This window comes from Mesocricetus auratus, unplaced genomic scaffold (assembly GCF_017639785.1).
Source record: "Mesocricetus auratus isolate SY011 unplaced genomic scaffold, BCM_Maur_2.0 Super-Scaffold_100010, whole genome shotgun sequence".
Taxonomy (NCBI): domain Eukaryota; kingdom Metazoa; phylum Chordata; class Mammalia; order Rodentia; family Cricetidae; genus Mesocricetus; species Mesocricetus auratus.
Window position 1 is genome coordinate 27231994 of NW_024429194.1, and position 144179 is coordinate 27376172.

The window sequence follows — 144179 nt, forward strand, 5'->3', positions numbered from 1 at the left end:
ATGTAGGCAGCAAGGGCAGGCTGGGCAGGAACTTGGGCAGGGGGAAACCAAGAGTAATGAATAGAAATTTAATGATGAGTAACATTTTTCACGTTATTGAAATTGTCAGTTTGAGGTACTTAAAAGATGGTCAGGGCTTAAGGACATTTGTATTGAAATTGTGAGCACAAGAATTCAGGTCTCAGCACCTATGTAACAAGCTAGTGTCCCTACAAAATATTGTAACTCCAGCTCTAAGGCATGCATTGCTGAGGCTTGCTGGCTTCCAGCCTAGCTGAGATCACCAGAACCCCTGGATCATAGAGAGTTCCTGCCTCAAAGGAAAGGTGAAGAATGAAAGACAACCATATACTCACATGGTCATGAGCACACAAAACTACATAAAATAAATCTTTATAATTTACCAGTTTTGATCACTTTGACCTTTAGTTCTCATGTTATTTCATATTTGAATCCTCTAGTATGTTACTTCATAGCTTTTCAGATAAAACAAAAATAAAAGGAACACACCCAAATTTTGGGGGCTGAATAGATGGCTCAGTGGGTAAAGGCACTTGCTGTGTGAACATAAATATCTAGGTTTGAATCTCCAACACTCATGTAAACACCAGGTGTGGTTGTGTGGCCTGTATACCCAGAACCCAAGGAAATACGGTGACAGGAGGATGACTGGGACTTGCTGGTAGCCAGCATAGGTGAAAACATGGAGAATTCCAGATTCAGTGGTGAAACTCTGTCTCAAAGATTAAGATGGAGAGTGACAGACACCCTTTGAATGTTCTCTTATTACCTTCATATGCATACATAAACACATACACACACACACACACAGAGAGAGAGAGAGAGAGAGTCTCCCAAATAAAAAAAAATGTCAGAGATTAAAAACAAATTTGATTTTGAAGGCCATATCCCCAGCACTCGTTTTTTTTCTCAATATATGTTTTTATTTAAATTAGAAACATGAATGCTTCACATGTCAGTCCCAGCTGCCTCTCCCACTCCTCCTCCCCTGTCCCTCCACCAGCCCTTCAGCCCCCCACCCAATTCCCACATCATTCCCCAGGGAGGGGGATCTCTAAAGTCTGTCATTTCATCCAGGACAGGACCTAGGCCCTTCCCCATGTGTCCAGGCTGAGAGAGCATCCCTCTATTGGGAATGGGCTCCCAAAGCTCATTCATAAACTATGGTGAACACTGATCTACTACCCAAGGCCCCAGTGATTTCTGCCCAGCACTTTTTATTTAAACAAGGAACGGGCCTCTGAGTTCCACAGATCACAACATGAACTTGATTCCAGGAAACTCCCTGGTCCTGTCATTTTCGGAGAAATTCTAACAAACAGAAGCTTTGCTGTGGAGTTTCATAAATATTTATCAGCCCCGACTTTTACCCCCAGGAGGTTAAAGATCGCTAAGTCATGGATGAGAATGCCTAATAGTCTGATTTGACCTGAATTAGCAAGCAAAAGGAATCTTCCAATTTGCCACTACTCAGTATAACCAAACAATTTCTTTATTTTTCGTACAACATTACAAGATAATGAGTTGTTCTGGTCATTTACAAAACACTCAGGGTGAATACCAGAAGGAGTCTAATTACTGTAGTCCTATTTTTTAAAAAATCATATTTTGTTTTTCAATTGCTTTGTCTGGGGATAAAATCAAGTGAGATCCATTCTCAAAATACATGAGATATTAGCTAGGTCAGTTTTAGCATCAGAACTGTTTTTTTACTTTTTCATTGTTGTTTTTCACTTTTTACCTTTATTTTTACTTGTTCCTTGTTCAAACCGTACTCTATACCATTTTGTTCCGAGTGTTGTGATTATTGAAATAGATTGGTTTTTATTGTGTAAGGCTAAAAGAATTCATCTTCCAAAATAGCTGACTTCTGGATGATTTTATTGTAGAAGTAGATCATTTTAATAATCTAAAAATGAACAGTGCATTCAATAGAAAGAAACATGGTAAAAGGGAACACAATTACCACTGCTAGTCTTTTAGAACTTTATATTGATTTGTGACACATATGCTTTTTTACATGGTGTTTCAGGGCACGTAAGAGAATGCTATTGTTGACTAAATATGATTTTTCTCTTGATAATTTTCTGCAGTCTACGATGAGCAGAAATATTTTAGGGTATGGTGAAATGTAGAGTCATTTGACATTGGGGGTTCCTTCCTGTGTGTCAACAATGGACTTAACCTTGGGAGGTGTGCAGGTAGTTACTGGTGCCACTACTATTGAGTAGGTTCACAGGAGAGAAGGGAAGTTTTCCAGCACCTGTCAATCACTCAGAAACTGATTAGCTATTTTATAGAAGCTGTGTAATCACAAAGAACCCTGATAGTTTATCAAGGGCTACACAAGAGTTTCACTGAACCGTGGGAAAGGAGCATGGATTTTCTCCATGGGAAATGGTATCACAACATTGTGTTCTCCAATGCATGGCCAAGCTTAGAAACATGAGCCAAGTGCTTTGCTAAGATCTCAAGGGTATTTATTTCAGGTTTGTGAGTTTTTACTTCCTATTCTTTATTTGCTTGTTGCAGTACTTCGTTTTCTAATTTTTTAAAAAAAGAGACTCCACAAATCTTGGTGTTCCTTGGAGCACACTTTGTAGTTTTCATTGGAAAAGGTGTTCCCAGATCCTTTAAAAATTTCAATTTCTATGTTTCCTAGAGAATCCTAACTTATTCCAACTAAAGAGTCAAAGTACTCTCCTTGCAGGTGTATTTTTATTAGCATAGAATTTCTCGATGTTAGCATCTTGCTTAATGAACAACTTCCTCTGCACTAAATATTTTCTATCTCCCCCAAATTAATAGTTCTTATCTCACAAAAGGACAAAATATCAAGAAGCACACTTAGGGGACAATTGTGAAAGATGCCCAGATCACAATGCATACAGTTTGGAGGAAAGGTCTAAACAGCAGCAGCAAGTATATCAGTAGATGTTTATATCTTTTAATTATATTTATTTATTTTGCTTGTGTGTGTAGTGTGTGCCTGTGCATGCATGTGGAAGTCAGAGGACAACACTTGGGAGTTGGTTCTTTCTTTCAAAGTTTTGGGTCCTGGGAACCAAACTCAGGTTGTCAGGCACCTTAACCCACTGAGCCATCTCATTGGTCCTTAGTAGAGGGTGTTTTTTTTCTCACCTTGTAATGTTCACTTTACAACTAAGAGCATTGAAATCATTTAGTTCATACAAAATTCTCAATGTAGAAATATTATAGATACTTCTTATTGAAGGAGAATTGACTCATGATGTCATTTTATTTCAAATAGCCTTATTACCCTTTTATTTTCAAGTACTATACATAGTTTGTACTTGTATTCAGCAAGGATGCAAAAACAGTTACTGTTACATTTGTTTCTTAAATCCAACATATGGAGAATTGACCATATGTACTTACATATGTCTTGTCAGTAACTGCCCAGGAACTCACTGCAGAGCAAAATTATGACTTCCTTGCCCTATTTTTCTGTCACAGATGCCTCAGTGTTCTTGAGCCCAGCTTATGACAGTGAGTGAATAAATGATATTCAAAGTCTATGAAGACTTAAGGCCAACTCTCATTTTCTGGGTATATAACTTCCTTTAAAAACAAAATAAGTAGAAGTCATAGAATGCATTGGCAAAGTCATGTAATGCATTGGTGATGGGAATAGAAAAGACATGTTCTAGAAAACGAATGCTTTATCTTAGCAGCTTCTGGTGACCTAAGAGTGTTGACCTTAGCTTGGATTTTAAAAGGCTAAGATCGCAGGTGACTGTGTGACTCTAGAGCCATCGCCATCTCTTGCACTGCCATTTCCAACCACCTGTCTACAGGCATGTGATTATGGTCACAAAGCTGAAGACAAGGACAGCATTTTACAAGAAGGTGAACAAATATGTCCTGTGAGTGACAGACTTGACCAATTTTTCCATACCTATGTAGGCTTGGAAAATAGGGAGCTGATAGTATCATCTCTGTAAATGAAGGACAGTTTGTTATTGCAGACACCAATTAACAGGGTGAAGAAGGATTGTCAGTTTGGGAAACACGTCATTTTGAAAAAGTTTGGTAAATGGGACATGGGAAATGTTGTCCTAGAATACTGTGCCCACACTGTGCCTTCACATGTTGGGAAATATTTCTGTTTTGGAGTAACTATCAGTGATGCTACTTGTATCTGTGTATTCTGCATGACAGCTGGCTAGAAGCTGAAAGTCTCTGTGTAGTGAATCAAAAAATCCCACACATTCAAGCCACTTGACACATATTTACTTTAGGTTATATTTTATCCTATGCAGCGATGAGGCATTCCAACCAGGCACTGTGTATCTTTTTCCCAGAGTTGTGATGCTCTTTAATCTTAACACAGCAACAGATCACAGGATTTATTTCCCCCAGTAGAGTCTCCTACAAGTTATAACCATCTTGTTTCCCTGCATCCTACTTAGAGAAGCACTTTGTCTTAGAAAGTGGACCTAGCATTGAGCATGTTTTAGGGGGGAAAAAAGGTGTCTTGATGAACTATAGTGCTTGGCAGAAAGTGGCTTTTGCTCAGGGTGGACACCAATCATAAGGGTAAGTATGATCCTTCATACCTAATTGATAAAAGATTTCTCGGTATACCCTATGAATTATGGACCCCCAGAAATAAATGCTCTTGGCATTACAAGGCAATAAAATCTGGGATGAAGTACAATGATTCTATGGCAGGTTTGTTCATAGGTAAGGAGAACACACATACAATTTAAGGACAAAACCAGTGTGTGACAGTCTTGTTTGCTTTTGTAAAATGTTACCTACCCTACATAGTTTCTTACACACTGTTGATAATCCCTCAGTTTATAGGTGGGTTTGGGGTGTGTTTAGAGACAGGTAAATTCAGCAGACTATAGCCAACAAGGTCTCACAGAGCTCAAATCTTGATTTAAACTCTCCAAGGTAATGTTTTATTCATGTCAAATTAGATATCATTTTCAAACTCTGCATTTTGATGAGATTTCTAAATTTAAAACCCATAACTGAAATTTTAAAAGAGTATTTAAGGTCTCCATATTTTGCCTTATTCTTTAAGCAGATTATGGCAAAATGAATATCTTGTCTACCCTGTCTTCATCTGTTTTTTGGTGCCTGGGTCATGTACAGTGGAAGTGTGTTCATTCAGCTCCGTTCTATGGGGTTGCAAGTGCAGTAGTAGGCAGCAGTTGTGCTGGGGAGGTCTATTTGACTTCGTGTCATGAAGGAAAAGTAGAAAAACAAGAGAGTGTGCCAAAACAATAGGTACAGGGGTGGAATGCTCCCACCTTCACAGTACATGTTTTAGTCCTGAGAGAGCTAGACAGACATTTACCTCTCTCATGTATCCCTGCACATCTCAATACTGGGGACCAAATATGAGGACTAAATTTCAGTGTGACTCTTAAAAGAGACAAATTGGATTGAAATTGCCCAAATTGCACTTCTTTCACAAACCTGAGGATCTGAGTTCAAGTCCCCAGAACCCATGTAAAATCTGGCTGCATAATGCAAGGGCCTAGGGTGTCAACATTCCTATGAGGAAATGTAGGTGGAGGTAGGTGATTCCTTGGAAGATGATAACCAGCTGCACACATGTAAACTCTCCCTCACCAGAGTTCAGTGGTTGAATGAGGACATAAAGACAGCAGATAAATCCAAAGGTATGTGACTACAATGAAATACCTGATTAAGTATTGCTACAAATAGGAAAAGTTCATTCAGCTCAATGTTTTAGAGGTTCAAAGCCCAGACTGTGCAGTTAAGATTGGTTTGTTGAGCTTTGTTCCTTGAATGCATCACCCCATGACACAGATGGTAATGGCACATGTGTATTCGAGAGCAAAATGCTCCTGTCTCTAATTGAACATAGGGAGAAGGAGGACAAATAGAAGCACATAGTCCTTTTTGAAGGCATGGTTCTAATGACCTGAGGTTTTCCCACAAGTTCCTGATCCTGCACATCACAAAACATCCCCTGAAGGCCACAATTTTCTGTATGAATGTGTGAGGGTATTCATCTAGACCATAGCATGTAGGGTAGACCTGAGATCCATTGAGGCTGGAGTAGTTTCATTTTTGGAGTAGTAATTTCTGATTAGGTCCTATAAGGCCTGTCTTCAAACACTTGAGATTACAACACAATTTTGAACCCCAAGGAGGCTTGTTCTGTCTCTTCCTCTCTTTAAAGTTCAAGGTGCTGACTAGCTGATCTGATGAGTGGCTCTCTTGGCTGTGTATTTTACAGAGACTCTTCCAAGATTCAGTGGCTTCTGTATTTGGGTTTTATCTTATTTTCAGAGGCAACCATGGTGCTGAGTGAGGCTAGGGGCCTGAGTGTCTAGGTGCTGGGTCATTGTCCATGGTTATCGATTCATGTTTCATCCCTGCAGCATCTTGAGCAAAGTGGGTATAAGATACTTCTTAAATAATCAGTAAGACAGGTATCAGATAGTGTTTGCAAAGTTCCATCTAGATACCAAAAAGAAGTTTTCAGGGACAGGATATTCAGACCAAAGGGAATCCCTTCTGCCTTACACATAGGTCAGAGTCTGCCTTTGAGCATTCAAAACTCTGTTAAACATATAGACCCCAAGGAGTGGTTCTGCAAAGTGGTTAAATGCTCTTTTCTTTGTTTCTGTAATTGCCAGTCTCTAATTTACTTCCTTTGAGAAAGGGCTTATCTCACCATCAACTCATTACTGGCTTAATACACAGGTTAAGCTGATTATAAGCAAACTGAACTGGGATATTCTCACTGCAGAGCAATCAAGCTAATAATACCTTTGGAGACTATTTCTCTTGGCTCTATGATTTTTAGTAGATCCCGTTGGATTTGATAGCTACAGGTAGAGTGCTTTCTCTTATTCTGCTTCTGGGATGCTATAATCACCCTGGACTTTATAGGAAACAAAGTAACAGAGAGAAGAGAGAGAGAGAGAGCCAGAGAGAGAGAGAGAGAGAGAGAGAGAGAGAGAGAGAGAGAGAGAGAGAGAGAGAGAGAGAGCCAGAGATAAAAGATAGAGAGAGCCAGATATATATATATATCTAGAGAGAGAGAGAGAGAGAGAGAGAGAGAGAGAGAGAGAGAGAGAGAGAGAGAGAGAGAGAGAGAGAGAGAGAGAGAGAGAGATGAAGACACATGTTCAAGGATACAGGAATAAGTGTTTCTACCTTCTCTTTGGTTTTCAACTTCTTTCTTGATTGAAACATCGTAAGGTTCAGCTTGAAAGAAAATGTGAGGAATGGTTACTGAAGGGTGCAGAGATTAGCTGGGTTAGGAAAACTAAATCAAATATCTGACAGATTCACAATGACTACCCAGGGAGGAACGAAGGAATTTGAAACCCATCCCAATCCCTTCCTTTTAGTCTGTCTCCAAGAGGCTAAAACATCTGGTGAGGCATGTCAAAGACCCCATCAATCACTCTAGTGTTTGGTCTCTAGGATGCCAGACATCTGGAATGACTGTGTTTCTCTTTTCTGTAATTAAATCAACTGAATATTTCGGTTTTCTGCAAATTCAGCTTCTGTCTCTATCATACATATCAGGGTTCTTTTGCAACCTTGTAATTTTGTTTAGACATATTTTTATTTAGGTTGACATGTACCTTTATATAACCCCAGATTGAAAATGGTTTGAATATTGCATAATGATTAATATGGAAGTATTAACAAATAAATCAAAGAAACAAATTTGACTTCCACTTGTCCCGCCCAGGCACACTGAATGCACCTCTTGGGGGTTGGAATTGGAGAGGGTTATAGAACAATGTTAAATAATGACAGAGCTAGCTCAGCAGAGATGAAAACATACTCTTTGATCTAAAGACAGCTGGCACCAACAATAATTTTAACTGTGTGTAACAGGAACACACAATTTATATAATTTATGCATTCCTAGGTTTTTTAGTCCATAGGAATTTGGTCTGGTTTTAGGCTATTTTCAAATATCCTTTGCATTCCTATCTGGAATGGCTGCTGGGCAACTTAATGACTGAAGGGAGTTAAAAGGAGATGAAGTGAAGCCATGAACACACACTGGTTTAATGGAATATCACATTTGCTAGGAGAGAAATCTAACCTCAAAATAGACAAAACAATGGTTATCACTCTAAATATATGACAGAGAACAACTGAGGAATGTTGGGCTGACATCTCAAGCCTCATGCCTTCCTCTTTAATGATGCCCACATGGGACTTTCTTGGCAGACAAGAATTGCTTTTTTTAGGAAGATTCTATTTTCTTTGGTTTTAAGGAAATGAAAGAAGAAAGTACTGTCTTTTTGCAGCTGGGGGTTATTTGGTAAGACCGATGAATTATGATGCCAGGATCCTTATTATAACCACTTGAGGCAAATTAGCTAAATATTTTATACTCATACTGTGAAACCTTGGCGACGCACGTCCAAACATGATAGCTAAACATGATTTTACCAAAGGGAGCTTCCATTCCTGCAAAAAACCTATGTATACTTAGTCAGTCCAGTGACTGAAATAAACATTAAGTTCCACTCTGATAGTGTTTTAGATGCATATACTTCATTGCTGCCCTGTTGGTTGACTTCAGAGTGTTTTCTGCTTCATGGAGCTTTGTTCCGTTGGTAGATGGAAAGTGATCATGCACTCTTGGACACATTTTTTACATTTATTGTCTCCACAAGCTTGTGAGGTAGGGCACTGTATTACCTTTATTAAGCAGAGACAGGAGCAGAGACTTTGGGAAAAGAAGCACCTTTATGAAGGTTAGATAAATTATTTTTGGGATTGAGTATTTCTTTCAAAAACGTGTATTTATATACTTTTGTCTACATGAAGGGGATATTTTAAACAAAGAATGTTACTCTAAATATTATGATAATGACTTAAATTTTCACAACATGGAGCAAGATATGCATAAGTATAGTATACATGCATATCCATATCCATATCCATACATACATACACACACACACACACACACACACACACACACACACAATCACATTTTAAACCACAGGCCAATGCACAACACTTTATTTTGTAACTTTAAATAATCTCTTTACAAGCTTAATTGACGACATCTCAAATGTCAAGATGAAGCCTATTTGAGTCGTCAGCCAAGTTTTTCTGTAAAGGATTAGTTGATAGAAGTTTATGATTTGTGGACTATATGACTGTCAAAATTATGGAACACTGAGAAATCACAAACAAGAGTGTGTGTGTGTGTGTGTGTGTGTGTTAACACCACATGTTTTAGCGCATTCATTCATCAGTGAAACACTTAGGCTACTGTGAACAGTGTGGTCAGCATCTCTTTCATTTTTCTTTTGCCTGTGTACTGAGTGGTGGGAATCCTGTGTGTTACAGCAGCTCTGCATTTAACTTTTTGAGGAACTTCTCTAATGCTTCTCATAATGGCTGTACCAATTTATAGACTAATCTTGACACCAGTGTGAAATGGTGTTGATATAGAGTTGATTAAAGCTAATTAAGTGTTACCTTAAGTCTGACCACATGCCATATAGCAGTGGTTCTCCACCTTCGTAATGCTGTGACCCTTTAATACAGTTCCTCATGTTGTGCTGATCCTCAACAACATAAAATTATGTTGTTCCTACTTCATAACTGCAATTTTGTTATTGTTATGAATTGTAGTGTAAATATCTGATATACAGGATATCTGCTATGGGACACCAGAGGGCTTGTGATCTGCAGGTTGAGAATTGGTGGCTACATAGACTCTTTAGGCACAGTGAACACAGACAGGGAAATTGCTACTTTCTTTTAACCATCTTTCTCAGCCAGGACCTTGAACTGCAGAGAAAGATACGTTTCCAATGAACTTCAGAAGATTTGTGCACGGCTTCCCTCTTTTACTTAGTGTTGCTTGTGGGACCCTAACACAAGCTCCATGACCCCAATTCTCACCTCTGTTTAAACTATGTTAGTAGGGGATGGAGGATCTGTGTTAGGGTCAACACTAGGAATTTCTGAAAGCATGAATGAAGGTGTAAATCCTTGGAAACCAATCTTTATGAATTGAGGAAAATACTTGGCGATTTTATGAGAAACTCAATATTTTAGAAGGAAAGTAAATGCCTTGCCCCTGCAATACTGTTTTAGCAAAGTTTACTGGAGCAAGACGTTGGTGTGAACAGCATTCTTGTGTCTTGATGTCAAACTATGAACAGTGGTAGAAAAAATAAAGTTAATCATACTTATGTAAGTGTTGTGTGTGTGTGTGTGTGTGTGTAGGTGTGTATTATGTGTATATGTGTGTATTTGTGTGTGTGTGTGATAGATTTCCCTACCAGCAATATTGCCATATTGGTGGTGGACACAAAGGAGATAAGCAAAAATTTCACTGTTTACAAATGTGACATGGTCTTCGCAGTAAGTCAAAGGGCAGTGGACTGGCAGACATGGCATGGTCAAGAGGTAAAGGAAGGAAAATCTGCCAGAGTGGGTATGAAGGGACTGCTGCAGTGGGAGAGAGGAGGTCTATGCCCTCCTTCCTTAGGCTACAGCCAAAGGCAGCAGGGAGATGCTCAGGGATATGGCTAAAGATGAGGCAGCAGCTTATTGTAGTGTTGTCTGGATCAGCGGCCACTGCAAATTCCTAAAGAATACTGAGGCATGTGGGGTTGAGGATTCTTCTTTTTGTTGTTAGGTACTGTTGAAATTGCTCCTATTTCATGAAGCCAGGTGTGATTTTAGGGAAGAGCCAGAGCAACAAGGATTTATTTGTGAATTAAAAAGTGTTCAGTTTCAAAGCCTATATAGGTAAATGCTCTAAACCAACTTCATTGATTGGATTATGATGCAGTTACCCCTACACACTCATGGATCAGATAGACCATTATGCATGATCAAATGGCAAATCAGACTATATTTCTCAATTACAGAGAAATTGTCCCCTCCCACATTTGCGTATAGTGTAAGTAAGCTGATTCTGAACACAGAGCTCTTATGCAAAGTGGGTTCATGTGCAATACATTGCTGAGTAGATGATTCGTGTCCTTGCCTGTTGACCTCCAGACTTTCACACAACCTTCTACACATTCATCTTTTACTTCCAAATGTTTTTCGGAAGCTTAGGACTTATTGGGCTAATCCAGAATAAGCAAGGAAACATTCCACTAGCTGCCCTCTCTCCCCAAAATCATCATTTTGCTTTGAATTAGAAAGTCTGGCTTTAATAAGGCCATGGTGAGAGCACTGTTTCAGCCTCATGGTATCCAAGTGTCTGTGCACTCAGACTTTGTGCTGTGGCCAGACCTGGTGTCTTCCTGTTACTATTGCCTTAAATCATTTCTTCTTTCCTTCCGTTAGCATGTATTGCCTGGGAGAGAACTCAGGCTCACTTTCCCCTCATGGAGCTTGCACTCCTAGTAGCAAGAACAGAGTGATGTGGGTGGAGGAGAACAGTCAGCTAAGCCAGAGTTTTTCCACCCTGGGTCTGTTTTGGAAGTTAAATGCGGGGCTAAGTGCTGGGCAAATATGAAATGATATAGTTGGGCTGAGCCTTATTGCATTTCTGGGAGACAGGAACCTTTCTAAGTAGCTCAAGGGATGGAGAAAGAACACTTAAAAAGAACTCATTCGACTTTCTCTACACTTGACTTCATGCCAAACATTCTTACACAGAGATTTGCTTCTTATAAAAACAGTGAGCCCAGAAGAAGGGGCTTGAATTTGGAAAAGAGAGGACAGTTCCCCCTCCCATTGTTAGTTTGTGTTGTCTTCTTTGAATATGGTGGGAAAATGTGTTTATGCTCATCAGGGAGATGAAGTCCAAGTATATTGAGTATCCAGGAAATGAGTGCAACATGTGGGACCCAAGCTTGCCTTTGTCTTTCTTCCCAGCCCTGTCTGTTTTACCACAGCTGGCCACCCAAGCTCATCAATTTTGGAGGCCCACCCAGGGGCTATTGGTGTCACCAGGGAAAGATACAATTGCAGTTAGGTGCAAACATGAGAATTTGTGTTTAAAGTGCTAAGTAGCAGCAAACTGTGCCTCAAACATTTGTCTGTAAAATGCAACGGAATTTGTAACAATGTCCTTGCATTTTTCTGTTACTGGAAGCACCACATTTTCTATTTACAAATAAAAAATTTAAATACTATTTATATTTAACTGATGTTGCATGATGCCATGGAGGAAATAGATTACAAATAATAGCATTTAATTTCTGGGAGGTTCAAGATCAAAATTCTTGGAGTTAGGTTATTTCTGTAGAACCTGCCTCTCAGTTCATAGATCACTGGTTTTGTTGTTGTTGCTGTTTTTGTTTGTTTGTTTGTTTGTTCTTTTTTTGGTGTGTCTTCTCATGAAAGATAGGATGAAGGAGCTTCCTGGAGTCCTTTTATAGGGGCACTAATTCCATTCATCAGGACCCTGCTGTCACAATCTAATCACCTCCCAAGGGCTCTACCTACATAAGCTATTTTACTGGGGATTAAGTTTTAGCATATGAATTCAGGGAGCTACTCAAGGAAGACATATAAGTTAAGTTGTCTAGTATGAGGTAGGTGTTGAGCTCTTTAACCCTAATATACAGAGCTGGGAAAGCTCTGGTATGGATATAGACCCTCCAACCTTCCAAAGACTATGGGAGATGGCAGGTTGAGCCTGCTCTCTCCACTGGGTCATTGTTCTTGAGTGCCAGTGAAATTGCACATTTTTCCTAGAGATGAGTGTTACTGACATACAGATGATTTAGATAAATCATTTGACTCCAGCGAATGTCCCTCACTTTCATAATCTTTAAAAACATTACCTGGTAATGGATTTTCTAAGGATAAGGGTACCACAGGTGTCTTTATTTATGCATTGCTTATTTGAGCATAGTTTTCAGCTTGCCTGTGAAATTTCTAGTATATGTCATCCAATATGCTTATTGTTAGTAGTGACTTCTTTGACTCTCAGTAGTGTCTTGTTTGGGATGATAAGTCATATAGTTAATTTGATTTAATACAGTTAATTCAATACATAGTGATATATTTTGCTTGTTAAACATTTGTGTTGTTTTGTTTAAACCTAAGAAATAAGCAAGGCAATCCACATGACCCCGATGCTTGTCTATAACAGAATAGCTTTTATCAGACTCCCCTTCACACCGAGGTGTAGGGGGCTACAATCTCAGAAGAGGAGCATATCTTGGGAAGATGGGCATTCTCTGATGTTTTCCTCTTAGAGTATCTGTCAGTTATGGGTTAGTTGAGAAACAGGGACTGAGACAGGATTTTGGTTCAGAGCTTTAGCAAACACATTACGTGTAGGAACACTCAAAGATCATGCATAGAGCTTGCGACATCTTCCCAGGGGCACATTATACAATCCCACCAGGTTACAGAAGAGGAGCTCCAGCATCCTATGAGGTATCAAAGTACCCTCCTCAGTCATTCTCCACTATAATGGTGACTACTCTTATGTGTTAGTTCTACCATATGATATACTTTATAGAAATCAAGTCATGAGAGGTATACTGTTTCTGAATTTTTAAGGTTAATATGTGAGTGCATTTCCAAGAGTGCACATGTACATTGGTATGTAATGATACATGATGGTCATGGAAAGGAACTAGTATCTTAAGGGGTCAGTTTCCCAGCTACATCAAGATGAGACAGAGTAGTCGCAAAGTCAAAGAGCTTGATTGTGTCACATCACTGATTTCTTTTCAGTTGTTCCTGAAGTATAGTTCATTCTTTAAGGGCAATTCTCAGGGTCTCAAATGTCAACTGCCTGTTTTCTGCTCAGTGGGTACCTCATATTTCAACCTAGGAAGCAAAGAAATGAGTGATAGATGGAGTCTCTATTCATTCAGTATGCCATGGGTTTAAGCCTTGCTATATATTTCTCAATCTAGAGCCAACCCCATATAACTAACACAAGTTTTAGGTTCACTATCAATCACAGCTATTTTGTGCATTCTCTACATATCTTGTTTTTGCAGACTGTTCCTGTTTTTAATGAGAACTTGTGAGGAGGTTATGCTGGGAATAACCAACCATATATCATCTTTGAACTTGTCTGATGTATGTTTACTCCTACAGATACCTGTTTATATTTAACTCACATTGGTTGAATTTCATAGGGTAAGTTTGGTCAAAACATGTTGGTTGGGTTTCAAAATCTTGTACTCTGATCTCTTTGAAAAGTTTGCAAAGTCATGCTGAATCATTTGTTAGCAATACTTTAGAGTTTGCTCATTACTAGTAGTTTACACAATCTCTTGCATTACTAAGTACTGGACAATAATGGTTATACAATACATATATTTCAAAGAGAATTCTAGCTATTAAGCTATATTCTTCTACCTTTAAAAACTAGCTACAGTCATGATTAATGATTGTATAATTGATTGCTTGATTTCTAACTATCTCTTTCAGTGTAGATTTATTGAGGGTAATCTCTCAGTCTGTTCATCTGTCTGTTTGTCTGTCTGTCTCTTCCCCCTTTCTGTTTCTTGCATGCTCTAGTTATTACACAAAGCAAACATTAAAAACATATAATGGAACAAATGACCATGTGATGCTCACCGCTCTCCCAATCCTTCCGTTTTAGAAAAAGTTCTAGCGCCTGTAGAAACTGCTTTTTTTTTGAAAGACCATAGTAAGGAGTTATGATTGACACTATATACCGAACAAAGATGCTTTTACAAATCTGTTTACAGTTCTGGATGAGAAATGCTAAGAAGAGATGACGTAGGATAAGGATTACAGTTTATTTTAAATAATTTCACATGAAAATATTTGGGAACACTAAAAGAGTAATAAAGGTTGATGTTGACCTCAAAAAGTTTGTACAGTTATACATAAAAAATAAAATGTAACTTAAAACAGCCACTTGCATGTGTTTGCACAATCTTTCGGATATACAGATCGTTGTACAGGGATGGTGACTCATATGCAGCCATTGCTTGCTTTTTCCAAACATTCTTAAATTATAGTCTAGTGTCTTAAATCATACGAAGTACCTCTAGTCACTAATGCTGGCCTCGCCATTTGGCTTGATGTATGTTTAGTCTATTTCTTCTTGGCAAAAATATTTTAGCGCAAGTGTCCGAGCATAAGGCTGACAAAATGTTCTTTTTCCTACTCATTTGTGTGGTCTTGTTTAGCAAAAATTATATACATAAAAAAGCTGAGTAAAATTTGTTCAAGAAAAACATACATATCTCTCTGGCAGTGGGCTGAGCATCGAGAATAATCCATGAGAGACCAGTGAGTTCTAAGGGAGAGAAAGAGAATGTTTCTTTCCTGTCATTTGCTGCACTGGCTATTTAATTACAACTTGGCCTCATTTCATTTAAAAAAGTAAAATATATACAATTACAGGGAAATAGTTTTCAGCTAGTGGGGGCACTTTTCTTCCAAATATTTAGCATTTTTCTTCCCACCACTTAAAATTACAAAGTGTGGTTTAATTTTTCCTTTTTACCTTTGTTGTTTTGAACTTTGGGCAGGACATTCTGCATTCCTACCAGATTATTCTTGTAACACTAACACACAGGTACATGAGATGAAAATGAATCTTAATTTGGAAAGTCTGCAGTGACTTGTTCTAATGCCCAGGCTGTGTTGCTCAAGTGCTCTGAGGACATCACAACATGCATGCCAAGACAAGATACCTTCATGGGGAATAATTCTCCCCACAGAGCAGTTCTGTTGGACTGTTGGGGTTGGTAGAAATGGAGAGAAGGGGAATCTCCCAAAAGGCTAGAAGATATCAACTGAGTTTCTGCTTTAAACCTGCTATGGATTCAGAGAAAGAAAGCTCCAAATAAAATTAATAGGAGAGGTTATTTCTTCTTAGTATGAATGTGGATTTTGAATTGACAGGGCATATGGTGGAAAGTTAAAGTCTAAGCTGTGGTGAGGCTGGTCATGGGAGGTAGACCAATCTTACAACAGTCGTGAGGGATAGTCTAGAGCATTTGGATTCTAATTCAGTCTATGATGAGTTTATTTAAGGAGAGTGAAATGTTTGGAGTGTGTTCAAACTTGGAAATAGTATTTAGAATAAACAGAAGTCAAAAGTAACCACAGTGTTGTACTGTAAGTGATGATACCAGGATTAGGTTGCAGAAGTGGACTGAAGGGCCATTCTCATTTTTTTCTCTTCATGTCCTGTGTTCCTCAGGCCTTTTACCAACAAAATGGTAGAGGACTCGAGCCTGACAATGAAAATTTTAAGGTATGAAATCTGCCCACTCACTGTGAACCAAGACATACCCTTTTGAGGTTCCTGACCCTTCATCCATGTACCAGGAATCCTGGCTTTTCTTCATGCACAGGCTCTGCTTCTGATGGCCCAAGATAATCTAGATCCCAATGACTTCCAAAGATGTTATAAAGAAGCTTACACCAACCAGGGGTTAACCCTTTTGCTGTACCCAGCTCCTTCCTCTGCAGTAGGAGTGAATGACTTAATGTGTGATTTTAGAATAATAAATGAGACTCTCCCTCCTCTAAAAGAAACGGCAGCTCCAAAGAAAGTGAGAAATAAGCCTTGTTTTATGTGGATGATGAATTTGTTTGGGGTCTTGTGATGTGGTGATGAGGTTTGGCATCCCATCATATAGAATTGTCCCTCGTCACAGGAGGTGCCTTCTGCTAAAACTGCCCAAGAAGACATAATGGAGCCATGCTAAAAAAAAAAGGACTGTAGTGATGAAATTCTAATACCTGAAGTGGAAGACCAAAGGCATATTTGAAGAACTGTCTCAGTTAGTGTGTGGAGATAAGGAAAACATGTAGACATGAGTAGAAGAGAGTAAAAAGAGAAGAACACTGTCCATCAGGTACAGTGTCAGTCAGTTACTGGTGTTGAGCGCCCAGGGGACTGCCCCAACAAACATCAAGGTCTGTTTTGAGAGCTGTGAAAACATCTTGAATTTTCCCTGATGAATTATTCAGTCTCTGTTAGGAGGTTGTACATTTGAGTGTGAAAGTGTGAGCAGAAGAAAGATTGAGGAGGGTAAGGGGTAAGCTGGGGTTGCCGAAATGAGTCCATGGCCTATTGTTACTTTAAGGAGGGAGGCGTGGCTGTAATGAAGAACAACAGAAAGTCAGGTAAAACTACTCTCATAATGGTAAACATGAAACACTGGGAAGGTGGAGATTAAATCAGAGGGAGGGAGTGTGGGAGGATGCGGAGTACGGTGGAGTGAGTCTGAGCCATGCAGCCAACAATCAGAAAGGTTTGGGGAAGCCTTCTTCTCTAAGAGAGGGATGGAATTGGCTTCTTGGAATTTGGGAATTGAGCTTAATGGAAAGTAAGTGAAGGAACTGATGCTTCATTGATTCTCCTCCTTGTCCTCTTCTTCCTCCTCCTTGCCCTCCTCCTCCTCCTCCTCCTCGTCCTTCTCCTCCTCCTCCTCCTCGTCCTCCTCCTCCTTCTTCTTCTTCTTCTTCTTCTTCTTCTTCTTCTTCTTCTTCTTCTTCTTCTTCTTCTTCTTCTTCTTCCTCTTCTTCTTTCACTAGCACAGGTCAAGAAATTGCTGGAAACAAAGAATACATTTATAAGAGATGCAGAAATATTTGTATAGTTGAATATCATTAATTATGTATTTAATTTGTATAAATAATTACAAGCTATACTTTAGAGAAAAAGACAAAGTAACAACTACCGTCAGTGTTACATAAATTATAGACTTTACTTTATATAAAAAGAATAACTTATTTTAAGGTAGTTTTTGGTCACAAAATCTAAACTTCAAGTTCATCTCGTTTGTTGGATGCTGTGATATATTTCCATGTCCCTTGTTTGGACAGGACATGTATTCCTAGCTGGGAATGCAGCCAGGAGGTATTCTCTGCCTGTCAATTCACTCTGGAGATTGTCTGAGCTGAAGAAATCTCTCCTCTCCCCAAGGTCATAGCTTGTTCCTGATGTCTCATATCCAGCGACTGCTTGACACCGGGTGTCAAGAGCTGAGTGTCAGAGAAGAAATCAGAGTGTCCACAGGGTTTAAAGGCTTCTGCTTTGATAATTTCTCCCTTCAACAGGTGGTGAAGGATGTTTCTCAAACAGCTTTCATTGCTAATCTTTGTTTCCATGTCTGTTTCTCAGGGAAACAAACTTGCAAGTATTGAAAAATAGTCTCCCAGGGGCTAACAGTCATCAAATACCAGCTTCCTTAAGCTTTTGTCTTAACTGAAAAAAAATCCTAGGTATAGTTATTTCTCCATCCAGGGACAGTCCACATACCAGGGCTGAGGAGTATCTATCATCCTCACTCCAGCTTGGAACAACTCCCATGGGCCAACCTTATGGAAAGCTCACCACAGGATGTGACCAATGTGTTAGAACTGTGTTTGTCACCCAACCCTTTTGTACTTCACATTCCTTGCCTCTCTTCATAGGTGTGATTCCAAGTTCACTCTTTAATCCATCTCCCGTGCCCATGAGTCTGCTTTTGTGACTCTTACCTGACATCTCACTAACCCAAATTTTGCTTTCTGATTAAAATTTTTTATCTTAACAAAGTGCTCAATAAAAGATCCATCTCTCAGTAAGGTACCAGATCCTTTTGCTTTTCATGGGGACATTTTACTCCAGTGGTTAGGATCTCAGATTTCTGCAGTTCTGTTATTAGTGTCCCCTTAGTTTAGAGTATCTGTAATGTTTGCTTCATTGATTTCAATTATTGAACATTCTCAATTTAAACTTCATTTGAACTTCTATATAGGAAATTTAGTTTCTCATGTCCTGGTATTTATACAGAATATTAGTAGCTACAGGTGTCTATTTAGACACACTATCTAACAGACAACTTACTTTTCCCCTTGAGCACTAAGAATGCAGTATTGTTGCTATGATAACTTTGAGCAAAGATTGCTAGTTCAGTATCTATTTCTCCTTCACTATGTAGTTACAGATTCTTGGAAGGACAACATGATGTTACATTGTTAAATATGCATTTTTGTCCTCTTTTTCAGCTAGTTGTAGACAAGTGCCTGAATTGTGGGTATTTGAGAATGTCAAATATAACTTGTTGGGAAGGATAGCTATCCACTGGTGGGTGTGGTCACAACAGTGGGAACTATAAGAGTGACCTTGGAATAAGGAGGATGGCAGAATATGACAGATGGGGTCTGGCTTCCAACAAAAGCTGTCACATCAGCCAAGACTCTTATATGAGAAATAAGGAGCAACCATCTAGTACAAGCTACTATTACTTTGGATCTCTATTTTAGCAGCCAAATCAATTCCCTAATTAATCCTCAAGGGATATGCATATCTGAAAGCAGATTCCTAATGTTATATTCATGTAATCAGTTAGTAGTTGCTTGTCAATAAATTGGGGGAATATTTGAAGTCTTTGAAAACTCTGTTTATTAATTTGAGTCATTTGGGCTCCCATAAAAATTTAGGGTGTACCTGGCAATTGAGAAGTCAATCAAACCAAGATGGCATATCTCCTACATTTTCCTTACCCAAGTTTAAAAGCAAAATCTTGAAAAAGTTTCCCTAAACAAAATAAATTAAATCACTTATATATATATTATATGTGTGTTAAAACATAATAAACCATAAGCACAATATTTTCGGATAAACACAAGTACTGCAAAACATTTAATGCATATGACATTCTTCTTCTGCTTGGTCATCCAGCCAAGCAGAGGGCTCTTGTCTCTGGTCCCTTTGGTTTTATGGTTCTTCTGTAAAAGGCCTGTCCATATGGCAGCCATTCTGTCTCAAAGTCAGTCACTCTCAGGCTGATTCAGCATGATCTGTTCCTTTTTATACATCAACTTTCCATTTCATACCACTAGGGTTTTGATACCATTCATTATCCAAAAGCACTGATATTTTTTGGAAATATTGAATTTTAGTAATTTTGGAGCCAGCTTTCCTGTCTTTTTCTTGAAGTTATTCATTGAATTTTTCAGATGGCCTTATTAGCATTTTCATCAGGGGTGTTTTTATTCCAGCTCAGTAGTTCTACATGGCTGAGTCTGGCTTAGACCAGGGAGGCCAATTTATTATTGTTGGCTGTCCTTCTCCAACTCTGTTATTTAAGCCATTGGGTGGCTGCTTGCTAGTGTTTGGGTGTCTGATATCATTTGAGGGTTTCAGCACATGAACCACGGTGGAAGAATGGTACTTGGGTTCTAGTCAGTGACATGAATTCTTGCATAAAATTCAAAACTAAAGTTACAATTTTTCCTAGGTTGGAATTAGCCCCATTTTAACCTTTAATACATGTAATCTAAGAGGAAAAGAAAAGAAAAGGCGGAGTGGATGATTAATGGTGTTTACTATAGTTGTGAGCAGGGCCATCTGGGAGTGCAAATCAGAACTACCTGTGATACTGTGGAGTAGCTGCCATTCATGAGAGCTGCCTTTATTCTGTGTCTTTAGGGATGGGTCTATTTAGGGAAGGGTGGCAGAGATAATTGATAAATGCTTTAGTTCTATACTAAATGTGAACAACAATTTGGGTTCCATTTCCTTAGACTTATGTGTCTAAAATTGAAATACTGGGACATGAGAGGCATCATTTTTTTCTTTTTGTATTTCTGATTTATGAACAACCTCAGAATGTGAACTGACTAGCAATTTGACCAAACCAACACACATTTCATAGAAAAGAGAGCAACTCAAAGATGGGATTCTGGATGCATGAGACATGTTTGCTGGCCAATCTTGTTACTGGGCAAGGTCAACTATAGCTGAAGAGCCTCAACTTGTAGCAGTGCAAACAGGACACTAACATGACCTGTCTGCATTTTCATAGCTCACAGGCAAAAGCTGCTCCTCAGAAGAAAGGCAGGATGGAAAAACAGTGGTTTTTCAAGACAACAGAAAAGTATGAACAAGTGCCTGGTCTGCTCTAGACTTTTAAAAACTTAATATGTATCATATACTTAGAGACATTCATACATCACAAGTAGGTGGCTCAATGAATTTTCGAAGGGTGCTCATACAGTTCATTATTCCCATGATAAAGAAACAGGACACCAGGAGCAAGAGAGATGTTTCAGTGGTGATGAACAGAGCAACTCTTCAAGAAGACAAAGGCTGGATTCCTAGCACTAACATGGCATGTCACAGCATCCTTAAACTACACTTCCAGGATTTTTGATGCCCTCGTCTTCAGGTACTGTATGTATGTGGCACAATACAAACACACTGGTAAAAAGACATGAAATTCAACGAGATAAATCTTTGAAAAGAGTGAAATAAGTAGGATATACCTGATAGATTAAAGGTATCCTTAGGGTTCTATGCTCACTGAGTCATCTTTCCTAAGGTGACAAATACTAGAATTTCAGTACAATACATTATTCTTGTTCATTTCTGAACTTGATTGAAATGGAATTATCAATGCATACTGTGGTTTCTTTTGCTCAACCATAATTCTATTGTGTTCATCCATGCTGATGTGAGTAGCAGTAGTTTGATCACACTGTGTAGCATTTTACTGCATGGTTATATTAATATTTTTCATTTCTGATCTTGGTGGACATTGGTGATGTTTGCTATTTGGGCCATTATGAATGGAGATGCTATGACCATCTTTGTATGTGTTTTAAAGCACTCTTGCAAGTATTGTTTGTTTACAGTGCATGGTTAGAATAGGTGAGTTTTAGGGTTTGTATAGCTTCCTGTCTGGTAGATAGTATAGTTTTATTTCTTTCTCTTATTCCCTACCTCATAATCAACTAGTTCAATTTATGTTTCATACATTAACATTTAAGTGTTCTAGTTGCCACACATTCTGACATCCTTAGCATGGTGATGATTTTTAATCTTATCCTTCCTCATAGGTGTGTAATGATTTTATTGTGATCCATTGTGGTCCATTCCCAGTATGACTAATAGTCTTCAGTATCTTTTCTGTGTTTATTGATTTTTTAAAATAGACTTCTATTGTATGAAATCCTTGTTATTTCTTTTGCTCATTTTTCTGTCTAGGTGTGGGACTTTCCTATTAATTTTTTAAGTTTAAAAATATTTTGTACACAAGTAATTCCTTATGTGGCTTTAAGATTTTTATATCTAGCCGGGCGGTGGTGGCACACGCCTTTAATCCCAGCACTCAGGAGGAAGAGGCAGGCGGATCTCTGTGAGTTCGAGGCCGGGCTGGACCGATAGCTTCCAAAACAATACAGAGAAACCCTGTCTCGTAAAAAAAAAGATTTTTATATCTATGTATATGTTTGTGTGTGCACATGTATACATGTGAATACACACACACACACACACGCACACACACACACACACACACACACACACGTGTATACCGTACCTGAAGAGGTCAGAAGAAAGGTGATGAATCCCTGGAGTTGGAGTTATCGGTGGTTTTGAACCACCCTATGTGGATGCTGGGAACATAACTTGGGTATTCTGCAAGAGCAGCAAATAGTCCTAACTATCTCTTCAACCCCCATTTTTATTTTTTAGTGCAAAAATCTTTTTGTTTTTCATGATACAAAGTACAGAGCTATTGTGATATTTTCAATGAGAAACATTCACCAGAGTCTCAAGCATTTAAACATTTGATCTCCAACAGAAAAGTGACCAATCCAGCCACATTCCAAGATTTTGTTATAACAAAGAACCATGCTATTCTAAATAGGCACACTGAAATTTTATCATCATGTGTGGTATTTTGTTATTGTATCATAGTTTGTTTTATGATATTTTCTTTGTATGTATCTTTGTGCATGGAAAAATTTGAACAATATTCATAAGAATATAAATAAATGTTTATTTTCTAACAAAGTAACAATGACCATATTAATCACCTTTGTTAACTTTTACCGAATTGCTTCTAAGTATCTTATGTACATTATGTTCTGTCCAAAGATATTTACATTTCATTGTTATTAATTTTACTGGAGGGTTTTCTCCTCAGGAGGTGGTGACTACTTTCCTCTTCCCTTTCTTGCCACTGTCTGTGTCTTCAGTTGTGGGCAGCTGACTCTGTCTCCCAAATACTCAATCACCAGAACTACAACAAATTCTACACTGGCACATGGTTCTCCCTTCAAATTCCAGTGGTTTCTTCTTGCTACATAATGTTGGAATCAATGTTTTCCATAATAAAGGAATTTATGAAGTGTTTTCTTCAGCCAGAAGCTCATGGGCACTGGTTCTACCATACCATTGAACTGGGGCTCTTATGTCCCTCTGTGAGAATGCATTGCCTTTTAACAACCATTGATAGTATTTACACCATTTAGCATTTCCCTTTCAACCCTGAGTCTCACTCACTGTCATCTCTGGCATAGTCGGTGGGCTGAGAGGATGTAGTAAGTTTAGATTCTGTCCATAGTGGCTACATTAGCGGGACTGTCTTGCATGAATGGCTATCTTTCAGTTACACACTGACATTTCCTTTATATAGGAAGCCCATTTACCTGACCAGACCTTGTCTTCAGCGAATACAATACATTTTCTTATTGCCTCTAGTTCTTTCTGCAAAAAATTCTTGTCCTGAGCACTCTCCACCATCTTTGCTTTCATCCTAATTTATCACTTAGTCTCTGAGTCAGCAGCTCTCAGTCTTCCTTAGAGAAATGTAGCCCTGAACTAGAATCTACACCCAGAGTCAAGACCTCTAAAGTTTTTCCCAAGAGCCTCAAGGTCCAAAACTAGCGGAGAGCTACCTTGTTCCAAATGTGTAATTAGAAATTATTGTATAATTGAAAATAGACCCTGTTGAAGGTAAATGCAGACATAGTTCTGCATACTCTGCAGTGAGTGGGGTGAGACATGTCCACTTAGCTGCTCCCACCTGTGTCTTTTGCAGTGAATACTTAGATAATGAGAAGCCTGTAAACATCCCTCTTTTCTGCCTAGTTTATGGTTTTAAGTTCTTCCTTTCTCCCTCTCCCCCCTTTCTTTCCCTTTCTTCCTTCCTTCCCCCCTCCCTCCCTCCCTCCCTCCCCCCCCTCTCTCTGTCAATAACTGTTTATCACTTCCTCAGCTTTGGCATATTCTACTACAGGGGTTTTCAATCTTCCTAATGCTATGACCCACGTGATGATGAACTCCAGCCATAAAATTACTTCATTGCTACTTCATAACTAATTTTGATACTGTTATGAATCACACATCATTCAGGATATCTGATCTGTGACCCCTGTGAAAGGCTCATTTGACTCCCAAAAGGCTTATGATCCACAGGTTGAGAACCACTTACTGCTCTACTACTATCTTGACCATAATGATAAATTTAAGAATAATCATAGAGCTGCTGAAATGGTCACTGAGTCATGATAGGAGTTTCCAACACAATTCCCAGAACCATGGATAGAAAACTGTATTTCTAAGGGGAGAGTTGTTTAATTACACAGATATACTGGCATATTTGGGTTCATTTGACATTTATTCTTTTAGTGTTTGCTTATTCTTTGGTGATTTATGAAAAATATAAGGGAGGTATTCATTTTTCATCCTAACATTATGTATTCAGAATCTTGGTCCTAAAATCACATGACATTTGGTTTAGTAAAAATGTATTGTACATTTGAAATAAATTTACCACTTCTCAAGAAAGTGTGTTTTAATATAAGAAGATGGGCCCACATTAAAACCCTTAGAATGATAAGAAAATTGGGTGCCAATAGCTGGTTCTGAAACTCATTAAAAACAAATGAAAGACTTGGAATGTTTTCTTAGTTTTTTTGGCAAAATTATATATCCACATTGCAAGTTTAATGATCCTATGCTTGTGATTAAAACTTGAGTAATGTGTTTTTTCTCTTTGAAGAACATAATAATGCACGTGGTACCCATTATATCAAGCACTTCTTAGTCACATTTGTAGAATTTCTCTGTGCTTTAAAACATTAATTCATTTCCATAATATAGCTGAAGAATAATTTCCATCACATAGTTTTCATTTTATCGATGAGAAAATGAAAATCAGAGGGTTTGGGCACATGATAGGATCCCAACAAAAAGTCAGTCACATGGGTAATTCAGTCCCAGAGTTAGGTCCCTTTCTGGGGAGTTAAGAATGTGTCATATGGGTTGTAGAAGTCAGAATCAAACATGGCACGTCACCACCATCCCTTCTTCCTACTTATTATACAGGCCTTTCATACATGCTATTCATGTATAGGAAGCCTCATCTGTTTTCATTTACATTTAATTTATATAGAATTAACAGCAAAAATCTGTTCTCAACAGGTGTTGTAGAACACACTGTCACTAAATGATTTAATCTGTTTCCTGTTTCTCTAAATTTACCAATTCATTAACTCATCAGTTCCTGGTGCACTCAAAAATTCCCTACTCCCAAACAAAAAAGCAAGTCCAAATAAACAAGAAAACAGATACAAGGTTTTTCAGTCATGCAGAGGCCAAGTCAAACAGGAAACTCTTAGTGATTCTGACCACTTGTTCCATCAGACCTTTCTGGCAGGGGATGTAAGATGGTGGCAAGTTGTAGGACAGGAGGTCTCTGGGTAGCTGGACTTTCATAGATCACTCTGGTCATGTATCATCTGAACAACTTACAGTGTTTACTCTTGATTTTGCTCAGCCAATCAGGCCTCTAGTTTAAATAGCTTAAAAAAATCCTTGACCTCTGAAGTCCTGCAGAATATTGGAAACCTGTTAATGCATAAACATATGTCATGCAAAGAAAGGGACAGTCAAAGAAATCAGGATGGCAAAGTCAAAGATGCAAATTAAAACCCAGGAAGAATCAATTAAATCGGCACCAAAGGTCTGTTTAAATGATTAAATGAGACAGAAGTGCATCTTGAGATGAATAAATTACATGAAAGTGTGAGGAAAGAAGCGAAGCCCTGGGAGGCATGTGAGGGGGAGGAGAAGTGCGTGAATTTGTGAGGAGAGATTCAACATAGGTGATGTGCACTTGGTCTCAGATTTTGGCTATTAGAGTGATTAAATATGCAAAAATGTCACCATAGCCCCTGGGTATCACACCAAACAGGAATACAAATGGGAAATCCTAGAGTTAGAATAACAAGAGGAAAACCTTCACGTTTCTCATGGGGTTTTTGGGCACAAGCCTCAGGGGCATATACTACTAGCAGTTTGAGGGTTCCTGCAGTCAGCTGTGGCATGCTGATTTCAGTGTCCCACCATCCTTCTGCCTGACTGCTCTATAATCAAAAGTTTCTTTGTGTTTTCCAAAATGTCTAAATGTGTATCATATAATCCTTAAAAAAATGTGGGAATGACAAGCCCTATCATGAGTTCAGCTTTCCAAAGAAAGGCAGCAGAGGTGAGGGACATAGATCTCCAAGTTCACCCAAAGCCATGAGCTGTCTGCCTTGGATTGCCATGGACATCTGGGCCTGCTGAGCCTGCTGGCTAAATAGACAAATGAGAACAGATATGTTGACCGGGTTCACTTGACGGAAGTTTGGCATGTGGGCCGGTGTGCCTGTAGGCAGTGGTGCCATTTCTGTATTTCCAGGTGGCCTTCGAAGTTTTCCTCAATTTCTGTGTTCTGTTCTAAGGTACGTCCTCCCTGTTTTCTCTGTCTAGATCCCAGACTTCTCTCCATCTCAACTGGAGGTGGCATGATGTTGAATAAACTTCACAGCATTTTTCTGACATGTTAATTCTTCCGATGGTTTGGCAAGCATTCTAAGAACTTCTGACAAATTGCTGGGAAAAATCTTTATGCTGCAAATAACAAAAGAAACAAACAAACAGAAAAACAGAAGTAGGGAGAGAAGATCTCAGGTCACACTGTTAGGAACAGCCAAGTTGGGATTGAAATCCAGAAGTCAAAGCTTGGCTCTGGCTGTCTACAATGCTAAATTGACTTCTGGTCAACCTTCCCTCCGTAGGTGCAGTGACAGTAACTCGCAAGTACCTGCAACACCTTTGACCTTGTCCACACATCTATTCATTGACTAGTCAGACACAGGCCAGTTATAATTTGTTTCTTCCATGCTGAATGTCACCTACTGAGAAAAAGCCAATAAGACCAAAACACTTGTTCTGGTTTCAACTTCTTCCTTTTCCTTTTTTTTCCTTGGTTTCTTTCCTTGCCTTCTTCTTTTTTGCTCCCCAGCATCACTGAGTATTTGAAAAGGGTATCCTTATGTATCCCAGATTGTACTTGTACCTACAATGTAACCCAGTTTGTCTCTGAAATCACACTGATCCTCCTTACTCAGCCTTGTCAGTTTCCGTTGCTGAACTTGTGAACGAAGGATCAGTGACTTCACCCTCCCATCCTTACTGGAGACCATGTGGGTCAGTGGAGCTCATCTCCATATTGCCTACACCAGAGTCTGAATCAATTCCAAGCAGTTCCCAATGGTCAGGAGTGCAGCTTAAGCCTATTTGTGGATATGAGGAGGAAGTCACTGAGATACAACATGAACATATGATTCTGAACTTCTGAAAGTCACTTGTCCAGTTTTTTGGTTGTAGAGGGGAGGTTTTCTGAAGTAGATTGGCAGGACACAAGAAGAGAGGGCCTGCCTCCAAGCATGAGCCCAATTCTGCGAGAGATCCTCCAGCAACTCATGGGCTCACTTCATGGACTGCTCTTGCTTCCAGCAGAGAGACTGACACACCTTCTGTTGCCTTTCTCAATTTCCATTTAAAGTCTTTCCTTTAAATGGCCTTTCGTGAGTCTTGACAACATGCAGGACTTGTTACTGCTCGTGAGACCTCTGAGGTAGGATGTGGTGAGGAGGGAGACTTCCTCCTGAGGGAAAGCAGGCAGTGGGAGAGTCAGTGCCCCAGCCAGGGGTTTGCATAGTTGTGGCACAATTCCACTGAGATGGGGTTGTCTTGGGTAACCTTTGGTAGATTCCCTGCCCTCCACACTTCTTGGAATACTGCATGCATTTCCGCTTGCCTAGAACTATGACACTAAGAAAAACTTTGAGAGCATAACGCAGTTTATAGCACTGTAGTCCCTTGCACCTGTTCTTTGTGACAGAGACCCTTGTTTTGTAGGTGTAGTTATAAAGCATGGTGTTCACAAGGCTAAGGGAAAAGATGCATGCTCTGTGTCCTGGAAATGTACTGATGATTTTGCAAGATTAGTCTCAGAAATGGAGAAGGGAAATCTCTACTTATTCTGAGCTATTTACATAGAAGCATGTTACTGCATTGGATGAAAATCAGAAATAGTGTTCTGAAACTCAGGATATTGAAACAGCAACTTTTAAGGCTTTGGAAATGACCCTGAGAAAACACTGGCTGCCAGTTCATACCCATTAAAGATGTTATCCATGAAAACTAGGAGAATCCCCAAGTCTCAGTGACTCCCACATAAAGATTACTAATGTCTCAAGAATAATAGGATGGTTGGCTGATTTTGTGTCTACAGTTACAGACTCAATGTACACACACACACACACACACTGAGAGAGAATGAGAGAGAGAGAGAGAGAGAGAGAGAGAGAGAGAGAGAGAGAGAGAGAGAGAGAGAAGGGGTGGAACATGGCTAAAAAACCTTGAGATGACTCCACCTCTCATATTATTAGCTAGTGGCCAGAGAGATTTTTACCTGGTTTAATTATTTTGTTAATAAATGTTGCCTGATGAGGAACATAAAGTGTACCATTGAGTAAATGATAACCAGAGATTCAAAAGGTTGGCTCATAATACTTCATAGGCAAATTCTTTCCACAAATATAATCTTGCTGCTGCTAAGAAGGGGTTATGTCTTTATGGCTATGAAGTATTAAGAAGGACATTGCTTTTACATCAATACAAATCAGTACAGAGTGTGAATTCTACATTTTGTAGGAAAGTCTGTACAAGAGGAAATGAGAGGAGAATGAAGGAGTGGCTTGGAGGTAAGAACTGGGGCTGTGAAAGGTTGCATTGTTAGAGACCCTGATCTTATATTCTCCAGGATGGCAAATGATGTTGACTTGGAACATAGGAACAACCCTGTAAATTGGATAATGTCCCCTTTTACATAAATGTTAAGAGAAGCAGGAAAAGGAAAATAGCACAAAGGAGGGTTCCAGGAATACACAAGGCAAACAGTTTTTACTTTAAAGTTCCAAATTGGTATTCTGCCCTTTTCTTACTTTTCTTTTTCTTGCAAAAGAAATATTTTGAAAACCAAATCCTGTGCTGGGATCTGGTGACTGGTCATAAGTCTTTTTAGCCTTGGAAACTTGGTAAGGATCCAATGTGAATAGATTAGCTAAGTGCTGCTACAGCTATCATCCAGCCAGACTTCCATTTTTGGAATTAGGAAGTTTATGTAATCAATTCAGATAATAACTTCAGCTAAGAGAAGTCCCCCTTCCTCAGTTTTCTTTTACACTTACAGCCTTTTGTAAATCTTAACAACAGTGCATGACGTGGCTCTTCTCTTGAAATCCATGAGAGTAGATTCTGTGTAGACTATCACCAGCTAATAAGTGACAGTTCTCTCATAACTTAATGTACAGCACTAAATTGAAGAAATGGCTGTGTCTTGCTTCGGGCCCTGATATGCGCAGGGTAACTGGTTCTCCTGATTTGTGAAGAACAGCTTTGTTTATGGTTGCCATGGATATTTGAGTCTTGGTTCTTCTCCATAAGGACTTCTGTACATTTTAATGAAAATCTGACATTCTGCTCCAGTGTAGCAACCTATGCCTCATTCTGCATTGCTGTGTTTATTAATGGACCTGCTGCTTTTTCTGATAATAAGCTACAGTTCACATATAAGATCAATTATTTCTAAAGAGAGCTAAGAGTAGCACAGACTAAGATGTTGTTTCTCCAGTGCCCCTCCCCCCAAAAACTTTTCTTCTAAAAGCATAATGGTAATTATCTGAAAAGATAGTGGATAGGATCAATTACATGTGTGTTTGGGGTGTTTGAGTGTTTAATAGTTATGATTGTAGAACATAAGTTGAGGTTCACTAATAACTTGGCTAAAAACATGATAGGCTCTGATATAACTTTGTTAGGAAATATGTAGTCTTTCCTCCTTCTCTATACCTTGTTATCAAATAGTACTTGCAGAGCTATTGAAGGCTTTGACCAGCCTTCATTGCCAACTTGCCTTGCTTTAGAATCACCATGAAAACATACTCTTTGAGGTGTCGATACTGATGTTTCCACAAGTTTTTAATCAAAGACAAAGGAAACACCCTGAATATGGGTAACATGACTTATAGATTGAGGTACAGAACTGAATAGAAAATTAAATATACTGAGCACAAGTATTCCTTTTTCTGTATCTCTGGAGACAATGTGCTCAACAGCCTCATGTTCCTGTCACCATGACACCCCAATCCTGATGGACTGTTTCTCTTGAACTGTGAGCCTATAAAAACCCTTTCTCTTTTAAGTTGCTTCTTGTCTGGTCTTTGCTCATAAATACAACACAAGCAATTGATTCAATCATCATATGTTTTCTGCATGGGGCAGGAAGGGGAGGGAGGTCAGCAGTGTCTACCTTGAGAACATGTCTCTAGAGCAGAGCTGGACTGGGAGATAATCATGCTGTGTGAAGTCCGCTTATTTTCTGCTCTTGCATATGGTTCTCCTGATGAATGTGGGTGCCATCAAGATATTTCTCTCTGATTTTTACCATGTGTTTAATGGAGGAATGGAAGGCACTTTAGCCTAGAAGCCTAGGAGGAGGAACTTCAGAGTCCACATCAGAGAAGAGCAAAATTTTAAAGTTATCAGATTCCGGGACCAGTCAGGGACGATTTTAAAGGAGAATTGAAGTCTCTTTGAGTCAGTAACTTTACCAGTCTTCATGGTTATCTGGTTGCTGTTCCCACACTCATCACAGACTCTGCTTCCTGATGGTTGGACTCTAACAATTAGGCTCCAGACTGTCCTCAGGAAAGTGAAATTCACTGTGATAGATGCATGGTTGACAGTCTCAGCATCAGGCATTCTTTCTTCTCCACGAGGGATTATCTCCTACTCTTGGCCTGTGTGACTCAGGTACACTCTCTCTCCTGGTGTTAGACTCCATGTGACCTGGACATGACCATCTAGTACATCAAAGGCTTCAACCATAGACTTTGTTTGTAAGGTAGAGAATAGCACCTAGAATCCTAATAAAGAACATCTTTTCTCCTTGGTTATTTGTGACAAGGTTGTCAGGAATCATCACCATATAAGAACTTCACTATTGGGGACAGAGGCAAGAGACAGGTACTTTTTTTCCATGTCTTTATTTCATCTCTCAGTCAACTTAGACCTGGTGGCTAGGGTTCTTTCCATGAGCTGTGAGCCTTGCTAATGCCAAATTTTTACCCCACTTCTGGATGAAGGCTCTGAGTAAGTGAATTAGTTTCTTAAATTTCTTAACCCAGTGGAAGTTGAAATCTTCAGACAGATACAGTGGTGAATATCACCTTTTCAAAGATTTATTAGTGGGATGGGTTTGATTCTTTCCTTCTCTTTTTCTTTCTTTTCTAATTTTTCTGTAAAAAATAAAATTTCCTGGGCTGAGAAGATGGCCCAGTCAGTAAAGTGCTTGCCACACAAGCACAAGAACCTGAATTTGATCCTCAGTGCCCATATGAAAAGTCTGGGTCCAGTGTCACCTGCCTGTTATCCCAGCACAGTGCAATTGGATGGGAAGGTTCTGGGCTTGCTGGGAAGCTAGTCTATATCAATTGGTGAGCTATAGGCTCATTGAGAGATCCTGTTTCAGGAAAGAGGATGGGCAACAGTTGAGGGAGACACCTAATATTGATTTTTGTTCTCCACATTTGTGTGTACACATACAAGAATGCGTACATGCAAAAAGCAAATGTAGAAAAATTATCATCTAATGATTATTAATTCTCATCTTATGCAAGGGAAAGCCATATCCCTGAATTATTTTTGTGATCTTCTGTAGTTATCTTCTTAAGTCTTGGTGTTAGATAAAGCAACTGAATGGAAAACAATGATTTAGTTTACACACACACACACACACACACACACACACACACACACACACGAGTTAGCAATATCTAAAAGTTGATCATACATTAATGGAAAACCCACAGTCAGTCTCCAGAAAGGTTGAAAAGAGACGAGTCTCTACCTCCTACTCTAGATGGAAAGCATCTTAATTTACATTCATAAAGCTGAGACTCAATATTCATTGAAATAAAGGTTACTCATAAGAATGAATGACTTCTCCTTTTCTTTAAAAAATAAAGCCATGCTATTCTAATTAACCCACAAAGAGAAACACCACACAGTTAGTTTCTTGCTCAGTCCCAGACTCTATCCACCTCAGTGAACCTCTTACAGATAAAAGTGCCTTTCTTAAGACATGGGGCTGCATTTAGGGTTTTACGGCCCCCTTTTTATTTTCATGACCTATTTGAAATACTTCCTACTATTTTTGTCTACTGATCTCCACTTTTGGCTACCAACTTGGAGGCTAAGTGTAGAGTCAGCTCCCCCCCACCCATGTCTCTGACATGCATGAAAATTGGAACGAAGGAATTTAATTAAGAGTAATGTGGATCTTGTGTCTTTCTAGAACATTCTAATATTAAAATGTTTCACTCCTTCCCCCTTTTCCCTTGTTGCACAGTACAATTGAACATGGGTTTGTATATTGCATTTACATTTTATTTCAGGTTTCAGGTAATCTATGAAGGTATCAGTGACCATGTCTTTGATGGTGGGTCCTTCAGATGTATTACTGAGGAGGTGGCAACGAATCTGCTTGGGAGGTGTTCATGCTTTGCCACAGGGCTGGCTTCCCTCACAGGGATTCTGGCTTTGCCTTTGTGAAAGGAGTAACCAGACTGTGAAACAGTTTGCTTGTTTTGGCCTCTTCCAGTTTTGGATCCTTCCATAGCCCAATCAATTATGTAGTAATTGGCCTTAAACTCACCCAACTGCAGTCAGCTGAATACAGATTTCACACTTAGGCACTGCCATACCCTTTCCCTGCTGTGCTTGGCCTGGGTATCTTGTAGATGAACCCAAACTCTCAGTAGGGCTTAATTACTATCTTGGAGTAGGGGTTTCAGGGTTCAAAGTCAATGCATACATAACACCTCTGTACCTCAACTTGTTCACCTGCTAAGATCATATAGGTTTTACCTCAGAGAGTTGGGAAGACTGAGTGAGATAATCTAAGGAATAAGCCCAACTTCCCGTCTGCCATATAGTAAGTCACTAGTCATTGCTTATTCCTGTTACAGTCGTCACCACCTGCACTGCCACCATCACCATCACCATCACTCTGTCTCATCTCCATCAGCACCTGCATCAGCATCACCACTATCTTTTGAAAGACAACTGCTCTGGTACTGAGCCAGAGGAGGGAGTTATGAGGTTTAAGAGAGGGATGTGAAGAGATTTCAAGTCAGAGTAGATGAACTGGAGTCCACATGAAAATGATATTAACATCAGGGGTTTAACTTCTGTGAGTGTATGAATTTTTCTCCCACAATTAGCTATCTTGGCCTATTTTTAGGGCTAAAGCCAAGAGTTGGATCATGGATTGATCATGGGGAATCCATAATAGTCATTAGATTACTTATTTTGTGTAAGGGTTTGATTCTAAATTACAAATATTAGGTTTATATGAGAAGATTAAACACACAAAACAAGCACTCATCTTTTAAAAAGCGAAAGAAAATGAATTACATATATATTATGCATGTATGGATATCATTGTTCTAGTTGTATATATTCACAGAAATCTTTATCATCTGTCTCTCTGCCTGCCTCTGTCTAGGTTTCTCTCTTTGTCTCTGACTCAGTCTCCGTCTGTCTGTCTGCCCCTTCCTTCCTTCCTTCCTTCCTTCCTTCCTTCCTTCCTTCCTTCCTTCCTTCCTTCTCTTCCCCCCCTCTTTCTTACACACGCATACAGACTCAAACAACACTCACTCAGCTTCTATGTCTGGTTTCTCTTTTCTAATAGGAATTTAGGCAATACCTGTTATGTCTTTTTATGCAATGCCCTTGCAATCTATGAAGTGCAGTAGCCTGCCTGCAGGAAGAAATGCATTCCGAGATGAACTCTGCAGGATTGTTTAGTATGGGATGGAAGAGCTAGGAGACCCCTTCAGAAGGTAGGGCTTGAAAAACATGAAAATGTGTTTGCTTCTCCTCTCCCTAAGCCTGAAACACATGGAAGGAACACATTGGAACAGGCTCTGAGTCTTTGCCCATCATGTGCCCTTGCTACTCTCTTGTTTCTGTCTTTGACCTCAAACTTGTCCCCAAGCAGGAATGATAAGTTCCAATAACTAGGAGGACATTGGCTCCGTTTGTCTCCTATGCAAGCTTTCCCTTCTCCAAACAACAGCCTAATGCTGCTCGCCTGCTTGGAATTCCTAGCAGCCTTCTTTCACATTCCTCCTTCCAGAAAGGACGATAGTCTTGTATTGAAGGCTCACTTTCCATTCACCTCTCTCCAGAAGGAGGCAGATAAGATGAAATGGAAGGAGAAAATGTAAGCTATGATGACAAAAACACAGAAAGAGCCAAGATACCACATAGAGAGAAGCTAACCCAGTATTTCCACCAGAGTCCAAAAGAAAAGATCATTTCAGAAATTCACTCATGAGGGGCAATTTTACTGTATGGGTTTATCTGTCTGCACACTATTTTCTTTTGCCACATTTTCCCCTCTGCTCAACGTATTTCATTTTCTCTAGGGCTGTTTTTCTGCTCGAGATTGTCCCCTCTAACATTTCTTCCCTTTAGAGGCATTGAGTCTCTCCTCTGCTTTTGCAGCTTCATATTTGTGGGGGTGAGAGGGCTAGTTTGAACAAGCATACAAGGAAGATGTTTGGAAAAAGTGTGCTTTTTGAGGCACATTCTTCTCACCATGTGTTTTGAGAGGCATGTCCTCATTCCTGTGGTATATCGGAAGCCCAAAGTTAGTGCAAACAGTGGAAAAAATGTCTCCTCCTGTCCTTGTATAGGCTCTGTGAACTGAGACCACAGACGCTGGAACAGAACTGTGTCTCTTTTGCTTTCCAGTAAGAAGCTGTGTTCTAGAAGTAATGGTGCTACTGGAAATAAGGGGTATCCCCATTGCGGTCACCATATGATACTGAGGAAATCTGTGTCCACTCTCAGGGTTCTTAGTCTCATTAATAACAGAATTTAAGGACAGACTCAAATCGAAGCTCAAAGACTTTTTTCTATATAAGAGCTCAAATGAAACAAGCAAACAAAAGCCCCCTGTAGGGGTGATCAGAAGGGGAACTGTAGGGGCGAGAGCCCCCAAAACCCCAGATAACACAGGGTATGCAAGCTTGTGTCTTCTCAGCTGCCAAAGATGGAGAATAGAAGAGATCAAACAAAGCCATGCCCTTTTAGTTAAGCTAGCATGGAGGTCAGCCGCATGGTAACAGGCAACCACAAGGGGAAGGAGCTTTAGAAAAAAGAAACAAAAAAAAATCCCAGAAAAAACATACTTAAGCTCTGGACAGCACCCAAAAGAAAAAGACAGAAAAGAAGGAAAATGAAAAACCATGACTCCTGTGTCAGGGCGACTCAGAAAGGTGGACATACTGAGGAGAACTTCATGGTGGCTTACAGGGACTGTGGGAAGGAAAAAGTACATTATCTTATTAAGGGCTAATTATTCCTCCCACCTGTTTAACATATCTTAAAGTGAACTGACCTTCCTAGAGGTAGTCTTTTAGCCTGGTCATTTTCCTGCCCTATTGGAATGTTAGGTCTCCACCCACATCAGAAATTTCACCCTCTGGATCAGAAGGAAATAGTTAGCCTTAATGAGCATTTACGGCTGCTGTGGCATTGTGTAGTGTTACATCTGTTCTTGTAGTCTGAACTGAACTACTTTGCCTATATTGCACAATGAAAGAATGTTGTTTGTCCATGATCTGATGAGTGGAGGTGCCTATTAGGTGTACCTTGTTAAACCAGGGCCTGATTTAATCATAAGGATTGTCTTCTGTGGTACAAATTAAATTACAGAGCTTCTGTTATGTAAACAGGTAGACAACTGAAGTCCTGCTGAAAAGTACCCTGTGCTCCAGGAAATATTTGCTCTTTCCAAGTTAGAGAAGAATTTGAAAAAAAAATCTAACATTACATGTTGCATTTGGGCTCCCGGGAGAAGCTGTGGCTTAATCACCTCAAGGTCAATGCATTTCTAGTCTGAGGCTCTTTTTTGCAGGATAAAAAGCAAACCCAAACATGAGCCCACTTCTAGTCACTTTGCCACTCTGGAACCCCCCTACCCGAAAACTACCTTAAAGTTTTGATTCCTTGGAGTCAATTTGACTTTTAAGTTTTCTGTAAGAAGGACACATAATCGCCATGCTTTTTTCTTTCATGACCTTAAATTTTTGATAGGTACCTGGACTGAGGGTTTAACATTTGTTATAAAATTGTGTTGGGGTTAAGGCTTGGGAACATTATTATTCACTTTCTCTTTTCAAATCAAAGTCATTATTCTGAAAAGTAACAACAATTGTTTTAGGTGGAGTAAGATGACATCCCAGGGCAAGGGTAAAATCTTTACTCTGGGAATTCTCCAGGGGTTTGCAAAATACAAAATACATAGGTTTTCATTCTTTGAGATTATTTAAAAAGTAATTAAAAGATTAGTTTTACCTACTGTAGTAGTTTAATGATGGGAGGTAACCTTGGTGAATTGGAAGCAAGGGACATCCCAAAGTCACTCCATGCAATAGAGTTCACATGGAAGGCTTAGTGTGTGGGGGGAACAGATGAGCAGAAGAAGCCTCTGAGTGAATGCAGAAGGAAGGCCTGGGGGTGAGAAGGGCTTGCTTTTTTTATAAGGGAATATAGCTCATGCACAGAGGGATAGTGCTGTACACAATGGCTTTAGTCCTCACAGCATCACGACTTTGCTGCTGCTAATGACATGTTCTGTTGGGTTCCCGAGGGTGAGCCAGTGTAAATGCCTGAATGCTGCCACCTACATCCTGCACTTAGAGGGACGATTGAGATCACTATCCTCATATGTAACAATTGATTAATAACCTGTGTTTTAAGAGTTACTCTTATAAACACATCAAATTTTGTGAGTTGCTCTTGCTGTGTCACTTGGTATCCGGTAGTCCATCAGTCTAAAAGCATTTCTGTTCTTGGCTACGGGAGATAGAAGGGGAATGATTTGAATGCCAGATACCATTCGAACTTAAATGGGAATCATTCTAAGCAAAAATTAATGAGGAGTTTTATTCTGGAGCAGTGATTTCAACTCTATAATTTCATGCGTGTAAAGCACACCCAGGCTGCCTAAATTGGTTCCCAGAGTCCTTTGTGATTATTCATGGCATATATGCCTCTTACACTGTGCTTCAACTTCTAACCCCCTCCCTCCAATTAAAGTAAATGTTATAAGTGTGAAATTAAGTTAGATGATGTCTGCCCTCTAAAAGCTGTAAGTATGCAAACGCATGACCCAGTTTCTTGATTTGCTTACAATGCACTATTTTATTTTCTAATATTTGCTTTGATCAAATCACAAAAAGGGAGTTCTCTGAACAAGACTTCCTCAGCCCTGTTGTAATATACATAAATTTGTTTTCTTCTTCAGATGCTATAACTCTGATTCACTTGAGATGAGGTCTTCATCTAAAACACATTGTCCTCTAAAAAAAATCTATAAATCAAAAACCGAGGTATGAACAAATTAGAAGAAACAAAAATAATCTATCTTAATATTTATCACTATCCTAGATTTGGAGCCTGAATTCCTGGACCAATATGTGGGAAGAGGTGAGAATCTCACCCCACATGATAGGCATGGTGCACACTGTATTTGATCCTTTACAGGAGATAAAGGATTATCTTTGGAATAGCCCTGCCACTCTGCCATACACTCCATTGCTTTCTCTTCCAGGGTGACATGATGGAATGATTCTTTTTCTGAGGCTTCTTTGTCAACACTGTCTGCCTTGTGGACACATAAACAGACATTTTGCTGGGGTGTTACTAATGTATCTTCATATAGCTGTTGTAGTTTTTATTACACGATAATTATTTGGGTGTCTGGCCTGTCAGGCTTATTGAGGAAGTAACCAGGTACTCAGCTGTGTCCTTAGAACTGAATCTAATATAAGGCATGGAGCAGGTGCTTGGTAATTGTTTGTCACATGGAACAATCCATTGAGCAGGAAGTTCCAAACCCTGCTGTGAGGTGATCAGTGTCTCTATAGTGCCTATCCAGTCACCCTCGGGTAAAACTATTCAACATGACTCAGAGCACACTTACACAACCCGTTAGAATACAGTCTTCCTTCTCTGTATGTGAGGGACACTGATCCATGCTATTCTTTTCTTAAGCCTCTTAAATTTTGGTTCTGACCCACCAAATTGATTTCATAAGGCACTCAGCTGTGACATATAGCTCAGTAAGCACTATTTCATCTAGTGACATTGGGAACATATCTTTCTTTCTTTGTGGCCTCAAAACAACCCGCTCTGTTTTTAAGTAATCAGAGAGTCTTGTTGTTATAGCCATTTTATAAACACATGCTGCATTAGAAATAATCAATGTGTAAATCAAATGTTATTTTAATGGCCCCTGTGGTTAAATTTCTTCCAACCTTTCTCTTGTATATTTTGAGAGAAATTAACCAGTAAGTTGGCTCTTGTTTCACTTGGTCCAACACAATCCTTTATAAGTGGTTATATGGAGGAAAGTGCCTAAAACATCATGTGTCTGAATAGTTGAACAATAGCCATGACATATAATGTTTCTGGACTCATGTAACATGCCATCAGTTTTCCAAGAATTATAAAGGGTGCTTTTGAAATAGCTACTTGTAGAACTCAAAGTTAGTCTTATGAACTTAGCACTTTACTCCAAACCCACAGAATAAAGAACTACTGAATAAAGTCATTTGTAGGATCTGGAACATGGCCACAAATCCAATTCTGAGAACACAGCAGCACAACATGGCCATCTGATCATGCTTCTGTGAGAAAGGGACAAAGGGGTTATGTCTCAGTCAGAAAGTTTCAGTTGGAGTACAGCCTTCTGTCTGCGTAGTCAAGGTCAGCCTCTACCTGCTACTTGAGTAGACCTGGCAATGAGATGATCTTTTGGAGAATTCGAAGGCACCCTGTGTGTGTGTGTGTGTGTGTGTGTGCTTGTGTGTGTATGTGTAGGCCAGAGGTCAACCTCTGGTCTTGTTACATGAGTGTTATCTACTGTGTTTTGAACCAGGCTTTATCCTTGTGACCTGGGACTCATTGACTTGGCTCAGTTTGCTGGTCAGCAAGGTCTAGGACTGTCTCTTCTGCCCCAGGACTGAGATTATAAGCATATGAAACAGCACTCTACTTTTTAAATGTGGATTCTCCAGACCAAAGTCAGGTAATTGTGCTTGTATACCAAGCATTTTATCAGCCCCAAAGGGATCTCTTTTGGAGGGAAAGACATTCTTGAAGCTTTGTCATTCTTGGGCTAAACCCTGTTGCCTCATCTTACAATATGTTTGCATGGAGCTTTGGCTGGATAAGCAGATGCCATTTTTGAAATTCCAGCAAGGCTGTAGACATCTGATGAGCAGTAGAAAAATATTGTTAATTTGTTATAGGTACATTGAATCTTTTGACATCGTGAATTTTTATTCCTCAGAGCTGTAGTGTGTTAGTTAAGACTCATTCAAACTGACAAAAAAATTGGTTCTTGAGTCACACTGATTACATGTTCAGTGCTCAAGACCATTATGGCAGAAGGCCCTGTTGGACTTCTCTGTAGCCATTAAACTTTATTAGCATCTAAATTCTTTGCTCATCAACTATTTGGATTTTGATTTATCTAGATGGGGTTTTACATATTCTAGGATGTCCTTGAACTCTCTCTGTGGTCAAGAATGGCCTTGAACTTCTGATCTTCCTGCTTTTACTTAACCATCACTGGGATTACAGGAGTGTGACACCACTCCTAGTTTATGTGTTGCTTGCAATTGGGGTTGAACCCAAGGTTTTATGTGTGTTTGATGAACGTTCTACAAACTGAGCAACTGCTTATTACAAATGCCAAGGAAGGGGGAGCTTGAGATGCAGCAATAGAGTTTGTACACATTGGGGAAGCATCCGTTTCAGCCGCCCTAGAGTCTCTGAGCTCAGTATTTTATTCCAAAGGTAGTTAGCTGAGCCAGTGATGCATTTTTCCCAGCAGTAACTTCATCTTTTCTACTCCGACTTTCTCACTGCTTTAACAGATTTTCCTACTCTCAGAGCAGTGAATGTGCTTTTATGTTTCTTGTGAAAGTTTCAACCTCCCTATTAAATACAGAACAACTTCTACTTTTCTTGACTTTCATTTGATGTATGCTACAATGGCTTCCAGCTGTTCTTAGGTGTTTGTAAGCATTCTGCACAGAGAACACACTTACACACTCCAGTCTTCACCATCCCTTGAGCTTGCTACTTAGAACATCCTGGCAGCACATGAAATGCATCTCTGTGAATTTGTACTGACCCACCCCAAACTCACCAGTACCTTAACTGTTCATTTAATTTCACCTGTACCTCCACTACCACACCTTTTTCAAAAATTAAATTTTAGCAAGAATTTGACTTGAATAATATTGGGTTATATGCTGTTTGGTCAAAGACCCGCGTCCCTGTAGCCTCTGTCATTCTCTACACACAGCTACCAAACAAGAAATAGAGAAGAAACAACATGTTGAATTTGAAGCAAGAATAGAAATGATGGATAGGTGAATTTATCAGGAAGGGTTTGCTCACAGAATTATTGCTGGAGGTTGGAAATGATTGTAAAGAATGCAAACTGGAAGGAGGGCAGAGGTGAAGATGAGCTATCCATCCCAGCATGCTGACAGCCAGAACACAGTGGTGAGCCAACCCCACAGACAGCCAGTGTTTCCCATGTCATGGAACACCATGAGGTGTTCTTCCTAATGGAGTTAACCTCCAACAGCATGGACCACTCTTCCACTATGTTCACAAGATATTTCAATTACAGTTCTGTAGGATTCTGGGTTATTAGGCTGGGCACTGCTTGGGGGTCACTACAGCACTTTTTACTCTATACACGTTGCTTAATATAGGGAATGATCTGGGACCCAATTCATTGCACCTGGTAAAGACTATCTCAGTAAAGTCTGTCAACATACATTTGAGTGTATGCTGAGGAATGAATGACAGGCAGTCACAGGTAGAGAGTAAAGTATGGCCCCATATAAACAGTAACATAGACCACACTGTCAGAATAATTGTATTTATTTTTGAACATCTCAGCGGCTTTTGAGTCATCTCCATGTTTAACCTGCTGCTATCTTGGCATGCCTGGAATTCTGTTTGATCAGCCATCGCCTCTTCACTGAGAGGGTCTGTTTTCCCTAGAGATAAATCCTCTCATCTTCAAAAGGACAGAGGCTCAAGACATTAAGGAAAAATACCCCTCTTGGCTTTTTGCCCTCTACTTCCCAGGGATATGTGAAGTGAAGGAGAATTTGGGGAATGAAGAATTTGGGTGAGCAACCCAAGGCTGCTTTCTACTGGTATATGTGAGAGGTTTCTGAATGCAAACATTTAGTCAAAAGGGGGAAAAAACTTAAAAATTGAAGCAATTTTGAAAGGACAAAAAGAAGTTCAATAGGTCTTCAATAAGCTGCTGCTTGTGTGTGTTTTTTTAAGAAATCAGTTGATTTACCAAAATTAAGAAAAAAAGATTCAAATTAGAAAAGAAAGGAAGAAAGGTTGCCAACAGAGGAAAAGGCACAGAACTCTTCCAAAAGGATCCTTTGAATAAAAGTAACATGGAAATTCCAAGGAAAGTTAGCAAGAAGGAACAGTTTATTCTCATCACATCTATGCACCCCTCATGCCTTTTATTTATTCATGTTAACCCGTTAGAGATGTCTACATGTTAGTGAAAGCACAAAGTACATTTCTGACCACAAAGTCGCCTTTGGGACTTGGAGTGGAGTCTCCAACCACCCCTTTAAGCCCTCGGTACTCTGAAATCTGAAGTCCACATAGACAAACAACAGGGCTGTTGCAGGACGGCAGGAGCCCAAGTAGTTAGCATGTGGGCCTCCGCCCAAGAAAATCACCAGGGTGTCCCCACATGAGCTGGTTTGCCATCAATCCATACGATGGAGACATGGGGTCCAGCTTCAGACTGTGAGTCTTCTGTTTATGTGAAACTGCAACACATACTCATTGTAAGCGACTGCTATGCAGGGTTCAGTCTGTTTGTGAAGCCATTTTGTGGCTATTTATTAAAAATAAAATTTATGTGTGCTTATTGAAGCTATATTTTGGCAGGCAAAGGTGCTTGGCAGCCCCATTTAGGTCAACAGTAAGCCCTTGCCACCTCTCTATGTCGTCACATAAAAACTTGTCAAATAATATTTAGTTTTTAATCTTCAGTCACAAACACAAGATTAGTCATGAAAATATTCTGAGTAAGACTCCTTGGAACAAGAAGCTGGGTGTTTGGACTTAAGTAAAGGTAATAATTAAGTTTCTGGTTTGTTTTGGGCCTGGCAATCTGTTGCCTTCTCTCATCTACTTCTATTACCTGTTTGTTTGTCGTTGTTTTCTTGCCCAAGTTACTTGCATCCTTAAGAGTTGGCCTAAAATTATTTTTTTTAAAAAGTCTGATCTACCTGGTTACCCATTACTATTAAAGTTCAAAGACAAACTCATTCCTTGTATTTAAATAGAAACTTTAAATGTTCATATGGCCAGAGTAGTTTTCTGAGTGCCTAGAGATCCATGGTACTTTCTGATAGTTTTGGTCACTTCAGTTGGTTTTAGACTTATTTTTCTAAGTGTTAAAGGAGAAGTTTCTTTTCAGAGAGGCCAGAGATTTAGCTTCAGGAATTATAGTTTGTCTAAATTATATGTAAGTTGGACTTATTAAAGTTGGTTGTTGGAATTTCTGAATGGAGGGAACCATGGCATTGTAAACAGGGATTGAAGAGGTCATTCTACCATAAGGTAGCAAAAGCCTCAGTCCCTTGGATTTGTTGATGCCAAGTTCAATAGAAAAAAGAATGGATTCTATGAAATTATTAAAGGAGAAAACTTTCATTGAAGGAGTCACTGAGATGTGATATGCAGGCACAGAAAGAGGACATCTCAGCATGTGCCTCTCCCTAATTCCACAAATGGCTTAGCTGTGAGTGACTGCAGAGGTTGGGTCTTTGTCTCAAAAGGATTTCTGATCTCTATTTAAATGACAGTTATGCTTTACACATCTGATATTCCATCTCCTCTCTCCTGTAGCTTGACTTTTGCCATTGAAGAAGAGCTGTTTTGAGAATGGCCTTGTTGGTAGTGACTTGTTCCTGCTCTAGAGTATTCATTGGGTGTTCTTTAGAGAAGGCCTTCAGAAGTACTGACAGCTTGCTAAGACAGAACCATCCCAGTAAACAGCTTACCAAGTACCGGGATGTGTTACCTGCAAGTGATCTGTGCTCCACAGTTCACAAGAATATGGATAAAACTTCATCGGAGTGAAACTTTACTTGGCACCCACAAAGACAACAAATACTGCAATCTGTAGGAATTGGGTGCATTTGAAAAGAGACACGGAGTTCACTAGAACAGGCGTGATGATGTGGGTCAGTGAGACCCAAGTCACATCATTGCAGGCTTTCAAACAGGAAAGCAAGACTGTTGGAAATGACATCCTGGTGGATACACTCAGAGAAGGAGATGGATGGAAGATGTTTATCATGTAGGTAGTGCTCTTGTGTTAACACCCATGGGAGGAAAAGAAAGAAAATGGCTGGGAAGAAAGAGATTATCTGAGGTACAGGTCTAATGGCAACTTTTACTTACCTCACAGGGGAAGTGACAGCCTCATGGTTCTCCATAGATATTTGCTACTGTGCTGAGGTCATTGGGCAGTTGTTAACTTTGGGCCTCCCCTAGGGCAAGAAGGCTCTATGCAGCCAAGACAAGACTATCTTCTATCTTCTCAGTGTGTATTCTCAGAGGCAAAACCTGAGTGGTACATCTTGGGGTGTGCTATGGTATCCTTATCTCCAGTAAAATAAATGAATGAATGAATGAATAATAAAATCATACTTAGTCCTTTCCTAGCATGGAGGAGAGGGGTAGAAGTCCTATATTTTTAAAATGTAGCTTTTTCTTTTTGTCATTTATTCAATATGATTTGTAGAGATATTTTGGTATTTGGCAGCTATAACTTCACGGAGTCAATGAACTGATCACTTCATTTATGGAAATTTGTCTTACTTTTTTGCATATTTGATGCTTCTGAAAGATTTTTACCCTAAGATCATAAAAATATTTTCATACATATTCTCATGGGATCAGAATTTGATTTCTTGATTTTACTTAGCATTTATTTTGCTTTCAGGAAATCAAAATAGAGGTGACTCAGTTTTCCTTGATTGTCCAGATTGTTGGTCAGTGGTTCCAAATGTTCACAAATCCACCTTGCCTGCATTAGTTTGACTCAGTTGTCACACCCTACCTGTGGGAACTCTTTCCTTGCATCTGTGACACACCACTGTGGACACTATCTCCTTGATCTGAGCGCCCAAGACTGGAGCAACATGAGGCTCAGTCTCCCTGGGACTGAGCACACAGAGAAGTTCCTGTTTCTTCCTGTCTCTCTAGCAGCTCCTCAGCCTTCTCCTTCTCTTTGGGCACAATCAGACCCCAGTTTCAGGTTTACCCTGCTAACCCTCAGGTAGAAGTCTATTTGTTTTAGGAACCAAACTGTCAAAGAAATCCAGATTCTTGGGCCAAGTAGGTAATTTGGAACCATGCTTTGCTTGCATGCATGTCCAAACTGGTATACTCTCTGGTCATCTGAAGGCAATACATAATTTTTGGCAGGCCTACTGTGCTCAGGGTATGTTAAAGTCTTATGATACCTGGAAAGAAGTGCAGTTATTATAACCTTAGTAATAAATTGATATATGAAATTGAATTTTCAGTAAACATATATTTTGTGTATATGTATATGTGTGTCTGTTTCACATTGCATTTGCTGTTTTTTTACACTCTTTGGTAGTGAATCTTGCCTGTACTGCTTTTCCAATTCTGTTTACTGTCACAGGTTATCTTTACCCATTTTACCAACTTGACGTGTATTTGCAGGTATGGACACCCAGAAGCTAGAAGAAGATGATAATGTTTTACTCTATTGTTTTCTGCTTTATTACCAAAGACAGGGGCCTCTCATGAAACCTAAAACTTACAATTTCAGCAAGGTTAGTAGTGTTCTGTGAACTATTGGGAGGATCTGCCTGTCTCCATCCTCCAATGCTACAGTTATAGGTATGCATTCCAAACCTGGCTTTTTACATGAGTGCCAGGGATTTGAACTCAGGTCCTGAGGCTTGTGCAGCAAACACTCTTACCTACTGAGCCATCTCCTTAGCTCCGCGGGTAAGATTCTTAAATTTCCTCTACATTAGTGAATGGAAGATTGTCAGTTGCAAGCAAATGTTGTATGAGTATCTTTAACCTTGTGGAAATTCAGAGCAGTTAGAACTTCATTAAGAGAGAAAGATGTATGGATAATTATGCTGTGAAGTTAAGAGGAAAAGAGGCCATCCCTCGAGGCCTGAGCTACACTGTCAGACTGTGATCCAGTAGCCTTGTGCAAATGTCAGCATCTCTGAAGGCATGATTCTTTGAAGCCAATCATTTGTGTAAGACAATTGATAAAAATCTACATGACAGAAGTCATATGAGTACAAGACAGTGCTATAGGGTAAGCTGCAATAGTGTTGAAGAGTGTCAAGTGTCTAGCCTTCCCTTGGCTTGGAAGGGTTCATGGTAATTGTAGACAAGCAAACAACATGGTTCATTAAGATGCCAAAAATTTGCAGACACATCATTATTTTATTTTACACTTGGAAAGAAAGCTTTTGAGATGAAGGAGTTCATCATCAAGTATAAAATATAACCTGATTTCTGAGTTGTCAAAAATCTGAATATATCTGTAGCTACAGATTTGATACATTAAGTAAAGAAAATGTCAAAGACAGAATGATTGGGAAGAAAACAAATCTGGATTATTGAAAATTTATATATTTAAATACTTTTTAAGAGGGTTGTGGTTTATAAATTTTGAATTGCAAAATTGAAATTGATTTATGGGCCACTCGAGCAACGACTTTAATGAATAGATAATTGGTTTATAATTGGCACATTTTGCTAGAGTCAGAATTCGTAATTGTTTGGGTCAATTATAAACCTGAGCCACCTGGCTCCAGATCGCCCCTGAGCTGTCCTTTGATTCCATTCTTTGGGGGCCTTGTTGGCTCTTCCATTGCAGATGCTTCAAGCATCTTCCATACTCTTCAGACTCCTGCCCTGTGCCTACTGGCTAAGGAATGACTTCTCTTGAACTTGAGTGGGAAACACTGCTATTTCCTTGCTTTAAATACCTTCAAGTCCTCCCTTCTATTTTAACTAAAAATATTCCCTTTATGAGATAAAAACTATACCTACATCCCTTCCAAATCTTCGTTTCTTTCTTTTTCCCAGCCCCTACCCCCTAGATATTGCTTTAGCTGTTTTCTCCTTTTAAATTTTCCCACTGTGATCTCTGTTTTACTTCTAACAAGCTAACATTTTTCTAATTAAAAAGACTACTAATTGATTATTGTTGAAAAGGAGCACAGAGAAGTTGATATAAATATGAACTGCAGAGGAATTTCCTAATAGTTCAAGTCCCGGCTATTGTCTCTTAGGTTGGAATATTGCCTGTTCCTTAGTTTTTGTTTCTGTTTTTGTTTTTGTTTTTGGTTCTTTTGTTTGGCTGGTTGGTTTTTGTTAAGGTAGCAGGATTGATCATTGTCTTTTAACTGCAAGGTCTTGATTATAGTCAAAGAAAATTATAGAAAGGCACAATCTCAATCATCTGAAGAGAGAATCTTAGTAAGGGATTGTCTCCATTGGACTGATCTGGGGGCATGTTTGTGGGGGATTGTCTTAGTCAAGGTAATTGACATGGGACGACCCCATCCACTGTGGGTAGTACAGCTCCCTAGGAAGAAGGACTGGAACTATGAGAGTGAAGAAATGGAGCTGAGAACTACAAGCAAGCAAGCAACAAGTATGTATTTATGTTCTCTGTGCTCTTGACTGTGGGTGTGATATAAGTAACCAATCCAAGTTCCTGCCTCCTTGATTTCCTCATGATAATGGGCTATAACCTGCAATTGTGAGCTAAAAATAATCCTTTATCCAATATGTTGGTTTTCATCGGGTATTGATTATGGCAACAGAAATGAAACTAGAATAGTACATCTGTATACATTTGGATATTTGGATATCTGTACTCACATTTTATTTTTAGGTACAGATTAACAGAATACTTAGCAATTTCCCATTTGTTAATCCTCAGTGTTTTGTGTTATTCAGTGTTCTCTACAGGAACAGAACCTATAGAATGAATCTCTTTCTCTCTGTATATAGAAAGGGGACTTATTAGAATGGCTTACTGGCTATGGCTGAGGTAATTCAGCAATGGCTGCCTATGAACGAAAGGTCTAGTAGTTATTAAATCCACAAGGTTAGATGTCTCAGCTGGTCTTCAGTAGATGCGGGAATCCCAAAGAAATAGGCTCCAGTACCAGTGAAGAGATGAACTAGTAGTGAGGTGATAGCAAGAAAGCAAAGAGCAAAGGTCTGTATTTCATTTCCATGTCATTTATATAGGCTTCCAGAAGTAGGCATGGCTCAGATTAGAGATACATCTCCCTGTCTCAAAAGATATGGATTAAAGGTGTGTCTTTACACTTGAAGAACTAAATTAGAGATGGATATTTCCATTTTAAATTAAGAAAATAATATCCCTCACAGTTGTCTTCCTTCATTTGGATTTTAGTTAATTCCAGATGCAGCCAAGTTGACAATCAAGACCAGCCATTGAAGTTCTTCAGTATTTTCCTTGGGAAAACAAGTAAAATGATTTAGGTACAACCTAGAATTTACAGATTCTGAAGTAGTATCCTTATATCTGCCAACACGTCTCTAAATGACAAATGGATAGGTGGCTTTGTATATTCAAGGATGAGCGACAACCTTTTAAACAGTCATTGTCTGGATGGGTAACACATGGAGCAGGAGCTGAACTAACTAGCCTCATTTGGTAGATCTGGTCCATTACTTTTTTTTGCAAAGTTTTATTCTAATATAGCCATACATGCTTCCTTACAGAATCTATGGTCCTGTTGGTTGTTTTTGTGTGATTCTGAGTGGTAATGCCAGAGACCACAATACTGAGGTGTTAACTATCTAATCCTTTGCAGATAAAGTTTTGAAAGACCTAAACGAGTCCCTGAGAAATCCTGCTCTTTGTTATTATTTGCTTAAAATTTCTCAGAAGAGGAAATGAGTTTTGATTAGTGCCAGCATGAACTTTTGTGGCCTATTCTGATCTGGAGCAAGCATCTTGTCTGTTTAGTCAACCTTAAAGACTTACCTCTTTCTTTCATCTAGAGGTACTTACTGAATGACCACTTTGTTCTGGCATGGTAGTCTATGTAATTGGGATCAAGATGAAACAAAGCAGACCATTCTACCTTTAGGGAGCTCTTGATCTTTAAATTGCATAGAATTTTAGAAGAAGATAGACATGGAGTAAGTAAGACACAAAAGGGAGGTAAGTGTATGAAAAGGGGATGGCAAGGAAAGTCTCAGAGAGAAGATTGTATGCGGGAGGGGCTTGAAGAGATCAAGAAGTGAGCCAAACCTTCCAATAAATGCAAAGGCTTTGTGGTCTAAAAATGCCTGGTGTTCCGGGAAACTTGACCATAGAAGATCATGGGTAATGGTGTAATGTTGAGCAAGTTGCATCATGGAGCACTTGGTAGGTCAGTGGGAAGAAGGACTTGGATTTCTGGCTGCATGAGAAGGATGATGCTATGGAGTTCTTATCAGAGACATGTATCTGTTTCTAAAGGATCTCTGTTTGTGTGAGCCTGAAAGAGGCAGTGATGTTCGACAGCTCCTCCAGTGTTCAGGAAAGAGATGGTATGCTTTAGGCTTTGCAGTATTTACAAAACCTGACCTGATCTGAGGTGCATTTTGTGGAGGGAGAAATGACAGTGAACACTCCAGTCTGGCTGTTCTGTTACCCTTTCTCAGTACAGGAAACAAAAGAAGGGAGAGGAAAGACTGGACAAGATATATGGAGTTTAGGAGGAGCTATCAATAAGAATGAAGGGTTAGTTAAGAGGAGACGCAAAGCTGTCTGACAGTGGGAAGGCACCTGGGGTCTTAGGCTTAAGATACTCTTAACTTTTCTTTGATCCAATTCAGACCCTTGGATATAGGCCAACGGTGAACTGACATTTAGTCTTAACTGGGGTTGAGGCTGCCAAGTAATTAAAACAAAAGTTTTACTGATTGTGAGCTCTCTGAAAGAGAGAGTAGGATGAAAATATATTAAAAACAGAGAAGTCCTGGTGGAGCCTAAGAGTTTCAGAGCCAGGAAATTATAGTTAAATTGATGTCACAGCATGTAATTCTTGGCACTAAAGCTTCCAAGGTGCCTTTTATTGAATCATGTATGTATGTATGTATGTATGTATGTATGTATGTATGTATGTATCCATCCATCCATCCATCTATCTGTCTATCTATTATAATAAGGCTGCTGAGCACAATATCATGGGAGGATAACTAAATAGAAAACACCTAGGCTCCACTCCAAATTTTCTGACTCAACACATCTGCAGTGTGGTTTGGGAATCCGCATTTCTAGCAGGTTCTGCAGCTCCAGTGATAGTGACAGTCCTACTTTGAGGAGAAGATGTTTTGTAAGTGTCATGGAGGAAGTAAACTTGACTCCTTCAATTCAAAACTAGCTATGTGGTCTATTTATGTACTCTGATTATTTTGTCCTTGAAAGAGAAATATTTTGTACTGCTTAAATTTGTGAGGCTTTTACTTCCTGTTGGGGGAGTAGAACCAATACAGGAACAAGACAAATCACACACACACACACACACACACACACACACACACACACAATGGGGATTAGTTCTGGCTTTTAACATCATTAAATCAGGGTTCTCAAAGTTTGAAGAAAATCACAAAAGTCTCAATGAAGAATAAAAGCAGGGGTGGAATGTTCTGCTCTTTTAATCTCAGAAGTTCAAAGCCTGTTTCTCATCTTTGAAGGGCAGATGCCTTAACCTGAGGCCTCCTGTTCACTTATTTTCCTTTCTCTATTTCCCCTCATCCCAAGTCTTTTGGCAAAACTCCACATTCATTTGAATCAGTGGCTATCTGTGCCTGACCTTCACCCCCCTCTGTTGGCTCTCACAGTAAGGAAAGTAGGTTAGGGAGGGCTCCTGGCGCTCCTGGCTCTTCCTCAGCGAGTTTTGTATCCCATGGGGCCCTGGCAGCAGGAAGAGAAGCCTCTCCTATATGGTCGTTTGGGACTCCCTGCTGGCTGGCACAGCTCTCTGAGGAGTGGTAGCTGTGTTGACTGACAGCCCAAAATCGGTAGGGGAAATAGAATTTTAATTTTTACAATTGAAAAAAATCCTGCTTTGACCTTCACTTTCATTTTATAGTAAAAGTAACAAACAGAACTCACTTAGCAAGGTGACATATCTGCTTTGTCAGCCTGGGGCATGACTAGCTCCCTCAAAACACCCGCTCAAAGCAGTTATTTACTCTCAAATGTTGCAAATAATAGCTAATGTGTGATATCTGGAGAACTGAAATTAAAAAATACAAAAACAACAATATTTTGAGCATGAAGGAAACATTGAGCTTCAACAGGCCCTGTGAAAACCACTTTGTTTATTTCCTCTACCTGGTGTTTCATTTGCAATGTTCTTGGTTATTTGCTTTTTCAAATCCAGTCTTCATATTTTCCTTGAGACTTTCTGAGATGTCTAAATGATGTTTGGAGGTTGTTCACATGGACAGGATAATATGCTGTATCTATACTAACAATCATTAGCAACATGTTATAGAATCCTGAGAATAATTCATTTCTTCATGACCTACCTAAAACATTGAGGCATAGTTTGCATGTAATAGACTATCCGGTGTGAGTTTGAGACATTTTGAAATGTGTATTCTTGGGAATAAGTGCCACAGAAGATATTTTAATCTCCCTCAAAGGACAATAATGTTCTTTTCTTTTCTGTTTCCTTCCTGTTCAAATCACATCTCCTCACTAAATTCTTCTGTGTGGCAATTTTGTTGCTTTGGGGATTCGTGGAAAGGGTATCTGAGTTATGCATTGTGTGTGTGTGTTTGTGTGTGTGTGTGTGTTTGTGTGTGTGTGTGTTATCAATATTCACGTAGACATCTTTACATGAACTGAGGACCTTGTTTTTCTTAGGTAACTATTGGAATTCAAATGGCTAAATCCTGCTGAACAGTTTTTCAAAGTAAATACCTAATTTTATTTCCCTACCAGAAGTACATAAGAGATCTAGTCATTTTGTGATTGTCAACACTTGTACACTCAGTCTTAAATTTTAGCCACTGGATACATCTAATAAGATAAGTGATGGTGGCTCTCTGTGGTTTTCACTTTGAATAAAAGAATAATCAAGTTAACTATCTTTTCACATGCATATCTGTGGACTTTGTTCAAATTTTTTACTAAAGTTGAGAACAGTCACAATTGTATTTCCTATATAATACTGATCACTTTCTGACATTGAGATCTTGAGTGAGCCCAGGATACTCTGATGTGACAATGATTTAACTTGATTTGGATATTAGGGTCTGTTGATCTCTCTCTGAACAAAAACAAACCTTTTCTATGAGGCTGCTTTTTCAAATGATGAATTGAGTAATCGTAAGAACAAAGGTCACATAGTTACCAACATAGAATTCCCTTTTTGTTTGTATTTCAGGCTAAGGTTTTATTTGAAGCTACTTAAACTTAGTTAATTAATATACATGATTTTGCAAAAACCACAGCCAGATATACTTGGTGTTATTTTGTTAATGGGTTAGTTTTGAAAAAGCCAAGTTTTCAATGCTTTACACATCTATGTACACTGTGTCTAAAGCAAGTTCCCTTTTTGCCTTTGTTGCACACAAACATTCAGAGTGAAATATCTGTTGCACATTTCTAAAAATGAAGGTGGGGCATATTTTTAGTAAGCCATGGAATTATTCTCCTAGTCCTTGTGCTGAACCCCCATTTTACAATATAATTAAAGTGTATTAGGAATTCTATTACTGGGGGTAATAAAGTTTGCTCTAAAATCCACAGCAAGCCTTTGTGCTTTCTATAGGCTGCAGAAGTAAAGTGGTAAGATCTGGAAGTAGGTGATATTGTGAATAATTTCCCTAAAAGCTGCTACAAATAAGTATAACACATTCCCTCCTTTATGACAATCGCTTAGCACAAAGACAATGAAGACAGACAGAGCTGAGTCACTTAAATTGCTTGTCCCATATGTAAATGTAAAGTCTGCTTTGTGATTGTTCACAGGTATTTCTTTCTCTCTTTGCGGGAGGCCTGTGTATTCCTATCTAGTGTTTGTATTCAGACACTGGCATAAAACCTTTCTATGGCAGGCTTGTTCTTCCCCACCCTGTTGAGTCAGGCTTTGTCACCCATGTGCTTAAGATAACCACATGTGAGAAGAGGCTGTAAGTGGTGTCTGAGTCATGATAGCGCTCTGCTCATGATCCTAGCCCAAGATTAGAAAAACCCTACTCTGTGTGTTTGCTCTCTGATTTTTATTTAGAAATGCAGCGCCAGGAGTCTTGATTGGATGCGATTTACACATTTGAAAACAGCTTCTTGTTTGTTTTTGTTTTGTTTTTAGCAAAGCAAGAGATGGAATCTGGGCAATGGGCATTCTAGGCAGGTGCTGCATTGAGATGTACCTTCAGCCTACTTGAACACTTTTTAAAATTTAACAGACACAAACACATGCCATATATGTATGTATATATATGTATATAGAAATATATACATATATGTCTATGAAATATATACATATGTATGTATGTATATGTATATATGCATGTAGCAGTGTGTGTAGGAGTGTGTGTGTTTAAATTATCTGTTGGCAATTATTTGGTGAAGTTAGGCTATTGTATTATTTAGGACAAATCTGAAATGTTGAAATAGATACCCAAAGTTTTATGGCTAACATAAGAAAGACGTTTATGTTCCTGCGCATACCATCAATTAGGCCTAGCCTAGTGGAGAAGCTCTGCCTTCTGGGTGGTCAAGGACCTGGTATTCACATACTGTTTTCCCTCTATCAACTGCATTATTGTCTACTTGGGCATTACTGAGTTGTATGTTGACTTATCCATACTTACAGCTCCTGGGACGGAGGAAAAAGAAGGCTACCACTAGGCATTTTCTTTTGAATACACAACTCCTCAGCTGTTCATGGAAACTTTCCACTCATATTCCATCACAAAGGAAGCTGCAGATGTGGTTGTTAGCAGCTTGCCTGTGATTCCAGTTACAACCAAAGGCAGAAATTAAGTTACCCTTAGGTAGGGGTGAAGGTGTGGGGGTAGGCTTGGGTGGAGGCTGGGGGAGTGGAAATGGAAAGTTGATAGAGGGGACACTCAACATTCTTCAGCCTGCTGTCCACCCTGGCTTTCCAAGTCATTCATCCTCTATAACATTTGGCATTTTTTAGGACACTGATATTGAAAGAAACTTTGAACACCATTACAGTCAGGACACTGAGAGAGATAAATATTATCTTCAACTTTTGAGAGTGGAGGACTCAGAATTCCTCTTGGCTATCTGCTTTTGTGTCTAGATACTGTAACTCATGTAGGTAGATTCCCCTCCCCCTTTTTACAATATCAGGCCCATAACTATGATCTGATTTTAAAATATATTGAATAACTGCCCAACATACTTACTAGGCTTTTAGGAATCTGCTTGCTAGTTATAAAATATTCAGCCACATTTATAAAATACAGAGTAAATTTGTTACTTGAATTCTCTATTATGAAGTGCAAGCAGAGTCCCATTGAGGCTGATGAACTGAACACATGCATTTATTTCTTCTGTCTATAGAGGCAGAAGAGAAATCACAGTAATAGGAGCAAGAGGATGGCTTGTTTGGTAAAGGCACCAAACTGTGTTCCATCCCTGGAGCCACATGGGGGAAAGAGAAACCTGACTCTGGTCCTCCTATGCACAGCTTGGGACACACCCTCCTCCTAGTAAAATGTAGTATTTTTTAATTGACAGTAACCAAATAAAAATTAGGTATGGTACTGAAAAATGAGCGTAACCAAGGGCAAACTCAACCAAACAAGATCATTAAGCAGTCTTATAGAACATCTAGTCAATAAGGAATTCAGATCTTAAAAACATGGGTTTTTAATTGAAATAGAGTTACATCACTGCCTTCTCTTTCCAACCTCTATCCCCTCCCAGATACCCTACCTCAAACCTCTCCTGTGCCTCCTCACTTTCAAGTTGATAGTCTTATTTTTACTTTAATCATTATTGTTACATACATTTTGTGTATGCATATGTACACACACATTTATGAAACCTGCTGAATCCCTTTTGGTTTGTGCATGTCTGGTATCTGGTTTCAAGGCTGACAATTCTGCATTGGAAAAACAGATCTTTGAAGCTGCAGGGATGAAGAAACATTAGGTTACAAAGGGGGTTTAAAAAATAGAACAACTGGACCAATTCTGTGTATAGATCAAAAAGATCTATCTAAACCATATCTACCTTCTATTTTATAGGAGGAAATAAAGTGATACAATTCATTCCCCAAAACTAAAGATTTGTTTTTAAACACTTGGATCAGTTAATAGCAGGTGATATGTGAGGCTGGCACTCCAGGGATAAGTCTCCACACCCTGTCTGTCATCCAGACTTGCAACACAAAAGTTTCAAGAGGCAGAATGCTGCTAAAATGGAGAGTCCCACCTTGGACAAGGAAGATTCTCTTGGAAGAGTCAAATAGTTGGGGAAAACACTTGGCTTTTGTGACAAATTAAACACAGAGAAAGTAAATGAACAATTATCCTTTTTTATGAGCTAACTTGAGTTCCTCTAAAATTCCCCTGCCAAGATTCTAAGCCCTTCAGTGACTGCATCTTCTAATACATGCTTAGGACTTAATTAGGTTATGTAGGTCATGAGGCTGAGAACCTAATCTCACAAGTATCCAGCCTTGAAGAAGGACAATCCCCCAACTCTCTTTTCTCTCTTCCCTTCCCCCTCCTCACTCCACTCCACATATTTCTTACATTCCACCTCCTATGACCAAACACCACCGGAAAACAGCCATCTTAAGCCAGGAGGAGGGCTCATACCAGAACCTGACTACTTAGTGAGAAAATAAACCAAATCTTTATTCACTTTCTGGTGTTTTGTCCTGATAGATCAAGCCAATTAACATTCCTTTCATGGTAAACTTTTTCTTGCCACTTGATTTTTAGTAGTTAGGGGATGCCCACATCATGTTGCAAAGCATGGTAAAGTATCTACAACAAGAAAAGGAAAGAAATGAGTCCTTCAAGATGAAGTAAAATATTTTGCTCTTCTTTTTACTGTTGGAGGAAAATATATAGTGTTCCATTTTCTATCACTATAATAAAATAACTGAAGCCGAACACTCAAATATGAAAGATGTTTATTTAACACACAGTTTAGGAGGTAGACGCTCTAAGCAAACTCCTCTGTCTCTCTGGTCTCTGGTGAAGACCTCTTGCCTTAGTCACTACATAGCAAAGAAGCAAAAGGAATAGAAGGGTCTACATACATATATAGCTTTGCATTATTCTACAATAGCCCATTCATATTAGATCTAACACCCTGCATGTGACCAGTGTTAACCGCCCCCCAGAGTAATGCTTATAATGATCCAATCACTTTCATTAAGTTTCCCACACCTTAGTACTATCACACTGGACTCCAAGATTTTAGCACATGAACTCTTGAGAGAGCATGTCCAAGCCATCATTGGTCCTGATGAACAAAGCTGTTCTTTCCAAACCTCCAAATAGAGTCTGTGTTACAAAGTATGATTTTTGCAATTCCAACACCAGGACTTCCAGTGTTTACTGTGTGTTCTGTCACCTGTTTACATTTTACACACATTTGCTGACTCAAATATTTTGACTGACTTGAAAATTTATGCAACATGCAGATATAATATTTCTTGGTTCTATATTGATGCCTAAATATTTTGATACTGTTAAGCACAAACAGTCATCTATATGGATTCCTTTTACAAGGTAATGACAGAAGTATTCATGCCATAGAGTCATTTTATGGAATTTAGAAACATGGGCATTTCCCTGATTTAAATGTTTGAGAAATTACCTCATTCAGTGAAAAAAATGTACAAATGTTGCTTTTTCAGAAGTTTTGTACATTATGAGTGTGATATTGGCTGTCACTAGGAATGTTCTGTAGCACAGCTACAATAGGTAGAAAATGCTTACTCTAAAAAAGTGTTGAGATGATAAAAAGAATTATAGACTGCTGAACACAAATTGATTTTCTACAAGTCTGAAGCATGAGACAGAAGAATCTACAGATATGAAGATATGGGCACTGCACTGACTCAAAGTTATTTTCATACCATTGGCTCTGTAGGCCTGCTCTATTGTCTTTGTGTGGAATATGGAGAACATTCTCCAGTTGTACTCTATGTCCTCTGTATGGTTGTGGTTGTCTGGGTTCAAGCATTATTTTCAGAAGAAACAGTCTTCAAATCTCAAAGATGGTCAGTAGCTTCCCTTCTAGAAGGGGTTTTGTCAAGGAAAATATTTGAAAAACTAGAAATGACAGCAGAAGATTCTTTCTTCATAAATTATCTTTGAGGAGTTATTTCCTACTATTGGTTGTTGCAAGCTGGCTTTAACTGTCTCCCTGCTGTGACAACTAGTCCAAGGATTCGGCTCCAACCTCATACCTTTTAAAGAGATCTTGGGAAAACAGGTCAGGAGTTCTAAAGGGTTTTAATAAACGTGGCCCTCATGATGTTCCCGTCACTGGTGTCACATTCTACTTGCTTACTTGTCAATTCAGTAGGGAGTCTTTGTATAATATAATTAAAATCAGTTTCAACTTATGCCAAATCATGTCTTCCCCTAATTTCATTTAAACGAATTATATTTCCCATTTTATATGTCATAAATTTCTTTATAATTAATGAAGCTATTGCAACTTCATAAAAATGTTAACTTATTTTATGGGTCTAAAAGAGAATCAGTTGCTGTTAATTATTTGCCTGTTCAGGGCAACAGCTGTCTAGCAAAGCCTGTCCAGTTGTCATACAAACTGTGCATATTTTCCCCCCTACATTATTATTACCTCAGGAAACCAGTGAAGTTTGTTAGTTCAATTGTTTCATTGCTGCCAACCAGCTGATATCCTTGATATCCTGATTTAAGACCTCATCTAACTCCTTCCCACAGCTATCTTCAGACGGGATGGGTTCATGTAGTGGATTGCTAAAGACTATATAACAAAAGCAAAGAAGCCAAAGCTTTTAACAACAGGGACCAACTATCTCCTGCCCTTCTAGTCTTGACACCTTTCTGTGTTTCCCCCCATGGACACTGACTTATGGACTCTGTATGCTCTTAACAAAGCATGGTGATTCAGTATCAGAATGTATGACCTTGCAAATGTCAAGTATATTAGGCACTATTATTTGCTACCATTGCAAGGTGCATCACTGTTTTAGAGGATGGTTGTGAAGAGGTAAAGGCTCCACAGAGTTAGCATTTATGAGATTTTAGAGTGAATGTTCTATGAGCATGATTGCTATAGTTCTTGGGCTTTAGACACTTCCCACAATAATGTCTTGTGAAAACAGATGAACACCTGCTAGAGTACTCAACATTACCAGTAGAACCCCCTCAAAATATTATCAAAGCTGCCTCATATACTTCTGTGTAGAAGAAAATATTTATTTTTTTCATGAAAAGTTGTGTTTCCAGAGTATGTATATAGAACTGCCAAGATTAATCCACATGAAAACCTGTCTCTCTGGGAACTCACTGTTTAGGAGAAAGACTGATAACTGTAAAAGGTTAAATGCAATGAAATAAATAATTGCAGACTTAAAAACTTCATGTTGGAGCTGAGTTTGCATATTGCTTGTCCATTTGTCCATGATAGTCTAAGCTATCAAGGACAGAAGGCAAATGTGATCTTGGTTTAAGTTACAGATTGAATAATCCAATAGACCAGGATTGGCACTGAAGCCCATTTTAAATTTTCTATTTGAGTAAGTACTTGTATTTATTTTGGATACAAGACAGAAAACCACTGCATGTATTAAACTGCATTGCCTTACATGGTTTGGGGAAGCAGAGCCAGAAAACATCTACCGGATATTCCATGAAATGTTGTTTATGTGAGCCAACAGAAAGAATTAGTTTGCACATCCGTATCAAATGCCCACGCTCTCAGCTCCCCAATTCTTTATATAGCTGTCATGAAACAAAGATACACCTAATTGGCTTTGCCAGCAGTAAGGGATAAGCTATCTTCTCCCTGTCCCCATCCTTACTGACTGCAACTGTCATTCCTGATTTGCTACAGAACACTTAGCTTCCTCTAAAAAATGGATCTGTGTTAAAAATGAGTTCATATACAGATATATTTTTGAAGAGTCTCCAAAAAGCAATGACATACTGGAAGTTTCTTGTAATTTGGGACCTGTGACTGGCATTTCCTTTAGGGTGGCAAGTGTCTCATGTGGATTGGGACAGATGCCACTCTATGCCTTGTATTACATTGTGCACCGTCAGTAACCTTAGCACTGATATTTTTCTTGATACTTATGTGTTGTACACACCTAATCTCTTCTGTGAAGTAGTCTTGGGTCCCAAAATTGTAGTAATAAGCATGAATACACAGGCATTGACATGTGTCTTGAACGATTATAATTAATACTATTAAATTTTGTTTTCAGAATCTTGGAAAATCCCACCTAATTTTCCCTTTCATTTATTCTGTTTCTACTTCTTTCTCTATAGAAATCAGATTTTAATAATAGGACAAGGTATGTAAGAAGGCATGCTCCAGCTTCCATTGTTTTCTTTAATAACATCTAATCTTTATCTGTAAAATAAAGTAAATATTTAAATGCCACATTTAGAAATATTTTGACATTTTATCTAAGTAATGGCTAATGTAATCATAGTCATACATGAATCAAATTTTTATTGACTACAGAGCTCATAGTTATATTTATTTCTGAACTGTGTGTTTATCTACAGAAATTTGCATACAGTGAAGAAAGAAGAAAGTAGACTGTATAGGCTCCTGAAGAGGATTTATGCCTAATTTTATCTCACTTTCTACTCTGAACTTTATATCATTTCTTTATTTGCAAGTATTTAATCCAACATTTCCTGTTTCTCTTAGGGTATTCATGTGAGAGCAGATTTATTTGCTAAGACTTGGTTGGTTCTTAGAGACACAGCTACGGGCCTGTTTTCTTGCTATTTCTTGCCTCCTAGAATGCACTAGGGTCAGCTTCAAGTGGGGCTTGAGATTGGTGTTCAGAGAGGCAGACCTGGGCATGCCCTTTCAGTCACTAAACTTAAATTCTGCTAAGCTCCATTATATTTAGGACATCTCTTTGTGGTTTCAAAATGGTTGAGGATTTAAGCAGAAGGTAAACAAACCCACATACAAAACTTTTTTGGTGATATCAGAAAGGGGAGTATATATGCCAGTCTTGAAAGCAAGCAGATACAATAATGTTTACAAATAAAGGGATACTTCAGTGTTCCTGCCATGAATGATTTAGGCCATAGTAATAGTGATCATGTAGAGGATAACCAATGTGGGTACTAGTTAGAGGCAGCCAGATCTTTGTAATATACATACCAAGTATTCCTAGAATCTAAAATATGCCTAAATAACAAACACCGCTCCACGGGTTAAGATGTGGAGGCAGATTGCTATGTCAATCCTGAATCATGCTCTCACAGCATACTGTGTGGATATCAGGTTTCCTTTTCATCTTTCTTCCGTTATGTCTGTTGTATTTATTGTCTCCCATTTTAAGTGCCTAGAGGAATGCCATTCTCAGCTTCTCCTTAACATATATCTCCTTTATATATCCTTTCTGTGGAGATATGCTTTTGAAAATTTATTTCTAATTGTGGTAATAATTGGCAAACCAGTTCAACATCTTCAAGAACTCTAGCAGAGCTGCTGCTGCTGCTACATTACTACTACTACTACTACTATACTCTCTCTCTCCCTCTCTCTCTCTCTCTCTCTCTCTCTCTCTCTCTCTCTCTCTCTCACACACACACACACACACACACACACACACATACACACACACATACAAGCATTGAAGCTTTATTTCTTTGGACTCACTACTCAGTTTTATAAAGAGATATTTTGGAGTGGCATCCCACAGATTCTGTTGTGTGTGCAAACCACCTGGGAGTCTTCTGAAATGCAGATGATCCTTATATCCATGATTCTGCATTCTCAAAGACATGCAGTGAGAGATCAACTGCAGGGAATGCAGAAGCTACTGTTGCTCAGACCACATGCTATACTTTGAGCAGCAAATCTCTAGCGGTGTTGGTGGATGCATCAGCGTGAGCATATTTAGATTATATATATTCATATACAAATATGTATTTAAATATATATCTATATAAACATGTTAAAAATCAGTTCCTCGGGCTCATTGACACATAGCAAGTGATTATTAGCTACTATTTACTAGTAAGTTCAGCATACAGCAGCACACCCCAAAATGCTTCCATAATTTCAGAAGCAGCCATTGGTCAACTCCACTCTGGAAGACAGGAAGTTTAACTCTCTATTGAATACTTTGCTGCAGATTATTCTAGAAACTTCAGGGTAGCTTGATTGTCCAGAGAAATGACTCATGTTTTAGAGGGTGCATTATCATTGACTAAGTAATTTTCTAATCTAAATTTTCTGATGTTTCTCTTGAGTCCACTCTCTGCTTCTTGCACACCTATGCCTGCCACTCCAACACAGCTCAAGGCACACACAGTGTAGTTCTTCATTTTAGATGCTGGCTGAGCACTCACTTTGGAACTCGTGACCCACGGTCTTAATGTTCTTTATGTTCTTTAGATTATTTTATTTTAATCTATAATTCTTTGGAACAACCACAGGTATTGCAGGAAAAAAAAACAACTGTGGTCAGACTTTCCTTTGGCCACTAGCTCACAAATGACGCAGAGCCTTATTATTCATTATGAAAGCTTGGCCTTAGCTTAAGTTTGTCCCAATAGCTCTTATACCTTAAATTAACTCATTTATTTTAATCTGCCTTCTGTCGTGTGGTTCATTTCCTCATCTCTCCATATTACCCATGCTGCTTCCTCCATGTCTGGCTGGTGACTCTTTCTTTTTCTTCCCAGGGTTCTCTCTCTGGCTAGAGGTCCGGTCTGTATCTCCTACCTAGCTATTTACTGACAATTCAACTTTTAATTATACAAATCACAGCAATACAGTTTCACACAGTGTACAAATATCCCACAACAGCTAAAGTTTATAAAGTTCTTAGTAATCAAATGAAAATGGTAATAGCAAATAAAAGCTTAGCAGTCAAACATCCAAACACATTTTTATAATGCTTCCCATACATATGGCCATGACATATGTCACCTGTCTTGGTAACATGTCAATCTACCCACAATTATTTCTTGTTTTATTGGGGCCTATTATTAATTTTAATGACTTGGAGGGTAACGCAAATGTTGCAAGTGATATTCTGCTGCTTCCAATGTAGCTTTGGGGCTTCTCGCAGTGTGTAAATGTCACCATATTACGCACAGTACTTGTGCCTGCTTCGTGACCACAGGTGGAGTTGTGTAATACAGCCGTCTTACCCTCTGGATGCACTTCAGTATGGAAAGGACCTGCACGGTGATAAGCACCCGGCACACTTCTCAGTGTTCCTCTGTGACTAAGACACAGTTTGGACTAGGGCGCCACATAGTCTCCAGTGTCGTTTGCCCAGCGTCACATGAGTCTTCAGTATTTCTGTCTCCAGAGAGCTGGCATGACAAGTATACATTTGGCCTTAGCATGCGCTTATGTGAGATCACTGGCCTGAATGAGGACACGGGGTGAATTCTCTCAAGTTTCCCCAAGGAAAGGTGAAGTGAAGATTGGCTGCAGGGTGAGGTTATAGCCTCAACAAGATTCTGCCTCACACTGCACTGGAACACAAAGAAGCCACTCAAAGATCAGACAGGGTTTTGATTCTGTTGACAGGTTGCCCAGATATGCAGTGAATAATTTCAATGTCGGGGCACTGGGGGGTAATTGGCTTGGGACTAAATTAATTACTTTTCTCTTTGTTGTGCCAAATGTAGGAGGGAAGCAACTTCAAGAACTCATTTTGGCTCACAGTTTTGAAGTGTCACAGTCCAATATGACTGGGCAGGTGAGGCAGCCCCATCTATGATAGCAAGGATTATTTTTTATGTTAACATTGCCTGGACAACATTCAAGGCTGGGGAAGGGGATATATCTTCAAACACTCACACTTAATAACCTTTAACCATTTAATTCCTATCTCCTAAAAGCATCACAGCTTCCCAAATGAGTGTCTCAAGCTGCAGATGGAGCACTGAAAATATGAACCTGTGGAGAATATTCTAGATTTGTACCAGGGCTTGCTGGAAAGACAGCCTTTTGACACAGTTCTCAGTGATATGAAACCCCTGGTGATCCCTGTGTAATCCCCTCTCCCAGAGTGTGGGAAAGACCTTATAATTTGCTTCAAATGGATAGATCGTGACAGCTGCATTGGGATATCATTTCTGTGATTATGTCATACGAGAATGTAGCTTCCCATTTGCCAACAGACTTTCCTCTTTCTTTCACAGACTTTGAAGGAGCAGCAGTGTAGAGACATTCCAGTGGCAAGAAATTGAGGGCAGCTTCTGTCAACAACCAAGTAAAGAGCTTTAGCCTTCTGTCTAATGTCTTCCAAGAAAGGGACGGAGTATTCAATAGCCACAGGAGCTTAGAAATGGGTTTTTCTCTAGTTGAGCCTGTGGGTGAAAGCTTTCCCCTGGCCTCACAGTTTCATGGGAGCATTATAAGATACATTGAAGCAGGAAAGGAGCTAAGTCATACAGAGTCCTATTTAACAAATACTCTGAGATGATGATAAATGTGTGTTTTGAGTTGTTACACAAGATACTGTGTTTCTAAGTGGTGGATAAGAAATACAGGTGGGTTTTGGAAATGGGCTGACTTGTTACTATTAGTTGGCTCTGACACAGGCAGGTTTACTTACCTGCCTAATCTCTAATGGTGTTGATCAATGGAACACCTATTTCCTAGGTGCCTTCCCATGTGCTAGTTAGCTTTTTGCCAACTTGACAGAAGCTAGGATCATCTGGGATGAAGGAAACACAGTTGAGGAGATACCTCCATTAGACTTCTCTGTAAGCAAGCCATAAGCACGCCTGTGGGTATATTCTTGATTGATGGATGATTTTGGGGAGCCCAGCCTACTATAGGCAGTGCCACTTCTGAGAAGAGTGTGGGGTTGTATAAGAAATCAGTCTTAGTGAACCATGGAGAACAAGTCAATAAACTCCTGTCCTCCATTTCCTCTCCTTCAGTTCTGTAGAGTTCCCGCCCTGACTTCTCTTCATGATGGTTTATAAACTGTAAGGTGAAATAAAGCGTTTGCTTCCAAAGTTGTTTTGGTCATAAAGTTTTATCGCAGCAATAGAAGGAAAGCTGGTACACTGGTAAAGCTTGCTGTGTTTGGGAGGAGAAAAGAGAATGTTGTCAGAGAGACACTCTTAACCACCCTGGTGGGAGAGGAAAGATTAAGCTAAGCTTGGCTTGGTCCCTTTCAGCAGACTCACCCAATGCTGTGACATCCAAGTAAGTCCATTACCATAGCAGAAGTTAGAGAGAAGACAGGACTTTTCTTCTAACTAGTCTCTTCCAATATGTAGACGAAAATGAGTCAGTGTTCTTGAGTCACATGATTGTCCAGAGACCAGAAAAGTAAATTCAGCTTCAAGGAAAGGAGTGAGATGGGGCAATGAGTTAAGAATATTTAAAACAAACAAACAAAATAACAAAGAAACAACCTCTTCTCATAGTAACCAGAGGAGGAGAAAAAAATCATTTTTTTTCTCCCAATGAGAAACCTCCATTGTGAGAGACACTTCCATTAAAAAAAGTTTCATGTATTGACTTGAAACCTCATGCCAACATTCATGATCTGCATTCCATGCAAGTATAAGCAATACAAAGAATGGTGAAGACTCATCTCCCTACTCCAGGAACATACTGTCTAGGTACCAGATCATATTTGACAGCAAACAACTAGAAGACTGTACTGCCAGTTTGATTTCTCCAAAGATTTATCTCTGTAAGAGTCAGGGGTGAAATATTTCTCAGGGAACCTGTAGATGGGATGACGTTGATTCAGATGAAGCAGAGGCTGGGATGGAACCATGGGCCACATCAGTTGAGAATCTCAGTTGACAGCACAAGACACTTGGACTATGGTGGTAGTAGGGGCTTGACTTGACCTCCCTGGCTGGTGGATGAGTTTCTTGTGTCACTGGTTTCTGGCAGGCAGGGATTCGTATGATGGTTGTTTTTTTTTCCATTGGAGAAACTTGTCAGGGCTGGCAGCTGTAGGTGGAATACCACCAGTATTTCTGGTTGCTTGGGCAATAAAATAGAACCTGTACATGGGAGTAAGAAAATGGAACCTGTACAGGGAGTAAGATACCACATGGAAACAGCCCTCTCAGAACACAGGTATTGCAAAGCCTTGTCTCTTCATGTTCTGCCCCCCCCCTTTAAATTTGCTCAGAGTAGAGGAGATTGTTCCAGAAGCTCAGGTTGTTATTTCCTCTGCCAGCTCACATCGGGCCCACACTTCAGCATCTGCTGTCTGTTGAAGTGGGAGCCAATTGTACCGAAATGTCTCTCTGTGGAAAGCATTCTCAGGTGCTAAGGAGGGGAGGAGAGAGTGCCTGGCTGTGAAACTGCAAGTTTGCCTGGGGCAGTCAGCAAAGCAAGCATTTAGTAAGGCATATTGTGTGTGTGTGTGTGTGTGTGTGTGTGTGTGTGTGTGTGTGTGCCTGTGTGCCTGTGTGCCTGTGTGCCTGTGTGCCTGTGTGCGTGCGCATGCACACACAAACAAGAGAGAAAGAGAGAAGGAGAGAGAGAGAGAGAGAGAGAGAGAGAGACTAAGACACTGTTGTAAGATTCCTCTCTCTGACACCCATGGACCAGGGTACTGTTTTGACTCATTAATAGGTAACAGTATGCATGGTGAGTTGAAGAACCAATGTCTGAATGTCTGAACTGACTTAAGGCCCACTCCAGTGAAGGAACCCATTCCTGACACTGCTTGAGTGACCTAGAACCAGAGACTAGATAGCCCCGGGACCTAAGGTAAAACATGGAGATCCATGGCCAGACACTATGGAGAGAGATAGAGAGAGAGAGGGAGAGAGAGAGAGAGAGAGAGAGAGAGAGAGAGAGAGAGAGAAAGAGAGAGAGAGAGAGAGAGAAAGAGAGAGAGAGAAAGAGAGAGAGAGACAGAGACAGAGACAGAGAGACAGAGAGAGATACAGAGAGAGAGACAGAGACAGAGACAGAGAGACAGAGAGAGATACAGAGAGAGAGACAGAGACAGAGACAGAGACAGAGAGAGAGAAAGACAGAGAACACTTGGAAAACACAGGTCTAAATGGGATATCTCCATTAAATCCTTCCTCTCAGAGCTCAGGGACCTGTGGAAGAGGAGATGGAAAGAGGGAAGGAGCCTGAGGTGACAGAGGACTCCAGGTGGAGTACATAGTCCTCTAGATCAGCTGAGCAAAGCTCATATGAACTCACAGAAACTGAGGTAGCCATCACAGAGCAGCAGGTACCTCCTGTATATATAACAGTCTTCAGTTTAGGATTTTTATGGTACTCTGGAATGTGTGAATGAGTGAGTCTCTGATTCTTGTATCTTCTCTTGGGACTTTTCCTCCTTCTCTTAGTTTATCTTGTCCAACTTGAATGTTATGTTTTTTGTTATATGTTATCATATTTTATTTTGTTGTTATCTCTTAGAAGCCTGTTCTTTTCTAACAAGAGACTGCAATGGAGTGGATATGGAGGGGAGGAGATGTGAGGAGGAACTGGGAGAAGTAGAGGGAGAGGAAAACATAATCAGGATATATCATATGAGAAAGGAACCTATTTTCAATAAAATGGACAAATACAAACTATAATTAAAAATTTTATAGAATAAAACATTGAATTACATTATTCCTCCTCTCTTCTCCATCAATTCATCCTATGTCCTCTTCAAATTCATGTCCTCTTTTTATTTAATTACTATTGTTACATATAATTTACTAATTAATATATTCTTACACATTGAATTGTTATTGTTGCACATATATCCTGAAAAGAGAAGAAGTAAAGACCAAAGAAACTGGATGACAGTGATAATGATGAAGTCCAGCGCTGGGTCCTGGCAGAAGAAGAGTAGAGATAGTGGCTCCCAGGAAAGATTTTAGAGATCATATTGATGGAGTTTGAAGACTCATGGGATGTACAAGGTGCGAATGAGGTTACCATGAATTTACTTTCCAACTTTCAATAAAGTTCAATTGAAGGAGAGGATGGAAACTCATTTTTTAAACTGAATTTATCCAAAATCAAGCATATATAAATATCAGGCATTCAAATATTTCAGAACACTTATGGTTGACAACATAGCATCATCCACTTATTGGAAATTTTCCTTCTCATTTCTGAGGCAGTCTTGTTAAATTATCTTATTAAAACTCAGAAACCCCGATGTCCCAGGTATTGTTATCACATGTTTGATTTTTAAAGACCATGCTTTACTCTTTAAAATAAATATTCATTCCTTGAGAATTTTGTACAAGTTTTTTTATTGTATTAGCCTAAGCCACATCAAATCCCACCATGGAGGTGGGAATTGGGCACAAAATCCAAGCCCTAGTCATGGAGCTATTGGCAGTCTTTAGCCTGTGGGAGAGGGATAGTTGGTTTTCTTTAAGAGTATAGTCCTTGGTAAGTCAACCAGGCTCCAGTGAAAGGCCATACATCCAAGAATATTTGGGCAGGAGGCGATACCCACAGAGGCAGCTGACCTAAACAAAGGAGAACACATGGACCCCAGACTGATTACTGGGGGGGGTCAGCATGGGAGTGATCTAGACATCCTTCCCACTGAACCTGGGTGACAGAGAGGAGGCCTTGGCAATCTTTGCGACCTTAGAGAGTAGAGCACTACTTATTCCTGGCATACAGAGGGACTCTGGGAACCCATACCATGTGGAGCGATGCTCTCTCAGTCTGGAGAACCTAGGCCCTTCCTGGGATGATGTGACGGACTCTGAAAATCCTTCATGGAAGCCCTTGCCCTCCCTGGGGAGCAGACAGGGATGGAGTTTGGGTGAGGGGTTGGGAGGACTGGGGGATGGGAGAGGAGGGGAGGGAGATGGAACTGAAAGTGACATGCATAAAAAGTTTTTAAAAATATGGAAAAAAGAGAGTATTTGGGCAGCATGAATTGGTCTTGATAGGGAAAAACGACACAAAGTTGTGTGAATGGGGAGTGGAGGAGGTGGATCCAGACTAGAAACTCCACTGTTGGCCTTCTTTTCTCTTTCATCCACTGTCTCTTTAGTCAGGGTAAAGCTTGATTTGAATAATAACTATATGATATCACATCCCTTTTTTGTTTGCTAGTATAACACTTTATTTCAGTAGCACTCTGTCATTGGCTAGCAGCGTTTTCATGTGGTGTCCTACTTAAGCTTTGAATAATGTGAGATCTGGTGACTCAGAGGGGTGGGTGAGCTGTAAAATCTCACTCAGCTACTAAGAATTGGACCAAGATTCAAACGTGGCATCTCTCAGTTCAGATTCACTCCTTACAAAGGATTTTAGTCACACTTAAGATTTTTCTCCCTTCCATAGACCAAAAAGTCACTTAAAGCACGTGATTACAATGATTTCATTTCTTTGTTCTTTGTTTGCCTATCAACACAGAGAAAATTTACTTTAATTCCATTACTGCTAAAATAAGTGTAAGTGAATGGAAGTTCCTTCTTGATCTAGAAAAACAAAACAAAACAAAAAAGAAAACAAGAGACAGATTCATTCTCTACAGCATCTAATCAACCCAAGGCTTAGCATAGAGTTTTCATTGTTTTTGTGAAATGTTGTGGACTGCTATGCTATTCAACTGAGTCACAACATTAGAATTTGGACTTTGAAATAAAGACAAACAGATAAGTCTTGGTGATATACAAAGGGTGGCCTCTTTTGCCTTGGATTTGAAGACAGGGATTTCTGTGTTGTTCAGTGATTAACGGTGCCAAATGTAGCCAGGAACTATTTCAGCAATCATAGATGTTGTTTTTCCAATTGAGCCAATCTGCCAGACTGGCAGACAGAAAACTAACAGAAATATTAAATATAGACAGCTTCTATAGTTGAATCTTGTTTTTCCCTGTCTCTGCTGGAAGCCACTATAAAATAGTAGCTTGTATGGAGGTCACTAAACACACACACACACACACACACACACACACAGATACACACAGCCTGCTGTGTATTCACACTGTTAAATTAAGCTTTTGTGAACTCCAGAACTAGGTGCCAAAGCAGTTGTTGTCGATGTATGAAGGGACTGAAGTGGTCTTGTATTTATGATCTTCCAGTCAGACGCTCACTACTGGCTCCTTGTTAAGCTGGGGAGGATACCCTGCTCTGTTGACCCACACACCTTGGGGAATCATCTTAAGGGAAGGTCTATTCATTCAGTTTCCAGTTTTACACTCTTGAGGTCTTGTGTATTTGAGGGTTGTGGACTTGGAAATCTTAATGAATGTCTGATTTTATTTTCGGGATTTGTATGCATGCATAGCCAACAGCGATTCAACATTACACGCAATTCTCCTGGACACGAATGTATCAGAGATGAATTTAGCCTCTGTGACCACAATTTATGCAGAGCAAAACCCTTCCCTCATTTCAGAGAAATGATGACGCAATTAGATTGCAACATGCACATGTGGCTTCCTCAGATGCCCCTGAATACAAAAGGGCCTTATGCAGCCTATATGGCACTGTTGTGTCCTGCTCTGTGAATTTTCTTCTACTTTCCTCAAGGTTTTCTTTGAAATGTAATTCTAACTCATTTGTTCTGTATTTCTTTGGTAGAAAAAGTTTGATATAGTAAAAGGAAAATTTTTGGTAGGTTGGATGAGTGCTCAATATGAAAAAAATGTTTCTCAATGATTTTTTTCTAGTGTATAGGAAACACCCACACCCACACATACACACGTACCCATGTGTATTCACATGCACACATATACAAACAGGGGTGGAGTTCCAGTCCAGCTGATTTTCTATTATTACTTCCACCTCTCTTTAATTCTGTGTGATTAGAAAATTGAAATGACAATGTTTGGAAGCTGGTGTTCTTTGGGATGTGTTCTTTAAATATTAAATGCAGGCATCACTGTCATCTTTCTGCACGTGTTTGGAGAGTTTGAGCAGTGAGTGATTTAAGGAGAAGTAAGCAAGGACAACTCACTTCTAGAACTTGCTGCCAGTCCACGGAGTAAGACTTAAGTCTGAATTGGGAAATAATAATAGATTCATTAGTAGTGATAAAGGAGTAAATTTACATTTATTACTCAATCCATAGACTGTGTATGGTGGCGCATACCTTTATCTCAGCACTTGGAAGGTAAAGGCAAGCAGGTTTCTATGAGTTTGAGGTCAGCCTCATCTATATATTGAGTTCTAGACTAGCAAGAGCTACTCTGTCTCAAAGAAAGGAAGAAAGGAAGACCAAATGAATGAAAAAGAGGAAAAAAGGAAGGGAGGGAGGAAGGGAGGAAGGGAAGAAGGATGAAAGAAAGCTGACATCTCAAAATACACAGCAAGCACAATTATTTCTGAATAATTAAAACTGAACTCCTCAACCTGGACTTTTCACTATTAAGTTAGAAGGCCACTTTTTCCTTACACCCTGAAGGACATCAATGGCTCACTTATCCCATGCATATGGGAAGTTAGCAATTATAGCCTTGCTTTTCGCTGTAGAAAATCCTTATATATGGCAAACTACACTTGCATCTGTTTTGCGTGCAGAACACTTTATAGATGGCTCAAAACCTTGAGAATTTTCTTGAACGTCTTGTATTCTTTTTTCTATACAAGCTTAGTTGTCTACAGCCTAGGCATGTAGACAATTCACTACCCCTTACAGTTGTGCAGGACAGAAATATGATGCAAGGTCTGTGTAGGCTAAACTCAAGGTGATGGAAGCTTGCTCTCCTTTATGGAGAGTGTTTCCTTGTGTTTTCCCAGCTCCCAGATGTGTCCCACTTTCTTGCCTCTTAGCTGTCTTCCATCTTCAAAGTCAGCTATGGAGTATCACATCTTTCTCACATTACATGGCTTTCATCATTGCATCTCCTCTGTTTTTGCTTCCTTTACTGCTTCTTTATTCCACTTTAAAAACAAAACAAAACAGTAACAATAAAAGACCTCTCATGAATAATGCTCCCTCCCACAACCCATCCTCCAGGGTAAGATCCTCTCTCACTTCATGATCAGCAGAACAAAATTAATCCCGTTTGCAATCTTTACTCTTCCCTGGATATACATAGACAACTTTGGTGAAATATTATGTTATCTACTATACCTTTCCCTCAACTCATGCTCAACTTAGAACAGTTGGAGATTGTGTTATCCTGCTAGACAACAGAGGTTAGCTGATGTCAGTAGAATCAAAGCTGATTCTTCTTGGACAAATACCCAGGATCCATGCCCCATGCCAGGACATCTTTGTTCAGTTGGCATGCATAGACAAGATTGCTTTACGCAGAATCAAACCAGAACCAAAACATTTTGTCAGGAGTTCCCAAACTGTCATAGATAAACAGGGACTCTTTTCTAGTATGAGGCTAGTATTTCTTAAAAGGGAAAACTAATGTTCTTCACAACATAGAATCTGCCCCAAGTTAGCAAACACATTATTAGCATTTAATTTGAAATTTGCTGTCATATTTCTTTATAAGGAGGGTCATAGGCCTGGCATTGGTGACACACACCTTTAATCCCAGCACTTGGGAGGCAGAGGCAGGTGGATCTCTGTAAGTTCGAGACCAGCCTGGACTACCAAGGGAGTTCCAGGACAGCCTCCAAAGCCACAGAGAAACCCTGTCTCGAAAAAAACCAAAAAAAAAAAAAAAAAAAAGGAGGGCCATAGCCGGGGGTTGGGGGGGTGGTGCATGCCTTTAATCCCAGCACTTGGGAGGCAGAGGCAGGCGGATCTCTGTGAGTTCAAGGCCCAGTTGGACCGACAGCCTCCAAAATAATACAGAGAATCCCTGTCTCGTAAAAACAAAACAAAACAAAAGAGGGTCATAGAGAAGACTCCCAGTCTCTGGGATTCTGTCATCACTCAGGTCCAACTAAGTCTAGCCATCAGTGGAAAGTGTATCCCATGAGCCCTGATTGGACTGTTTTAGAAGGAATCCACACAGGCTTTAATCCTATAATAACCTTCCTGCTTCTGTCTTGAGTTACCCATTGAAGTCCCCCAAAACGTGCAATATCCTCTTTTATGGAGCCCAGGATTCTAGCTGTGCTTTGGGCCAGATATGATTTTTTTTCTGTCTGCCTTACCTTGACAGCTGACTGAGTTCTGAACGAAGGCTAGGTTATTATTGTTAATTGATCTGGTCACTCCATTTTGGGTTTTCTGTATCTGCTCCTCCTCCTTTTTCCCCTCCTCCTCCTCCTCTTTCCCCTCCTTCTCCTTCTGTTTTTACCCCTTCCTCTGACCTTCACTCTTAAGTTTTTGGGCCTCTTAGAGGCATGTAGAGCTTTCTACTGGGTCTGTCTGATCTGGCTAGCTTACAATTCAGTAATCTCTGGTTTTGTCTCCCACATTTCCTGGAGCTTGGGGCTTTGACTGGACAGCAGGCAGTGGTAAGACTTATTAATGTAGAGGGAAATGACTTAGCAGGGAAAAAAGGGTGGCCTTTGATGGAACCCAGCATTAATAACTCACTGCAGCTTTTTGTAATGAATGTGAGGAGTGGGAGTTGAGTCACTCCTTCCTTTGCAGTTGGGTATCTGTAGCTCAGAGAAGAGCTGGGGGTGGAGGAATCCCAAACATTTTCAACTGAAAGGATGCTGTGACTGAGGAAGAGAATGATTTTGAATGCAGAAACTTTGTCTTGAAAAGTTTCCCCTTAAATTGACAGGCTATTGGTTTTGTTTCTATTATTTATTTATTTTGGTAAACATTTACATGGAAATCACTGCCGGGTTTGTAGTCAAAAGTGTTATTACTCGGACCCTCTGAAAACAAAAAGAGAGGCAAAGGCACCAAAAAAAATGTAGGACTGTGGACAGTACTCCTCAGATATCTTGTCTAAAACTTCAGCAGCATCTGGGACACAGCTGGGCAGTGATGGTGTCTTGCAGAAAAGCCCGGGGAAGACTGTGCTCATTCAGCTAGCAATAGTAGATCTTCACTGGCCAGTTCTTCTGAAATAAACTGTCTTCCTTACAGTTTCTCTGCTGTCTTTCTCAGCAGAGAGTCCTGCTTCCTTTGTGTGCAAGGTAGGAGAGGAGAGGGGAGAGAAGGGGAGAGTAGAATAGGAAAGAGAGGAGAGGAGCAGAAAAGGTAGGAGGAGGGAAAGACGATAGAAAGGGGGAGGGGAGAGAGATGAAGAGGAGAGGAGATGGAAGAGGAGAAGGAGAAGGACAAGGGAGAGTGAGTATGGCGGTAATGTGGTCCAAAAGACACTTGTAATCATGGGAACCTAACTGCGAATCTGAGGGACTTCACTGAGTGTGTTAGCAGAGAAGGTACAAGGAGAACCAGAGAACTGTATGCAAGGCGTGTTCCTATGTCGTTCTTTAATCCTCTGTGGAGTCATAGGATACTGGCAGGCAGTCCAGTCAGGAAAGTGAGAGGAAGATTGTGTCTGCAGCACCCTACTCTACATCTTCTAGTTCTTTACCTGAGAATGAATCTTTTAGAGTAATCTTGCTACAAAGGGTCAGGGAGTAGAGTATGGCTTCTAGTTTCCACAATTATTCTCCATGTAACCCTAATCAATACATTTAGCTTCTGTATTCATGTTGTTTAAAATTGGAGTGGTGATAGCTGGCTTCTCATTGTGCAATTTTGAGGAAATATAAAGTTAACATTAAGCATATTGCAGGACAAACATATGTAAGACCCATTAAAATTATTTATAATAATTATCATATTGATGTCTTCATGCTGAACTTGATGACTTGGGAGACATGCTGAGATAAGGAACACATGTGATGTGTCTTGATCTTGCTTCTTCTAAGGGTTAGCTTGTGGATAGGAACAAGTTCCCTTTTCGCATTTCCAGGGACTGACTTAAGAGTTTCAGTGCTCTGCACCTTACAATGTAAATATCTGACACTTTTGTTTGACTGTAAATCTGTCCACACTCAGTTTTTAAAATGTCCCCTTGCATCCAGTTTGGCATTCCATGAATCTTAAGACTGATTTCACACTACATTGTATCAAAGGTTAGAGGTCAATTTAAAACAGGGTAAGAGTAGCATTTGGCACTTTGATATTTTTATACATCGTAAAGCATTTTAGAAACACTAATCTCAGCAGGGTTCTCACATTAGCTCTGGGTGGTAATATTTAAACTTGGAGGTTAAATGGGCATATTCAAGTTCAGAAACTGAGCCACTTTTGAAATATAGGCACATAGCTAAAACTTGGGATTTCCTTTTCTTTTAAGTTCTATTTTACTTCTCTTTTCCTATTCCTCTTCTCCAGGATCACATATATTCTCTGAACTTTACAGATATTCTATATCTAGGAGGAATGACATTAAAGTGTAACATTTATTTAACTTGCCCCTCCCCCATTTTGTAGATGTACTTCTTACTGATCAGGAGGGGAAGAAGTCTGTAGTTGTAGGCATGTCCAAAATGGCAACCATGGTTGTTTATGATCTCATTGCAATGAAGAGAACTGTAATGACTTTCCCAGGAACCAGCTATAATTACTAGGGATCCAGCAGGGGTGTTTTGAAGCCTGGTGCTAGACCCAAGGTGATTTATAACCCTCAATGAATTCTTGGTTATGTCTTCTAGAGCATCAGACTTTTCTCTAACTTCCTAGTGGAAAACATTTATAAGAATATTGGGAGAAGAAGGGAGGGAGGAAGGGAGAGAAAGAGGAGAAGATGGATGAATAGACACATGCTGTTTTCTAAGTGATTACTGAAAAAGAAAAATTTCTTAGTAAAAACCGAGATATCACATTTCTTTCTTCTTATTATTTTTGCTTTGTTTGGAATATGAAAGCACTTCAAGAATTGATTTTGAGTTTACCCATAGCTTCTTAGATCATAGGCAAGTGTGTCAAAAGCCTTTAAGGATACGCAAATTCTTGACACATCTATGAAACTAGACACCTTTTGACTATATCACCAATTTCTTGCCTTTTGAAAATTATTTTAAGTTGTTTACTAGGGCTTCTATTTTTTCTGTATCATATGGTATGGCTTAGTTTTCCATGTAGTTTTTTAACATTAGATTTTCCAAATATGTCCAGTTTATGAAGGTAACAAATTCCTTGCTAGCATAAAGGAGAACACATCCTTATGTCACCATGAGGCTGTTACCATTTAGTATTTACTGAATCTACACAGAAAAGAGTAGTGCAATTTTTCTTTGCTTTCCCTTCTGGCACAGTGAGTAAGAGCCCCAGACCTCCCAGACAATGCCAGAATAGACAACAGTGTTCAGTTTTGGCTCTTAGCTAAACATCAAACTTTACAAATACACTCTAAAATGTAACTTGGGATGGTGATGTTGACATGACAAATTTACAATTGTGTTGTCCATTTCTCCAGTAAGGCATATCTCCAATAATTAAAAATATCATTTAGAGACCTGAATTGGTGAGGTTACAAAATACAAATATGCCTCTTCTAGATCCTAGCCATATGTTAAAGAAATCCCTAGGTGTCCATCCAAATAGAAGAATTATACCACGGCTCATCTATTGATGCCCTATTTTAATGAACAGAAATTACTCAGGAGAATTCTAGATGTTTACTTCAATGTGAGTTATGGTATGTGCTAACAGTGATGAACTGTATATCTAAGCATCTCTGATATCCCTATCTTCATTCTTTGCAGATGTTTAAGTGTCTGTGTGGGTACATGCATATGTGATTGCATATATGTAGAGACCAGGAGTTGATAATAAGTGTATGTCTCAATCAAGTGTATTATTCTCTGCCTGGTTGGGTTTTTTTGAAGCAAGTATCTCATTGAATATTTTACTTTGTGGATTTGCTAGACCATCTGTCTAACAATCTCCAGGGATTCTCTTGTCTCCTCCTCTGTGGTGTTGGGATTACAGGTACATGTTATCATGCCTCTTGTTTGAACTCAGATCCCAGTGCTTGTACATCAAGCACTTTAGTTACTGAAACATTTCCTAAGCCTAACTCTAGCTACTTCTGAATATTAAAATAAATGAATGTCTTATTTTTATTCTTCATGAGGGTGGGCATGGAATCTCATACATGTTTTATGAGTGCTATACCACTGACTGTTAGCTCTAGCTTGATCCAAGGCATTTCTTACTAGATATTGTGTGTACTTAAGATACACTTAAATTTACTTGGAAATGCCATTCTAAATGGAATATTGTATTGTTGTGACGATGAGAATATTTTCCCAGCATTCTCTGAGATCTTGAAGAGGTTGCTAGATTAATATTTTAAACACTTGGCTTTTAGCTAACTTCCAGAACTTTACCAGACACAGACATACTTTTCCAACAGTCACCTTTATTGGTGATTTGGATACTTCTATGTTATCCATAATCTATCTTACAGATTTTCTCTTACATCTCCAAGAAAGGAATAGGACTTAGAAAGGAGACCCTGAAAGCACTTGCTTCATGATAACCCCTGGTCCTCTGGATGGTTATCTGAAAATTCTCAAAGCAGCTTGCTCATGTAACCTGTTCTTAATCCTATCTGTAATTCTTCTGGGTCAGAAACTTGCAAAATGAAGCTGAAGCTGAGGGCCAGATATGAGTTTAGAGGCTTAGATATGTGGCTCTGTTTTCAAATTGCCTTGAGTCTCTTTTCTATTTTGAGGAGGCATTCAGTACCATTTAATAATAATAATAAATTACTATTTTCTTTTTTTCTACTATGGAGGCATAATGTAAAAACAACAAAAACTCCAATATATTCTCCAGTGATTACCTTTCTCCTCATGGTCCGCTCATTTTGGGAAAAAAAACTTCAAACAATCAGGCTGCCACTTCTTTTCTGTAACTCTTTCTGAATAGCACTTTCCACCACCAGGGTTGCCCATGGTGGCTTCAAGGTAATAGAACATCGGTTCTCTACCTGTGGGTTTTGACCCCTTTTCATACAGGGGTCACATATCAAATATCCTGCATGTCAGATTTTTACATTATAATTCATAACAGTAGCAAAATTACACTTATGAAATAGCAATGGGATAATTTTATGGTTTGGGGGGGTCACCAGAACACAAGGGATTGTAAATAAAGGTCTCAGTATTAGGAAGGTTGAGAACTACTGCTAGAGCATACAGGAACACTTAATCTGGTTTTTCAAAGTGTATGTTTGAAGGACAAGGTTCATCCTTTATTTCTAAGCCGTCTAAGATTGATACTTTTGTGAGAGAACAAACGCGACTTTTCAGAAATAGAAATGCCCCACCCAGGTTACATTCCCAAGACTTGTAATAGACTCTGGGAAAGTGAAGGCTGGTTCTTTCTCTCTAGCAGTACCCAGTCTGTGGATGACAGTCAGATAATCCACAGCAAATGTTAAGTGGGAAATACTCAGGAGAGGCATTTCATCCTAGATTTAGCGCTTGAAGGTGGGGTGACAGTGATGCCTCTGGTGGGAACAGATAAACAGTGATGATGAGGTTAGGTGTCGGATCTGTCAGGATTTTCCAGGCTGAGAGGTGGGAGAGGGATTTTTGTGTCTGAATTTTCAGGATCATAACTCCCATGCCCTGTGTCATTCAGTGACCTGCCAAAGCTCACACAGTTGGTTAATAATCAATCAGGACTGGACACCAGGTGTTCAGACTTGAAGTCCTTTGCTGGCTTGCATTTATTTCTCAACAATTCTTATGAGTTTCTCCCTAAAATGTACTGAGAAGGACTTGATAAAAGCAAGGATATCTCCAGAGAAAAACTAAGATATTAGCTAAAAGAGAAACGAAAAATTGAAAGCAAATGTCAAACAACAGGCATCCAAAAACCTCAAAGCCTTTACAATTTTCTATATAGATGGATAGCTGTACAGCTAACAAAATATATGAAGATATCATTTTAGTTTACATTTAATCAACAAAGCAAGCAAAGACATCTATAATGTGGTTTGGAAATGTTTGACTTAAAATGATTAAAGTTGAAATGTTTCTCAACTTTTTTCTTTGTTTGAAAGCATTAAGCATCTACCTGCTACAATGGCTACATGGAAAGCTATCTCATGTAAGCTGCATCATCTCTAACTGTAAGTGTTAAACAAGGCATAGAAAGGCAGGTTGCTTGAAGTGTCTGTTCTGTCAAAGGAGAACCCATATTTTGGGTGTGTGACATGCCATATTGAAGTTACAGTTTCTTCGGCCATTTTTAGTCATATTTACAGTAATCAGACCTTTTTCAGACTGTCGTTGTAAGTGGCTCATACATTGCCAAGTGCTACAAAATGGCTAAGAAAACAACAAAAAGCCTCATGCCCTGTGGGTAGATACTTGCAGGGCAGCAATTAAAGGGGATGTATAGCCATTCTGTTCAAAGAAAATTCAATCATTCACTGGAAAGGGCATTGATATTTGATTAGAATGTTCTTTGACAGATAAATACAACCTAAGCTAGAAAATAAAATATAAAAATATGAATATAATTCACTAAAACTTAAAATCAGTTGGAAGAACTTAGAGAATGCAGTGCATTTAAAGAACTAGTGTTTGGAAGAACTCAGTAATGTGTGAATCTAAAATTCTGTTTTCATGAAGGAACATATTCCTGGGTTGGATATAGAGACCACACACACACACACACACACACACACACACACACAAATTGATCTAAAATTTTTCAAAGGGTGGACCTCAGTATTATTGTGTTCCACTTGTGGTTTTTACAAAGCCATGCATGGTGGTACTAACATGTGAACAGGATTATGCAACTTGTGCATATATTTGTGTGTATGTGTGTGTGCATGCACACATGCAGGTAATACGCTGTGATTGAAAGTTTGGATTTCTTAGCGTGCATGCTGAAATCTAAAGCCCCAAAGTGAGGACATGAAGAGGTGATCTCTGAAGCTGTGTGTATGTGTGTGTGTGTGTGTGTGTGTAATTATGTCACAAGGGTAGGACTTCATGAACTGAGTTACTATTCACATGGAAGAGATGCAAGTAGCCCTTGGCCCTTGCTGTCCTTAGAGAATGCAAGCACTTGCCTACAACATGAGAGTTCTCTCAGGGACCCTGGCCTTATTGGGGTTCCTGTTTTTGGACTGCCCAGACTCAAGACTGGAAGAAATAAATTTCTACTTTTTAGAAGCCACCTATCTGTGTGGTCTTCCTTTGGAAGCTCACACCAGTTGCGGTAGGAAAGGAGCAGTTAGGTAGGTTCCTGAGGGGCATCAAGAAGGCTAAATACATGTTATCTGGGTGGATAGGCTTCAATCAAACAGGCAAGAGAGATGCTTGATCTCTACAAGTGCCCCAGGTTCTGGCATGTGGAATGGTAGAGAATAAGGTTGGCAGTAGACAGAGCCTGAACCAAGAACTCCATTTATCTGCAGGCCTCACAGGAAACCAAAGAACTTTCAGTAGGGTGAGACCCAGTCTTGTGTTCAGATTAGCTCATTCCAGTGGCTGGGTGAAACTAGATATTGGGGTAATTTTAGTCTAACGTTCTTATCAACTTTGCATGTTTGGGTTAGCTACACCTGTTTTGAATTCTTTGATGTCTGTGATCAGCAGCCAACAGTCTTGTCCCAGTTTTGAATGACGCATGCTAAATGGAGAGCAGCAGAGAAACTGCAGAGAGCAGAAGGTGAATGGTCTCAGCTGTTTGCTAGAACAGTGGCTGTAGCCAGATGCTGTGTCTTCAGGCTCTTCTGTGACTAGATGTCACAGCCAGGTCTGAGTTCATGAGCCTTTCCTCAGAAGTGGATAGTTTTATCTTTCCATAGCTTGGTTCTTTTCTTTAGGATATCCCTGTTCACAGTGTGGACCCTAGTAAGGGCAGTATCAGAGTCACTTAGGAATTTTCCCAAAGAGCAAAATTTGAGAACCTATTACAGAGCTATTGAGTCAGAAATTGCCTTTTTTCAAACTTCTATGTAATTTATACACATATTAAAGATTTAGCAACACCATTTTAGAGCAATATTTTTCAAACTTGGTGCATGAGAGTGCTTGTTGGCGTGTGTGTGTGTGTGTGTGTGTGTGTGTGTGTGTGTCTGTATTTGTGTTGCCAGAGACCAAAGTTGGATTTCTTCCCCAGTTATTGTCCACCTTGTTTTTAGAGACAGGATCTCTTACTGAACTTGGAAGTCACCCATTTTGCTTGATCTGCCTGTCTCTGCTCTTTGGTGCAGTAGGATTACAAGTAAGTGCTTTGGTTCCTGGCTTCTTCATGAATTCTGAGGATCTGCTGTCAAGTCCTCATGTTTGTATGGCAAGCACTTCATAGACAAACTTGCCTTCTTTGACCACTTTTCAAACATTTAAATTAAGACTTTACCACATGATAAGAAAGACATTTTATATTGTGATCTAAGAGAAATACCTCAATACCTCATTCTCTCTCTCTCTCTCTCTCTCTCTCTCTCTCTCTCTCTCTCTCTCTCTCTCTGTCTGTGTGTGTCTGTCCGTCTCTGTTTCTCTCTGTCTCTCTGTCTGTCTCTGTCTCTGTCTCTCTCTCTCTCTCACACAAACACAGAGGGATATATATATGGTTAATTTTTACTGATATGGAATATTTCTTGATAGGAGAAAAGGCTGATTATATACTATTATTAAATACATTTAATTAATCTTAAACTGATTTTTTAGTATAATGCAGCTGGGCAGGGCAAAGGACCCCATAACCTATTTCTTCAGTCCATTCCCACTCTACAGAAGTAAGGGAGTGCAACAGTAAAATGGAACGTGTCACTATACAAGCAGATTTTTGTGGTTTGCCAAAGAGAAGTGGTGAGAGATGACTGGCATGTGAATCACAGTGTATACATTCTTGTAGGTAATGATTGTGAAAATGTGGTATTCAAATGCCTTCAGTAGAAACATATATGTCCAAAGACTCTGGGGTTAACCAAGTAGTCCACAACAATGTCCAGTGTAAATAATGAAGCCAAGCCAAAGTAATTCACAAGAAGATGGCATTTGGAAGCCATAACCATGTTAGGACCACGTGCATAACCAAATGTACTTTCTGAAAATAGCATAGACTGTGTGAGCTGTGTTCCCTTAGTGTTCAGTAATCTTGTCAGCATTACATGCTCACCTAATTTGGAATCATCTGCATGCTCTATAAAGTAAGCATGTAGTTGGGGCATGCATCTTGGTGAATTTTATTGATTTTAGGATTTGTCTAAAGATAGTCTTTGAAGGGATGTGACAATGACACTCTATGATTTACTACACCATTGGACTGGAGGACCTGTGCATTTTTAGGAGACCCAAGGTACACCATTCTGTCTTTTAAGATCATGACTAGAGCATCATCAATGATCAACATCACATCTGGACATTTAGTCACAGCAGTGATAGCTCACGGCATTTTAAGGCAACAGATTTAAAAAGAAATATCTTCTGTGTTCTGAACAAGTCAGGTAAATCTACTCAAACATGATTTGGAACTGAGCATAGATAATTCTACATGGTTTTATACCCAAGGCCTTGACTGGGTGATGGACAGCTAAAAAGATACACCTTAGAAGTTAGGCTCAACTAATTTATATTGGACACCTGGTCAACCTTTTGGAGTTAGAAAGGGTCTTGATTGGTAAGGAGCTTGACTCTGAGCAGTGGGCAGTTGAACATGACCAACTAAGTTTTATAACTTAGTTTGCTCCATTTGTCTAAAAAATTTCCCCCTAGTTCTGAGGCAATGAATGGGCCCTTTGTCACCCCACAGGCTATGGTGAAGGATCTCTCCAGATCTATTGGCTTCCTCCTCACCTTCCTCATGTACATACAGATTTCCAGATAAAGGGTATCCAATTAAGTTTGAATTTCAGACACACAAGAAATTCATTTTTCATATCTAAAATATTACATGGCTATTCTTACACAAATATATCATTTATCTTGAATTCAACCTTAACTGGATGAAAGTCCTATGTTTTCATTTGCTAAACTTGAACCTTAAACATTTGACTATGTTCCTGTACCTGGGTTTCCTTGTGACCCCGATCTAATCTCAAAGAGCACAAGTAACAATGAGCAATAGAATAGCAGCATGTATCCCTGAATGACCCAAAGTAAATATGCAGATTCTTAGTTGTTATATTTTGGTATATCTAAGGAATGTAGAAAAGGGGAATGAAAAGAGAGATTTGAACGGTTAGGGGTGGTGGAATGCAGGAGTCAAGAATGTCCAATATTGGAGTAAAAGGCAGTGTGCTGAGAATTGACTTACCCGGTGGAATTTGGAGACAGAAAAGTGACATAGTTTTGTGTTAGGTGCCTTCAAATTGGCAACAGTTTGTGCATGAGGTTGTGTGTGTACATGTATGTGTGTTGTGTGTGTGTGTGTGTGTGTGTGTGTGTGTGTGTGTGTGTGTGTGCGTGCTTGAATTCAAACCCATGGTCATTTTTGATGATAGGCTTTGTAAAGCAGAACAACAGAGAAACTAGAGAACAGATTAAACTTGTGACCAGCCATTAGATGATTTATAGCTTAGCTACGACTATTAAAACTAATTTCCCCAGTGGTTTCACTAGGTTTTCCACACACTGAAGAATTGCACGGCACTGTGGCAGGCCTGTGTCCTTTCAGCAAATAGCACAAAATCAACAAGATGTTTGATGACTGCGGGTTGGAGCTGTGATGGAGCTCTGTCTTATCTGTCTGCATCTACAGTAAACGATTGTCTTACAGTTTCATGGAGAATTCAGTGTGGATCTTCCTTTCACTTCACAGGAATGCCTTATTAAGTAGGGAAAGGCATGCAGACTGCTAAACGACTGCAGATGAAGTGAGGCTGGAGGATATTCATCCGTAACATTAATGCAAAGCCTCGGTGCTCAGCAGTTCCCGAGGACATACACCTACCAGCCTGCAGAGGATGCTCCTCTTTTATTGACTGTTTTAGTTCACCCTCTGTGATCTCTCTCTCTCTCTCTCTCTCTCTCTCTCTCTCTCTCTCTCTCTCTCTCTGTCTCTCTCTCTCGTGTGTGTGTGTGTGTGTGTGTGTGTGTGTGTGTGTGTGTGATTTTCTTTCTCCATAAAGAAGTCATTTCTACATTACTTATTTTGGAGACTTCCTAAAGAGAAATGCAGTGGGAATAGAGGAAATGTCATACAGGTGGAATTTCTCTAATGATACCGCCTTTGAAAAATGCTTCCTCCATTATTCTGCTGGTTGTAAACAACTTGCTTGCCCTGTGATTTTGTAGCACAGAGCATGGTGACTGTGCCCTGCAGTTCAAAGCAGAGCCAGGGGCATAGCCTTTGCTGCACAGAATTAGCTTCTCTACAAGTCTTATGCTCTTGACACCAATGAATAATCACTATTCTACTCTTATCAGTCAGTCAGAAGGCCTACTGTAGCTCAAAGAAGCTGTCCTTCAGGTTGCAAGACAAACTCATTAATACAAAATATTCATCTCATCTTTAGTTCTGTTTTCCCGATGTAAAGTCAGTCAGTGGAAAGGGAAGGGAAGCCTGGACGAGTTAGAGGACTAGGGCTTTGCAGACAAGGTTGTGGAGGTTACTCAAGAGGCAGTTTCTTGTTCTATGCTGTGTGCATGTAGCTTTCCCTGCCATATAACTGAGTTTCTAGCAAAATAAAGCAACAAAGTGATTCTAGATGGTGAAGCATGCTGTACATGTGTAGATATATACATCATGAATGGGCCAGCAGTTGGACGTCCGTTCTGGAGTCTGACATCAGGGCAGTTATCACACTGAATGATTGTTTCCACCCTGGCCAGCTTATCTATTGCAAATGGTGCAGAGTGAAGCGTTGAGCAAACATTCTTCCTTAATAATTGTGTATTTGGTTTTTAAAATGTGCAAATAATTTGTGACTCACAGCAATGCTGGTGGTATGAAAATTAATCTTGTCTCATATTTCTTCATGATTGCACCCCAAAATACATGTGGGGTGGTTTCACTTCATGTCAAATCCTTTATATAATAGAAAACTCTATTTGTGGAATTTTATTAGATCAAACTGTGCCATAACTCTGCACTGGATGGAAGTTGACATTTATTTGGTAACTACTGTGTGTCACACATAGTTGTAAGCACTCTGTATAAATTTTTCTAATTTTAATTCACAGAGTGACCCCATTGATGTGGATTCTTTGAGAGTGACAGGGCTTGTTTTGACTCTTAGTGTATGTATCTAGGGAGATAGCTTTACAGTCTGTCAGTGGCCACCAAAGTCACCTTAAGCCAGTGACTTCTGAGTTTGTCATCTCATAACCAAAAAGGTAAGAAAAAATGGATACGGAGAGAAAAAAATGAACATAGATTGATTAAGAGAATGTAAGAAAAGAAATTTGGGGAATGGGAGGGATTTCCATGGAGGACTAATATCACAGTGTCTTACCACATGGGCCTTTATGGGTCCTACTGAGGGAATTAGGTGGCAGCTGAGGTAATCATTATTTGGATTGGTTACTTTTGAATTCACTGCAAGTTGAACCAGCCAGGGGGCCACATGTTTTCTGCATGCTCCCTCAGCCCAACAGCAGGGTTCCTCATCCATCTAGGGGAAGGTTATGCATGTTACTTGACTGATTCAGACTCATTCATGGGTTTTACTCTCACTGCCTAAAGGAAGCTAACCTCCTGTCTCACCATTATTCAGGTACAGTAGCGGTCTCCATTTGATGTGTGTATAAACTGTCCTAGGGAAAGCTAAATAACTCACTGTAAGGACTTTAGGATGAAGCTTAGAATTCAGTTGAGGTGGCTTGATACCCGGTAATAAGCTAGGTGTAGTCACTGAACCATGTCAGTTACTCTTCTAAAGCAGATTAAAACATCCTCCACACAAGGTATACAGATCCCTATCTGGTGAATATATTTATTTTACCTACTTTTATCAGGAAAAAGGATAAGAAACAATTTGCATTCATATGAAAAATGATGGTATGCATTTTTTGTCATCTTTTTATGGCTATTTGGTTTTCTCAACCTTGGTTATAGTTCAGAGAGAACTGAACTGGAACTTTCTGAAGAATCTAGAATATTTGTCCTCTGTATTAGAGAGATCCTGGTATCAGAATAAGTAGGTTATAAATGGCCAGTATTTGGAGTCTTTAGTAAATATGTGTCCCAGAGGACAGGAAAGATGACCAAGTTTCAAGGGCCTGTCATATCAATCAAGTTTGAGTATGCTAGGAATGCCCTCTCAAGAAGAGAACGTGCATGGCTTTTTTCTTCTGCCACCACTAGGAAAGAATCACAATGGCTATTAGCTAGCTTCTCCTCCTAGCACATGATGCTTCCATTTGAAAGTCCCGTTCTGTCTCACTTGGTGGCATGTGTGGATGGATGGCAGCTCTTTGATCAGGGCTCAGCAGATAAAGATCCTTTAGCAAGTCACCCTGACATGTGCATCTTGTCTCTCAGCAAACAAGACACACAGTAAAGTTGATTATAGAGCCCAGCAATGGGATCACAGCATAGTGGGTCTGGATCCAGGGATAAGATCTGCAGCTGGAGAAACTGCTTTGCTTTCTTTGCCTAGTGTTGTGCTTGTGGGCCCAGGTGGAGACAGCACGTGACTGTGATCTGCCCTTGTTTAGTAGAAGTGCACAGTAAAATGAAAGTACTACTGGCAGGTTGTTGGGGTGAAGGTAACTGCATGGCAGTTCCCCTGATTCTTCTTTTGATCATAACGATGCTCCTACTGCCTCTGTCTTACTGCACACCCATGCTTGCCTGCAAAGTCTCCTACAATAGCTGCTGCCATCTGTGATCTGTGCTGAAAACGGACTGTGGTACTTGAGGCTAGTTTTGCGAACTGTGGGGGTGAGGCTATATCTTCCCAATGGTAAATAAAGAGAAATAGGTGAAGTTAGAAATAGGATTAACTTTCTTTCATATGTGTGGTATTAATGTTATTATTATTGTATGTATTAATAAAAGTGTTAACTATAGACATCAAGAAGATGACAAAATATACCTTGTACAATATTAATATTGAAAACAGATATTTGAAATTCAACATAGACCATGCGTTCCATTTGGTATATCCTCTGCACAGCTTATTGACTTAGGTTGTGTTGTTAAATACATATTTTGAGGTTTGGGGATATTTTCTTTAGTATCCTTGTAATGTGCACACTATTTAATGATTCATTATAGTCAGTATTTTAAGTAAATATCTCAATTCTTTGTCAGTTAATCATATTTTAAGAATGAAGCTGGCACTAGAGAGAAGATTTCCTAACCCTAACCCTGAATTTTCCAATTAATAAACCAGTTCAAGAGCTATTTATAAACAGTGTTCAATATTCTTAGACATAAGGAAAGAGCAAACCTACTGCTCTAGGATTCCATTTCATTTATTAGAATGGCTATCATCAGTGAGAAAAGAGGTAGAAAATGCTAACAAGGATGTGGGGAGGAGGGAGCACTTACCACACTTCTGGTGGAAGGGTGAACTAATGTAACCTTTACAGACATCAGTATGGAGCTTTATCAAAAACGGAAAGATGGAAGCCTCTTTTTAGAAGTCCTTAATCCCACCCATGAAGGATGCACACTTAAGTGCCAGGTCACACTTTAGAGCCTCCATTATCTAACATTATCACACCGTCAATACCTGACTTGTGAAGGGAACACATTTATATCAAAGCAATGGGAAACATTGTTCTTCTCTCTGTCTCTCTGCCCCCTCCTCCCCCCTCCTCCTTTTCTCTATTCTCTCTCTGCTCCTTGCTTTGAGTTGTTATGTAAGATTCAGTCCTGCTTGTTCTTGGTTTAAAACCAAATAAACTATGATACAAACATGCTTGCCTGTGTGAGATGGCAGATTTATTTGATGTCATTGTTTCTTGGACAAAGGTACTCACAAAAGGAGTTCTTCCCTAATTTGGGGAGGCTTTGCGATGCCTTGTGGCTATTCTGAATGATGCACTCACCATTGGTTCACAACAAGAAAATGGCTTTTTTTCCCATAGTCCTTTCAATAATTTTACTAAGCATCTGGGCTCTGAGATCCCAAGGGTATATTTTGCACAAGACTGAAAAATGACTGCTGGTAATGCTAACAGCCTGCCACGTTCAGAATACGTAACACAGATAATATGCATGACGATTTAATCCATTCATGGATGGATATTATTCTGAGATTGCAAACCAGCTGTTCTTCTGTTAAGCAAGCTGGAGGAGCAGGAGCTGCAGTTAGAGGAATTCAGCTTTCATGTAATGAGACGGAGGTTGCTAGGGAGGTTTCTGTCTTCCCTGTGGAGATCTTCACTCAGAAGTCCAAATATTTTCAGCTGCCCTGTGATTCTCCAACTCTTTCAAGTAACAAAAGGAGCAAAATATGAACTTGAATTTTAAACTCAGATGGAAATAATTTTATTCACTGCAGCAAGTTCTCAATCAGTAATAAAAACAAGAGGTGGGGGTGTCCATCCAAAAGATGTTAGCCTAACCTAAGCTGTTTTCCATCTGACTGTGGAGGTCACTTTAAGTTTTGTGCTAACCCTCTGTCCTTGTAGTCTCTTGAAGACTTCTGACCATGTTCTCTGCCTAAACCCCACTAGGGAGTTAGTCCTGCTCCAAGGATATACAGGAAACAAAACGAAACAAAACAAAACCTTACTTATACAGCAAACTACTAATATAAAATATTTTCTGGTTTACTTTCCAATTTGACTTTTCAGCAAGTTTATTGTAACAGAATTATCCTATTTTTTGTTCTTGTTGTTGAGAAAAATGAAAACCCTCAAGTGGCCTATTCAACGTTATTCATTTCCTAAAAGACAACTTAAGGGAAAACCCACAGTCCTTAGGATCTTCCTCAGGAAGCTTGATTTTTCCATCCTGTTGAGTCTTTAACACATCATCCCCTGTCTTGAATATTATGCAGCCTACCTGGATGGTTCTGTGGCATCCTCTTGCTCAGTTTCCTCCTCTGTAACTGTGGAGTCATGATTCCAATTTCATAGAGTTGTTCAGGGAGAAAACCGAATTAATGAATGTCAGTGTTCTGAACAAAGTGCTTGGAGCTAAATAAATGGGTTAAAATTTTGGGTTAAATTCCCATTTGGTGTAAACCAGTATTGGCTCTCCTATGTGACAATAGGGTAGTTATTGATTCCAGCAAAATCATCTACAAATGTAACTCCTTTCAAGGTACTGGAAGAGTTAAAGTATCCAGTCTCTAAGAGGCTGATCATTCAGTGGGAGGGGCCTGAAATATCTACACATTTACACATTCAGTATAATAAATACTAGAAGGGTGGTTCACACAGGTTGGAGAGGTTCCTCACAGCTGAAAGACTGTATATATTTTAGACATATTGGAGTTAAAATATTTTCTATTCCTTACCTGGCATGGAGGCAGCTATGTGGCTGCTATGTAGGCGAAATTCAGCAGATTGTGTGGAGGTTTAGGAATGGCAGGTTGGTCCCCTACCAGCTGCAACACCCAGGAGATCAGGCCCTGCATCTCCAGTGAATAACACAATAGAGACAACCCCATTAATGGAGGAGGCGTGGGTGAGCAAGCCCTGAAGTTGCAAGCATGGGAGAATTTTCTCCAATACTCATCTGTCTTGTGGGTGGGAGAGATATGGCCCCCATCAATGCCTGAGGCAGAAGAAAGAGCTGCCCCCCAAGATCATAAGAGTGGAAGGGCTGTCCCTGCCCCTCATCAGCTGCAGCACTTGGGAGAGTGGTCCCTATGCCAGCCTGGACAACACAGTAGAGCTGTATCTGAAGGTGTAGGTGTGGGAGAACCGACCCTGGGGACTTGAAAGCAGAAGAACTGGTCTGCTCCTTGCTCAGTGCTGCAAGGGGTGAATTCACCAGGGCAATGCAGGACAGCTCACCCTGGTGGTAAGGACAAGGGAAAGCTGGAGGGCTGACCAACCCTGAACTACCAAGGTCCAGAACCAGGAATGTGAGTTAGCCCACAACATCCACCCCATCTGTGATCTGCTGGAACATGTGAATGAATGGGTCCTGCAGACCCAAAGCTGCAGGATCTCCACAACACAGGGCAATAGCAGGATATCCAAGAGGACTCCCACTGAGGTTCCAGCACTGATAGTGTAGCAGAAACCAGAGGCCTCAAATCAGACCAAAGACTCATAGCAATGAACACTTGCAAGTAAAGATATATGGATAAAAGAGTTTACTGCACAACTCAGTGTGTCACACTACAGCTTCCACAACAAGACTGATGGCTGTAAAATAATCCTTCTGTATACTGTGAATATGTATTACTCTCTTTGACTAATAAAGAAGTTGATAAGCCTATAACAAGGAAGGATAAATTTAGGGAGGACGATCAAACTGAGGATGCTGGGATGAAGAAGGTAAGTCAGAGGAGTTGCCAGCCAGCCAGCCAGAGAATGAGTTGGACATACAAAATGGTATAGAGATAAAGCCATGAGCCTCGGGGCAACACATAGATTAATAGAAATGGGTTAAGTTTAAGAACTAGTTAGTAACAAACCTGAGCTATTGACTAGGCATTTATAAGTAATATTAAGCCTCTGTCTTGGTTATTTGGGAACTGGCAGGCAAGAAAGGAACTACCAACTACAATTGATTTTTTTCCTTCTCTCTTTTTCTCTTCACTTTTATTTTATGTTATTTTGGGAGTAGAATTTGCAAGGGCAGAGGGTGGGTACAGAGGGATGAGGAAATAAATGAAATGGAAATGCATGACGTGAAAGACACAAAGAATAATAAAAAGGGAGAAGAAAAGCAAATAGCACATTGAAGTACAGGGTATTGGGCAAATTTCCATACAACTTACTGAAAAGATGTTCATTTAGAAAGTTCATGGAAGTGGATTTGTGAGTTGAGATTCAGTGAATAAGAGATTATAAAGGTAGATTTAGTCATAAATATCATAAATGAAAGTCTATAAACTTAGCTTTATGTGGCCCAGGGGAACTCAGCAGAATGTAAGATATATCTGGACTCATTTGATATGACTGGTGTGAACTAGAGGACCATATTTTTATGTTCTTAAGAAATATTTGCAGGGTGTTATGGTCTCTAAATCTTCCTGTGATGATCAATTTCATTTTATGTGTAAACTTGGTTGAGCTACTAGGTGACCAGACTGAATCTTTCCAAATATGTCTGTAAGGAAGTTTCCAGGTAAAATTACTATATGAAATTTGTGTTACTGGACATAGTAAAGCTATCTATCATCAAACCACCCATTCATCTATCCACCCCCACTCACACAACACCTCTATCCATCCATCCACCCATCCATCCATCCACTTATCCATCATATATATTTTTCTAGAGAACCCCAAATTGACAGATTCTCTGAACAACCAATATCTTCATAGTTAAGGATAGAATTTGAGTCTGGGGATTGTTTATATCCCAAACAAACATACAAAAGAAAAGAATTCTCCTTCAAGTAAGTCATGGTATTTAAGGAAATATAATTGGGAAACAATAGCATTCTAATTTTAGAACCATAAAGAGAGACACATAGATGAAAGATGCATGTTAATATCTCCCCTAGAATCAACAAGCAGAAATTCAGGGCTGAAATGTACTCCTTCCAAGTTCATAGTTTAAAAAGATAAGAAAAAACCTGAAAGAGAAAAGCTGATATATTCTGTTACTAATGAGTCATGTCAACCAACTAAACTTGGATTCAGGCACAGATCAAAGGCTCAACAGGTATAGATTAGTCATCATAAGCTGTCCCAGACACTCGGCAAGGGTAAAGGGGGTAGACTGGAGATGAAGAGATGATGGAACTTGGGTTTGGATTTCAACAAGGATTCATTAGAAATGATGATAGTGATTGCTTGCATTTTGGTATGGCTAGCAATGATAAGAAATCAGAGAAAACAGAACATAGGGCCCCTAGGAAGACTTTTACTTGTATCATTGCAGTGATAAAAATTACTGATGGAAAATGAGAAACTTTTGTGTCCTAAAAAAGATACTCAGCTTAGGGTTTCATTTGTGAACAGCATGATTACAACATGTCTTAGAAAGAGTAGGGAATGAGATGAGTGGTTATTTTATCACAGAAAGAAACACTGAGTTTTAATGAGTTGTTCCATTTATGTTAGAAATGAGTTATTTTTCATTTATTTTAGAAGTTTATAAATCACAGGTGTTAGGTGAGTCTATAATAGAGGCATGTTTCTATGAATAATTGGTATCAATAAAAGTGTGCCCACTTTGGGAAATCGATGGATCATTGACTCTTGCTACAGGTAAGAGTGTCAGGAAAATCTAAGGGCAATCCTAAAGCGCAAAACAAGTTCTTGTACATGAAACTGTGCAGCACATTCTGTGTGGTCAAGTACTGTGATAATGCGACAGGACTCTGCTAACTTGTCTTGATACAAATCAATGTTGTGACACAACATAACAAACCAAAAGAGACAGACAGAGATGGAAGTGACAAGAAATGTCTGTGCTTCCAGATCTGCTCCAGATTGGTTTCACTGGAAGCTTTCATTGTCCATTACTTATTTACATAAAGTAACAGCAGCTTGCAATATTGTTTATTGGCTCACTACTCCATAGAGATGGCTCAGTGACACTTCACAAAGATGAGAACCTGTCAGGATTCTTAGCATGTAAACAAAAACATGCTAATGTTAGGGAGGCAGAGGGAAGGATCTGGGAACTTGCTGAACAATTAGTCTACTGAAACCACTGAGCCAGCTCCAGGATTAGTGAGAGACTCTGCCTTTAAAAATAAGGTGGAGAGTGAATAGTGTCAACTTTTGACCTCCACACATGCATATGCGGAAGTACTCATTCTCCACCATAGACATGCACATGTATACAACACACACACACACACACACACACACACACACACACACACACACACTTTTTTCCTCAAAGCCCCTTCTGCCTGTACTTCCTATTGAAGCAAAGAGAATAAGTGGGAATAGATTTGAAAGAATAGTTGGTTGGCTGTTCCTATGAATTGGATTTTATTCATTATGACTGAAAGCACTATCTGTATAAATTGTGGAAACTGAGGCCCGCCTATTGGAAGAACCAAGAATCTTGTTGCAATTTGGATTTATAGGCAGTGGTTATTTTGTCACATCAGAGCTGGCAGTAAGCAATACCTTTTATGAATAAAAATAAACAGGTCAGAGACTGGGGAGATTGCTGTGAAGCAGCAGTGATGAGCAGTGGCAGCTCTTCCATAAGACGTAGTTTCTATTCTCAGTACCCACATGGCAGCTCCCAACTTTCTGTAACTCCAGTCCCAGGAGATCCACCGCTCTCTTCTGTAAGCATGGATGTGGTGCTCAGACATACATGAAGGGAATACACTTATACACATAAGAAATAAAATTTCAGAAAAGGGAAACACTAGTTAAAACTTTTAAGAGGCGTACTGAAAATAAAACATAGTTCTTGATTGAATTATGATATGATAAGTTAGAACTTACAGCCACTAATTATGATTTTCCATTTTATGTAATTATGATTGTCTATATCTTCCCTAAGTTACATTGTTTAGTACAAATAATCTAGGAAATGGGGAAATGATGTTTCCTTTTATTAGGAGAAAATGTCACTGAAATAATTCTACAAAGATAAAATACTAATTTTGGAAAAAACCATTAAAGTCTATGTAAGAACATTTTGATCAGATCTGTTGGTGACACTGGTGTTTTTATCTGTTCTTTTGAGTTAGGCTATTTGACACCTAGATGAACTAATTATCCTCTCCTTTGTTATTGAAAATGAAAACCACTATTTCTCCCTTTCTTTTTTACAAAGACTCTCTTGGTTTGTAAACATCCCTGCTTTAATCTAAAGCTATCCCAAAACTTTTCTTCTCATTATCCAATGTAAGATAGATTTGTGGAAGAGAATTTCTCTATAATTCTAGTCTTGTTTATAACAGCAAATTCTTTTTTAAATTTCCTAGCCTGTGTTTCCAAAGTTTCACAATTCAATATTAGTGCATCAGGGTTAAACACTAATTTCTAAGGGACAGAACCAAATAGTCAACACACCAACAAAAGGTGAGAGCTATTAAATACTCCAAGAAACTAGCTATTTATCATTGGTGTTTTGGTAATTGTGATTTATTTGGGGGGAACTTGCTCTGCTTTGAGCTCATTCTGCTTTCAATACAGCTTGCTGCTTTAGTTTGTAATATAAAACGTGTCTGGACACTAAAGACTTCAGATCTTCCAGCCCCTAAATCCCCTTCCCATTCCTCCATTACTTTTTGTTTCCGTCTCAGGATACTTGAGGTAATAATTAAATGTGTATCATTTCTCTTAGAGGAACCTCGGGCCAGAACATTACATCAGTTATAAGGATTCCTAGATGACAGGTGAGTTTCTGATTTTCGTATTTCATCTTTTCCTTCTTCTTTTATTATTTTGTATCAGAATTATCACTTAATAAAAGATTGTGTCTCGGCAGTGGTGGCGTATGCTTTTAATCCCAGCACTTGGGAGGCAGAGGCAGGCAGATCTCTGTGAGTTTGAGATGAGCCTGGTCTACAAGAGCTAGTTCCAGGACAGCCTCCAAAGCCACAGAGAAACCCTGTCTCAATAAATAAATAAATAAATAAATAAATAAATAAATAAATAAGCAAATAAATAAATAGACTGCTATTTTATTCTCGCAATAAAATTGATCATTTTCTTAGTCTGAATAATTAAAAAATATAATTGCAGAGGTTTGTTGCTAAAAATTCCTTCATTGGAAAGCCATCAACATCATCTACCCTGCTTTTAAATGTCCTAACAACAAACTGAGGTCTTGTTCTACCTAATTTCCCTGGAAAAATCAATCAATGAGCTCGTTGGGTTTACTTCCAGAACAGTGAGTGAGGGGCTACAGATAGAAGCATGAGTGACCTTAGCGTGGCCAGACAGGAAAGTGTACACCAAGCATGGGTGATGACTCACTCCCCCATAGCTGTATAGATGGAACTGTCTCCCTTCATTTCTTCCCACTTACATCCCCCAACCCCTCCCACATGCATTAGGAAAGAATTGTCTTCTATATGTCAGAAGAGATGGTTGGATACTCAGGTGAGTGTCCTATGATCCTCTCAACTCTCTTCTTCTATGGCCAGCAGGTCCAGTTGTGGTGCTATTTTGAGAGCAGCTGAGCAGAACTGCTAAAGATGGACGCAGTTTGGCTCAGAGTATCATTCTGTACTAGATAGTCAGAGCACTTTCAAGAGCTGGATCTTCCTTCCATGAGTTGAAGTCAGGCTATCAAGTTTGATGTTCAGCATCTTTACCTACTGAGCCATCAAACTGGGACACGTCATTCTATTTTTGTATACAGTCTTCTGTCTGCATGCCAGCAGAGGGCACCAGATCTCATTCAAGGTGGTTGTGAGCCACCATGTGGTTGCCGGGAATTGAACTCAGGACCTCTGGTAGAACAGTCAGTGCTCTTAACCTCTGAGCCATTTCTCCAGGCCCCACATCATTCTATTTTTAACAGTCCCTTTCTCAGGGTACTTAACTCCTACATCTTTAAATTATTCACATCTCTCTTCCACTGCCATTTTCCCGAAGATGCCTTCTGGTATCATTTAAGGTTGTCTAATATTATCTCTCTCTATAGCGCTTTATTTTATGTCCATATCTGACATCTCTTTTTCCTGTTGTGTCATGTTTCCTCTCAGTAGTAAGGGAATCTCTGTTGTGGAGAGACATTGTCTGCTTTGTTAGTTGTCATGTTTCTGAAGCACTGTCTAGGTCTCCCTATTCAAAAGTCAATCAGCAGATGAGCATTACAGACAACTCAACAGATGTGTAGAGTTGTAGTTGAAATATGAGTTTTCTTTGCCACTTACTTTCTGTGTAACATTAGGAATATGATTTCATGCCATTGTCATTTTTTCCTTTGTAAATTTGAGTCAAGCATTATGATTTAAAATTTTTCTGCTTTTTAATGTAGAAATGTACAATAAACTTTGCTTTGAAAATTCTATTTAATTAGTATTATTGATAGTAAGAAGTGATATTAAGACATGTTCCTTGATGAGTAGAGTATTTTTAATCCTATCTTAGTTGACTTACTCATCATTTTTCTTTGCTCTGCAGATATAATTATCCTGGTTTAAATGTTCTTCTAGTGACTAAATCCTTCTGTTATAACTTTGAGTTGACATCATGCTATGGAGGATAAAGGTCACCTTTTGAAAGGATGACTGTCTCTGGCTGGCTGTGTGCTGTCAGGGCCTAATCAAATTTATTAGTAGGCTGCTGAAGAGAGAAGCCATGGAAGCTGTAGTCCAATCCCAGTCACTAGTGGTTATAGGCACCTTTCCATAATCTACTCCCATTTCTTCTTTCATTAGAATTCAAGGCTCAGATATAATGTCCTGAAACAAATAGTCACAATTAGTATATTTACGTTAGTTTTTAATCCAACTTTATCTGTGTATGCATATTTTTTATACTTTTTTATTATTTTTATTTAAAAATTTTAAATTTAAATTAGAAACAAGGTTGCTTCACATGTCAATTCCAGATCCCTCTCTGTTTCCCTCCCCTCCTCCCATGCCCTCACATCAACCCCTCCAATATCCCCTCATTTCCCCAGGGAGGATAAGGTACTCCATGTGGGTGTCCATAGCCTGTCATTTCATCCAGGGCAAAGCCTAGACCTTCCCCCAAAAGACCAGAGTGAGAGTGCATCTCTCATTTTTGGATGGGTGTCCAAAGTTCATTTGTATACCCGGGATGAATACTGATCTACTAGGACTATATAAAAAGATTCATTCATTCATTTAGTACGTGTATGTGAGTGATTATTTGTTAAGCACTTGAGGGCAGTAGCTTACAAAGTGTTGGGTCACCTGGAAATGGAGTTATAGGCAGTTATGAGCTACAAGATAGAGGTGCCGAGAACCAAGCCTGGGTTTTTCTGCAAGAGCAACAAGTGTTCTTAATTGCTAAACCTTCAAGTCACAAGAGATTTTAACAGCACATTTTAGAACAAGGTAAGGCATCTGGACTTTCTTTTCCACTGGCCCATATTGCTTATTTCCTTGGTGATTATTAATTGATTGTCATTCAATATCATATGTAAACATATTTTTCTTTGTTTTCTGTTTTCTGGTTCTTACAACTATATTGTAACTTCCAAGCCAAAGATTTAAGCGAGAGCTATACCAGATATCATTCCTTTTATGTGCTGTTTTCTCTGCTGAATCCTTAGCATCCTGTCTGTATGCCTGCCTCTGTGTCTGGCACACTGTGAAATAAAGTAAATATTTATGATTGAATAAAGGAATATGCCAGAAAATTTCATCCACTTAATCTAGCCATTCAAAGCAAAATCAATAACTATTTCAGATCTTTATTTTTCTATTGTTTAGCACATATATTTCTGCATGCTATAGCTTTTAGAATGAAATAATCCATAAATTGGTATTTAAATTACCTTGCATACAAGAAGAATATCTACTTTATGTGGAGAAGGGTATGTATTTTTAAAAATATAGTGCTTCAATGGGGGTGTAGTCTAATGTTTTTACACAAAGGCAGACTTAACTTTTAAATCTTTATTAACAAGACATTGTATTCTTCTTAATATAATAAACAAGTGGTTCATTGTACCTCTGTCCTTTATTGTGTCTTGCTTTTGAAGTACGGAAAAAAATTTGCTTTGGTTTTTCCATGAGTTAGAGTTTCCATCAATTTGATTTTTAAGGCTAATTTGAGCTTTGAGAATCTAACTACCCCTTCCTCTCCTCATGTGTTCTAAATTTAACTCAAGAGGAAGTACATGTTAAGCAGAACTTCTTGATTTCCAGCAAATCAGATTAACAGTTGTTTTAACTTTTCAAGCTGGATGAGAAAAGTCTGTGAGAACCTCCCGACCAAGGACAAGGACCTAGTAAGCAGCAAAAAGAGCGTTAAAGGTCAAATTTACAGAATTTAATAAAATCTGAATGATCTTTTCAATCTACATGAAAAGGCCACTGATACAAAACTGGATATTGATACCAAGGAGAAAAAAATGAATACACAGCCTCAGAAGGGTGAATTCTAAGTTAGTTAAACTGAAACCACCTGCTGGCCTCAATTATTTGACTTAAAAAAATAAACTCAAAGCTTTAGAAATCTCAGATAACAGAAAGCCAGTATGGGAGGTGAATGAGCTAAAAGCAATAACTTCTCCTTTTGAAATGTATTCATTCATTCATTTACAGAATCCATTTATTCATTTACTCACTCACTGGACTGATCATCTTTTTCAGTACCTGGAAATAATTATAGCAGGATGACAAATGTCCTAATAAAAGTGTAGACAGTGACAGGAAGGATCTGGTTCATTTTGCCTGCAGACTTTAGAGATGGCTTTTGCCAGAGTGACAATTGAGTCACACTATAAAGAATAAAGAGGATTTTTCAGCAGGATAATGTGGAAAGAACATACTGATTAAAAGGTAATGGTCTCTGTTCTTTCAGGGCAACTGGCATGAAAAAGAACAAGTCAAAACCCTCAGGTTTTGTTAGCTCTTGAAAAAGCTATGTCATTATCCTGCACTGTCAATTCAAAAATTTTTTAATAACAACAGTATAACTGCTTTTCATGCCTAGTGCAACTGAATCTCCAATGGCCACAGTTAGATGACTAAGACCAGAGTATGAAGGAGACATATTTTCAAGGGGTGTCGTTTGTTTGAATCACTATGGTGAAGAAATGTGTTCACTGACTGGCCAATTAAATAGCCAGAATGTTTGAAAGCACTTCCAGAATGGCTGTTCATGTTGGTTGTTCCTCTGATGGGGAAAATGCTACCAATTTCCCGTCACTGGAATAAGAACGTCTAGATTAATATCTTTCACTTTGTTCTACCTCCTGGGTATTTTGGCCATGACTTCACGAGAACTCCATGGTTGCTTGGTAGGAATATTTGTACAGTTAAGACAGCTTATATAATCTTTTGACACAGATATTTGTCTGTGCCTTCATTCCCCATGACCTCTTGACTCCCTTCTTGGCCGCATTCTTTTCTCACCACCTTCTTCCTATTGCCTCAGAGAGTTCAAACTCTGTTTCATGATCTGTGGTCATTGTGTTTAGGTCTTATTAACTCAACATTATACCATAAAATTAAAAAATTTTGAATCCAGCATTATTGTTTAATACTTTATATAAGTACACAATTATACATTGCATCATATTCTAAGAAAATACAGTTATTTAAGTTTTAGGTTATTAAAATAATTTTATTATGTGACAGTATGTAGTAATGCTTTCTATTTTAATAATATTTTAATTTTCTGATAAGATCAAATTTGATTTAATGTTTCTGAATTATTCTTAACAATAACAAAACTTACTGAAATAGAATGTTAATTTACACACACCTTACTCATACATGTTAACACATAATTTTTAGTAAAAATAATACTGCAAACTCTCTTTTTTCCTATTGATAATTGTCATCTAATATTAAACATTTTTACTGTTCTGAACACATAAATTTGAAATAATGTAGCTCACATACTATGTATTTAATAGGGATTAAAATATAGCCAGAAAAACTGCTAAAGGCCATCTTTATAAAAGTACTGTCAACCACATTTTAAATGCATCTTGTTTAAGCTATCCCATTTTGTGGTCTATATTTTAAATGATAACATGAAGATCTGATTAATTTAAAATATAATATTAAATTAATTTGTCATTGTTTAGTTAGAAAGAATGTACCCTTTCAGTATAACCTGTTCTCATGAGTATGTATTTCCATAGAGTAATCAGGGTTTTGTATATATTATGGAATAGGCAGGAAGCACTTCATAAAATCTTACTGTAATAATTTGCATATGTTGGTATATTTAATAATCAGACTAATCCTACAATGAAAGTACCCTTGTTTTTCTCTGAAGAATATGTTCACTAAGCTTATGTAACTTCTCTTTATGTTGTGAAAAATAGTTAATAGGCTTATTTATTTTTATTTTATGTGTTTGCTTGAATGCATATATATGCATCATATGCATCACATGCATCTAGGTTCCTGCAGAAGTCAAAACTGGGTGTAGGATTCTCTCAAACTGGAATTGCAGATGGGTATGAACTGCCATCTGGGTCCTGGAAACTAAACCAGGGTAGTCTGTAAGAGTTAGTGCTCTTAACCACTGAGTTATTTCTCCAAACCTGCCTCAATTACAGAGTCAGGTTGGAATATTACTTGACTAAATTATGATGTGTTTGAGGACATTCTAGTGAGTAGCAAATAATTATTTATAGATTTGTAAGCACTAGGGAAATGCAGCCTTTTGTTGTAACAAGTGTTCCAACTTTATTTCTTTGTTGTCATTTAGCTTCACTTGTCGATTTGACATACATGGGAAAAAGGACACTCAGCTGAAGAGTTGCTTCCATTAGGTTTGTCTCCGTACATGACTAGGTGGGTATTTTCTTAATTGTTAATTCATGTAGGAGAGTCTAGGCCACTGCGGGCAATGCCGTCAGTCCTGATTTCTAAAAAGAAGTTAGTTGAGCAAGTCAGAGGAAGCAAAGCTATAAGCAGAGTTCTACCATGATATGTGGTTTGGTTTTTGCCTTAGCTTCTCTCAGTAACAGATGATAAGCTTTAAGTATTATAAACTGTTTGCTTCATTGAGTTGCTGTAGTTATATCTTTTTTTGCTTGTACAAATAAAGCCAATCTGAAGGGCAGAGAGTAGAGCATGCCACTAGCTAACCATAGAGGTCTGGAGGTCTGTACAGACAGATAGGAAGTGCAATACCTGAGTGAAAACAGGATACAAGCAGGGAGAAACAGGAACTTGCTCTCTTGCCTATGCAGAGACACTAAGGAGGTAAGATGTGGTGGTAGCTTGCTCCTTCTTTCTCTGATCTCTCATCGTTTCCCTCTATATCTGTCTCTGGGTTTTGATTATCTAGACCAATTAAGAACTCTGTTTACAAATTGCTTTTGGTCATAGTGTTTGTCACAGCAACAGAAAGCAAACAAAGTAGAAATAATGATGATACTTTCACTAGGTGGTATACTCTTTATATTTTCAATGCTATAGCTTGAGGTTAAATGTTTATAAACTTCAAAGAAAGTCTTGTGAAGTAAGAGTTGCAACCAAGCATCCTGTTTGCATCTTCCTTCTTCTGCCTTTAAAATGTAGTTTTCATTGTAATTGCCATTGTTGAAATGGGAATCATTGAACACTTGTGTCCATGTTAATATAGAATCATTTTCAAAACTTAATAGAACCTAGGGGTTGAATTATTACATCAGATATTTAAAAACTCCAACTCAACAAAAATTAATATTTTGGCATTTTGCCTTGCCAGAAGCAATCAATTTGATCTTTTTTTAATGTCAAGGTTTCTTATTATCATGTAATTGATATATTTAGAAACTTTGGAAGGTTTATCATTTATAATTTTATCATAAGAGATCATGGTTAGAGCTGAAACAAAGAATCTTATGCATATATTTATTTAGCCCAGTTTTAGTTTGACTCCTTTGGTAGGCAATGTGACACAGAAGAGAATAAAATAAGTTAATGCCTTTAAGTGATTGCAGATAGGCCTTCCACATGTTTCTAAGATGGTACAGGGCAAGTATGATAATATACATGTGGTATTAAAATAAAGAGAGGCTCCTCTAAGCCATCCTTTCCAAGTGAGACAATTCAGAAAAGAGTGTGTGACCTAGCCTTACACTGGTTATACAGAGGGATTTCCAATCAAAGGTTTGGCATGTGCAAGAGATCTGAGATTGGTACTGTGATACTAATTTGAATGACGGAAATATTCACTAAGCTTGGTAACAGGGACTTAAAAGAAGTAGCTGAGTGATGCAAGATTAAAGATACACCCTGAACTGTCTTGGGTACTTACACACACTGTTTGAACTCGATCTATGGGGTGTCAATGAAGGATTTATAACACTAAAGAAAAATTTATAACAGTAAAGAAAAATCACTTATTCTGTAAAGATCTAGATGAATTTGGATGAGACCTTCTGGGAAAGTACAGAAGAACTTATATAAAAGATTAAATTGTTTTGATTTGGTGACCTTTTGGTTGAGAGTAGAGAGTGAAAAGGGTACGTGCTTGAGTGGTTATGAGATTTAAGAGTGGTAATTAGGAGGAATTGTGGGGTCAGTAGCTAGGATGGGTCAGAGGAGGGAAGCATATGTGCTCTGGGAAGTGCAAATATTACTGTCTAAAATTCAGGATAGTGAAATAAAATAAAATTAGGAATAGTAGTTTGCAATCTAAACATCTTAGATCAACCTTCAGCTACACAATGATTAGATGCTTCCCAGCATATATCATTGGGTTCCAAGTGGGAATCCCCATGGGTCAGGTCATGATTCAGATTTTGCTACTATCAGTTACATTTTGTCCTGAGGAGAGTAATTGCATAATTACTAGTAATTATGGCATCTTTTCCAGTGCTGTGAAATGATATCTATGGTCTTGGCAGAGATTTGCATCATTGGCTAAGCTGTTTGGGGTTTTGTCTTAACTAATATTGTGAACAGCATCAGACAAGTTTCATTGTAACATGAAAACGTGGGGTGACTGTAAGCAAGAACAGGGTTCTGAGCTCACATTAGAATAGATAAATGAGGTTTCTAGAATTTGGGAAACTCCACATTTAGAATTTTTTTCTAAACATCTCTCTTATTGTTTTCTTGTGGGTTAAATGAGTTGATAAACACACAGGAGAGTGTTTGGCCATTGTAAAGATGGTGTAAGTATTGTAAACTTGGATTGGATGAGCAAATTCTCTTGTGTAAAAGCACAAGTATCTCACTGATAGTTAGAATTGAATTATTAATTTTTAGTTTCTTCTTCAAAGGTAGAACAGAATGAAGTATAAATTCACAAGCATGTTTTTCAGCTTTTATGGAGTTTGTTCTTTGGCAGTTTCATACTTGTATAATGTGCATTCTGATAATTATAAGTCCCTTAATCTCTCTGTACCCTTATTACCTTCCCTGATTCTGACAATTCCCTTCTGATACTCATGACTTTTTTTGTTGGTCTTGCATTCTGTCGTTTGCTTTGCTTTGTTTTTGTGACCCACTGAGTTTAACCAGGAGCTATTCACTGAAGCTTGGAAGAGTCCTCAGTGGATACACAACTGAAAGCAATGGCTGCTAGGACCCCAATAAATCTGTCTCTAATATGTGCTTGACTCTTCAGAAGGCTGGTTTTGGGTAGGTTCCCTGCATGCAGCCATGGCTGCTGTGAAGCCATTATTCCATGCTCAGAAACTAACACTTTCCAGTCCTTTTCTGTGTTCTCTACCTAGATATTTTCCCCCTTATTCTACAGTGTTCCCTGAACCTTCAAGAGGGTGGTGAAACTTCTTTAAGGTTTAGTGCTCGACCACATAGACTAACATTTTAAACATTTCTTGTGACTTTTCACACTCTTATTGTTGTCTTCATTTTATTTCTCTATTCAGGTAGGATCCAAGGTATTTTCCAGAAGTTATCTAGAAAGATGGTGTGTTTAAAATTTATAGGAAGAACTGAAAAATTTAACTGCTGCTGAGGAACATGGGTAAGAATGAATTGTCTGGTGGATACGTAGAACTGATGGAGTCATTAATATATGACCTTAGAAATTGTTGCCTAATATTGTTTCCTGGTTTCAAGGTCACTTGGGGACATTGTCTAGCTGTGAGGGATAGCTGAAATAAAATGACAGTCAAGTTGGCTGACTTGATTTATCTGTATCTGAAATATGGTGTGGTAGAAAACAGTCAAGAGAGTAAATGGTTTATAAGGAAATGTCAAGGAAGGTTTTTAACTGAGGAACCAAGGCAAATGAAAACCAAACAGAAGAAAGTGAGGTGTCTGAAAAGAGGAGACATCTAGAAAGCCCTGACAAGACCAATATCCAGCGGTGTCTACGAGGCTGGGAATCAGGATGGTGTGGGGATAAAGAGTATATGGTGGGACACCATGACATTGAAACTTATGCAATAAGATGTGACATATTATAGAACATCTCTTATTTCTTATGAACTGATCCATAAAGTTTCTGGGAGTCAACGAATGGCTTAACTAGGTAATAAAGTCTAATAAAGAAAATCTAAATGGAGGGCCAACTAAGTAAAAGAAACATGTTGGAAACATGTGGAAGAAAGTACTAATAGTTTATTCATGAACAAACATTCATGACAGAATCATTAAAAGAGCTGATAGAGAGTACCCAACCAAATGGCTGATGGGTCAATGGTGTGGGTTTGTACAAGAATTGGGGCTGGATGTTGATGGTACATGCCTTTAATCCTAGCACTCTGGAAGCAGAGGCAGGTGGATGTCTCTGAGTTCAAGGTCAGTGTGGTCTACAGAACGAGTTCCAGGACAGGTTCCAAAATCATAGAGAAACCCTGCCTCGATAATACAAACAAACAAAAAAGAATTCAGGAGGAAGAAAACAACATTGGTGTATTAATCAGGATTCTCTAGAGTGACAGAACTTATAGAATGAATCTCTCTCTCAAGCATGTATGCATGTATGGTCACTAAGAACAGAAATTCCAAGTATCCAGTAGTTGCTCAGTCCATGAAGTTGGATATCTCAGCTGGTCTTCAGTATACATTAAATTCCCTAAGAAGTAGGTTATAATGCCAGTCAAGGAATAGAGTTGCTAGCAAGATGACAGAAAACAGGTAACAAGAAAAAGCTTTCTTCTTCCATATCCTTATTTAGGTTTCCAACAGGAGGAGTGGTTCAGGTTAAAGGTGCACCTTCAAAGCTCACGATCTAATAGAATGGTATCTTCCTACTTCAAATTAAGAAAAAATCCCTCACAGGTGTGCCCTCTATGTTTGGATTTTAATTAATTCCAGATGTAGCCATCACTGTTGGGATGTGCATTTTTGATAGAAGCTAAAGACTGTAGGGTTGAGAGAGCAAGTGACACTCAGAGTCTAAAATTTGTAGTAGAACTCCTGTGTCATTTCTATTCCTATAGAACACTGTCCCAAAGACCAGGGAATGTTGTTATTCTATATGTCATCTGCTCAGCAATCTGCAGCCTTTGTTCATTATTATGTATTATTATATAATATTATTATATTAAATGATGATTTTTGACTTTGCAATGATGAAAGTTATGTAGAACATAAAATAAAATAATTGCAGTCTAACTATAATGATATCACAATCTTTGTATCAGTAATTGAATCCAATGAACTTCTGTAATTCACTGGTATTTATATTCTCATTCTTCTGATTACAAATCTAGACTATTTTCTAGTCCTATACCTACAAATGATCAGGTGACCAGGTGACTGGATTCCACCCAATGATATTGGTAAATCTATGTGTATCATTATAGGGCTTGCTCACAAAATCTCAAATTTCCATTCTAGTCCTGTAAGGTTGAAGAGAGAGCTCAATGGGTAAGAGCACGTGCAGAATAAGCAAAGGACCCAAGGTCAAGCCTCCTGTGAAAAGGGTCAGGCATGTCCTACACATGAGTCCATGACTCCAGTACTATCAGGGAACACAGAGCTACTGGGACTTACCAGCAGGCCGCTTAGCTCTAGTTTCAGTGAGATATCGGGATCCAAAGGAATAAGGTAAAGAATTGCATAACATGACACCTGATGACATCTGCCTTTAGCTTCTACACTGGGATACATGGATATCCACACCCACAAGTGCACACATGTATACATGTAAAAGAAAAATAGGGAGACCTCGGAGAACCTAGCAGAGTTAAAGATGGGAGGAATTTAGAGCAGAGTTTTCTTATACACACACACACACACACACACACACACACACACACACACACACACTAAAGCTTTCTAAAGGAGAGTCTAATTTGTTAATGAAACTCCATTAAAGACTGAACACAAAGTTACAATGTTATGCAAGGAATCTCAGTCATGAACTCAGAGTCAGCTGACTGCATGAGGTGTGGATAAAAGTATTTCCATAGTACCTCATGCATTCTTGCCCTGGCTCCCCCAAATAGAAAATGCCCATACCTTTTCTTCTTCTTTCACATCATTACTTCTCTCTCAAAACCACAAGATATTGTAGTTTTGTTCTCTGTCTGTCTGTCTGTCTGTCTGTCTGTCTCTCCTCTCCATTCCTCTTCTCTTTTCTTCTTTCCTCTTCTCTTTGGGGGTCCACCAAACAGCTCCCAAATAAATACATGGAGACTAATTTTTATGAATGTCTGACCTTAGATTGACTTGTTTCTAGCCAGCTTTTCTTAACTAAATTACCCTGTCTACCTTTTGACTCTAGGCTTTTATCTCTATCCTATATTTGTTTCTTTCCTTTTTACTTTTAGGTTGACTGTGTTGCTGGGTGGCTAGCTCCAGGCGTCCTCCTCTCCTTCTCTTTCTGGATTCTCCCTCTTCTTATAATTATTTTCTCTGCCTATCTCTCCATAGCCTGGCGACATAGCCCCACCCCATAGCCTTTTCTTGCCTAGCTACTTACTGTTCAGCTCTCATTTATTATAGGCAGGGAAAGTAACACAACTTCACAGAGTTAAACTAAGACAACATAAAAGAATACAACACATCTTTGCAACATTAAACAAATACAGTATAAACAAATGTGATACATCTTAAACTAATATTCCACAACAAGATATTACCTCAGATTTGTTTCTTCTTCTCAAATGACAGTTGAGAAAAAAGAGAAGATAGCCACGTGGTAGGTGACACTGGCTCCTTGCATGGTTAACTTGGGGGGAGGCGGAGAAAGTATGTAATTCTAGTATATTGTCTTTTAATGACTAAATTTTGAATTCACAGATTGACAAGATTCTTTCAAACTGTGTGAGCAACCTTATAACCTTTAAATATTGACTGAACAATAGTGCTTGCTTATTCACAATCCTTCTGTAGTCTGCATTTATACTTTATACATTGTTTTATAATCTTCACTTTTGTTCATCAGACCTTAGATAGTATGAGCCCTGATTACTCCTGAATTTCTATATGTTTCAGGTCCCTATAATTTTACTACTGTAGCCATTGGCCTTATTTCAGTTCTCTACTGACTGAACTTGTGCCACTTTAAAGGTCCCTAAAGGCCTTCACTTCAGCTTAAGGTACTGTTCCTTGTCTAGATCACCTCCTCTTGTGGCATCAGCTCAAGTAATAACTCCAGTCCTGCTCTGACAGACTCTCACTTTTCAATACAAATTAAGTTTTCTCTGTTATTCTACCTTTAAGAATTTTGTTTTTGCCCTTTATTATTTTCCCCATAATGCACTTTTCCAAATATTCTGACTGTATATCACCAGTGTTTTTGCCTAAATATCAACTAAGAGTATCCTGAGACCTCTACTGAAATGCAGACCCTCCTTCCTCCCCACTTTGGCATTCCTAACTCATGGCCTTATGCTCTCGTTTTCCCGATGCACTAATAAAGTGTAATCATGCTACATCTATTTCACTAAATTTTTATTTTTGTTTATTTCCAATTTCACCTCGTAATTTATGCTGTACGTGAGCACAGATATTTTTCTTGATTTATTCCCTGTTGTAGCTCAGTCTGCTTATCTTGATGGCGGGTAACATGTAGGCATTTAGTAAACATCTATTAAGTAAAGAAGAAATAGCTTGAGTGTACATATTTGGGGAATTAATGAACAAGACACCTAGGTAATGACTAACAGATTCTCTGGCACCCACTGTAGATAAATGGCCAGAAGAAGTTTCATGTTAGCACAATTTGATATAGTAAATATAACCTGAAGAATGTGAAGATGACAAGTTTAAGGAGCAACAATTTCAATCCTTTTTAATTAAAAATTAATTTTTATTTTATTTTAAATTATATATGCATTCATACATGTCTATGTGTGGACATGACACAATTACAGATGCCCTGGAGTTATATGCATTTGTGAGTTGCCTGAGTGGGTGCTGGGAACCCCCACATGAGTCTTTTGTAAGAACAGCCTGTGTCTTTCTACATTGAGCCACCTGCCCAGGCCAGAAAGTACCTAAAATGTAAGGAAACAACCTCATTTCCATCTTGAGGACCTTAATAACATGGGCCCAGGGAGAGTAGGGAATGGCATTTGAGGCATGGCTGGAGAACAAATCATCAATCCTGTATGGGACTTGTAGTTCTTAGCAGTGTTTATGCAGCTTTCAGGAGAACAAAGATAAATACTTTATAAGCAGGAGAAAATATGTGCTGTAATTTACATTTGTGAAAGATTAGTCTTGTTGCAATGTACGGAGCCATAACAAGGGAAAGAAACAAAAAGATGGGTAAAACATTTGTTGAGAAGTCAGAATAAGCTTTTTTGAGGGGCGGGGAGTTACTAGCTGGTTACTAACAAAAATAGTTTTGAAACATTCTTCAGATAAGAAACAATGCTTGGTGATGGACTAGGTGAGATTAAGAATAAAGAGCCAAAAGTTCCTTTTACTTTCCAATATACTAATGGATAGTCTGCCTCTTACTTATAGGCACACTATGGCAGTTTAGGGAATGGTGACCATTTTAGGAAGTATTTAAGATAGGGATAGGAAGTTGGCTATTAACTTGTGTATCATTTAAAGTCACAGGAATGCTGTGAACACCCAAGAAACAAGCATAGTGACCAGTGAAGGAAGCTAATTGTAATCTTTTCAGTCTGGGATGAAGAGAAATCACTGTCAAGGGAGAATGAGACCAACTGGCAACCAGGAAGTCAGAGAAAAGCCAAAGAAACTAAAGGGTTCTGAGAAGGGAGTGTTCTCCCAAGCTTCTCGGAATTTTAATATGAAGACAGACAAATGTTCATTGATTTTGGCAAGAAGCAACTCACCAGGGACACTACCAAAAGCAGTTTCAGTGGAGACAAACTATGGGGGTGAAATCAGATGTGCAGGAAGTGAAGACTGAAGGGAAGGGAAGAAATATGGTGTGGTGGTTCCAAGGAGACTGCTCCTTTCCGATATGCTCACAGTTTTGAACACTTGATTTCCAGGTGGTGGTGCTGTTTGAGGAGGTTATAGGATCTTGAGGACATAGAGCCTTGCTTGAAGAGGACAGGCTTAAATGGTTTATAGCTTTCTCCTACTTCTTGTTTTTCTTTTCTGTTTCCTGTAAGGATGAAATGTGACCAGCAGTTTCCTGGTGCTGCCAACATACTTTTCCTCACTGTTAGGCTTTCCCCCTTATGACAGACTCTATCCCTCTAAAGCTGTGAACTAAAATATACCCTTTCTTCCACAAGCTGCTTCTATCAGAGTATTTTATCAAAATTTAACCAAGACATGTTTATGAAAGAAACAGAGAAATGTGGCAGGATCTGTAAGTGTACAGTTTCAAGCCATTTATTTGTTCATTATTTGAATAGTGAAAGAAGTAGAATATATTGGCATATATTCTGAAACACTAGGTAGAAAGATAATGATAGATGGTAACATAATCAAGAAAGGCACGTCATTGATATGGTATGAGTAGAAAAACTGTGTCTTGAAAACATTCTTTGTCTATTGACATGGGGCAGCATAGAAGAAAGAAACGAATGCAGATTTCACTCTCAGGGTGTCGTTTCTAATCTCTAGTGTACTCATTCACATGTCTGGTGATATTTTGATTATTCCCATGGAAAGACGAAGGGAGGTAGGTTACATCTTCTTCATCTACCAGAACTCTATTTCTGGTATCATCTCATCACGGTGGCAAAAGGCAAAACTGTAGTCTAAATAATCAAACATTTCACTTATAACAAATTTGGCAAGTTCTTATTGGCTAAACAAGTCTCATGGTCAAAGTTTAATTCAGAACGTAGAGCAAACAGGATGCATGGCAATGGCTCTGTATACACAGACAGGGGAGGAACGGGAGTCATTATTTCAATGTATCTGTTACAGTGCTGGTTTGAGAAGATGAGAGGCCCTGTCCAGAGGCTGGTTTGAGAAGATGAGAGGCACAGTAACAGCTCTTGGCTGGTACATCATCATCTACCACCTAAGGTCTATAAAACCTCCCTGCCTTAAGCTTCTTTGGGATCAGTGAACTCACCTGAGAGCCACTACCAACAAACCTACAGTTATTTGTTCTTATTGTGGTCTGATCTTGCTTTTTTACATTGGCAGAAATGAATCAAAATTGTAGGTAAAACTGTAATTCCATTATGGCAACAAGAAAGTGAATTGAAGAATATGTTACAGAATGAAATGTACCAGAGAGTAAGAAAAGGCACAGTGGGTGTACAGAAAGTGTTAGTGGGAGAGGATCATGATGGTAAGGTGGCTCACTTCAGATGAAGTCTTCACTGGTAGCCTCACTAAGCAGGTCTGATTCATGAGGGGAAGACACTAGAAACAAAAGGCTATTAGACTCTATGGAGGCAGGTAAGAAAGTTGAAGGAGTTTATTCCTGGTATTTGTTGCTTTGTCAAAATTTTGTTCTAAGACGAAGAGTGTGGCAAAAGGTTTGACTTGTGGGTTTGAATTGCTGTCAATAAAATCAATTAAAACATCTGTTCCCAGCCTGAGCTAAAGATCTAGAAATGTGCTTTTAATTTGCATATTATTTTTGGTCATGCTGTACTCAGCCACTGTCTGTGGCAGTCATTGGGTGGAAAATATTACTCAAATCCTATCAAAGATTTCCTATTAAGTTTATGAATTTTGTGAACTGATACCCAACTTAAAATTTTTTTAGTATTTATGGAAAAATCACATAACTTGAACACCAGATGGTAAATCATTGAATAACCCAGAAGTCTATGTAGCTTCATAACTGTATAACCCAGACAAAAAATATTTCACTTACCAAATAGAGACCCAAGTTATGTTCTTAAATTAACTTAAAGGGCTAAACTGTTTTGCTTCATTTTCCTTTACTTGGGGAAAATGAATATGTCCACAAGATACCAAAATGAGGCAAAAAATAAATTAAAGAATGTCTTGCAGTTTAGGTACTATATTAGAAAGTTGATTGTGGTGAATTTGAAAATTTGAGCTGACTATTAAGGATGTTGCCTGCCCTTCCTCCAAGCAGGGTTTCTCTGTGCAGCCCTGGCTGTTCTGGAATTTGCTCTGTAGACCAGGCTGGCCTCGAATTCAGATATTTTCCAGCCTCTGCCTCCTGAGTGCTGGGGATAAAAGTATGTGCCACCACTGCCAGCTGACAGTTTTTAACATAATGTGAGAGAATATCCAACTGATATTCTTGATGAAATGAAACATGAGCAACTTTCTCCAATCTATTCGGACTGAGGAGTAAATGTAAACCCAACCAGACCCTACTTTTGCCTGGAAGCAGAGTCAGATTTTCATAATTTTGTAAACATGCTGCAATTTTTCACAGAAATGAACTGAGGGGAAAAGAAACATCTGGAAAGTTCACAGCACATATCTAGAAAGCAGGGACCCGAGAGACTTTCTGATGAAGTGATGTCTGTGGCCCTGGTGAGGAGTCCACATACATTTCCTCATAGGTCTACCTCAGAATAAAAAAGGAGGGAAGGGAAAAACAGACAAATTAATTAGAAAGAGGAGGAGAGTGCTTTGTGGTTAACTATTCCTGAAAGACCCCATCAGGTTAACCCAAGTGAATTCAATTTTACAGTCATAGGATTCTGAAGACTGTCTTACATCAAGGTTCAGAAATCCCTAACAGCCCTAACTGGAGCATACTGTAGGGATGTTTAGGTTTTTTGTCTTATAAATTATAAATAACGTAGAGTCTCAGGGAATGAACTGAGCTAGGCAATAGGAGTGGCACAGGGAAAGCACAGACACTTCATTTTAAGAAACTTTATCCTCTCAAATAATCTGTCTTGTTTTTTCTTCTGTCATAGTACATTCAAGATTAAAGGACTTTTTATTTTTAGTTTATTTTTATTTTGAATTAAAAACACGAGGCTGTGATTGCACCAGGTTATCCAAAGGTTTGACTTATGAGGACCGAGTGTCAGATTATTTGAAAGAAGGTGATTATAGCTAGATAAAAAAACCCTTGCTTGTAAGCAGGTGTATATCTCATTTTATAAGGTATCAGTTGTTGCTTTTTAAAGCAAAGGACAAAGATAGATTTGTAACTTGGCTAAGTTAAATGTTAGCTTTTGTTACTGTTATTCCTACGTCTCCCTTTCTACATTCTAAGACACCCTGTCCATGCCCTGAGGTGGAGGCCTTTAAAATGTCATTCTGATCACATTACTCCTTAGATATTAATTTTGTCCTATGATTTCTGTGAATTTACTTCAAAACTTAGCATGGCACTTGATGTTGTCTATAACTTTGCCAGTTTCTTTCAAAGTTTGCCTTTCAATGTTTCACTGGACATATGTTCTATTCTATAGTGGTTTATATGAGGCTATTCACTGACATAGTATTTCTGAGTCATGTGTACAATGAACACAAGTTACTATGGGTAAAGTATGTGGGGATTGTGGTAAGGAGAAAGGTGTCTAAAATACTTGGAAGCTCAGCTAAATTTTTCTCATGGGAAAATTTTTGTTAGCCGTAAATGATGACAGAATATTTTTAAACATAAAGTCAGGCATTTGGGCATATATATGAAATTTAACACGTATTTGATAATTCCAATTAGGACAAAGCAAAGTTTATCTGTATGTTGGATATGCCCCATGGATCATCAATTTTAAACCTCTTCTCCCAGTCCTGATTGTAATCTATGCTCCTCTAGCTGAACATCATCGTCCACAGTCTTCCTTTGGCAAATATTACTGTTATCATCCTACTCAGTCAGAAAAGTTCTTGTCCTTCAGCATAGAATGTAAGGGTCAGGCTCCAATTTCTCTTGCTTATCTTCAGAATGGCCCTATGAGCACTGAATCTATATGCAGAAATATCATCAGTGCTTGCTGCCTGCATGCTTGTTGATGCTTATGAAATATTTGTCTTTCTGTTCTTGAATGTGTCTTGATTTATCTTTTGAAGGTCATGACTTCATAGTAGAGATTGAATTCTTACATATATTTTGTTTTTCTGAGAATTTTATACATGGATATTTTATTTGCATCATTTCCATCCAACATTCTTCTCACTACAGCTCCTCCCGTGTCCTCCCATTCTCTGTAAGCCTTATGACCTATTTTGCACTAATTGTTAGATATTTATGAATATGTACACATGTATACACAAATACTACCTGCTGAGTCTCTTTCGTGTTATTCATATGTATTTATGTTGACCACTATGGATTGGATGTACTTATCGGCAGTTGATACATCTCTCCCTTTAAGGATCAGGGAACATAGTGAAGTTGTAAGCGCTAGAGGACCATGACATCTGCAACCATAAAGTGTCTTTTTATATGTGACAGGGAGCTGCATCTAGGAAATCTTAGCAATATGGTCACCTAAACAAGACATGTACACTGACAACTCCAGTTAACACGTTAACATGGATGTAGATGAGGAAAAAGCTCTCAAAACTCCAGCCCTGGAAGACAATTAATGGCTGCTCACTGAGGGTGAATCAATCTTTTACAGCAACAAGCTCCCTAATAGGTTTGGACTATATTTTAAAAGTTGAATTGCAATGGCTGTCATGTCATCTTAACTCTTACTCAAAATTAAGTAAATGAAATATATATATATGTTTATATATATATGTGTGTGCGTGTGTGTGTATTTTGTTAAAATTCTTTTTAAATATATGTAAAAATGCTTTCCTTTGCTCATTGGATTATAATTACATTATTTGTAGAGATAAAAACATTGTTTATTAATGAAGTCAGTTTTATTCTGTTTTAATTCTGAAAGAATGTACCTTACTATAAAATTTGCATGTAGTTGATTTGCTGTAGTATATTTCTAAAACTTTTTCCCTTCAGGAATTTTTATGTAATGCACAGTTTGTAAGGTAAGGGGTGTTTTGGTGTAATTGCCTTGGTGTTGATGAGGAAAATATTGTTTTGAAATACACTGGAGGAGAGAAGCTTGTTTATTCATCTCTACTTTTGACTGATTAGGCATGTGCGAAAAGATCTTAGGTTTATATTACAAAGATGCTAAGTTCTCAGGTTGCCTAGAAGAAATGAAATTACCAAGAGTTCTCTAAGCAAGTATTTGGAAGGTTTTACACTTAATCCTAGTTTGTAATTGTGAACAGATAAAAAATAATCAAAGGAACTCTAGCATCAAAATATTAGTTCAGCAAAAACTGTATTGAAGACAGGTAGAACTATACAAGTAAATATATTATTGAAAAAATTAAGCCTCTTTTTATTCTAATCAATAACATAACAGATTAATATAAATCACATTATACAAAAAAGACAGGTTTTTGACATCTGTTGGAAATGTTCATGCAGAGAGGAAGGAGCTGATCAATCCTATAATATTTCCCTTCTAATGCTGGAGGTATCATGCATACAGCATATAGTCTGTGTGGCATAACAAGCTCTTTTTTGAACAAGATTTGCAGGGGCTGTTTCCAGGGACTAATAGCACTTGTTAAAATAAAGAAGGCAATTCTGAGTATATGAAAGCATACATTGTCCTTATGACTGGTGGGTCTATGTACCAAACCTGTAGATGTGAGCCACTACAAAGGACTACAACATTTTGAAGATAATGAATGGTAACCACTTTTGTCCAAAGCATCACTATGCTCAATTACATTTGAGGCTGGCAAGCCTGACATTTTTTCTGTTATGGAAAAGTGCAATCACTTTTCATGCTTCAATGATGAAAAGTTTGAAACAAAGGAAAATTAATCTTAACAAATCCCTACTATATCCTACTCATTGCTGGATTGAGGAACCAAATGAAAATTCATCATAACACTGTCTCCTTTTACATTCAAGCAGACAGAGGCAAATTCACAAAAAAAAAAGAAAAGAAAAAAGAAATTTGTGGTAATGATTTTTTATTAATCCACAAAGATAAAACCAGGCAAAGTAATCTGTGTTTCCACTGGAAAACCAGAGAAACCAACAGAAGCGAGGCCTTCCTGGATACACAAGGATGTGTGTGAACCATGCATGCACAGAAAGATACTGGGGGCAGACTTCTGAAGTACAAAACCTACAGACTTGGTGTTGAAGTTGGTCTGCTTCTAGGAAGGGCTAACAATTTGGTATGGTTATGTGAGGTGGGTGGATCATAGTACAGTGAATGTTTTATGCCCACTGAGGATTGCTATGTGTTATCCTGGAGGGAGATATTCTGTTTGTCATTTTATATCTTCCAAAAGACAGGAGATTTAGCACTAAAGATTATGCCGACCTAAGCATGCTATTTAAATATGAATATTTATAAGTATTAGGTATAGGTGTGAGTTTAATTCTTGCATTTTGGTTTTGTGGAAAGAAGCCTGCTATGTGAATACCTAGGGGTCTGGAGATGCTAAATACTGGTCCCAAAATCAGTATCCAATGAGCATAAGCACATTTTCACATCTATGGAGTCTGTTTCCAGGGTGCCATTCTGCAGTTGCCCTTCTCCAGACAAGTTGTCTCCTCCAATAATTTGTAGTCTATATGGCAGACAGGATCACTGAATTATAAGATATCAATATCGGTCCAAATAGATCCCGCATCTGCCAAAGTTCAAAGACTTAATAAACAAGATTATTAAAGGTCATATTAAGACATGTAGTTATCTTCTCAATGTCTTTCAAATGGAGTGCCTGAAATGGGCCAATACTAATCCATCTCCTTAATGGTAACTAAAGCTGAGAAGGAAAAGTCATCTTTGCTCTTTTATCAGACTGAGAATCACGAGAGAAGCAAATTACAGAGCTTCTACAGCAACATGGAGGGAGCAAGTTCTGGCTGTATTCTAGGCCTTCAGTACTTGTCATGGGTTCAGTTAGAGAATGTTCCTCCTTTCTACCATGCAACTATGGTAAACCACTGACTTCCTTCATGGATGGGGCTTAGGGAGTTAGATCCCTGGTAGTACCAATCTAAATATTTGAAAATAACCCTTTATTCTTAAGATAGTTTAGTTGTTAAATATAAAATTTTGTTGTATAGATTAATTTATTATTATACTGAAATGAAGTTACAACTACTGTCTGTACTCCAAGCTATCTTCTTTCTTTGAGCTAAAACATGTTTTTATGTCACTTGACATTTGACCAATGAACTCAATGATTTATGCAGTCTTAGTTCTGTTTTCTGATGCTTTAATAAAACATTGACAAAAATAACTTGCATGGATAAATTGACTGGTTTGACTACAGTTTCAGGTTACAATTCATCATTGTAAGGATGTCAAGGCAAGAAACTGAAGCAACTAGTTAGTCTACAACCAAGAGGAGAGAGACAAAGGGAGGGAGGGTAGGAGTTAGTGAGGGAGGGCAGTACCACCTACAGTGGGTTGGTCTTCCTACTTCAATAGAGGTAATGAAGACAAGTTGGTCTAGACAAATCCTCCTTGAGTCTTTCTTTCCAGGTGATATTATACTACATCAAGTTGGCAAATTGTCACAGATGCCAGTGACAATGTGAAAGAAAGATCAGATGTTATTATTGAAGAGGCTGGGTGTGGTGTCTATAGAGTGAGGTTACCAATCCTTGAAAAAGAAAGTTGGTTTTGAGATATGCTATAAGAAATTTAAGTGGATAGTGAGCTTAATTGTACTTAAAACTTAACTAGAAAACTTGAGGCTCACTTTTTATGGTGTGATTAAAAAATAGAGTAGCCTGGGATGCATGAGCTAATTGGGACGCATGCCGCTTTTAAAGACTGAAACTTTTGTGCTGTGTATTTGCTGAACACAGACTAGTCCCCATTCCTGCTTCTAAGTTTTCCTTGAAATGCTTACAATTCTGCCCATCGCTGTCTCCTTTTTTACTCTGAGAATGTACACCTCTTGCCCACACACAGGCTCCATTGACTAAAACTGAAATTCTAGGTTTTTACTGAGAAAAAAATTGGGCCCATGAGTTTAGCAAACACATATTTTTCCTATTTAAGTGATGGTGACTTGTTTTAAAATTTAAACAAGGGCTCTGTTTTACATGGCTATCATTTAACTATTTTCTGGCATTTTAATAACAGTTATTTATGGAATTCTTTTCATGCTACAACTTCTACATCTCCCAAGAAAGCTTATGATTCTCTGAGTCTAAAGCCTATTTGACCCCGCTAACTCTTTTTCTCTCAGGGAGTTTAAAACAGCTCTCACTTTATGTTTTCTGTGTGAGGGAGGTGGCCGTTGCTGTTACTGTTAGATTCTACTTAATGGCAGGAAGATATGTGTGGTTTATTAAAGCAAGGAGTGACTCAGATGGCTCAACTTTGACCCTAAAACTAAGCAGCTCCCACAAGGAGAGCTGGCTTAGTGGATAATAGAGTGACTAGTGAACTCTTTGTGTAATTCTTTTGCTGCTATATCAGCATGTGACTCTGGGGCTTTTGCTCTTTCCCAATAAATTCTGTTCCAACCTAGCTGTTAATCATTGTAAGGAATCTTAACATATGCATAATTGTGATTAAAAGGTTGAATCACTGCCAATGTTTGAAGAAAGTCTGAAAGTGGAGGGGCAGTGTTTGCGAAGAGTGGGAAAGACACCTACTAGGAATGGGGCTATGTGATTGGATAAACATGTTGGAAACAAGGAATTGAAAAGCATCATCTGTGCCAGGAGAGAAAAATGCACGTTTAAGCACGTTTAAATAGAGGGTAAATAGTCTGAGAAGTGAAGAGGACAAGGTCATTAGGTTTCCAGGAAAATGACCCTGGGAATTCTTCACTGTTTTAAATGAGATCTCTTTAAGATGGAGAGTTCAATCATCTAGGCAGAATGAGAAAGAAATCAAGTCTCCAGGGCTTTGGTGGAAATTTGGCAGTTCCCGTACATGGATTCTTCCACTCAGACCGGACAGACATGAAAGTCCTTCAGATCCACAGCTCTATTAGGAAAGCTGCTTTAAGCAAGCAAGCAAACAATTCCTGTAAGAGCTCGTTTTAATCTACAAGATATGCTACCTACTATATTTAAAAGAAAAAAAAGATTCGAATGTCACATAAGACTGGATTCCTAGGGAAAGCGCTAGGGAAGAGACAATAAATCTTTTACTCACACTAATTCATAAGTAATTTGTCAACAGCTCCATGGCAAACAAGTTGGAATGGGGTTTACAGCTGCTAGCATGCTGCCACAGTCTCAAAACTTGAAGTTTCCCCTGTATAAGTACTTGCATTTTCAGAAATAAAAGAGTTTGCATCACTTTTTCCTTCATAAATGGTGTTAATGCTCATAGAAACAATAAAATTTGAATTATGGATGGATAGATCTTAAGAAAAATAAAACTACAGGGTATGAGAAAACCCTGTAGAAAGGTTTGAAGATTCATGTAGAAAGGAAGTAGGAGAGAAATACGAGATAATACTTTATGAATTAAGCAGTTGGTCCTTCGTGGGAACCTTATATACTGATAAGATCCTATGTTAAATTGAACTTAGGCTAGGGATTAACAGAGTAGTTAATGGATCAAACCCAGTTGAACACCTGGTTTGTCATAAAGTTTTATTTGTGAAAGCCATGTTCATCTGTTGATGTATTCTCAAGGGAGGGTAATAATTGCTACAGAGAATATATGGCCTGTATGCCCAAGACAGTTATTATCTATCTACTCTCTGAATGAATTTACTGATACTTGCTTTGGACAGTTGAAAGCTGTAATACTTACAAGTATTGTTAAAGACAAGCATAGAATAGGTTACTATGAGCAGGAATCCACATATTCTTTAGGAATTTTTGAAGTTAGAATGAATTTCAAAAGTAGGTTTGCTTGGAAAAAAAGAGGAAAAATCTTTTCTAAGGACTCAGGTATATGGAAGAGGACTGGCCAACCTGGGAATTGGGTGCTGTCCCTCAATGTCCTTAGGTGTGTTAGTGTACACAGTCTCACATCTGCTTTCTGACCAGTACACAACCCTTTGCCTTCACCCCTGACATAAACTTTGGCTCCCTGGTTTCTCACCAGCAGTGAGGGCCTCCCAAAGTGATGATTTCAAGTCAATTAGCCCAATTTGTTCTACATGAGGATTTGGTTCCAAGAATTCACAGAAAACTAGGACCTTATAAAAAATAGGAGCTTACTGCACATGAAATTACATGATGAAATACCCATCACTGATGCACACAAAAGGCATAGAATGCATAGCTTGAGGGAGTATCACCAGCTGTTGTCATGAGAGCATGGGATGTGAGTCAGGCAGCAAGGAATGGGTGAAATGTTGGTAACTGTAGAAGGGTGGGCTGTGCACTCCTGTGAAATCGGTAGAAATTTTTCTTTTCTCAGAGCATAGCTGAACAACAGCTGCCTAACTTTCTACAGAAACCAGCCTTTGTTCACAGGGATTGAAGACATAGTCCAGGCTTTATCCTCTTGGATTAAGCAACTCCAGACCTTAACGACACAGTGCCCATGCAGCACAATTCTCATCATTGTTCTTTCAGGAATTTTTATTTGTCATATCAGATTTCTTTCCAGTGTTATTACAATGTAAAGCCACAGGAAATATTTTGAAATTTACACATTGACAAAGAATGGTATGCTATTCATAAATCCATTGAAATGGAATTCACATGGAATGAATTAAGGCAAAAATATTAATAAACTTCATTTCAATAAACTAAGGAAATTGAGGTGTGAGAACAATTTCCCAGAACAACAATTAGTGACAGCTTAGTTACTAAATTAGGTCTATTGTCTCTAAGCTCAGAATGCTGATATATAGTTAATATGCACAAATAAAATGTTATTTTAGAGCAGATGTGGTAGTACATATTTGGAATCCCAGCACTTGGGAGGTAGAGGCAAGAAGATCACCCACACATGCATTCATAGCTTAGTCTATACATTGAGTTCCCAGGTATCCAAGGGTTACATAGTTAGGCCTTGTCTCATAATGATTTTAAAATTATTTGTAAAGTTACCTGAAAGTGATTTTGTTGAAATAAACTTTTTCTTGTGTGTGATTGGTAAGTTGTAATTGTTTTGAGTTCTAAAAGGTAAAAGTGACCACCATTCTTGCTTTGGCATAGAAAGTCCTATATTCCTCTGCTGTACCCTTTGTCACCCTTTAAACTATTGCAGTTTGGTTGATAAATTGTCTGGTCATCCTACCAAAGGTCATCCTCTGTAGTTTCCCTACAACTCTCCTATTTTCCTACACATGATCACTTGGCTGGGTTAACACCGATGCAGTCAGTGCTTACAAGGAACATTACCTAGCTGGAAGGCTGGTGTTTCTGGCTTATCAGTTGGTAACTCTTATGATGTCACTTTTATTTTTTTTCCAGAGTCACACATTCTCTAGGAGGCCGCTAATGATTCTCCTGCAGTCTGTGGCTTTGACCATGCCTGCTGCCTATCTGGAGTCACCCTGTGCCTTCTTTGGCTCTGGAAGTGCTGGCTTAGCCTTCTGGCCACATCTCTGTGTCTAGTCTTGCCCTCACTTGGCAAATTCTTCCCATAGGGGCCTTCTTTGTAGTTCCTGAGAGCACCCCGGTTCCCCTCATTCCTGTTCTGCCTACAATGTTCCCTCTACCTTTTTTTATCATCATAAGATTGACATGTGGGCACCAGCTCTATCCCCACTGGATAGGCAAACTTTTCCTGACTGGCTATGCTATGGAAATTTTAAGGTACCTATCAAGAGCTTGGTCTCTGGATCTCACAGCCTGGTTATTTGGCAGAACCAGCACAAGGGATTTTATGAAGAGTAAGGTTTTACACATGTAGTTGGGGGCCCATCTAATCCTTGTGTTCTAACCTAACCAGGAAAAACCTAAAAAGGGCTGGGCTCTTCTGGAAGCAAAAAAAAAAAAAAAAGGAGCAGGACGTTTTCAGGCATATTCAGTGCAAGGGAGATTCTCTGTTGTGCCTCGAAAGCTGGAGAGTGCAGAGAGTGCAATGCAGCAGAGATTGCAGATGGCCCCAAGGAGTGAAATGTGGTCTTTAGATGGACCCCATGTACTACTCTCTGTGTTGCTGAGGTAAAATACCCCATGCTGGTGGCTTCTCCAGAAGATACCAGATTTCTCACAGTTCTGGAAAAGGGACATTCTGGATGACAGTTTCTGGTCAGGGGTCTCCTCCTTGTTTGAAGATGGCTGTCTCCTCACCATGTCCTTTATTCTTTGCCCCCACAACGAGACTCTCTTTACAACTCTTTTTATCATCACCAATCACATCATATCACCAATCAATCTGTTCCCTATTATCTCATTAAACTGTAATTATCTCCAAAAAGCATTCCTTATGGTCTCAGTGTAAGAATTTAGGAGAAATTAAATCAAATTCAAAACCACAGCATCCATCAAGGGTACAGATTTAGGCTTATTGCAAGGAATGGATTATTTTTTCTCAACAATCAGAATTTTGGAATGGACTTCCCACACCCATTGACTCCACACTAGAAGTGTTAATTTAGAAACTAATCTATATTCTGAATTCCTGGGGGAGGGGATCTAGTCCTACTCTTGCCTATATGACCTTCTGGAGCTTGAAAGAATGACAGGATGCTGTTGAAGCTGCTAAAATTGATATTAAGCATGAGAAAACTCTCCTACCCAGGGACTAGCTCATATTCATTTTTGACTCATTACAAAATCTGTACCATTCTTTGTGGTAACCTCATTCAGCTTGTAATTGCATATTATTTGATGGACTGGCTGGTACTGGCCAAAAATTCATAGCCACTATGTTGTCAGAATGTGTTCCAGTGCAGAATTAGAGACTTTGTAGACATAATTTTAATATGAACTCGTCCTAGTTTTAAATTGTGACTTAGTGCAATAACTGGCATCTTCATGACAACAGGAAGCTCACAGACATACAGAAAAGAAGGTGGTATTAGGAAGGAGAGGTGCTAGGGCTCAGGAGGGTTCTTTTGGAGAAAGTTCAGAGTGATATATCTTTGGGTGGAATCTTGGTTTTAGATATTTGCTCTTTAGAATTATGGCAGAACAACTTTCTTTTGTTTTAGGACAAAAATTTATGACTTTTAATCATGGCCTGCCTAGGAAATATGATACTGTTTGTCTGTCTGTTACTAGAATCCTTCTGTCAAATCATGGGATCCAGGGCCATGTCTATTTTAGCTCACCGCGATATCTCCAAGGTTGATAAATATGTGGCATAAAGTCAATGTTTAAGAAATGAATCTTTTTGTTTTTAGAGACAAGGTTTTTCTATGTAGCACTGGCTGCCCTAGAACTCACTCTGTAGACCAGGCTGTCTTCAAACTCACTGATCCACCTTCCTTTGCCTCTACCTCCTGAGTGTTGGAATTGAAGAATGCACCACTACCTTATGACCCAGCGACGTAGGGTAGAACCAAACACCACTGGAGGGGGGAAAAGTCATTGTAATGATGCCTAATGATATTCTGCTGTACTAATATATTGGTGCCTGGCTCATTTGTCATCAGAGAGACTTCATCTAGCAATGATGGAAACAGATGCAGATCCACAATCAAACATTAGGCAGAGCTCAGGGAATCCTGAAAAAGAGGAGGAGAAAGGATTGTAGGAGCCAGGGAAGGTGTCAAGACACCACAAGAAAAGTCTAGAACCTGAGTTCATAGGAGCTCACAGAGACTGAACTGACAACCAGGGAGACTGCATGGGACTGACCTAGGCCTTCTGCTTATATGTTATAGTTTTGTGGCTTGGTCCTCTTGTGGTATTCCTAGCAGTGGGAACAGGGACTGTCTCTGACTCTTTTTCTGTCTTCTGAGACTCTACTCCTCATACTATGTCACCTTAGCGAGCCTTAAAACATAAGGGAGAGGCTTAGTCTCACTGCAACCTGTTATACCCTGCTTTGTTAATATTAATGGGAGACCTGCCCATTCCTAAACAGAAATGGAAGAGGAGTAGATGTCAGGGTGGAAACAGAGGTTGAGTGTTTGGGGGAGGGGTGGGAAGGAAAACAGTGGCCAGGATATAAATTAAATAAATAAATTTATAAGAAAAAAAGAAGAAAAGAAATGAATCATTGCCAATGAAAGTATGTTTTGATGAATGGAAAGGTGAGTGAGAAGTATGCTTTTGGCTCAATAAGGAAAGAGCATTTAGGGATAATAAGTCATTGGTTTAGTTTAAGGCCAGTGAGTCCATAGACTGTGTTCAGATACCCTAAACTCCTCACAGTCCTTTATCTTCTATAGAAATCGTAATGTGCTTTTGTTTCCACTCAAGGACAAGAACAGGTCTCAATAATAACATGACTATTTTCATGGATATTTAAGATGATCAGAAGGTCTATAGATAAGGCTGGTGATGGTAGAAGAAGCTTAGAAGGGACATCCCACAGCCAAACAGGCTAACTTAAAATCTTCCTGTCAGTTGAAACCAACCATAAGTGACCTGACAAAAGATCTCTCCTTTGTCATCGTGCAGCTTGTTTTCTGGTCTATCAACATCTTTCACTCTGAGGCAAATATCTGCATCTGGCTGTAAAAAGCAGGGCTTCGGGTCATGCAGAGGGACCTCATAGGAGCCTAACTCAAAGAAGAGTGTTTTAAAGTTTCTTAGACATATCAGAAGAAACTTGTTTTTTTGTTGTTGTTGTTGTTGTTGAGAATATGAGGAATGAGGACATAATTCTTGAAAATCCTATTCGTATACAGAGGGAAAAGCCTGTCTGAAAATGAAAAACAATTACTACATGAGAGTACCAGAGCTAAGGTTTAGGGTGGAAAGAAGGATAGCCCTGATGATGGCAAAGGTGGACTGCTTGATTTTGGACAGCCATAATGATGAGAATGGTGAACTGATTTTGACTCACAGTCTGGACCTTCCTCCCCTTAGCCCATCCCCCTTTCTATTGCTATCTCCCCCTCTTTTCTTTCTTTCCATTTTCCTTCCCCTTTTTGGCTAGGACAAATCTGCATTGTAGTTTTTCTTTTTTGGAGTAGAAACAATACTGACTAGCTAATTTGAGGGAGAGAGCAGTCCATAATTGAATATGGAGACTTATGGAGTACTTGGCTGCAGCACACAGAGCGCCTTTGCCTAGAGGGTTTCTCCATACTCTCATGGCCCATGCTGCTCGTGTTGTATCCCACGGAGTCTCTACAATGCTTCTTTGCTCCATCTCCTGGCTGTTTCTGTGTCTGTTTTGACAGTCACTTTCATTCTTGGGAAAGCTACAAACATTTTTCACCATTGCTCAGAAAAAGTGGGAGCCTTGGAGACAGAGAGGTGACACCTGTCAATGCAGCATCTTTGTGAGACTGGCTTGTAAGCTGGTGAGACCCTTCAAACTGTTTCTCTGAGGGCACGGAGGTTTGTGAAGGTCTGTTTTATTTACCTTGTAAAGCACTCAGAGCACCAAAGCACAGATGCTTGCCCCGTGTGCAGACAGCACCTGTCTGGAGCAGCCCGTGTTATAAGTTGGTCTTTCGTGAGGCCCCAGACATCAGCTGTCATTGTAAGCACCTTTGCTCCTTGCTTTGGAAAATGTGATTTTTTAAAATCTAAGACCATGTCCCCAGCCATGTCTGAGCTAAGAATACAGACCTTGAGAGACTGAGTTTCTCAGTGTTTCTGTTTATCCTGGACTAACTCTTGGTTGACATTTCTTTCTCAGCTCTTGACATAATATCTGGGCACCTAAGAGAAACTGCTGATCAAATGGAGTGGAGCTGTTTAAGAATAATGCAGAACCCTGCCTATATGGACCTCCATGCGTAGATTCAACACAAGACTAAGTCCAAATCCCTTCCGTGAATGTGAGATCTTTAAGTGGTTGCCCAAGTGGCTACCAGTGTTGCATGGTGTGTGTGGCTTTATTACAATACTATCCTTTGCCTTGATAGGCCTGCTTAGTTTGTCAGCCCAAAGATAGCAGCTGCCTTCTAGTTTACAGGAAAACTACATTTCTTTGAGCAAATTGCTAAATCTCTCATGAAGAAATGTCATGATTACAAACCTAAGGCTCTTGACATCCACTTATTTACAAACTTTCTTTTGAAAATGGTGTGCTGAGAGTGTTCCCAGGCAGCCATGAAAACATGCAGCATGATTTAGAAGATATTCTGGAGGACTGTGGAGGCAATGGCAGGAAAATAGCTCTGAGAAAAGCAACAGAACTTAGGCACATGAAAACATATATCAGGATCATTATAGGAAAGTGAAGTAAGAAAATAAGTCCATGGGAAGAGATCTCAGTATTAAGAAGAAAAGAGTTCAGACAGTTCAGACATGCTGAGTCTCTCCTTCCCCATGTCTGTTTCTCTCTCTGTCTCTGTGTGTGGGAGGGTGTGGGTGTGTTTGGGGGGGTGTGGTTATGAGTGGGTGGGAGTGTGTTGGAGGGAAGGCATGGTTACAGAGCTGTACAGATGGATAGGACAATATCACAGTGCCACAGAAACCAGAATAAAGATTTGGAGCTTCCTTTTGTAAGTAATTCAAACACAGAGTTAAATTATAACAGCAGAGAAAGAATAAACAGAGGGGGAAAGAATAAAAAGTGAAAATTGAATATTCACAGAAATAAAATAAATGTAAAATCCAAGAACGTTAGTTGTCAGGATAAATGTGGAGTGGATTAATCTTGGGTATTAGAAGGCAAGGGATCCCAGTAGAACTTGATAGTATTCGAAGGTATTAATTACAATGCACAGTGGAATAGTATCCGGTCACCAAAAGGAATGAAGTCCTATCACCTTCAAGAATGTCAATGGGTGGAATTAAGATAATTGTATGCACTGGTTACTTTTCTCATTGTTGTTACCAAATAATTGACAAGAAATACATAAAGGGAGGAAGGGTTTATTTTAGCTTGCTGTGTGAGAGTACAGTCCGCCATGACAGGGATGATATCACTACAGGGGCATGGCTTTATGTTCTTACATTTTGACAAACCAGGAAACTAGAAAGCTGAGATACTATCTTTCTTCTGGCTTTCTCCTTTCCCCCTTCCTATGGGATGGTGCTACCCACATTCAGAGCATCTGTTCCTTGCTTCTGTTCATTGCCTCTTGAAATGAATTTGTGGATATGCCCAAATGTGTTCTTCACTGATGCCCTTGAGATTTTTTCAATCAATTTGAGTTGACAATGAAGATTCACCAATGCACTATGCTGAATGAAACATCCAGGTACAGAAAGAAAAGTGTCATATGATCTTACTCATCTGCAGAATAAAAACATGATGAACTGATAGAAATTCAGTGTCAAGTGGGAAGGACAAAATCAGTAACGACAATAAACCATGTATTACCAAAAGCTGGAATAGAAGATTTTGAATGTATTCACTCTATAGAAAAAAATGATGAATATTTGAGAAGATAAATATGTTTATCTTGATTTGAACATTATGTTGTACATTTATTATTAACACACAAAACAGAACCCTGTAGATACATACAATTTTATTTTTGTTTATTAGTTTAAAATAAATTAAATATAAAATAATCCAGAAGAAAACAAGTTTCCCATACTCCTGTAAATAACCCTACCCACCTGTGCTTATCAGGTATATTTAAATTCAGCAACACACACACACACACATACACACACAGAGAGAGAGAGACAGAGAGAGAGAGAGAGAGAATAAAAAGGAGGGGTATGTTATAGGATGCCTGGGATGAAAGACTAAAATTCATTATAATTATTAAACTCTCAAAAGATAAAGTACAAATAATTTTTAATTACAGGCATACATAATCTGTGTGTGCATGTCAAAGATACCTGCCTACAACGGAGTGGCATAAATACAGTGAGCATGATTTTCTTCTACATTTTATTTAATTATTCAGTCCCAGTTTTGTGTAGTAAGCATATTTTGTTTCATATTTGAAATTATAAGGTTTCTTTTTCAAATCATACCTTAACATGAAAATTACTTACAGAAGTAATGAAAACTCTCCATTTCTCACCTTTTCTGCTTTACCTTCCCTCCCTCCCTCTCTCCTCCTTTCTTCTGTTGCCCTTTTATGACAGTTTGCCACACTGGGTAAAATCCAAGAATTCTTGCACAAACAGGAATTGTCATGAAGAAACTGTCATGGACAAAGATTATTGTTTTTCAGAAGGCATTAAGACACTGTTTGGAGGGGAAAGTTGAACATGCCAGTCAGGTCAGCTCTACCCAAATTCTTTTCACATTCATTTCTCCCTTTTAAGTGTGCTGATGATATGGTTAGTCAATTTGTTCTCAAATGTCTCACAGCTATGTACTCTGCCAGACTTACCTTCAGAGTAGTTTTCCATGTGCTGGCAGGATCTGGTCACATTTGTCTTAATTTAAACAGAACTCGCATACATGGTGTTATTATTTTAAACCCAGCTTCACATTTGAGTTCTTTGCCCTCTTAGAAAATCAGAATGGAAACTTCCGTTCCATTAACAGCACTTTTTAGTTTCCTATAGCAGGCAGAGGAAAAACTCTAATTTCTAAATTTGCATAAATATTGTACAGTGAAAGCATTTTTCTATACCTTCTCTGGCATGACATATTTAAGAATTTTGATTTGTTGCTAGTTCTTCTTTCTGCTAAGGAGCAAGGGTGCCTAAGACCATAAGAAACACTGAGAGAAGCTACACTCCTTGGCCCGACTCAAGGAAAGCACAGCATCTTACTGTGTAGTTGCTTTCTCTTCTGTAAATGGAGATGTTTATTTGCGTAAATTCTCCCTGGTTCTTCTGGAAGGATTAAATAGCCAATGTCTGGAAGCAACATGAGCAATTCTGAAAATGAGGCTATGTGAATCTCTGATTTTCTTTCTCAGAAGGATTTATTGCTTCAGCATTGGCGTTTGCTTGTGTTGTGTGTACACAGCTAGGAATGACGTGCTTGTCTCGAGGCAGGAATTTGTTGACTTAGCAAACACATATGCAGTACTTACTATGTGCCAAGCTCCAGTTTCAACTCTTGACAGGCTTTAACTCATCCTTGCACTAACCCCATTGGAATAGATGCTCTTATTATTTTCATTTTACAAGGCCACAAGGGATGGCTAAGTAATTCACCCCAAGTATTTTAAGCACTACATAAAAGAGCTAAGACTTAAAAGCAGTTTACCTGTCTACGTCCTGTGATGATTTACACAAGTTTCTAAGTTGTTAATGAGAGTCACACCCAATTTTTATTCCCAAGTCTGGTTCGCTTTAAGGCTAGCCTTACCCACAATGCTTATTCCTCAATTGCTAGCCAATGTTTATCCTACTGAAGAAATGGATACTAATGAATCCCCAGTAAGAGATTCTTCATCTCCATTCCTTCAGTGAACTACAATAAGCCTCCATACGACATTTTTTCAAACATATGGGGTACAGGTTGAGAACTACTAGGGACAGAACAGCGAGTCACTCTTCTACATCCAAAAGATCATCATGTCAGGACACAGTTGTGTGCACTGATGAAAACTTCTAAAAAGACAGATGTTGTCCTAAGAATTTGAAAACTATGACATTAGTAGATTCTCCACCATGCCAGTACATAAGATTCATATGATCTTCCTCAAGCTCTTATCTCAGGTTTTGGACATCAGGGATATGAGTTTAGCTGTAGATGTCATGCATGATGGATCTAAGTTACTGCAATAAAGCTGAAGTTCTAGATAAGAAGAATCAGTTTCAAAAATGGCACTTTGTTACCTGTAACAAATGTTTGGATGACCATGTTTTATTCATTTGCTTTTTCTGACATCAAGTAAAGCAAATGCTAAGTACCTACATTTTTAATCCAACAAGAGGAAAATCTCAAATTGTCTGTCATGATTAAGCCATTTCATTTCTCTATGAATACATGAGTAAAATTAAATGCCACCATCCTCAAAATTGTCTAGAAATCTCAGAATGAAGCAATCTCCTTGACATAACTGATGTCTGTAATAGCAATAAGAAAGCATGCAGACATTATCTCTCTAGTTTGGAACTGACTGGGGCAGGAGGATAGTCTTGGAATTTTGGTGCCACTTCAAAAGGGAGATTTTTGTTTAATAAACTTTTCTGTAATACCTTAACACTCTGCACTCAATAATTTTACAATCTATTTAAGGAATAAGTATTATCCTTTTGTAATCCAAAGGAAAACAAATACAAGTGCCAAATTTGCAAAGTAGTTATGGAAATTAAGCAGAATAATTAAGGATGATAATGACCATTTCTCAAACAAGACACAGGAGAGAAGAATGAGGAGGTATTCTAAAAATGTCTTCTTGGTAATGGGGTATTTTTCCTGTTTTCATTTTTAAAGACTTAGAAAATTATGAAACGTCTCTAGCTAAAATTATATCTTTGCTTATTTTTCAGCGGTGCATCTGGTTTGTGCAGGTCACCGAGAATATCAAACCAAAGCTTCTGAGGTAGAGCAGCAAGGTGATGTGCACAATGGCTGTGGTGGGAGGCTGGTCTGAACACTGCATTTACAGATGAGATTTCATGTCTTCTCAATTCGTCTCTCTGGACCTTTCCTTGAAGTTCAATAGCACATTTATGTCATGAGTTCCAGCCTGTGGGCAGAGGAGTACTTCTCTCCCAGTTTCCTGGATATTGATCTTATGTCCTCTTGCTCCTTTATCCCTCCCTTGTCTTTTATTTAAACTGGACTGCCACTGAAAAACTTGTGTTACTGCTGCCCTGTTTAAACCATGTAGAAGATTATGTTTTCCTGAATAGAATGTAATCTTAACTCCCACAGACTTTCAGAAAGTTAATATCCCTCAAATCTCAATCGAATGACTTAGAAACCATTCTACCAGGAAGTCCTCAAAGAAGGGGTTCCTAGAAGTTAAAGACTGCTTAGAAGTTTTTACCAAGCAATGATTCACAAGTCTTATTTAGTAAACAGGTATTAATGCGTGAGTTGCATTTATTATATGCATATGATGATTATTCTTAACTTTAAAAATAATTTCCTCATTACATCTTTACCTGAAACAGAACCCAATGCTTTTTTAAAACTAAAACCCCTAGTTAACAGGGAGCAAGACATCTGTAACCATTTTAAATAGTATCGTAAGGAAAGTGGAAGAATCCAGAGCTACAGAAGGATTTTGAAACAGCTAGGACATTTCCATTAGCTTACAAACTTCTTAAGTTTATCTTGAAACATCACTGAAGAAAATATATTTGAATTCTACAGTGGAGGCTTTGGTCTGCTACCAGTACTTTATATTTGCAAAAAGTCTTGGCTTTTATCTTCTGGAAGGTTAATAGAAATCTCAGTAATGAAATTTGTTAATAGTCAACTTGGAGAGAGGGGGAAGTTGGCAGCTCTGCCAACCATTACCATGTAGATTTCTCAGATCTGAAGGTGATGACTGGAGTTATGAATGTAGAATAGAACTCGGAGTGGAGAATATTGCATCGTAAGTGCTTACAGTAACTTCCAGGAGGCAATAATCATTCAGTAAATGTTAAATTTCACAACCGTGGCTGGTGTGATCAGTGTCCAGGTATCCTGGACTTCAGTGAGTTATATGCTGCTGACCATTTTACTAGCTTCAAATTGAATACTGCACACAGCTGGAAGCACTAAGATCCACCCACACTTCATATGGTCTCTTCCCTTCCCTCTTTCTTAACTTCCCATCCCCTCCCTTATTTCTACCTCTACCTCTTTCTAATTTTTCTATTTCCTATCCCCTTACCCATCACTTTCTCCTCACCTGATTCCTTCTCTTCACTTATCCCTCTCTCCCTCCATCCTGTTCTCTTCCCTTTCCTCTTCTCTCCTCCCTCCTCTTTTACTCTCTTCTTCCTTCCACTCTCTCCTTTCCTCCCTTATCTCCCTATACTCTCCCTCTCCTTCCCTCCCTTACATTTACTTGCCCTCTTCTCTGCCTTCTTCCTTGTCTCCTGTATTGCCACTTTCTTTTTCTCTTTTTGATTTCTATTTTTCTTATTATTTTATTAAAAATAGATTTTTCATACAGTATATTCTAATTATGGGTCCCTTCCCCCAACTCTTCCCACTTCCCCAACCATCCAGTCTCTCTCATCAAAATACTAACAAACATCTAAATCTCCACCTCTCTGTTTCTCTTCTCTCCCCATGTATTTGATTTCAATCTCTACCAGTTTCTATTCATTCCCACCAGTCTCATGAGTGTGTTTCCTTCACTTATCATGATTTGGTTAAAATCATTTCTGTGTTTGAATAATCCAAAACTTTTGTATTTTTCATTTTAAAAGTGGACAAAGTAAATACTTTACTTCCTTGAAAACAGCACCTATTGAATAAATTGTTTATACAGGTTATTTTAATTGAGTGTTTTAATATGCAAGGCAATATTAAACAATGCTTTAATTTTCCTTCCCATTGTGGTCAAACATTGATTGGTTCCAAAGAAGGAGAGAGAGAGAGAGACAGAAACAGAGACAGAGACAGAGACATAGAGACGGGGAGACAGACAGAGAGAGAGAGAGAGAGACAAGAGAGGGAGAGGGAGGGAGAGAGGGGATTATAGGCAAGTGCACCTGCTGAACATAGGATCAGTAGATGTGGACTTGGGTAATAGTCATGTGCAAACACATGGTGGGGGCAGGGGCGGGGGATTGCTGTCTTAAAAGATGAAGGCAGTTACTTGTCTGGGATTTATGAGAGTAGGATTCCCGTATCTACTACGCTGGTACCTTTACAGCGTATCTTTCAATCTTCTTGATATTTGGGAGCACTAAGGAGATTTTAAACATGAATAGATATGAACTGTTCATGAAAACTTGCAGTACATTTCAAATGCTTATGCTTAATAAGGATAGCTATCTTATGTATTTATGCACATAATGTTTATCTGTACCTCCAAAGTAACGTGGGAAAAGTTTTACTTGAAACAGGAAATGTCTAAAAGAGGATATTTTTGATGAAGCTACTTTGTGGAAAGTCAGTATTATGTTCCATAACATGTTTAAACATCCTCATGTAGCATTTAACAACTTATGATCTTTGCTATTACAATATAAACAAAGCTAAATCTGAATAGTAATAGAAATTTTTTTTCCTTTTCCCAGGGAGAGGCCTTCTATTTGGTAATCACTTTGCTTAGGGATGTTGCACATAACTCAGTCATGAGATAGTAGCTGAAGAAGGTGGCTGTGAAGCTGCTATCTTCAAGAACACCTGGCCATGGATTCCACCACACGCCTGACATGCCAATCATTGCTCACAGCATGCTTTTCCTATCCTATCAGTTTGCATCTGGAGATCATATTTTATGTTAAAAGAGTCTTCTGCATGTTTCACAGTAGTCAGCATTTGTGGAATACTTGGTCATTTATGAAGCTCAAACAACTCATGATTCCTTTAGATTTCATAATGACCTTAGGATATTGTAGAAGGGAGAAGCTCAGTACCAGAGCTGATCCCTCCCAGGTTTCACAGAGAAGAGGCGACTTGATTTCCTAGTGAGGTCTTATTAGAACCCAGGACTTCTGAGTCATTTTCTTTGCAAGAAGTCACGTGCCATTACAAAAATACTTTTTTAAGGCACCTTTGGTTACTCGGACTACAATATACAATATCTGCCCAAAACAACTTAAGGGATGAAAGATGTATTATAGCTCATGATTTTTGAGTGTTCAGTCCATCATAATGGGGAAGGCATGGCTATGTATCTCAGTTCATTGTAGAGGTAATGCTTGGTGGACATCATTTAAAATGCAATGAGCCAGGGGGCAGAGGAAGTGAAACTGGAATCAGTGGCCAGGCGCTACCTTCACAGACTGGCCTTTGGTGACCTACTTTCACCTAATAGAACCTATTTCCCACAGGATCCTCAGCTTACAAAACAGTGGCCCTAGAGGGTCACAAATATTCAAAGTGTGAGTCTATGGGGTAACTTGAGGTTCAAACCACAAAATATCTACATGTCTTGTAGAATTGTGCAAAGGAAGGAGACTCTGAAGAGAAGTTGTGATATATACTCCCCACATGATATTACAGGGATAAGTGCAAAGCGGGGTAGTGTGTCCTTTTCTGCATTAAGTCATTTTAGTTCCATGAAACACATCTAAACCACCCCAGCAGGGAGGGCAATGAGTTGACTTAGAACTGGGCCACCCACCTGCTTTTCTAAATATAAGCAAATTTGCAACCTGAGCCACTGGCACTCACTAAAAATTAAGCAAGTGAAAGTTGGGCCTGGTGCCTGCTCCAGCAGGCCAAGGAGGCCTTGGGTATTTGGCACTGCAGGATAGTGGTCACATTGACCTCTCGCAGTGTAGATTTTGATTGCCATCCTTCTTATCCTTATTGTTATTTTTAAGTATGCTTAGCTTGCTCTCCTGGTTCAGCTTGTCCCCAGCTTGTTGAATGTTTCAGGTCCTCTTGGTTCATGGATGTGCAAATAGCTTGTTTAGAGAAAGTTTTCCCTGAGGGAAAATGTTGTGCTTCAAAACATTCCATCTATGTTTTGATTATGTATGGGGAAAACAGTATCATTCAAGAGTCCTTGAATATCAGCGTGCAACTCTTTCTTCATAATGCTCATAATTTTTTCTCTCTTTTTCTCAGAGGAAGATAGACCATGGTGAAGCTCTTAGGAGCATTCCATACTAGCCTTAACAGATGACATGATGCAGATGGTGGCGGTGCACATGACAGTCCTGGGGCAGTCTGGGAGAACTGGTTGATCTGGCTGTCCAATGTTCTTCAAATGGTGCAGATAAATGTTCACAAATTCTCAGTGCATTATTTCTAGATGCCAAGAGTTGACAGGGGTGTTTCTTAATTCTCTTTTGAAATAGCTGCTAAGTCTTTTTTTCTTATGCAATTGAGACAGATTGGGATGATGAAGTTTTTCATTTTCCAGCAAATTTGAAAAGCAAATGAAAACTTTATGTAATGGCACACAGTGAGAGAATTAACATAGTCTTGGGAGCAGACTTATATGGCTCTGCTCCACAGTAACCTGGGAATTTGGTGAAACTTCACTTATAACGTCATACAATGTGCAAAAATATCTTTGAATTTTGGTGATAAAACCTATTTAGGAACAACAAAGTGCTAACTATTTGTGTATATATACACATATAGTAAATGTGTATGTATGTGTGTGCATGTGAATACTTTTGTAAGTCTTTGCATGTGGTATAGAGCTCAGAGATTCATTCTAGGCTTCTTCCTTAATTACTTTTCTTCCCTTAATTTTTAAATATTTATTTTACCTTTATTTTTTAAGGTTTGGAAGTTTTTTGGTGTTGGGAGCTTTTTGCTTTCTTTTTCTTTTTGATTTTGGTGATGTATTATTCATTCTAATTTGATTTTTGGTACAGAGTTGCTATGTAACCCTGGATGACCTGGAATTCTCTATGTAGGTCAGGCTGGTCTCAAACTCACAGTGAACAGGAATATAGAACCTTGATATTAGGTGAAATTATATTCTTTGTAGTAAGGATTTTACACATTTTGAAGAAATTCCTTTGCCATTTTATTGGGTCCTAGGAGATGAAAACACTTTACTTCCAGGCCAGAAGTGATCATGTTCTTAGAATTCTTTATTTTGTAGCTAGAATTACCAAGACTATGATCCAGAGGTTATTGGGCTGGGGGAACAGCTCAGTAATGGAGCACATAACCTCACATGACAAGACCTCAAATTCTATCTACAGCAGCACAAAAAGAAAGAAGAGTGGGTTTGTGGGGGGAAGCAGCAGTGAGTCACTGTGAAATGATGACAGTGCATTACTGGGGATAGAATTCACACAGGAACAGAAGCTTGAAACAAGTGACATGAGCATGTCCTTCAGGCAATCCTGCCTCCCTCAGGACCTCATTTATCTAAGTACTTCTCTTTAAGTTTTCAGTTTAGGACAAGTTTCCTGGCTTATTTTGGTATATTTGTACAAATTATAAATGAAAGGCTTCATTATAGTTCACTCAGGGGTTACCTTTTGAATCAATGGAGAGTTAAAAATCTTTGCAGTTATGAATCTGTGGCCTATACAGAGTGGGATGAGTAATAGCTAGAGTTGACAATTAGTTGTAACAATCCCTTTTCTTGTATTTATGGTGAAATACCCCAACCAAAGCAACTTCAATGAGTTAGGGTTTGTTCTGCCTCATTTTCTAAGGACATGGTCCATCATGGTGGGGAAGTCTTGGAAACCAGAGCTCAAGGCAGTTTGCTCACTTTGACCCATGGTCAGGGAGAACAAAAGTAATAATGCTGGTGCTCAGCTAACTCTCTCTTTTGTATGCAGTCCAGGACTTAAGTCCAGGAAATTTCAATACCCACTTTTAGAGTGAATCTTTCCATATCAGTCGAGGTCATCTCTCATCGAATGTGTCTAAAAGCCTAACTCCTAGATGATTCCAGATCTCATCAAATTAACAATTGACTGTATATATTATAGTAGCTAAGTGAGGGGACTATAGAGATAAAAGACTGGGAGACAGGAAGGTCCAGAGGAGAGGATATAGCTGGTGATCAGGGAATGGGTATCTAGTGAGAGGTTTTACATATATACAGGCATAATGCATACTCCTCTAAACATGTCAAGAAAGCAGACACGGATATTGGCAAGTTCTTGGCAGTTGATTAACACTGACTGGCAGAGGGTGGAGATGGAGACTATAGGAGGATTCTCACTCTTTACAGTTACAGGTGTATCTGCTAGTACGAGCCTGGATGCTATGTATCAGTGTGATCATTTCCCCTCAGCATCTTCCTTGGCTACTTGGCAACAAATTGTTGACTACTATTTATAGATCCTAGCAGGGACAGCTGTTCCCCTGGAATAAGTTTGCCTTTCTCACCCATGGAGTCTCACTCAGGGCCATTTGTGAAGAGTGTGGGAAAATGATGTAGACTTCCAATTAGCAAAGTACGCAGTCAGGGCACCCAGATTCCAAAGGTGCAGGAATGGGCTAGGGACCATGGATCCATTGGTGATTTTCCAAGAGGGAGCCCAATCACATACCAGAATCTCTCATCGAAGGCAGACTCAGAAAGGTAGCCCTGTGTTGTAAGATGAGATGCTATTTTTTAAGACTCTGTGTGCCATGGATTAGAATGTGCGCTGCTGTGTCTCTAGGAAGATAAAACATTGACTGGTGGGCCAAGGAAGGAAACAGGGCCTGGCCCATTTGTCATTCCTCTCCAAGACTCGGTGGGGTTTCACATATTGTGTTAATTAGGGTTTCTATTTCTATGAAGAGACACCACTACTACAGCAGCTCTTACAAATAAAAACATTTAATTGGTGTTTTTCACTTATAGCTCAGAGGTTCAGTCCATTATCATTATGGTGGGACCTGATGGCATGGAGGCAAACGTGGTACTGGAGTAGTAACTGAGAGTTCTACATCTTTTAGGCAACAGGAAGCCAACCGAGACAGTGGATGATATCCTGAGCATAGGAAACCTCAAAGTCCACCCCACAGCCACACACTTCCTCCAAAAGGCCATACCTATTCCAACAAAGCCACACCTCCTAACAGTGCCACTCCTTATGAAATTATGGGACCCAATTACATTCAAACTACCACCTAGAAGTTCCATTCTTCAAGGGCATTCATTTCTTTTTTCTAGGTTATACAACCATGCTTCTTTAACTAATTCTAAGCTAACTCTATAGGTTCTCTCAGGGGACCTCAGACTTTGTATACCCAGAGACCAGGAGGCAAGAAGAGGTGCTTCATTCATGGCTCTCATCAAGAGGCAGAAATGAAGCTTTTTAACAACATGGGAAGACAAATGTTTCTGTCACCCAACTGATTCGTTTGGGTGCACATTGGTGCCCTTTAACTCTTTTTGTTTATTAAAAACCATAGACAGACTTGTTGAGCTTTCTCAAAGTTAGAATGATATGATGACTCCAGCAAGAAAAGATTTAGGTCTCACCATCAGATACACATTCAGACACTCTAAAAAAACAGCAGAGGATGAGGGACATTTTATATTGGTAACAAGGGGTCCAAGAGTGAGAGCTGGGCGTTTTGGTACATACACATGACCCAGAGTAGAGATGGGGCATACAGATAATCCCACCAACCTCTTCTAAGTTTATCAGAAGGGAGACACTAGGCAAACTAAATGAAGTTCTCTGGACTTATGAAGTGAGTATCTATGACAAGTTAGGAATTGGCAGCCATAAATTATGTTACCTATTTTATGCTTTGAGAGAATGGATAGGTCCAGTGTAGTGGCAGAAACTCTCTAGCTACCACCCTTCCACTGTATTCAGGTGGTGGCCATGCTCTGTTCTTATTGCTCCTGGCCAGTCATGGAGTAGGGCAGGTAGACTTGAGCTTGGACTTTCCTGCCTCACAGGAAGTCCTTTGCTTTCTTTTTCTCTGGAGCTCATCTTTAGTCTGGCAAGGACTTTACTATCTGAGCTACTTTGCACTCTGAGTCTCCTGCCCAAGACTCTTCTTTTCCCTTTCTGTTCTCAGAGTGTCAGGTTATCAATAAAGACAGAAAGAGCCCTTGTACTCAGTGCTCCCTGCCTACCCCTTACCCTGCTGAGACATCTTTCCTAATACTCCTCCCATCTTGGCACCCCCTTACTGAGACCAGATGTGACACTAGATCAAACCTTGTCTTTAAAAGTATGCTGTTACTTCTGCGGCCCCTTATTCAGGTTTCCTACTCATTTCTGCCTGCTAGAATGGATAATTGAAAGCAAGGGGGTCGCAGGCATGCAGCTGGAGAACTGATATTGAGCCTACACTATTAGCAGCTCGGTCTTTGGTGTTGTGTCTTTATGGTACTTTCCAAGGGGGCCACAAAGAACATTGTATGTTTGGGGCCTTCAGATGTATAATCTGCTTGTCTCACAGACTGGAGGCTGAAAGTGAGCTCTTGGATAATGCAAAGATTAGCAATAGAGATTGCTTTTTCTGAGACTGTGAGAGAGACTAGATTCTACCCAGCTGTTACTCCTGGCTTCTAGCAATTATTTAGGTGGTAAAATTTTTCACCCCAAATTCCGCCTTCCTGTTCAGGTGTCATTGTGTCCAACTTTCCCCTTTTCATAAGGACACAAGTCATATTGAATTCGAACCCATCCTCAAGACCTCCCTGTAACTTAACAGCTGATATCTTCAATGAAAGATCATACTCAGAGTACTGAGTATTAGGGTTTCAATATATGGATTTCACTGCAGGTTATTCCAAAGCAGCTAGTATCTGAAAATTCCAAAGAGACTTCATTTTCACTGGATCCCACAAAATTATTCAGAGCCACTGTCTCTGGACAACTCCTTCTAGGCTTTGTCAACCCTGAATTCAGAGTAGTGCTTTGTCTTTGAAAAATAATTCATGAAGAAATTTCTCAGGGAGGTTTGGTTGGTCAAGACTGGTTCATCTATATCTAACCAGTTCCCGTAGCCAATTAAGGAACAAGGTCTTTATATAGTCTGTGTCAGTCCTGAGATTCCATAGTGACATTAACTGTTCCCAGCAAGGGCAGCCCATAATTCAGTTCAACCCAGCTATTTGTGTAGGACAGAGTCCATTCTTAGCTTTCCTACTCATTCTGTGGTCACAAAGGGCATCTGCTGTTTATGACTTATCTGTGACTTGAAAATCTAAAAACTGTAACTAGAAACACAGCAGTGAAGTCCTTTGTTCTTAATGTAATAGTAATTTTTTAGAAACTTGACATTCTAACATCATTAGTAATTTTAATCTATTTTTCCTTACTTTTGAAGAGGTTAATATTTAATATGTATAGCTTCTGCTAATAGTTGTTTATGACTGAAATAGCATTTCTTACATTGTCCCATAATGGTTGCTTATTTATGACTGGGAGGGATGAATTGTATCCTTTGGCCCCCAAATTATCTGAGACCTAGCTCTCAGTAGGTATGAATGTAAATGTATTTTAGGGATAGGATCTTTATTGAGGTGCTTTAATGAAAATGAGGTCCTTATGTTGGGAGAGTGACTAGGGTTTGTGCAAGAAGAGATATCATATTAAATGATCTTACAAAAAAATACAAAAAAAATGATCTTACTATAAAAACAGGACAGAACAAGGAACCAAAGCACACAAGGAAACTCTTGGAGAAAGGAAGATATGTTTATTATTTTAATTGTAATCATGAATGAATGCATAGGTTCAACTCATCTAGTTATACGCATTAAACATGATGGTTTTAATATGTTAATCATGCTTCAAAAACACTATTTAAAATCAAGGACCCAAGCTATATAGAAGGAAGGTCACTTGAGGACATAGGGAGAATGGGACATCCATCAGTTAAAAGAGGCACCACAGAAGAAAGCCACCCTTGCACTCTCCCGTCCTCAATATTCCAGTTTTTAGTGAGGATGAATTTTTGCCATTTAAGCTATCCAGTCTATGTTCCTTTGTTACAGAAATGCTAAAAAATTTATAGAATGCCTACGTGTTGGTGTTTATGTTTTGTTTTGTAAAGGCAATGGAGCACATAGGTTATTTTTCCTTCAGAAAATGTAGCTGGTTGAAATACCTTCTAAGACTTTCTATGTTTGATAATATCTTTCTGTTTCTCTTGTGTCAAATTCCAATAAATTTCTCATTTCACAGCTATTTTTCATCAAAACTCTGTGAATATTGCTTCATTGCCTCCTGACATTTTATGTTATGAAAAGAATATTAATATAACATGAAGGTTTTATCTTGCAGATAATCTCTTTATTTTTCTGCCTTCATCTTGTAGATTTTTGTTTCTTTTATCTTTAAAATACAAATATATTGTATTTGTTGGTGTTCTCCAGGAAAATATAACCAGTAGAGTGTGTGCGTGTGTGTGTGTGTGTGTGTGTGTGTGTGTGTGTGTATGAGAGGGGGGAGGGAGGAAGAGAGAGAGAGAGACAGACAGACAGAGAGAGAGAGAGAAGAGAGGCAGAGAGACAGACAGACAGACAGAGAGAGAGAGAGAGAGAGAGAGAGAGAGAGAGAGAGAGAGGGAGAGGGAGAGGGAGAGGGAGAGGGAGAGAGAGGGAGGGAGGGAGGGAGAGGGAAAGGGAGGGAGGGAGAGAGAGGGGGAGGAAGAGGGAAAGAGACTGACTCATGTTTACAGAGTGCATTCAGAAGAACAGGGAGGCTGGTGGAGTTATTCATTGCAGGTCCAAAGGCTTGAGAACCTGGTAGACTGGTGTTCATGCCATAGTACAAAATCCCAAGGACCAAGAAGACCAGTGTCTGAGGGAATGAAAGCATGTCCCAGCAGAGAGATCAGGGAGGGCAGTACCAAGGAACTGAATGGTGCCTACCCACATTAAAACCATCTGCTTTCCTTAATCTATTATATCAAATGCTAATCTCTCCCAGAAACACTGTCATCCATTTGGAAATAATGTATAACAACTACCAGGGCAATACTTATATCATCAAACTGACATAACATTAAATACCCTAAATATGATAATAATGTATAGCTCTTGTTTGCTCCATCTTCTACTGAGAGTCCCTTTGAAATCTCCCACTTGTATGCCATTCAAGATGTTTTCTTCTTACTTTGAATGTTGTTTCCCTCTTCCTCCTTTTGAAACTGCTGCCATGGGTGGTGTTGTCCCATACTACATTTTCTAAATCTCTTTTTGTTTCTCAAAATTTTCATATACTGAGTTCACATGGTAACCTCAGTTGCATGCTTTTCACCAATAGACTAATGTTCCAGGTGATTCTAATGAAACATTTTTCTGTTTGCAGTTCTAAGTATGGATATGGGTTTTCTATCCAGACCATTGGTGGTTGTTTCTTAGTGCTACCCTACTGTTCACCTTCTAACTTTTTTCCCATATATTTACCCTGTTACTGCAAGAAATTTGAATTGTGGTGAAATTGAGAGATAATTTAGAGTCTTTCTTAGTCTAATTGTGAATTATTTTCTCTTTCTCACTGCAAATCTATCTTTACTGGTACACAGCTGTTGAACATTGAAAGTTAGTGCAGGTGAATTCTAACAGATACTTTGTGGTGCCTTGTTGGCCATTTCAGACTCATGGGAGGAGGAAAGGACACTTTGACACTTATTCTCCTGTATTTACTGATTGTGAGATGTGAGACAGAGAGATGGGGGTGGCAGGTGATGGATCTTGCTGCCAGTTAGCTAAAGAATTTGCTATGCTTTATTTCTCCTCTTTGTTGAGACAGCTTAAACAATTCTTCCAGACTCTGCTCCTTCCTCTTATCATGAGGGAACCTGAGAAGTTGCCCGTTGTTATTTGTTTGTTTTGCTTTGTTTTTGTTTGTATGTATTAGCATATTAAATCTTTATGTTTTGAGATGGTGGGTAGATGTCTCCCTGGTTTCCATTTTTTAAACAGGATCCTTCCAATTTTGCATTTCTTCCATTGTTCAAACACACCCAGGCTCTCAGCAACACTAACAAATCCTTCCCAAGGTATATCTTAGTGAGAATTTTTGTAAGAAAAGTCACTTTCCCTTTACTACTAACAAAACTAAGAAATGTTTATCAACACTCTAATACTTAGTTATAGTGAGAACATATATGGAGAGATGAGAAGGACTTATTGTGTGGTTTAAGATGTATCTATTTTTAATCCCGTGAGGTTCCTTACCATCTGTGAGCCCTCAAGGAAACCAAGAAGAGCCCCAGAGTCTCAGCATTGACAGAATTAAAAATATATCCCTTTCAGGATACTACTAAGAATTTAATAACTGCATTTATATAACACACATTATTTACTCTTCAGATGCATACATGTGTCCTTATGTGAATTTATATACTCATATATTGTATGTAATATACAGTCTTATATGCAGTGCTCTAAACGCAATGCTATATTCAGGTGCTGCTTGATCTATATGATTATCTGCATATTAAGAAAACCATCCTACTGTAAGTCCTAAATGTATTTGATTCACACAGCCTAGAAAACATCAGAGCTCAGCAACATAGTTCATTATGTAGCATGGGATGACAAGCTGTACTCCCAGCCTCTGCCCAGCACCCTGGGAGGATCTCCCTGTATTTTGCTAGCCAAGATAAATACTGGAACTTGAAGTATGCCTTGTGATTTTTTATCTGAAGCATAGGAAGCACACTGGGTTTTTGGTATGTACATTGAAAATACAGGGGTGTAACAGTGCAGCTGTTTAGTGATGGAGCCAAAATATGAACTAAGACTGGCTGATTTCATTTGTAAGCACCTGCCTTGATGCCTCTCTCATGACATCAGTCACCAAACACATGTGAGTGTGTGTGTGTGTGTGTGTGTGTGTATCTTTCAGATGTTAAATGTTCCCAATGACAAAAGAGCTACTAATGTACTTTAGTGTAATCATAGACATATACAACCAGAATGTATAAAAATAACAAAAAACTTATCATTACAACAGTTATACATTTAAAAAAGTTATCTTGGACATGAACATGTATATTAATGAAATCATAGTTCAAATAGAAGGAATGCTAGAAACAAACTTTCAGGAGAAAAAGAAATGGCCAGTAATACATGGCTTTGGGTTATTCTTGTTTTCTCCACAAAGACAACAAGAAAAGATATAACATATTGCTACTATTAGTTTTCATGTGTTGACTAGGAATGGAGCATTGCTATTTTTTCCAGGGGATTGCTATTTCTTTCACTTAGTGCAAGTTCATTGCTTGACATTTACGATAGACCAAATTCTCTTGAAAGCATTTTTTCATAGAACTCCATTTCTCTCTTTCTATTTCTCTGTCCTCCCAGTTCCTTCTTCTTCATTCTAATGCTTTCTTTTTAACCTTTCCTTATATTCTGCTGTTTTTAGAACTGTGGAAGTGCTTACTTTAAGCCATTTAGCTATAAAATTAATAGGTAACAATTTGTATTTGTACATGTGATAACTTTTTCTTAATTTTACAAAGTCATTTTATAGGGGGATATTTGCATAGAAATTTTCATTGCTTTAAAAATATTTTTGTCAGTGATATTATTGTGACATTTCTAGTAAATACATGTATGTGAATTTTGGTATAATCTAATCATAAAGCAAAAGAAAACACTGCAAAATTTGACCCCAAATTTTACTCCTTGAAATGTTCCTATAGAGGTAATTATAACATGCTAATAATTTTACAAAAGTGTTTATCAAATGGTTGTTAACAACATAAATTTCAAAAAGCAGTATGGTCATTTATGGTACCTTACAATGAAATGCTAATTCATAACCATAATTGTTGAAGTGTGAAACATGGAAGTGAGTTAGTATATATAGAAACACAAATTCTGTGGAAAAGATAAATATGTTTATATGTAGACAAGTCACATGCATGTATCAAAGTGTTGGTAGTGCAATTTTAGTGTTTTGTAATGTATCAAACCGAGGACTTTGTACATGCTTAGTAAATATTCTACCACTGACCTACACCCCAGCCCAATGAATGATTTTTAAAAATGCATACTAGTGAATACGCTACCACTTTAAATTATAGCATTTAATTAATGTCTGAAAATTTCATACAATATATTTTGATCATTTTTATTCCCACTCTAACTTCTTCCAGATTCACCCTCACATCTCCATCCCTTTCCAACTTCATGTCCTGATTTTTTATATAACCCATTGAGTCCAATTTGTGCTATCCACATGCTTATGAGAGTGGAGCTTCATCAACCCACCCAGGGCCTCACCTTTAAATAAAACTAACTTTCTCTATCCCAGAAGTCGTCACCTTCTCATTAAGGGTGGGGACTTGCAAGCTGCTCTTCTACCGGAATGTTGACTAGCTTGATCTTGTACAGGCAGGTAACCACAGTGGCTGTGAGTTCATGAGTTCGTCAGTCCTGTTGTGCCTATGAGACACCATCTCTTTCCAATCCTCTCTGACCTCTGGATCTTAACAATTTTTTTCTATTCCCTTTGCCAATATGATCCCCGAGCCTGTAGTTGAGCACTCCCCTATGCTACTAAGATTTAAACTATAGCTTTAAATTCACAATTACCAAGCCAGTACGGAAATTTTCATATATGCCACATCAGCAGTGATACCTTGTTATGCAATCTTCTGATTTGTGACCATCTCTCCAATTATTTGGCTCATTTTTTAAAGCTGTATCTTGAATCAAGTCCCAGTTATTTCTTATGGACCACGATTTGAGTTTTGCTAAGTACTTCTCCTTGGATGATGTGCATCTTGAATTCATATTATCCAAGATGGTGTTAGTTTTGTGGTTAGGGATAAGAACTTTTGGAGAAATTATCTTACAATCTTATAAAAAAAATCCTTAGCTTTTCAGCAGACTCTTGTATCTTGTCTGGGATATTCCTAAGGACTTTTCAAGTCCTCTCCTTTCTACCCTAAGGTGACACAGGAAAAAGCTAGTGAGAGCCATCTGGACTGGGAAGGAGGGGATGTCCTTTCCAGCTAAGCTAATGTGTTCATCATGTAGTTGAATGTTTGGTTTTGAGCAGAATCACCCTACTTCTTCCTTCTCTGTTTCTTGGCAACCACTGTTATACTATCTTTCTGAGTCCACATAAATGAAATCATGCAGGATCCAATGCTTTGTGCCAGTTTTAATTCACTTAGTATAATGTCCTGTCCTTCAGGTTATAAATTGTCACATAGAGTGAGATTTCCTTCTGAGTTAGTAGTTGACTTATATACTTTTTGTGCAGATTGGTGTGTGTGTGTGTGTGTGTGTGTGTGTGTGTGTGTGTGTATACCCACACATGAACATATGTGTGTGACATCATTGGGTTGTTTGTGTAATTCCTGTATATAGCACCTGTCAGCATGTGCCCTTGATCCCTAGTGCTACCAAAATTACATATTGTGTATCCTAGTTTATTTATCACTGACCCACTGAGAAAGCCTTAGGTTGGTTCTATAGTGAATAACATAATAATAAATATGGGGCAGACATTCTTCCAATATATTCTTTTCAATTGCTTTGGAATACCCATAAGTGGGATTCATAGGTCATGTGATAGTTTTAGCTTTAATTTTTTGGTCAACTCTAATTTGTTTTCCATGATGAATGTACTAAGATGTATCACAACCGGAAGTGTTTTACTTCCCTTGTATTCTCAATAAATCTGGTTATCTCTTTTCTTTACTTACTTTCTTCTGGAAAGGGTGCAAAGTCACTTCTTATTGTGGTTTTGATGTAGATTTCCTTGCTTTGTTATAATGTGTGAACACCTTTACATACACTTGTTAGTCACTTGTGTATCTTCTTCAAAATAATTCTCTTAGTTTCTTTTGCTAATTCTAAGATTGAGTTATTTCTATTTCTTTGGAGTTGAGTTCTTTATGTAGTTTGGGTATTGACCTTTTGTCATATGTATTATTTGCAAATGTTTCCTCCCATTCTACAGAATGACATTTTAATCTGTTGATTATTTTATGAAAGTTACTTTTATCTTTGAATTAACAATAGCAATGACGACACTTATATGGAAGTTAGGAATTTTTTAAAATCTCCTTTTAAATATGGGTGGTATAATACAAAAAGAATTCATATTTATATTCTAGTAACACAAATACTTTTTATATGACTTATTTAAACCTAGACACCATGATAAATATTTTTCTATATCCCATTTACTATCCAATATGACTGTATTAAGTAATTATAACATTTATTCTCATTTTACAGTTGGATAACAAAGGTACATTGACTGTATGTCACCTTTCCCCTGGTTTTATGGTTATTAAATGACAGAAATGAAAGAAGAGACCCAGTGGATCCGCTCACCACCATTTTCTCTTTCCCCTTTTCCCTCTTCCTTCTTCCCTCCCTCCATTTTCACTGTCTTTCATCATCTAAACATTTCTTATGACAAAAAGTATGTAAGAATTATACAAATACCAACAGTAGACAAATAATCTGTTGGAAGCTCTCTGTACTATATATAGTTCACATTGCTTTAGAAAATTTTCTTAGCTGTTTTCTTATAATGAAAGATAGGTTGGATTAAAACTACATGAAAGGGTTGGTGAAACTTCACCAACTATTCATCAGGTAGAAGTGCTTGCTACCAAGTTTAACAACCCAAGCTTGATTCTTGGAGCCCACATGGTGGATGACAACT

General features: G+C 38.8%; 1 long non-coding RNA gene across 1 annotated transcript; it reads left to right on the top strand.

Moving 5' to 3' along the window:
* Nucleotides 1-20057: 20057 nt before the first annotated feature.
* On the top strand, nucleotides 20058-108798 carry LOC110343211. Its single transcript, XR_002385411.1, has 5 exons — nucleotides 20058-21110; nucleotides 92623-92674; nucleotides 98655-98740; nucleotides 101776-101873; nucleotides 108173-108798. It is a non-coding gene; the product is annotated as an uncharacterized LOC110343211 (long non-coding RNA).
* Nucleotides 108799-144179: the final 35381 nt, after the last annotated feature.